Source organism: Melanotaenia boesemani, chromosome 4 (genome assembly GCF_017639745.1).
Source record: "Melanotaenia boesemani isolate fMelBoe1 chromosome 4, fMelBoe1.pri, whole genome shotgun sequence".
Classification (NCBI taxonomy): domain Eukaryota; kingdom Metazoa; phylum Chordata; class Actinopteri; order Atheriniformes; family Melanotaeniidae; genus Melanotaenia; species Melanotaenia boesemani.
Window position 1 is genome coordinate 11,706,207 of NC_055685.1, and position 143,614 is coordinate 11,849,820.

Below are 143,614 nucleotides of genomic sequence, written 5' to 3' on the forward strand. Positions count from 1 at the left end.
AGTCTGTGATCGCTTCCTGTCAGAAGAATGTTTTTTTTCCTCTCCCACTGTCACCAATTCATGCTCATAGGGTTTATTTAATTCACTGAGTTTATCTCAAATGCCGCGAGGTTGTGTTTTGTAAATGGTGCAGCAGTATATATACTTACAACTAACTGAACTAAACTGATAAAGAGGAAAGTATACAGGATTGGAGTAACACATTCTGCCATCCAGATCCTGTTATTTCCAGCGGATTGATTCCAGGCTTCCGACTACATGTCAGAATGTTCTTGGTCAACACACTGAACCCAAGTTGCCTCCCGGTGTGTCTATCGGGTATGAATATAATAGGTGAAAAAAACAAATACTTAGTAGGTAACAATAAAAAGTGCTGCATGTATGAGTGTGGTGGTGTGTGTGTGTGTGTGCGTGTGTGAATGAATGAAAGTGACATTATGTGTAAAGCCCTTGGAATGGTCAACATATCACTAGAAAGTGTTATTAGGCACAGTCCATTTACCATTAATTAAAAAAGCCAATCATATGAAGAGAAAAATAAAACAACTGTTAAGCAAGTGAAACTCTAAATCAACTGATGGTGATAAATCGGCCACAATAACAAATAAATTTTGTTTTTTGTTATTATTGTTACCTATTACTATTACTAATGTATTACTATTGCTGCTAATGTTCTTTTAGCCTCCCCCATGCAGGCTGTGTGTGTGTGTCCTATCCTTTTTTCTCTGGAGTGTCTTTTACATTCCTGCTGCTGTGGCATGTACATTTCTCCATTTAGGTACTATATTAATAAAGTGTTATCTTATCTGAGACAATCATGTTTGTGTAACTTTCATAATCCCTTTAATTTACCTGTTTAAAAACAGCAGAGTAAAACTAGGGATCCTAATTCTACTGATATCCGTGCTTAAAGTTCCTTTGTCTGGTAGCTGATACTGATTGTTTCTGCCTCTCTATTATTGTAAAATATATTTTTTCCACCATTTAATAAAGTTAGTTTTTGCCCTTTTAATGATTTTGTTTTTGGTGTCTGCATGTCCTCTACTGTAAACCTTAAATATCTGCCTAAACTGGAACTCCTGCAGTATTTTAACATTGGTATTCACTCTTGTTTTGAGAGTGAAGTGCTGCCAGGTGTGTGGCAGTGACAAACAAAACCAGCACCTGACTGGCACCTAATTGATAGAGACATATTGGAATAAAATTCTAGTCTTGTATCTCCAAAATCTGGGTCCTAACTCCTTCCCGTAGGATGCCGATGTTGCCAAGCCAAGATCATTACAATCTTTCCTGTATGTGTAATAGAGGTTATTTGTAATCAATTCCATTCTGCATTTACATACATTTTCGAGAGAATCTATTTTTTGGGTGGTAATTGGATTTTGATGAACTAGTCCCGAATTTAAACTCCCAGTGTGTAGAAGCTGACATTTGTCATTTGCAGTCATTTTCCACCTCAATATGTCAGAATGTGCATGGCACACAGCAGTAACATAAAAATGGTCATCACTAAATGACTGTAGAATAGAATAGAATAGAATAGAATAGAATAGAATAGAATAGAATAGAATAGATAACTACACACACATCAGCATCTGAGTTCTTTGTTAGCAGCAAGAAAACATTTGATGTGACTACTTTTTTTCATTTAATCACTCTGGATTTTGGAAGTGACATAATGAAAAACAGACATCTAAAGGTATTTTATTTCACTGTGAAAACCTAAATATTGTGGTGTCTGTAATACTGTTGTGGCAGTTGCACTGATGGGAGTTTTTGTTGGGGTAATAATCCCTTTTTTTCCACTTTGCATGAATCCAAACACCATCATTATGGGTTGAGCCTATGAGCAAGGCAACCCCGTGGTCTTACAGTTATCATAGAAACTGTTTTTTAAACTGCTCTTTGACTTTGTTTTTGCGGCCCCCCACCATCAGTGCCGCCAACACTCCCAGTCTCCCACAGAGATAGACTCTAAAAGCTGTAAATATGCACGTTTTTATCAGGATGCAGCAAAGACACATACTGTAATGTGCTGCTGCAAGTAATACCTCATAAACACCCGACAGGTGCTTCTCTGTTTGAGACAGAGTTAGGGCTGCTGCATGACTTCAATCATTCTATTGTTTTGGCTAAAAGTTATCAAGAGTTGTGTTTTTTGTGTGTTGGCAAAAGGAAAAATCAATTTTGTATTGGTGTTACTCTGGAAAACTTAATGAGTGTTTATGACACATCGCTCTTTGATAGAAACCAGTCAAAACAGCAAAGGAAGATGAAAATAGGAAAGCACTGAAGGAATATGTCAAACTTTACTTTATTTCAGTTTTAAATTTCTGAATACTTTTTTCTTTTTCTCACATTCCCCAAGTCAAGAAGCAAACATTACCGCCATTAGGAAGCATTTGACACACATGGGCCATGTGTTTGTCATTTCCAAAAAGGGTCAGCAATATTTAATCAAGCACTGTCACAGTAATTGTTTCACTTATTTATTTATTTTCCCCTGTGCCGTTAGGAATAGATTACGACCAACTGGTGAGAGACTGTGGGCGGACAATGCTCGCCTAGATCTTGCACTGTGTGTGTGTGTGTGTGTGTGTGTGTGTGTGTGTGTGTGTGTGTGTGTGTGTGTGTGTGTGTGTGTGTGTGTGTGTGTGTGTTTGTTTGTTTTCTTCACCCACCTTACTCACAGGGGAAAGGAATATATTTGAGTCAAAGCATAAGTGGAATTTCAAGCTTAGCCAGGCTTAGAGAATGTTGATGAATTTGACTATGTTTTATACATGTGTGAACTAATTACTTCATAGCAGGGTCACTTCTGTTTCACAAAGCCTTAAAATATAATCTAGTTAGTAAAACACAACAATCTGAGGGAAAACTGGGCCAACATTCACTTCATAAAGTAATACTCGTCCACTACAGAAAAATTTTGACTTTCTTCTTATTTTAGGAGCTGTTCGTGGCTGCATAACTCATTTGGGGGAGATGTTGTATATTAAAATCTGATTTTAAAATGTTGTGGTAAGCAGATGATGCTTTGAAGAGTCTGTGAACTGCTATAGAGGATGGTTATTAAAGATGCAGTGAGAGACTGCAGGATGGGAGGCAGAAGAGAGATTTACACACAAACAGACAGCACACTTTGTTGTTTGCACACATGTGCAAACATCAGAGGAAATGACACATTTGAAAGGCTTAATACTGGAGATTATCATGGCACACGCACAAACACACATTATGGGCCCCACTCCTCAGGAGATGGCCCTTCTGTGACATTTGGAAAGGGCAGGAGCAGCATCACTCGCACATTCATACACACAGCTTTGACCTCCACACCGTCAGGTGTCAGTACGGCCCCCCATTCAGGGGTTCAATACTCAGATTAAGTGTGTGCTGTCCAAACCTGCAGGATTTCGATAGCATACATTCGTTTTGCCTGACTGACCAACAGCCCACACAACCGCACACCACACCAACACTTGCATGCATGTGGGATTAGCACACAAGGAGTGTGTGCTGGCATTATATACAATGTGTCATCAGTTTGACACATGATAATAAAAACTGACAGCAAGAAAGGAATAAAAATAGCAACTGAAAGTACTCACATGTAGAGGGGTGTATGTGTGTTTTCAAAAGAAATGGTGATAAGTGGAAGGAAGGTCTTTTGCCACTGATTTTAGAATAATGCAACACTGTTCATCATGCATTTCTCAATCTATAGGATCCAATCTGCCACATTATTTCTTCTACAGAGCACAGAACAGGGGAGAAATTGCCTCAGCAACAAAACTCTCCCCATTCTTGACTGCATGTGCAGTCTTACATAATTATGCATCACCAGCCAACTCACAGCAAGAGTTTGTTCAGTATTAAGAAGCATTTTTTCTTTCATCTTTTAAAGTACCATATTTAGCAGCGGATTGCCGTGTTGACCAAGGTACTTCTCACCAGTCAGTCAAAGTCAGATCATTGATTTCTTCAACGCGAGGTTTGAACGAAGGGCAGGCTAAAAAGTGTGTGAACAAAGCTGCAGACTACTCGACTGCTTCAGAGCCTGACTTCGTGTCAGACCTCTGTGTCTCCTCTATTAAAGATGCTTTGTCCAATGATCTCTTCTATTTATATTTAACAAGGAAATCCAGATGCCTCTGCAGCCATGGTGTGCTTTTCATTCCAAAAGGTTAGCAAATGAGCTGTAGCTCTGAGACTGAGATCGACACAGCGGGTTTGGCTGGTTTTTATCTCCTCTGTCTGTCTGACAGTCTGCAGCTCCTCTGCTTCGATGAGTCACTCACTGGGCTGCAGCAGGAGATACTGCATTTCTACTGCCACCCTGTGTTAGATTCAACAATGTAAACTGTAAAACAACCTTGATACTTACACTTTATGACAGATTAAATCTGTGAAATACATGTAATTTAATTATATATGCTTGAAATTGAGCCTTACATGTTCACAATAAATAAATAAATAAATAACCATGTCGCATTTATTCTCATGTCACTTTTAAATATAAATTGCCTAAATTTACAGTTTTATAACACTCATCTAAAATTAACATTTTCTGAAGTCTGCAAACTTTACATTATGAAGCCAAAAATGTAGTTTTGGCCATGGATTGCTTATTGTGGTTTAAGCTATGATGAATCTTCATCAAACAGCACCCAGGTGTATTTATTCACCACCAATATTTGTACATTCATGAGACAATCCCTAAAAAAGAGACTATTTTCCACACTGCCATGTCAAAGAGAATACTTTACAGAGGGCTTGAGGCTGGTGAGGAAAATATTTATGATTATACCCTGAACAGGAATAGTGGTACATTAGCATTCAGCTAATTTGCAGTTAGGATTCAGCTTGATGAATTGTCAAAACCTTTAGGTATTACACTGTAATGCACAACTGACCTCTTCACTGGGCTCCAGTGTACTTAATTAAAGGATTATTTTATGCAAAAAAGGATCTTTTTCTATCTATAACCATGTATCTTTTATTGATTCAACCTATGTAATATTGGCAGCTTACCAGGACTGGTTTTAGTGTATTGGTGTTTGCAGTTGGACAGAAAATAGAATATCTATCTAGCCTAAAGTTAGGTATAAATTGCTCTCTGATTATTTTCATACACAGTTCAGCTGCCTTCAGCTGGATCTTTTGTACTCACCTACTTTTAAAAAATTATGTTCACAATGAAAGATCCATTGGTTTGTGAAGTGATTCTCAAATAATCATGTAGCAGCTAACATTAGCTTATTACAAAGGGTCCAAAACTGGTTCTTTAAAGTAAAAAAGAAGAAATGGTGTGTTTATGGTGTGAAATATTTCTGCAAACTGTACCTTGTACAGGCTCAGATACACTATAGATTTTGAAGCTATGGGATATAGGGACAACATACTAAATATGTATGCATATTTATTTTACTTTTTTATGTACTAGAAAAATATAACTAATCAGCATTTTTACATTTGCCTTCATCTGATGCATTCAGGAGGCAGAGAAGTACAAATACCGCAACATAATTTACAGTACTGAGTTCTCATGGAAAGTACCTGGCCTTTTATCCTCTGGATTTTCAAGAGTCCAAAGAGTTTAGCTCAGAGACTTGGGAATGCAGCTGCAAATCAGGAAAGAGACAGAGAGGGAAAAAAATTTAAATAGATAAATAAAACAAAGATATTTTTTTTGTTTGTGTATGTGTGTGCGTGTCTGTGGATTTTGTGTGTGTGTGTGTGTGTGTGTGTGTGTGTGCATGTGAAATACTCAATCGTGACTTATTGAAGTCTATGCTGACATGTAGTGCGCACACACACTTTCCCATACTGTTTTAACTGAAAGCTGTCACTCCAAGACTCCACAAGGATCTGAACTTGAGTAATGCTCCAAGACTTTTCCACTCTTCAGTATTGTCCCCCCTCCCCCTCCCCTGACTATTACTGCAGTACATTTTAAGCCGCTCTCAGTGCCTCACTTGTACAGGTTTATTTGCAGGATTATCTAGCAGGCTGTTCCACAGTCGCGGACCACAGTGATGAAATGAGGCGTCACCATATATTTTGATTCTGACTTTGAGAACAACTAAGAAGTTGGTACCAGAGGAACATTAGGAACTACAAAGATTCATAATTTAAATGGAGGTTGGACAAATTAGAAGGCCCAAGACCATTAAGACATTTTTAAAAATGACTAAAAGAACCTCACAAAGGTAACATAAACATAACATTAGCTCTGTTGAACAAATATATCTGGAATATTTGTTGTCACCTTCTGTCATTAATTCATTACCATATCAAATGCATGCAAGCAACTAAAGTGTTTACAGTGCAAAAACAACTATGAAGGACACAACAATTCAAATAAAGTAAAACAAAGATTTTTTTTTTTTTTTTTTTTAAAGCAATTTTTTAAATAAGTTATAAATATTAATACAGATAGGGATTAAAGCAGAAGATAGGTATTTACCTTGGTTCCCATGTTAATAAACTTGACGAGCTACCAATCAGAGTTGGGTTGGCCACAGTGGTGGCCAATGAAATATCCTCCCTTGCCCAAAAGTCTTATAGTTCATGAATATTTGAGGCAGGATTCACAGATTAAAAGCAACATGAATGAGGAATGAGCCCTCACTCCTCCATGCCTGGTCTCACTTATGACTAAATAACATCATCCATCAATTATATATTAGGGCGTAAATATGGTTGAGGCACACAGATCACAAATGTAAAGCCATTCAGTCAGTATTAACCCTTTCAGTGAACACATATTTAAAAGCTGTTTCCTGTATATATGCAAAGATGAGAATGTTATATTTTGAAATTAGCCACTTCATTGGACTTCAATATACACCGTCACTCACTATACAATAGATAAATATATTTACATTTACACATAGTAATTACCAAATTTGTCTCAGTGATAAACAGCGACAGTAAATGATACTGCAATATTTTTTATTTAATATTTATATTATAGAAATACAACAAAATACTAAATAACTATTTTGTAAAATAGATAAATACAAATAGAATTAATTAAATAAATTAAGCAAAGAGTAAAACATGTTTACAAAATAAAAAAGAATCACTGTACATGTCTGTAGAAGTAAAATACTTCACACACACACACAAAACAAAAAGAAAACAAACAAAAAAAAAACTTTATTCAAAACCTACTTAATACTTAAAAAAGCAGGGTATGCAATTTTTTTCTAATCCAATCCTTCATGTATGTCTTCACTCCCTGTTAAATTTCCATTCTAGAGAAAAATGGGTAAAATATAGAAAGTAGTAGAGTTTTAGTTTATAGTCTTGACTCTGTCAAAGGAATTAAAAAAAAAAAAAAAACTGAATGATTGTGACCAACAAACCACTCCTCCAGCCAGTCAGGATGCAGTGTTTTTCTGTAAATCCAACTCGTTTTCACTGCCATCTTATCACATACTGACACTTGGTCAGGAGTCTGCTGTGTTGCTTTTGAACTCAAAGGGTACCCCCAAAGTGTCACTTTTTTGACAGGCAGGGTTCCCTCAGCGGGAAACATAACAGAGGCTGGATATGGTTTCATGACAAAATGTCAAGCACAGGTAGCTATTTATAATTAACTTTTGTTGTTGTTGTTTGTTTTTTAATGTGTCTTATGAGTCAGTACTCTTAGGCCACATCCATGCACACAGTAGATGTTTTTTTTTTTTACATAAAGTTCTATTCTATTCCATTCTATTCTATTCTATTTTTTAAAAATGTTTTTCGTCCAGAAGAAAGCTTTTCCATTGAAAACACTGTTGTATCAGTGCCTCTAAGTTGCTCCGCAATGGTGCAACAGAAATGCTCTAAAAACCGAGAAGACTTGGAGCATGCTCAGATGCAAACCACCAGCAATGAACAAGCGGGAGAAGAGGGAAGTCTGCTCTAGTGCTATCGCACTGTCACAGTTTTTTGAGACTCAGAACCTTGGTGCAAGTGGGCGGACTTTATTATTATGTGGAGGAAAACATCAACAACTTGGTTCTGAAAGTTGGTGGTTTATTTGTCGGGCTCCATTATAACCTACCAAAGTTTTCAGAAATGAACAACAGGCTATATTCAGTTTAGCGTACTGAATTTTTAATCGGTTGCCAGGCAACATAACAATGCAGCGTTTTTTTAACAGGTGATCTGTAGTCAGCCAATCATCATCTGTGAAAGACCAAGGGTGGGCGGGGGGTTGGGTTGTTCCGCTTCTTCAGTTGTAGCTGCTGTTGTGACTGTCCAGAAGCTGATAATATGGACATGTAACTACGCATCCACCATCACTTTTGTTCAAGATTTTTTCTGTTGAAGTATTCCTTCTTCACCTTCTGAAGCTTATTGATTATTTGCTCTAGCGTTTGGTTGTGTGTTTGGTTTTTATAACTTTATTGAAACATAGTTTTCAATGAAGCACTTGTGTAAACACAAACAGCCAGCATTGTTCTCGCTTTGACTTTTTTTTTTTTTTACTTTATTGAAACATTAGGATAGTAATACACCAATCTGACCTTTCGGTTAAACCAGCTTTTGTCCACTAATGAAGACACTGTTCGCAATTGAGAACAATTATTTATTGGTGTCTGTTAAGAACTGTCTGTGTGAATGTGTCAACCAGTTAAAAATAAGGTGAACATCAGGTCGCTTGGCTTAATACACAGAACGAAAAAAAGGGTGTCTGCAGAGCCATTCACTTAGGGGATCATTTTAGAAGAATGTACTCACAAAGTTTTTCATTAACAAACCCTTACTCAGAATAAAGTCAAAATATACAGATAAAGGCAGAAACAGTGGTGTCTGGACTGGAACAAAAGTCTAACAAATAGTAGATTTTTCTGAGTTTTCTGGCTCCACATCCAAACCCTATTCTTGGCCCCTGACAAAAGGTCTGGTCAAGGTGAAAATATTTTAAATCTCAAATGGACCCATTTCAAAGTTTCAAAATCTAAAAGAAAAGAAATTGTTCTTCAGGTCAATTTGTAAAAGTGGAGGTTAGAAAGTGGTCAGAAGTACCAAATACTGAATTGTTTTTTTATTTTTATATTCTTTCTTTCTTTCTTTCTTTCTTTCTTTCTGTCTTTCTTTCCTTCCGTGTGAGAAAAATTGCATTCCAATCACACACATGCGCAAATACACATACACACATGCACACGCCTTATTTATTATTTTTTTTTAATTAAGTGCAAGAATGCAGGTGTTGCAGGTATGACTTTGATGGAATTTTTTATGTTTCTGTGGGCAGGAGGAGGATGAGGGGAGTGATAGATGACGTCCTGGTTCCCGGGGTGTGCACCTGGAACATTCGGGTGGGTGCTGGTCAACTGTTGTCTGGGGGGGCCTGGTTCCTGGGCATGGTCTTGGGCCCTTCACTCTGGCCGTTGCCTGGCGGAATCGGTGGCTGCCAATATGTGGCTTGTGACCACAAGAGGCTCTGGCTGGTACCTTCCTCTGCCGCCATTGGGGTAGGTCCAGGGTGGTCTTTGTGGTGGGGTGGCTTGGATTTGTGCTCCGGGATTGCTGCTTATTTCCTGGCTCTCTGGGACCTGGTCTGCCTAGACCTAGTCTGGAAAAAGCACACTAATCTCTGCTCATTCCTCATATTCAGCATGCTGACAGCCACTCAGTTGTCCAGTGGGTTTATAAACAAAGAGCTACTTTTGTTTAAGTTTTTGTTTGTTTGTTCATTTTCTTTTTTCTTATTTAATTTTTTTTTTTTTGGTAAGTATTTGTCATTCTCAGAAAATCCAAAAATGGGTAAAGAGGTGGAGCTGAAAGGGAGACTGTGAAGGTGGGGGTGGAAGATTGTCATTCATTAAACTCTGAGCTGCCTGTAGCTAAGAGCTAACCGAGCTAACCCGGAGCTAACGGTAGCTAACCAGCTGTTACGGCCCTCCACAAGATCCAGGGGTTTAGGGCCAATAACAAAAAAGGCTGGACAAAACCGTAAAATATAACCAAGGTTATTTACACACTCGGGTTCATATAAACAACCAAAATCCAAAATACAACAAAGGGTGTCCTAAATATAGGTTATATAACTCCAGCCAAAAGAAAAAGAGCAACGGAAAGAAAAGAGATATTACAATTACTGTTATACTATGTACAACAAGGAAACTTAACCAATGGCTACTCACAAAAGGTGAGAGCGTCTAATAACCAAAACAAACAACCAAAATGCTACTCACAAAAGGTGAGAGCATTAACCATATCCAAAACGATAACTTAAGATGACTCACACAAAAACTGGTGAGAGAGTCTCTGCTCAATATCAACTCAAAAGCACAAAGGTGCACACAATTACTCAAGACAGGAATCAAGCTCACTAAATACTCTATAAAGTCCAACGATTACACTCCAACACCCAGCCTGGCAAACTGTGCGCCCACAGGAACACAGCTGCCCCGATTGTTGGGGCCTCCTCCTTTTTGAAGGCCTGGCTGCCCCACTGGATTGGATGTAGAACCTGGAGGCGGAGACAGAGCAATCATTCCAGCTGGCAAGGAGTAGAAGGACGTCTGGCTGACGTCAGAGGGAGGGGCGGTTCCAGCTGGGGCTGCGTCAAACCCACTAGGAAATCTCCAGACAGCCTTACTCCCATAGGCTGTAGACCAGGGGTCGTAACACCAGCTAACATTGGTAGGCAGGCTAAAGCTAAGGCACGCTGTTAGCTGGCTAAAAACTGCTGGTTGTGCTGCATTCTCCCTTCTTGTCGTGGATATTGGATACATGTCAATCAAAAGGACACGCCCCTAATAATGCCGAATTTCAAGATTAAATAACATCCAGATGGATGAGTTAGAAAAGATTCACCCCCCTTACAGTTGTCATGAAGGTAAACTTGACCTATTAATCCTAAAATGGATTTTTGTACCAGGCTTTAAACATATTTATTTCTGCTGTGAAGTTGGGGTTTTGTTCTGTTTTGGAGCCAGCTTCTAGCTGATGAGGGGTGAACTGAAAATTTTTGCACGTCCGCATAGGCTTCACATTTTACCGGCAGAGGTTGCCGCTTGGGCACAGAAGCCAGACCATTATTCTGCTGCTACCATGCTGGACAGGTAAGGTTTTAAAAAAATAATAATCATACATAAATAAATAAGTGGATGCCAGTGACTACTGTGAGAGACATGAAGTCAACTTTTGAGCTGGCCTTGTCCAACTCAATGTAAAGATAAAAATCTTATCAAATAATTATCAAACTATGAAACAGAATTTGAAAAAGTCAACATCATATAAAACTACTTTGTCTGATGTGTATATCTTTTAAATTTACATTTTTTTTGTTAGTTTGTTTTTTTGCTTTTTTTTATCATTATTATTTTTTTATGAAACTCAAGTCATTTTAGCTTCTTTAGCCATGACCTGGAAGAGGTAAAACACCATTGCACTAAATATTGATTGAAATGGGTAGTAATTCAGGTAACAATGAAACATACACAATGTTTATTGGGATTTGGGAAATATTCACTTTGTCAAGATACGTGTTCATATAAATTCTGGCTCAGATGAGCCAGGGGAAGATGATTGAACTTTCCCAAGGTTGCATGGAAGCAACACATCATGTCAAACTCAGAGAACAGTGAACAACCCATAGGTGGAAAAAAAATGTTGTAGAAGCAGTTGAGCTAGTGGACATGAAATGTGTTTCTAAAAAGCCGAGATGATAATCATCCACAAGCAAACAGGGAAAAAAAAGACACATAAATTACAAGAGAAGCCAGGACCAACATCTGAGAAAAAGTAGAAGAAGATAGAATAGCCATCAGCAAAGGTTAAGAAAAAAAAAAACTACAACTGTCATGATCTGTGATTTCCTTTGTTTTCATCTCTGTTTATGGCTTTGTGGGTTTTCATTTGATATTTCCTGCATCTCAGTCTGTTCTTTCAGCTCCATTTAGTTTTATGCCTTCCAGATTTATGTAGGATTTTCTGTTACTGGATTCCCTGTTTATGCAGCACCTTCTTTTAGTTTTACTAGGTTTTATTAAATGGCTCCTTAGGTTTTATTTCTTTGTTTTTTGTTTGTTTTTTTTTGCTTGTTTTTGCCTGCCTGTGAGCCTGTTTTGTTCCTTTACTTCAAACCATGACAACAATAATACCAGCTCATTATACATTATTGTACTTAGGAAATCTGAAACTCTTCTTAAAGAAAAGAAACCCGTGGAGGATGATTCTGGCAGCAGACGAATCCCTCAAAGGTTAATTTGGGTTTACAAATAAACTGGGATACAGACTTCATCTTTGATCCTATGTCAGGGAAAAAAGCTGCAACCAACCCTTTCACTAGACTTGAATAAACTGTGATGACCTGCCAGGAGTCATCCTATCACCTAATATGGACTTGACAGATCAACAGTGTGTCCTATCCCTATGAGTCATTAAGATGACCTTTCTATAAATATTTATGGGTCATACTAATCCTTCTCTGAAATCAACACACCTGTTGCTCTAATCATCAGAACCTCCCAACAGTCCCGCTTAGAGAGTTATATACTTTCATACACAGCAAAGGACACACAAAATAAGGTTTAACATTAACTCACGTTTCATGCCACCACTTGTCCAATCCACCCTATGTAGGAGGGAAAAACTTGCTAACATGTGTTTTCCCTTGGTTCCATTGAGCGCCGAAGCTTTGCGGAAGTGCTGTGGAGCACTTTTACCCGGCATCCGGTCGCGCCAGGACCATTTCAGAGCAGAGCATTTCTGTTGCAGCTGGATTCTCCAGTTTAATCAATCACGCATAGGATGAATTCAGGTGGGGCATCAAAAGAAACCACGACCCTAACTAATGATTGCACAGCAGAAAAAACAAACCAATCCTTATACAGCTTGTACAGACAACTTGGAATAAAACTATAACCACAATAACACAGTTTTCCAAAAAATCGAATACTGACAATGACAAAGGCAAATACAATCCAACACATTACACAATTCTCTCAGTTACATGGACTGTATGGTTGGATACAGCAATTTAAATCATACAGTGAACAAGCTCTATGGGAAAACAACAAGATAATCTCCTCTGATATTTTCTGGAGGGCAAACAGAAAAGGTGGGGAGGGCATCACAGTCCTCATTCTGTCCAACAGCACAACCACATCATCCGTTTGTCCTGCAGTCGGCTCTCAATGTCCATTGATCCACTATCCCTATTTCAGTCCAAATATCTTTTCTTAGTTACGCTCGAGCCAGTTGTGCTGCCATTAAGATGGATATCTGGTTGCTTCTTAGCCACATCTTCCTCAGGGTAGAAAGGATGCAACATGCCAACGAGAAAAATACAATCAGCACCAGTCCTGCACCAATTGTTGTTTTCAGATTTCCATTTCCAAAAAATTGATGTAGCCAATCCAGAGCCCAGTCATCCCTGCCAGCATTAGCCCCCTACGCCTCTCTTAACCTCTTCAACTCATTTATTTTTGCAGAAAAAGAACCACTAGCGGCTGTGCTAGCTGGAATAAAAGTACAACATTCCTCATTAAACATCTGGCATAACCCTCCTCTATCGGCCAGTAGCTAATCTAATCTAGGGTCATTTTACTGGCCTCATGAAGTTATAATAATAGAACACACCAACCACATACAGAATCCATATGTTTACCTTATCATGTTTGTTTACTACCAAACTACAGACTTGAATTCTCATTTTGTTTGAATTAATACCCAGTCTATCCTTTCAGCGAAGGTTAATCATTGCTCTGAATGTGATACTGGTTATCTGCTGATCAAAAGCTACTAGAAGGAAACTGCAAAAATCAGGGAGAGCACCAACAATCATTATCTGCACCTCTCTGACATTTCTGTAACAGGGAAGCATTTCTGAGGCCCCAGTTGGACAAAAGACAATGACATCCTTTACAAAGGTCAGTTCAACTTCACTTCAAAATCTACTTAGAGAAATAACAGCTCATTAGTTGGAGGTTTGCAACACTATGAATATGTTTGGAAAACTACAGCAAATTGAATACGTGAAATATTTTAATCTCAAATTTGTTCACAAAAAGGCATCTTATTAAAGGAGAGTTGTGTATATGGTATCTGTTCACTGTACTGCTTGTGCTATAGTCTATGTGCTCTGATAAGAACGTTTTGTACATTTCTTGTGGTTTTGTCAGTTACATAATTGCTCCTTTAGTTTGTTTGGTGTTTTTTTCTGCAACTCACTTTATATAACTTTTTGCCTTTAAATTATTTTGAGGATTGCTTTCTTTTTTATTTCACATCAAGTTTTAGGTGCTGATTGCCACATACCTGCATTATGTTAGATATCATCTCTATTGATATCTATACTCCAGGGTTTCTGGTATTCTTGTGAGTTTAATGTTATTACTCCTTGTGCGATTTTCAACTTCATGCCAAGCCCTGTCATATGTAATTATGGTTCTCTTCTACAATTTTATTTTTTGACAGCACACCTTCAGTTTTGATTTAGTTCAAATACAGTTTATTTATTTATTTATTTAACTGTCTGCCTCTGATAAATCTAGATTTGGGTTTTCTACTACACAGCAGCAAGTTGTAGTTTTGTAGAGGTGTTTTATTTATGTTTAATTAATGATTAATACATTTTGAAAAAAGAATATGTTTTTCCCTGTGTATTAAGTCCTGTACACAATGTGCAGTTTTTTTTAACTGTATCAGACAAAGATTACTAATATTGAACAATCTTGGGAATATGTTTTGATTATGGCTAAAAAAGAAAAACAATATAGTCTCAGCTTTAACACTGGACTGAAAATGGTTCAATGTTCACTGTTGTCATGGTTTTATTGGCCAGACATTTTGGTTGGTCATCCTGCAGCATGACGCTGCATGGTGGTGTGATGGTAAGAGCTGTCATTTTAAGAAGGTTTCCGGGACCTGGGATAGGCTCCTGGCCCTCAGCGACCCAAATTAGATAAAGCCATGTGGAAAATGGATAAATCCCTCAGTTTCTAACTTAGTCTTAGTCGACTTAGTCTCCAAACTAGCAAAGACAAATTTAACATCAAGTGAAGTGTTGATCAATGCCACCATTTGTAATCAAGAAGCAAGTTTGTGGAAGTCTTGTCTTTGTGATGTGCCCTTCAGCTTAGATCATGATAGTGTAGAGCAAGCCCCGTGTGTTGGAGTCCATCCTAGCTGCTATCAGGAAAAACAGTCATTTCCAAGTATGAAAGCTGCATTTTATTACAATAAAAATAGTTACACAACCCACAGATGTGACTTTATTAAACACATTGCTGTGTTTAAAATATGGACTTTGATCTGACCTAAAATACGAGTATACATCTGCATTCCAGTGTGATGATGATGGCTGGTTACGCAGCCTTCAAACAAATTATTTTACAGCCATGGTTCAGCCTTCAGTCAGTGCCTCAAAAATCTCTGGATAATACATTTAACATGGAATTCAATTTTGCAAGGTTGAAAGGCTGAATGGTCTACTCTGAACATTTTTAGTTAATTCAACACCTCTTGAAACCCCTTGTGCAATGAATGCTTGTTTTAGGTTACATATGTTGTATAGCTTTCTGTTCCTCACTCCTGCTCTGAATTTATGCACTTTTTAAAACATTTTGGTCTATGCATAAGTTGATCCTCTTAATCCATTGTTGTTCTGTGAAATGGATGATCTGATGTTTTGCAGACTAGATGTCTGTTTGAAATTATGATTCTTTTTCTTTTTATTGAAAAATATGATAAGCATTACAGCTCATATCAATTCAACAGTTCTTACAAAGAAATTCGTTCTTAAAGCCTAGTTATGAACATTTTACAAAAAGGAGCAGTAGGAAATTTGCTTGTCAAACTGTAGAAGGTACAGGCTATGTAAGAAAAAATATTTCTACAGTGTACCGCTTTCCCCTTCAGCCACAGCACTGTGACACATTCATGGGACCAGACTGCAGGCTGTTGTCCCAGTTCAGGAGTAATTAATAATTAATTTGTATGTAATGTCATTTTTAAATTATTTGAAGCTTACCATGTGATTATTTATTATCAAATAAACACTTTAAAAATGAGAAAAATCAGACTTCATCGCATATCATTGTTATTTTTTGTTTTCATTCATCATTTTGTCATTCTGTTTGTTATTTTTCATCATCTGTCTCATCTTTGTCTGTTTGTAAGTCATGGTGAATATGGCCCAATATCTGGTAGATTTTTTTCTGTTTTTCCTTTATGAAAAGTATTTATCATTAAAGTATGGCTGTCTCATTAAAAAAGAATAAAAAATATAAAATATGTGAGGAAAAATGAATCATTGTGGCAGCATGACTTTTAGAGAAGTCAAATAATATCAAACAGCTGCTGCTTGCCAAAATCAATTTATTTCTAATTTATTTCCACTTTCCAAAGGGAGGCAGCATTTTGAAGCCATTAAGAAATGGGTGAGGCCCTATTTGACTTCTAGATAGGTAAAATTCGACAATGTGCTGTTTAAGCTGCAAAAGCCAGGATTTCTAATTGTTTGGAAGTAAATAAACTTCAGTCCTTGGGGCCTCCAGCAATTTCAGTTTGTAAACACCTATTTATATCCCCAGATTCCCTAAGCTATCTTAAAATGAATTTAGCAATAAGTTTAATTATCGAAGGCAAAAGGAAAAAATTTGGCTTAAACTGTACAGGGATTGATGACATCTGTCAGATCTGCTTTCTACTCCTTAGAATATTTTGGATATTGTACCTTTAGAAAAATGAACTCTATACCAGACTTTGAATTCTGTTGGTCCTACTTAAATCATCTTGATCTTGTTCCATTTTTCTTGAGCCTGCGTCTCATGTTAAAAGGGTATTATGACTTTGTTACTGATAAATATGTAATACCTCAAGAGAATATCCTCCTGACTTTACTAAATGAATAGCTTAATTCTTGAAAAGACAATATATGTACGAAATAGACTATATCTTTCAAGCATCTTCCATCTCTTAGGAGAGAAAAATGTCCTCACTAACAGAGGAAAATAAATGGCTTCTGTCTCCTGCAAACATTGGACACATGCTACAGGCAGTGCAAACAAAAGTAGCTTACTGTTCTTCAGCTCAGCAGGTGAGGTGGAAAAAATAAGATTGGTGAACACACCTTTGATGCCTGGGAGTCCTGTGGAGTAAATTCAGCATCACAGTCTCTGATCTTTCCTCTAGTTTCACCAAACATGGATAAATATAACTCAGTTGTCACTTTCCATTGTTTGGTAATCAGGTCTTAAATGCTTGTAAAAATCAGGACATTTCAGCATTTCTCCTGCACACATGCAAACTCGATCCAGCAGTCCAAATTTAAAAGTGATCAGAAATGACTAAAGAATTGTTACTGGGAGCATCTGTGCAACAACCTCCCTAAACAGGACCTCCTCATTCCTTCTAGGACTGGACGGATCAATCCAAATATTAACAGTATTAATACCAATACTATCAGTATCGCTCAATATCAGCGTGATGAGAAAAGCCAAATAATGGGAATGAGAGTCAACCAACAGTAGGTTCCGCTTTTGTTTAGCTAATTTGCACTCTCGACTATTTTTCTCAAATAGTTGTGTGGAAATTAAAGGGAATAACAAAGTTATTTTATTATTTTGTTTCACTGCTGTTGCTATTTTATTTTGTTTACAAATAAAAAAGCTTAAATTTAAATTTCTTAGTTCTGCCATTCAATTTGTTAATGAAAATGTTTTACTTGACAAAAATCTTTGTGTTTGAATATGATTATAATCATTATCAATAATTAAAATCAAAATAATTAAATGATTGTGAAATTTCAAGCGAGAAGTATCAGTATCTGAGATATCCTACTGGCCCTGGATTTACTTGATATCAGATGGATACTAAAATTTGCAGCATCGCTTCTGCTGCTTTTGGTCACCTTTTGCAATGTGTTGGGTTTTTTTTTGTTTGTTTTTTCTTCTTCAAAAGTTTCATTTTGGCCTTTTTTAAAGATTTTTTTCCTTGAGTTCTGCTTATTACCTCTCTTCTTAGATCTGTTCCTGACACACACACCTGACATTACTTGCCTGGTATATGTATGCTTTTTTTATCCTCTTTTTCTAATTGGTGTTTGTTCTGCTTCCTTCTTTTCTCTGTTTTTCTGTTGTCAAAGTTTTTATTTAGTCTAGTTTTTATTTAGTTTCATGACTTGAAGTTTGGTATTTTTTGCCAAGCAGAATTTTTTTCTATGAAAGTCACATTCTGTCTCTGCATTGCTTTGCTCTGCATATTTGGGATTTCAATCTCTGAGCTTCCTGACATTTTAGTGCTTTTGCTTTAGTTTGATAAATTAATATTTATTCCACGTCTTCCTACCTCCTACCTGTGACTTTGCTTTTCAATTCTCCCTTGTTACATACCTTGTATACGACAGAAAGCTTTAATGTTCACGGCATGTTCCTGCTGTTAACTGGAAAATCACAGATTTAGTTTCAATGATTTGAGCTTTCCAACCTTGATGGAAATGTGTTGACTTGACTTGTACTATATTTTTTTATTTGGCCATTACTTGACACTACATTTCTCCCCAAAATGCTTGAATAACATGTAATCATTCTACATTTAAAAATCTATTTGTCACTAGAGCTCGACACTTTCTTTAAAACAACACCAAAACTGAAGAATAGAATATTTTCTAAAAGCCATGAGGGGAAAACTGAAAACAGTCCAGAAGTTCAAGTAACTGAAGAAAAAACAGATAAACCAGAGAAAAACTGTGAAATTATTCAGATTCTAGATAGCTACTTCTGAAAGAATATTGTGGTTGGAAAAGTTCTGAAGAAGTCACAGAAGCAGCAAGATAATAATAATAAAAAAAAAGAAGAAGAAGAAAAACAGCAGGACCAAGGCAGCATACTGAAACAACGGGAGCTAAAAGAGTAATTTCAGCTCTGACTTGTCTTCCTGTAGGCTGAAACACTGGCACATTCTCCATCACAGAGCTATTCTTGGCCTTTTCCTGCCCTTCTACAGACCTATGTCCTTAATAAATGTGTGGGAACTTTTTTTTCTTTTAACTGTGCCCAGGGCCTGCATTAAATTGGGGGTAAAGACATTCGCTGTCTGCTACACTTGAAATTAGCTCTAAAATTGCTTGAATCTCATAGAGCCTGGGCCTCATGCATAAAAGACTCCACAGCTTTCATGACAGAATGCAGTTAAAACTTCTGAAAACCATCTAGGAAAATCCACATGAGGAAAACCGAGTGCATACCTGATCCATGCACCTGTCTTATCCAGATTTTCTGTTTACAGTGCTGCATTTTATTTTAAACAGGGAAATTTCTAACCTGTATTAAGATTCTGTCAATAATTTTATATATCTATATAACAACAAATCACTGTCAAATAAAGTACTTGGTTAACTTAATATCGTGCCAACAATCTTTATTATTTTCACATTTAACCTGCTCATGCTACAGTAAAAAAAAGTCCGACAAGCACCAGGCCATATCTCCACAAACAGTGCCTGTTACCACTTTCCACTCCTAGATGGCAGACATGTGAATCAGCCGTCAACAACCAGCTGCAGATCATCAACGATGTGCCACCAACGCACACCCTGCCACTCCAAAGCCAAAACACACTGATTGTATATACACGCTTTCCCATTATATTTAGTGGGAATAGTGAACAATCCAACAATCCGTTACATGCATGGTGGGAGGTGGGACTATTTCTTATTTAATGAATTACAATTTTAGATTAAATTTAAATACACAAAGTCAACAAGAATGACTTGAATTATTTAAAATTATTTCTCACAAACAATTTTTCTAATTGAAGTACACTCAGTGACAACTCTCACCAGCATCACCCCTATATTGACATGCAAATTATTTAAATCATCTTTAATATGTGATGCCATGAATCCCTTCTTAACAAATTACCAAGTTAAAAACATCGTGAAAAAAAACAAAAACTTATAAGTTAATGTTATTCGCTCTGCTTTTAAAGAATATATCACTTCCAGCAAGCAAGGCTCATGGAAAATGATTAAACTGATACATCAGAATTCTTTGCTTGTTCTCTAATAAATATATTCAAATGAATCATCAGTATATTAATGGTAACTCTAAGCTGCTTTCATATGTTAAAAAAAATGTGAATATTTGTGGATGGGTTCACATTTTTAGGTGGAACACATGGAACACGACACCAACCCATGGACAGAACTTTTAGCCCAGCTTGTAAGACCCTAAATGGGTTAGCAGATATTAAATCATTAATGTCAACTCACTTCCTTGACTCTCCCTCTAAATCATTGATTTGCAGTTTAGGAGATGCTAATTTGTTCTTCTGCATGAACATCTAAGTTTAAACTGATGTACACACACCCAGAGTTCTCTGCAGTATTGTTTATTAAGGATGGAGAAGAACTGGTAGAATAAAATATGAGTATATCCAGTCACACAAATACAAACATCAAAGATCATATTAATGTATATATATATATATATATATCAAGGCTCAGGCTTCTGATATTTAAGTAGAGAAAGAAATGGAGAATACAGTGTATGAAGATGGGTTGTATATTGAAAGATACAGCTTATATACACAATCTTGCCACACACACACACACACACAAGCCTATTCAAATTTTTACATAACTGTAGAGTTGCTCTTGGGTTTTGCAGGGTGGGGAAAAAAGAGAGAAAAAATCTGAGCTTTTTAAAGATAAAACATCCATACTTTACATGTGTCCTTATTATAAATGCATGAGCGATAACACCACATGCAGCACTGGGTGTTTTCTCTCCATGTGGGGATTAAAAAAACAGTAAAGTTAGCTGCACAGTAACCCAAGCTGCAATGTATGAATAGATGCTTTACCACAAAAAAATGTATTAGCTTTACATTATTTTTTAAAGCTGGATTTATGTATTCATTCCCCTATTTGTACAGTGAATCTGTTCAAGCAGACCTACAGAGCTGTTTTTAAGAATACCCCCATAATTTTATGGTTAAAATATTAGGCTCTTTTTAAGGAGCATTTGTTCAATTGCTTGCTAACACAAATAGCCAATTAGCCATCACATGGTAGACATTTAATGTATTTAGGCATGCAGACATGGTCAAGACAACTTGCTGAAGTTCATACTGAGCATCAGATTGGTGAAGACGGGAGATTTAAAGTAACTTTGAACCTGGCATGGTTGTTGGCACCTGACAGGGTTGGTCTGAGTATTTCAGAAACTGCTGATCCACTGAGATTTAACAAACAACAATCTCTGGGGTTTAGAGAAGCAACTTATTCTCATTACCTGTTTGTAGAATATCATATGAAAAGTTAATCACAACATTTTGAACATTTGATAGACAAACAACAGTACACCTGTGCCTTCGTTCATCCTGTCTATGGTTTCAGTCAGAAAACAACAGCAAACTATGAATAGTGTGCATTCATTTGACAAATGATATGCGAAAAAATGGCAATTTCTTGGTCAACTATACCAGTCCTGTTAGCTGCTCTGCCCCCAAACTCCTGACCTCTGTAGGGTTGACTTCCTCTCTCTCTCTTTAAATCTCATTTCAAAACTCACCTGTTCAGACGTGCCTACAACCTTTAACCCTTCTTCAATTCATCTGTTGAAAGGCGCTGTAAGGGTGAACGCAACTGTGGATTCAGATCTTAATAATCAAATTGTTAAATGGATGAAAATGTCTTTAATCCATATTTGACAGTGCCCCGAGTTGGTGGTTATGACACAAGTTATTACGTTTGCTACATCACAGATTACCAAATATAAATGCACAGGCTACCATTTCAATAACTGCTGAAAAAATAATGTCGGGGAAAAAAAATAAAAGAAATGACAAAGTTATTGTAGCAGGGTATGGCTGTGGTTACTGGTGCCTCCTTGTGTCTCCCAGCCAATTGCTGCAGGGGAACACATTAAAGGTGCGCAGAGCATACGTGTTGACTCTTGTTTGCTGGTGGCTGGGCAATATCACTTCCTGGTGTCCTGAACTTCTCTTGTTTGGTGGGAGGTAGGCGTTGTCCATCTAGTGCTGCTCATTGTAGTTATTTTAAAGACTCGCATGGGTGCCGCTGCAGGCTGCAGTGCTTGTGATCCACTGGTTGCTGCTGCAGGTCGCTGTCACTTCGCACTGATCATGTGGTCTTGGTCTTGTGTTGAGAACAGTTTCCCCTTCAAGATCCCTTTCCCCTCCAGCTCCATACCATCCACATGGGAGAGAAGCTTGTTCCCGACGTATGCTTGTGCCATGGACTTACAACGAAAAGTGATAAGGCCATAAATCATTTAAAAGTCATTTAAGTTTACAGCACTACATTTTATTTTAAAGTTTTAAAAGGAACCCCGGCTATTAGCACTTTTTGCCTTTAACATGTTAATGCCCTGTTCCACCAAAGTCTATTGTGTCTACAATATGTATTTAATAGGTTTTTTATGGAAGCCAAGAGCAGCCAGGCTCACATGTTTATTTTATCACTGTTTTCTCATAATAACAGGATAACTTATCTTGTTATCTCAAGATAACAAAGTCTGTTTTCTCGAGATAATGGATTATTCAAATGCAGATTTGTGAGGAGGCTGGAGCTGCTCCTGGTCCATCACAGAACCAACACAGATACAAACATTCAGTCAAACTTGCAGTCCCCCCTAGTGAGAATTTAGATACTCAAATCAGCCTAATATACATGCCTTTGAACTATGGGAGGAAGCCAGAAGAGAACCCATGCATACATGGGGGAGAACATGGAAACTCCTCATGTTGTTAATATATACAAATTATAAAAATAAGATATATTAAGTATGTACATTAATATATTATATTTGATTTTACTGAGTGTGTTTGTGGTCTACTGGGAGAATCACGGACCTCTTCCAAGCGCTCCTTCACGCTTTGGATGCAGCAGTCTGGCTCTGCCTCAGTCCAGCAACAGATGCAAGCTGAAGTCAGATTGAGCAACATCCATCCCATAAATATGTCTGATTTTACATCCATCAAGTCTGAGAAGTCTGAAATTGTGATCGTCTGTTAAATTTTACCAATCACTCATTCACATACTTCATGATTGTTCCCATCAGCTGTCATGAGGTCTGTTTTGATCATTGAAATCAAGTGTCACACACTTACTTGTGAGCCCACTTTAATCATCTCGTTATTTCGAGAAAAAAACCTTGTTTTCTCAAAGTAACAAAATAAGTTACCGAGTTATCAATAGAAAATGAGAGAATAAAGTCATTATCTCGACATAATGATTAAAAAAGAATAATAGCTGATAACTACCACTCTCGGCTTCTGTAGTTTCTTACCTACAGAGGTCAATATTATTTTACTTGCGGACTGCATTCTGGGAGATTACGTATAAGGGTTGCTTTCTGGACTTCTATTGGTGAAGGAGAAGGCAAATGCGACTTGTTTGTGGCAAGTTTTTCTTCTTAAACCATGGATCCACAGAAATAATGCTGTACTGAGCAGCTCTTGGTTTCAGTTGCCAGTCAAAAGTCCATGTTCATGTTCACCACACTTCTCCTTGAAGTCAATTTATTGAGTGCAGATGATAACAGATCAAAAAGGACTGCCGCTTAAAAACTATATATATATATATATATATATATATATATATATATATATAGTCTCTGCTGAGCCTTCTTCAGTAGCTCAGAGGTCTTCACAGTCCAGGTCAGGTCCTTTTTGATATAGACTCCCAAAAAGTCCTCCACCCTGTCCACACAGTCCCCACTGATAAACATGGAATGTCTGTTTTTTTTTCTCCTAAAGTCTATGATTAGCTCCTTGGTCTTTGATGCGAAGTGAAGGCAGCATGGATAATTTGTAGATAAAAAAAAAAACGGCTCACAAATAAACGGTTCAGATTTGTGCGATTTGGTTCCCATTGTTCATTTAAAAGAGCCATTCAAAAATATTGATGAACATCCGATCTCTACGGTACAGTAGCCAACAGATGGTTGTACCCAATAACTACGAATCATATTTAAACAACTCGAAATATAAAAATGCCTCGAAGTTTTTGTGCACCGTTATGTACACGAAAACTTGTTGATACTCTGTAGTTGATACCTTGATATTGGCCTCAGTTCCAAAGAAAAATTGCTTTTCACATCCATAAAAAATACAAGCGTCAATAGTCAGGTTTCATTAAAAATTGTATTTAAAAATATACATAAATCACAAGAAACAGCCAAGCCTTTTTTCTTCATCTTCTTCTTTTTTACCAATGATAGTGAGCATTATTTTTGAGTTAGAAGCTCAAATGGCAAAATTATCCCTGCCTCCCCATATTAAAGAATACTTAAAAAATTTGTGTAAAAAGGCTCCATGCAGATCCCCCCCCCCCCCCAAATCTAATCACTTGGTCCTTATTTCATTTCTGAGATTTCCTGAAAATTTCTTCAAAATCCACCCATAACTTTTTGAATTAAGTTGCCTACGTTATGTTGACAATGTTAATGTCAAACCAGCGCAACCAAATACATGAACAAACAAAACACACCTTCACACAAAAAATGACGTTATTAGAGAAACAAATCAATCAAATTACGATAAATTAAAAAAAAATTTCTTTTGCGTTTTCTGCCTTTTTTGTTGTTTCGGAACCAGAAATATCCTGCAGACAGGCAAGCAAATTTATTTGTATAGCACATTTCATATACAAGACAATTCCAAGTGCAAGCACGACAGCACAGCAGAGAGCACAGCAGAGTGTCACCATTGATTTGTCATTGCCCTGATGTGCTCAGGACTTTGCAGGATATGTACAAATATCCTGCAAAAAATATTATTTTTCATAAGAAATCAGAAAAACTATGGTGAGAGCAACCTGACAGAGAATGATCTGAAAAGGAGAAAATATCCAGTGAGCAGCAGTTGTCTGGACCATAATGCCTTGCTGATGTCAGATGTCAGAGGAGAATGGGTAGACTGGTTGGAGATTATAGAAGGTAACAGTAACTCAGGTAACCACTGGTTATAACCAAGATATGCAGAATACAATCTCTGAACACATATGGTATGTTTAAATATGAAACAGATGTGCTACAGCAGAACACCATGTCAGGTGCAACTTCCAAAACAAGACTGGAAAAACTTTTCCGGTCACTGAGCATGGTTTAGACATCACAGCCTACCTGAGTATTGTTACTGATCTTGTCCATCCCTTAATGACCACAGTGTAGCATCTTCTGGTGGCTACTTGCAGCAGGACAATGCACCATGTCACAAAGCTCAATCCATCTCCAACTAGTTTCTTAAACATGACGACTTCCCTGTACTCCAACAGCCTCCACAGTCTCCAGATCTCAGTCCAAAAGAGCAGCTTTGGGATGTGGTGGAAGGGGAGATTCTCATCATGGATGTGCCACTGTTATATCTGCCGCAACTGCGTGACACCATCATGTCAATATGGAGTAAACTCTCTGAGGAATGTTTCCAACACCGTGTTGAAGGTAGTTCTGAAGGAAAAAGGGGTGACATTCAGTACTAACAAGGTGTACCTAATAAAGTGGCAGGGGAGTGTATATGAGAATGTTACAGATGTCTTCAGTTCTAGTTGTAAATATTCATAGCAACAGTGGTTTAAACGGTTTCTGCACCTCTTTTTCTTGTCAACATTCTTTTTCAAAAAATGTTTCTGTCACATCTGATCAAACCACCAGCAATGTCCTGACGCTGTAGAAACTAGATACTATATATATATATATATATATATATATATATAAATGAAATGTTAGGCAAAAGTACTTGAGATCTGAACCCAAGCTTTCAGGCTCTTCAGTCTGATAGACAACTAAAAGAGACACACAGAGTCGACAGAAATTCGGAGGAACAAAGGTTTGATGTACTTCGCTTCACAAAGAGACTGAATTCACAAAGAAAACACTCTGACAGTATGTTCAAGCCAATCAAAGTTAAGAAAAAAAAGAAAGCCATGAAACTCTTAATGCCAACATCTAAGGAACTCAGAGTTTGAAACAAGTCCCCCCTCAGTTCTTAAATAAAACGAAAAAGCATCCTCTATTTTAAGTCCTTTGCCTTTTTGTCCGTGGGCAAGAGCTTATGCATGTAAAGTAGTTAAAGTATTTATTTGGGAAAAATGTCTTCTGCTCCCTTTCTTCAGCTTGACTTGAATGCCAGCTCTGTCGTATGATCCATTCTTTGCTTCTCCAGGGTGCTTACCTCTCTTTCCTGTCTTCGGTGACCTGGTTATACTGTGATTTGATCTCCCCTCTTCTTATAAGTCATTACTCAGTGGTAAAGTTGGTTTACCTCCTCATTCAGCCAAGTTTAACTTCAGTAATATAAGATGTACTTAAAATACTTAACGGTGCTTTGGTAGCTCCAGTCTGCCATATAAAACAAATAACTTGCTGCCAGCTGAACGATAATCCATGTAGTAATTATCCAAGAGGAGGGTCGTACCTATTTGCTTAGTTAAATCCAGGTGGCGGCTGTTTTGAAGCTCATGTGCATTTACATTGGTTGTATTTCACTTGTGCATCTGTGCATGCTGGTAAGCTGTAGAAACTGCACAAAAACACAACTTCCTTTGAAAATCAGTCCCAATTAATAAACACGAACATGTTCTTCTATTAATAAGTCGAAATGTCTACTCTGTATCAGGTCTATAACCTACCAACCAATTTAAAAATTCTCCTCCTCACCCTAAAGCTCTCCATCATCTTGCTCCCATCTATCTCTCTAAACTCGTTCAGCTCTACATTTCAGCCTGAACTTTCAGATCCTCTTCTTCTTAGCTGTCCTCTTCATCTGCCCATATGTCCATGATGGGGTATTAGCGTTTACAGTAGCTGTAGAACTACTCACCTCTGGAGCTCTCCTTCATCATCTATTCATACTATCTAGTCTTTTTGCTACTCTTCAAACCCACCTCTTTAAACTGGCCTTGCCACATTTACCATTTATTTTATCCAATTTATGAGCATGATTTTTTTGTTTTTTTTCTCACCTTTGAAATAACTTGTGGATGTTTTTTTTTTTTTTTTTTTTTTATTTACACACACCAACTACCGAGACATTATTGCTGACAAAAGTACATCATTTCATGGAAATGTTTTTTCTGATGGCCTCTTTAGGTACATTTTTTGCAAAAGAGCCTCCCTTTACTCATCTTTACAGTTCTTCATTTGCAGTTCACCAGATTTAGAGAGATGATTTCAAGTAGTCCCTTACCAAGTTCAGCTCTTCTAGACCAAAACAATTTTCTAACAGTTGTCTACACAAGGATTCATTCATCCATTAACTTCTGTTACACAACATTTGCAGAGTGAATCGAGAGAAGCGTATAAGTGAAGTAGTAGCTTCAGTGAACCACTAAGAGGAGATGTTGGGCCATTTTCTTTTTTGGGAGGTAATGTCATTTGCAGCTTATTATTACAAAAGGTGCCATATTAAGATGTGTAGTTACTAAAGAGGCTTAAACAATGATACAAAATACACGAGAACATGTACTCCTGATGTTTTCATGTGTAAAATCATGATGATTTTCCATGTAACATCTTCAGGACAACCCCTTTCCCCAGGAGTAAGTTGCAATCTGGAAGCTTAATTATGGAAATAAGTCACTAAGCTGTGCTGAACTTACCAAGTGAGCCACTTTATTAAATATTTGAAACCTTTCGTTTTGCAGCTATTCAAGCTTTAATATTCTTTTTGCTGGCAGCTACTCCACTCCTCCATGTAGACTGCAACATAGAGGTATTTTAGGCTGTCTAAGCACAGCATGTTTTAACTTTACCCTCAGATTTTCTATGGTCAGGTCAGAGGGACTGTGGGGACTTGTCTAAAAGCTTAAGCTTGTCTTTCTTTTGGATGACAAGTACTTAGGGTAGAGTCTGACGTCTGCTTCAGATCATCGTGTTGTTATAGAGCCATGGCTCTGTTCATTTGTATTAAGATTGATGGTACTGCTGATATTTAATGGAATATTACCTTTTTTGTTATTATTTTTTTTAACTTGTTCTGTCCAGCATGGTAGCAAGCAGAATGATGGTCTGGCTGCTCTGTTGTGCCGAACAAATTTGCTTTGCCAAGAGGAACTTCATGTGTATAATATATATTTTTAATCTTATTTATTTTGAATTATGGAGTCTTGCTAGATCTGACCAGAGGAGCCAGATAAAATGGTGAAGAGAAGTCAAAAGGCAGGTAGAAAAAAGAAAGAAGAGACAAAGATACAACAAAAAGATGGCAATAGCCCTTCAGTCCAAACTAACACTAGACAACCAGCTGAAATACCTGCACAGAATCACAACAGCTTTATTTTTACAGGAAAATAAAGCTGACAATCATCAACATCATGAACTGTGGCGTATTTATATAACATGCCAGGACATAAAAAAAAGCCTCTTCATGTCCAGATGTTGTCAAGGCCATAGCCCCGCCCCCTGGAAACAGGAAGTCCCATTATTTTGACCCTTTAATACCTGTAAAACCAATTCAAACTCATTAATATCCTCCTTCATGAATTCATGGTTGAAAATATGACTGACTTCTTGCAGCATCATGATTAGAGTCTCATTAGAGTTCCAACCTGAACGCGGTTCTACATGAAAAAATACTATAGAGCCACCCAGTGGCCATGTGGAGTTTTCCTCTTGATAAAATCATGTTCCAGTTTGTGAAAATTTAACACAGTTAGTTAGAAACAAGGTCATGAAAGCTTCAGATGTCATCACTGGTCAGACTGAGGTGCAAGATGGCTGCACGCACTCTGACCGCAGTGATTAAACGCCTGTGAAGAACCTGATGCTGCATCCTGCATCACTGCGAGCAGGAGGCTGATGGTGCAGCGCAGGTTTCGTGGTACATTTCCACGTCTACAATCATGCGCAGGTGGTAAAAATAGCATTTTACCCCAAACAGTGTCAGACGATCCTCAATTTATTTCTTTATGCTACCCAGCACCACCGTTCCTGTTGATCTGAACATTTTTGGGATTAATGTTCAATTCCGGCTGGTTTAAGCTGGGTGCTTTGTTAGGAGACAGTAACTGGTCCAGTCTGGTTACTGTTTGATAGATGGAGAGAAAAAACTGCAAAAAACAAACCAACAAATTGTTCTTATTGTTATCTAATTAAACTTTCAGGTCAGGACATCCGATGTCGCTTTATTCTCAACAATTTCTGATGTTTGATTCACTGAAATTTCAAATAAATAAAAATGCTCCTAAAGTCAAAACCAAAAAGATGAGCAAAATGTATTTCTATCCTAACTGTAATTTTTAAAAAAAGAATGTTATCTTTATAGAAATTAGAAATATTTGTTGGGTCAAAGCTTTCAAATTATATATTTTTTGCAAAGACTTCATTTAAAGAGATGCTTCCTTTTTTCAGTGGGCTTGTGTGAAGTACTTAAAATGAATTAGTAGCCAGATTTCCACTTGTTAGCTAAAGAAACCTGAAGCAGAAAAATAAAATCAATACCGCTAGCTACCAGAGGGGGCGGTATAGGTGATGCTGTTACTGGTTTTTTTCAGCAGAATAGTTGTTCCACATGCTATTAAATAAAGCTAAATGAATATAAAACATCAGTGGTGGACGTCCACAGGAGGAAATGGAGAAACTTCATCCTCAGGAATATCTGGGATATTCTATATCCAGTCAGATAAGAAACAGCTGGTGATTCACATCTTTGCCGACACATCATAAACTAAAATAATCTGAGCACAGAAACTTTTAACCATTTTTTTCCCACATTCTAAAACCCTGTTTACAGTTTCCGTTCACTTTTTCTTACTCACATCTTCTACAACCTGGCTGCAGTTTTACGTCCATCAGCTGAAGGTCAAAGCAAAATAAAACTGCTGTTCTGAGACCAAGCACTCAAGAAAATTTGAAGAAAATAAAACATCCCTTTAACATATTGGGTTTAAACTGTTGATTGGACAAAAGAAAAAGTCATTTGGGGAAGTCACTTTGGACACAGGCTCATTTTTCTGGTAAAACTCAGATGAAACAATCATTTAAAAAGCCGTTACGATCAACCCCGAACCCAACAATCTAACGAGCTGTCAGTTAAGGTGCTGAAGCCACTTTAATAAACACGTGCTTTGGGAATGAGGTCCTGCCCCAAGTGGAGGAGTTCACAAATCTCGAGGTCTTGTTCACAAGTGAGGGAAGGGCGGCTGGCAAGTGAGGGAAGGGTGGCCGGGCTCTCCCTTAGAGACAGCGTGAGAAGCTCAGCGATCCGAGAAGGGTTCAGAGTAGAGTCGCTGCTCCTCCGCATTGAGAGGAGCCAGATGAGGTGGCTCGGGCATCTGGTCAGGATGCTTACTGGACGCCTCCCTTATGAGGTGTTCTGGGCACATCCCACCGGGAGGAGGCCCCGGGGGAGTTTCAAATAAAACTATCATCTTTTTTTCTTCTGGAAAAAAAGAGTTCTTTCACAACTTAGATTTCACAAATATGAGCACATGAGTTAAAGGTCAGATCTCCAACACCATTCTTGAGTACATCAGAATGTCCTTTTTTTGCAATATCAAATAGCAAGCAAATTAGGTTTCACAGATATCTAGATATCTGATCTTTGGAAGATCCCCCAAGCTAGGCTCAGCTACCTGATTAGAGCAAAGTACCACATCTTACCTTGTTCACAAAACCTCCACCAATGGTTTGGTGCAGCATCATCAATGCAAGCCTCCAGCACATCCTGTCAGGCTGCATGACAGTGTTGGCTCAAGGCCGCTACAGATGGCGACACGACCTAATGCTGAAAAGAGACAGGAGGCAAACAGCAGACCTTCCGCTCCAGGGAGACATGCCATCCAGTTTGCAAGGGTTGGAGAGAAGGTCAACCCCTCCTACCATAGAGACACAGCAAGACTCCTCTCACTGGGCAGTGAGTGGACAATGAGGGTTGACCTGGGGAATCGACTCCACTTTTTGTGTGATGTTTCCAAATTATGCAAACATCACTCTGGCCAGACATGGTCATGTGATCAGAGGGTTGCAAGACAATCTTTCTGGTCGGACTCACTGTCCCATGGGAAGGGGAGCCGGAGGCTGCTAATGATCGGAAGCGATCCAAGTATGCAGATCTGGAGGTGGAATGCAGGGAGGCTGGATGGAAAGCTGTTACATGTCATGGGGAAGTGGGGTGCTGAAGCTTTGTTGGTTCCTTAACTGTTCACCCACTCCATGACAACCAAGAACTTGATATTAGAACTTGACTGGGCTACTGACTGAAGCCATCCCTACATCTTCCACGTGTACAGTCTATCATTAGGCAATTTCTCCCTCCAAATTTCAATTAAATCATATATTTTCATACATGTTTTTAATTACAAATTTGACTGTAAAGAAGAGGTGATTGTCAAATAGCTGTCGTACGTGATGACGTCGCAAAGGATTACCTGTCGATAACCGAGAAATCGAACAAGAAACGGAAGCACTATGTGGGAGAGAGAGGGAGAGAGAAAAAAAGAAATATTCGTATGAAGTTAGCTAGTGTTAACTTGTGTTATCGTAGAAAGGACAGGGAAAACGGTGTTTTTTCTGAAGGTATAACTGTCGTACATTTTCATAAGTTAGTCCTCTTGGACTAACTTGTCAATTTATCGTTGCGAGAACAGCAGCAAAGTGTCAGGTAACGGTTACTAACATAAATTTGAACAACTGGGTATGCTAATGCTAGGTTAACAACCAAGATAGTTATGCTGTTATGTTTGCTTATTTATTTGGTTGTTTAAATGTCCGAACTAATCTATGTTGGCTTGGGTTAAAAACGATATTTATTGTGACAATAGTCTCGTATCAGCTAACATGTACCTACTTGTAGCACGGGTATAAGTTCTAGCAAATGTAACTGTAAGCTAACAACACACATCTGTTAGACGTTGTACAATTTCCTTTAGATTTAACACAGCTTGAAATGTAGCCATGGGAGTGTTTTGTGTTGATGCCATATTGAGAAACGTACCCTGCTATATTCACTGTTTTGACATTTGCTTGGGTCAGAAACAAAATTTGGGCATCGAGTACAGTAATAGAAAACCTTATGGTTGTAATGATTTTTTTTTCATTCTGAGGTCAAGAATTTGGGGGTAGTAATTTTGCTCTTGTTGTAATACTACTTTGTTGGTTGGCCTTCTGGACTTAAAGGCAAACGGTCTTGCACTGTATTGCATAATTAAAGTATGGTTTCCATTAAATGTTTCACTTAGGGAGTGAGTCAAGTGCAACAATCTGCCACAAACTATTTAAAAAGCAAAATAAACATTTCAAACAAAAACTAGTTTAAAAGATTGGCCTGCTGTTAAGTCTTTGTCAGCGTGTTTCTGTTATTTTTGGTATCTATTAGCCAGGATGGATCCGGCTCTACTTAGGGAGAGGGAACTGTTCAAGAAGAGAGCTCTTTCCACTCCAGCTGTAGAGAGGAGACAGGCTGCATCTGACTCTGGATCGCACAAGAAGAAGAAGCCCAAACTAGATAAGGAGAGCTCCTCTGGGTCCAAACACAGCTCTGGTAAGTAAAGCGTATTTTCTTAATACTGAAGTAAACAGCTTTTGTGCTCTGGTTTTAAGTTTGGTATGTTAGGTGGGTCATTTATGTATGCCAACCATGCAACTGCTAACTTACTCCAAATATACACTTGTCTTTGATTACACATTTGTATGCTTGCAATGGCTGGCACACATATTCTTAATTATTTATTTGTTCGGCTGGTCAGTTATTTACTTTCTAAATAACTGTCACTTAATTTCTTAAAGACACAACATGGAGGTGTCAGATGTTCCACACCTTTGATTGAATTTCTTAAAGATTGCATACAAACTGCATCTGTTGCTTGTTCTGCAGTGATCTTGGCATCATTCAAATGCTAACTTTCAAAATTATTGCAGTGTTTGTTATTGTAAGTGCTACAAATCTCTTTTAGTACTTTGGTATGTAGCCTAGTGAGTAATTATGCCAACAATAGAGTTGGTTTCCTACATTACCATGAGGTTTTAAAAAAAAAAAAAACAACTTACATTTCTGGTCTCACACCATCATTAGTGCACCAGTTCTGCTCTCTTTGATTAATGAAAACATAGCTATTATTTTCTGATGGCAGTTAATTATTTTAGAGAACACACAACAATTTGCGACTGCTTTTTAAGGCGCATTTATGCTAGTATGTAGTTTACATGTTTAGGTAGTCTACATGCGTTTCAAAGGCCACTGCCCTCGTACTTACGTGTCCTTGCAGAGTTCAGAGCTCGCCTCTTGGGTAGGAGGTGAAAGAAGGTAGAACAGTATAGAGTAATGGCCTGTGCAGCCATAGAATACGTCGCAGCTCTTTCTTCTTCCTTGTTTCTTTTGTTGGTCACATGTCAGCTATACTGCTCAACCATATCACCCACGGTTTCTGGTGGTCCTGCTCCATATGTGTCAGGGGACGCATCTGCAAGAGCCCTGATAACGTACCAAATTACACATGTAAAGGACACGAGATGGATAGAAAGCTTTTGTCTTTAGGATAGAACATAAAAGGTTGCTTAACTTCTTGTGCCTGTGTGTGGTGGTGTTGTGGTTGGGCAGGAAAAAGAATTCTGATTCTTTTTATGTGGTATTGGATGGTCTTTAGACAGAAATACTTTTGGCAGGATTTGCGAGTATTGGTATAGTTCCTGTTCTAGCTAGTACATGGAGGTCTGTGTGGCCCTCCAAGGATAAGCCTCCCCGATCATCATTGACCCACTGACAAATTGGTCATGCCTGAGGATGCTGCAGGCAGCAGAACATTCTCTACGGCGTCTCCAGATTCTCTCACATGTGCTCAATGTTAACCTGCTCTCATCTGTGAGGAGCGCGGGGCGCCAACTCCCCATCTGCCAGTCCCGGTGTTCTCTGGCAAATTCCAGTCGGGCAGCACAGTGTTGGGCTTTGAGTACAGGCCCCACTTGTGGATGTTGGACTCTCATACCACCCTTATTGAATGTGTTTCTAACAGTTTGAGCAGAAACATGCACATGAGTGGCTTGCTGTAGCTAATTTTGTAGGGCTCTGGCAGTGCTGCTCCTGTTCCTCTTTGCACAAAGGAGCAGATAGCAGTCCTGCTGCTTGCTTGTTGTCCTTCGATGCCCCCCTCCATGTCTCCTGGTGTCTCCTCCATGCTCTCCATACTGTGCTGGGAGACATAGCAAACCTTCTTGCCACAGCGCATTGATGTGCCATCCTGAGCTGCACTACCTGAGCAACTTCTGTGGATTGCAGACACCGCCTCATGTTACCTCTAGTGGTGAGGATACTGGCAAAATGCAAACGTGAGGCAGGGAAATGATCTGTGGTCATTCCTTTGTAGGGGTTGTATTGCCGTTGTCTCTTATTTACACCTGTTGTCTGTTCCATTTGTAAAGCAGAAGGTTACTTCCTATTGATGTGGAGGAGCAGCGATATCCCAGAAGTATCACAATGAATTACATCCTGGGTCCCCAAGTCCGGTCCTCAAGATCTTCTGTCCTGCAACTTTTAGATGCAGAGGCCTAGTAACGAGCCATACATTTGGTTCAGGTGTGTTGGTGAAAGAATGCATCTAAAAGTTGCAGGATAGTAGATCTCGAGAACCAGACTTGGGCACCCCGAGTTACATGGCAATGTTTGTGTTCCCTTTATGTTTCTTGAGAAGTGTACAACGGTCAGTATTTACAAGGCAGCTAAATAATGCATTTTATTAATTGTTATTAAACAGTAAAAAATAAAAGAAGATTTCCGTGAACGTTTATTAGGCAATTTGTGGTAAGGCATATGAAATCATACATTGCACTTGAAACGTTTAACTATGTTACTGTGCAGCTACCACACTTGTTAATGTTGCATTACTGAACATGTTGACATCATTGGTGTACAGTTTAGTGAAAAATGGGGAAAGACGGGCTTCATTCAAAGCAGTTATGTCTAGCTTAGCTTTATCAGTTTAAACTGAGATGGTCATGTCCTTAATGTTGTACAGCATCTTTATATACAGTGTAAGTCATTAAAGATCATCTGCATCCAGCAGGTCACAAGTACTTATAGTATTCACAGGACATTTGCCGTTGGAAAGTTAATACCTTTGTCATATTTCTTCTTCTTTTAAAATAGTGTATTTTGAGCATGCAACATCATAATTACATTGAAAAAAATACCATAAAGAGATAAAAAATAAATAAAGCAGATAAAGGCCCACTTAGTTGTAAAACATTCTGCCACATCCTTCATTAAGTACTGTGAATGAGTCATTTTCAGGCCACACTGTACAGTTTATTCTCTGGGGCTTTTTCTTTCTCTAGTGGCATTTCGAGTGTCAAATACATCTTTTAATAGTTTGTTTATAGATGTATGAAAATTTCCTCCTAAAGAAAAAAGAAATCAGGGTCTCATTCCTCTTTCCATTGAATCTGGGTCATTGCTTTGGTATTTGCCAATTCAGCAATAAAACCTGAATTCCAACTTTTCCCTCATCATTGCTTAACCTATACCACCTCCGTGTGGGATTCTGGTTCCTTGCAAATGCTGGTCATGAGCTTGCTGCAGCTTCCCGGTCCTTCCGCCTGTAACTGTTGGTGCGTTTTCCCTTTGGCACAGCACCCACAGTCCAGTAGCTCATAGAGAATGGCCAAGGCAGCTAGGGACAGGACAGTGAGGATGAAAAGCAGAAGGATGATAAAACAGGCCACGTTCCAGCCATCATGGAAGGGGTACACTTCTTGGACCTGCAAAGAGAATTGGGGCAGAGGAACTGCCTCAGGGCGAAGTGGGAGACTACTTGGGTGTATTGTAGTTGTGATGTTGGCCATGATTCCTGGTTGAAAGCAAAGACGACAAAAGCAAGAAGGAAGACAGACTGTTAGTGCCTATAATAGCGAAGAAAGTGAAACTGAGAAGCTGCTTTTCAGAAGTAATGTTGTAGTGTCATGACAATCAGTCAATAGTTACATTACAGGAAAGTAAAATAAATAGCATTGTAATTGTAGTGAGAAAAGAAAAGCTGCGTAGTGAAACATGCCGTCTAGACTTGCTTTGTGACTTTCTAACCTGACAAAACCATTCTGAGTGTCTGCAATCCAACATTGGAGTTAAAAGATATTCTTCAGTGGGCACATTGTCAGACCATTTGTCTCCATTCAGCTGTCCTTTCACATTTTCAGTTAACGCCTACCATTTTAAATGTCTGCTCATTTCTGCTCACACACACATTCAAAATCATATGCTTATAACACAGCTCAAATGCACAGCAAGACTAGGTCAACTGACCCAGATTACTTGAGTAGACTACAGAAAGAAGTTGAGGAACAAAAGTGCCTCTCCTCATATGGAACCATTCCTCTTAGGTTACATTTTCATGTTGACTTCGTCTAAGATCTTATAGTTGTAGCTGGGGTTATTACACATGAAAGAAAGTGTTTTTATGTGTGTGTAATAGTGATGCGCGGGTCGGGTTTTTTTCCGACCCGCGGGTCCCGCTCTTTTAAAAAAATTGGACCGCACCAAACCGCCCCGCACCTCCGCTTCTATTTTTTTAACCCGACCCGACCCGCCCCGCCCCATTAAAACACATGTTATGATATTGACGAATGCTTTTATTTAGTCTGAGAAAGGTGCATATGGTCTCCTAAATTGGCACTGGAAACTGGCAACACAAAATGTATTTTCATTTGAACGTTAAGCCTATAAACATAAATAGGCAAATAAATAAAGTGTTTTAAAGCGTTTAAGTGTTATAAAGCACATAGCCAATGCTGCTGCTGTTGTCTGCACTGATTACCTCGTTGAACCTGTCCCAAACCTGTGATTTAGCCATTTGACCCTCTTTCTTCTTTTTAAGGACGTAAACTCCCGAACGAATATTATTCAACACTTCTTCTTCCATCTTTTGTTGCTTGTCTGCTTGGCGCTTTCTGCACGTAGCCTGCGTAGCCTACTACGCGCCTACGTGGACATTACGTTACAAAACGTGACCTGTGTTTAAATAACTGATAAATATTTTGTCTTACATATTATAGTAACAAAATGTAGACACTGATTAAGGTCTTTACTTTCAGTTTGACAAAAAATAAAATTAATAGATAGAACTAAATATTTCAGAATAGTAAACCACACCAACCCGCCCCGCAGTGAAGCGAAAATTCTTTGACCCGCCCCAACCCGACCCGCGGGTAACCCGCGGGACCCGCGGGTTAGGAGGCGGCCCGCGCATCACTAGTGTGTAATCATCTTAATTGGATTTAAAAATGGGAGCTTGTTTTAGTAAATATACAAAGGTAGCTGTTACCTGGAACTGTAATGTGAGAATCCTTGGGTGTCATGGCTTCAGCTCTGAGTTTGTGCATTTTTACCCAATGACTGCCTTGAGTAATTTATTGCATTTCTAACTTTTCTATAATATGTCATTTTATTTATGTCAGAATGCACCTGTCTTAACACACACAAATATACAGAGCATCGAATTATTTAACTTGGTTTTTGTTTGGGGTTTGTTAGATTTTAAAGATGAAATATAACCCATACAAGATTGTCAAGGTGTCGCACAGTAAACTACTTTAACTGTTAGCTTGTAATTTTACGCTAGTATTGCATTCTATGGCATTTTTATTTTGAGTGAGTGCAACCTGAAGTGATCCTTGTTTATTATTCGCTCGTTGCAGGCCTAGCAATATCAGTTTCACAACTCATTGCTATGGCAACAGCCTCCTTAGCCAGTTTGTTTCCTGACCTCCCCCCTTTTTTCCTCCCCGGTGATCTCTCTGCTGCTCCTTTCTTTTGTCTGAGCAGCCACACGTGTAAATAAGGACAGTTTGGCTCCATGAGCATCTGTTACCCCCGTCCTAAATGAGCCCCACCCCTGTGGGCCTTGCAGGATTACCGTATATATTGCTGTCTTCACATCGGCCATCTCTCTTTAACGCTCACATCAGATGCCTACTCTTAATGCTCCTGTCTGGCACCTTGCAGCTTTCAATGATTCATCAGGAGAGCTGCTTTTTGCACAGAGGCTTGTAATTTCCTCAAATGCAGACATGATGGTCCTAAGTGCACAGATACAGACGGGGAAAGAGATATTCTGATGCTTGTTATTCAAGAGGGAAACAGCGCAGACATGTCCATGTTTATTTAATTCCAGTGAGTGGGTGTGCTGTTTTGGCCTCAATATGCCAAGTTACAGCCAAAGATTTTAGAAGATTTAATTATATTTTTCTGAAAATCCTGCTAGATAGAACAATTTTCAGTTAGATGTATTTAATACTGAGGGAATCAGCTTTTAAAATAGACCTGCTGCGTTTAAATATGTATGAATCACAGACAGCCTTAACCTCACACTGAAACCAAGATGAGCTTTTCTGTTAAATTTGTGCTGTGGATTGCTATGATCAGTTGATTGTAAACAAGTTTGTAGTAAAAAAAAATAATAATAATAATAAATTGCAGACTCACCTGTGTTTGGCTCAGCCTTTGAAGATGAAAGTCAGCAGATACACTCTCCTCCTTTTGGCGCTCCACCTATATCTTGATCTTCCACTCGTTTCCCTCCTACATTCAGTCCTCAACCTGCCCTCCTTGGCGTACTCGCACAATTTCAGTCGACGCTTGTGCACCCGCTCTCCTCCTCCGCCACTCCTTGCAGCTCTTCATGTCTCAGCTGAACAGAACAACCTTCTCTGCATGATTGGCTCTCTCCAGTTACCCCTGCCTCTGCGCCATTCGTTAGCTGACCTGCCACAACTTCAGCATCCCGCCCACCATGCAGCTCAGAGCCACAGAGGCTCCCACCCACACCATGAATCATTCATGTTTATGTGTCTGTTTCAGATGGGATTGATGTATAATGGGGAGGGAAAGGAGGCAGTATGATTGTGCTCCAACAGAGAATTAGAACAGTTTATTAGACTTAAAATAATTCTCATCAGACTGCTCCAATACGTCACTCCTGCATGATTTTTATTAGTACTTTTTAAAACAGGTCAGTGTGCCACACTTGTTTGCATACATGCCCACACATTACTGTGAGCACAATTTAATTTTCTATTACGCTGTTTCGACATGAACTTCCTGCTCAGCAGTTTGTCAGATGTATCTTCATCCACAGCTGTGAACAGTATTCAATGTAAGTACACGTGTCATCAGATTACAGTCATCAGAAGAGACAATTTAGTTTAAGTGATGAGCAACAAAATTTTGTTTTGATCCTTTTTAGCTATATCATTGATAGCGATAATGTTTCAAATTATTGTTATTGTAAAGTAAACAAGAAATGATTCAGAAAAACTGAAGACTTGAGCATGTATAGTGTACTTTGTCTAGCTTCTTGATCTTTGCCCATTCTTCAAAGCAAAAATGCTCAAGCTCCTCCAAGTTGGATGGGTTCTGCTGGTCTACAGCAATCTTGAAGTCAAACCAGCGATCGTGGATTTGAAAAAGGTCATTCCAACACATTTAAACATTTCTCCTTTCTCCACTCCTGTGTTGCTATGGTGCTTGAACATACCTTTGTGTACTATTACTTCTAAACAGCTTCCCCGAACACTCAGCTCCCTGTAGGGATTATGTTTGAGTGTTTAGAGGTGGTGACCTGGCCTCACAAAACATGAAACATGAATCAGCGAAAACATGTACCACAACAGCGGTTCTGATCTGTCCATTAAAAATCTTCCCTTTTCAGGCTATGTGTGCACTCATAAGAAGGGCTATTTATGAATTATTTTAAACATTATCTGCACAAAATATGCCGACAAGTTGGCATTTCATAGGAATGTCAGGTTTTATTAAAAAATGTCAAAATCAATACAGCAATAAAATGACTTCAGTTAAGATGAGAAAAAAGTTGCAGAAAATTGAAATAGAAATAAAGATTTAACTTATTCTTGCAGCTTGTCTACAGTAGCTGAGAAAACCCTAAACACTGAAACAGACTATACCATTATAACATGGTAACTGTGATCTTAGACCAAATAAAACTGGAATAAATTTTATTTGTTTAAAACTTTTAGATATAAGTTTATTTGTATAGCCCAATTAAACTACAACAGGATGATTCAAAGTGCTTCACAGAACATTTTAAACATCAGAAATAAGAAGCATAATTTAACATTTAAAACAAAAGATAATGGAAAATAAAGAACATTAGCTAAAGACTGCATTAAAACATGATAAAGATTAAAAATTGAAGCTTAAAGAAACAGATGCAGTTTTGGACTTTTTCAAATAAAAACTATTGAAATGCAGCAGAGAACAGGTGGGTCTTTAACCTGGATTTAATGGTCCCATATTATGCAAATGTCACTTTCTAAAGGTTTTCTAACGGTTATATGTGTCCTCATAGCCTGTGTATGAAGCCCAAAAATTAGAAAATTGCGCCATCTCTCTCACTTGCTTGCTCCACATTTTAGCTAGCTAGCTGAGCCTACCCTCTAAAATCACCGAGCGGGCGGCAGCAATAACCAGATCCTCTCCCAGACAGGGGCATGGACAGGCACCGTGCATGAACATATAATGGTCCAGACACAGTACACCCGTTTTCATTAGAGCTCACTAAAGCCACTTTTGGAATGGCTGAAATTAAGGATCAAGGCTGAATTTGGGGTAATAAACTTTGAAAACAATGTTGTTGGACCTCTGACACCCATATGAAATAGTTGAAAATATGTATAATTTGGGATATTTAAATACACTGAGTGTTTCAGCTAATTTGAGGCTTTCTAGGAGTTTGTTTCAGACATGTGGAGCATAGAAAGCTGAATGCAGCTGCTCCATGTCTGGTTCTGATTCTAGGAACTGATGAGAGACTGGATCCAGATGACCTGAGGGTTCTGGTAGGTTCATACTGGGTCAAGAGGTCACTGATGTGTTTGGTCCTAAACCATTCAGAGCTTTATAGACCAGCAGCAGAACTTTAAAATCTATTCTCTGACGAACAGGCAGCCAGTGTAAAGACCTCAGAGCTGGACTGATGTGGTCCACTTTCTTGGTGTTAGTGAGGACTCGAGCAGCAGAGTTCTGAATAAGCTGCAGGTGTCTAATTGATTTTTAGGTAGACCTGTAAAAACTGACTAAAGATGAAAGCATGGACTAGTTTTTCCAGGTCTTGCTGAGACATCAGATCTTTTACCCTTGATATATTCTTAAGGTGATAGTAGGCTGATTTTGTAATTCCCTTAATGTGTTTTAGGTTTGAGTATCAATACACCCAGATTTATGGCCTGGTTGGTGGTCTTTAGGTGTTTAGAATGAAGCTCTGTGGTTTTGTTTTGTTGTTGTTTAGCTGAATAAAGTTCAGGCACATCCAGTCATTAATCTTCTCAATACATTGACGAAAACATGTCACCTTGGTCTCCTGGTGACATGTTACATGTTAGTCTGAATATTCCTAACAAGCAAATGGCTGCCAGAGAAGTCTGGCAAACTGCTGAATGTCAGCATCTGATATTTTTGGTGTGTAACACACCACAGCATTTATTGGGTTGAATCAACCCGCTGACTGTTCAGCAGATTAAATGAGTGCATGAGAAGGGAGGTGGCAACATCTGTCCCCTCTTTCTGTTCTGGCAAGTTGTTTTCTCATACAGGTGTACACCTAAACTGGGAGTTGGAAGTGGTCTTTGCAATGTGTTCATGTGTTGTTTTGTGGGTCCAGACACTGGTGACATGAGAAAACAAAACAAGCAGCCTCTTGTTGAAACTTCTTTTTCATGTTGATTTGCTGTATAAGACTTTAAATCCAGTATCAGCAGTCTAGAACGAACTCATCAGCAAAACTGGATTAAATACAACAACATATTTTCTCACATGCTGAATGTATGGTTTCCATGGCAATGGTATACACATCTTGAAATGTGTTGAGTTGAAGCCTGTTTTGTTCCACCAAACAGGCCTTGGAAATACTCGCCGATCCTACCAAAAGTAAGGGGATCGGCATTAGCAAGTATTTCTGTCTAAAACCCATCCAGTACCATGGAAACAGAATCATAATTCTTTGTTTCCTGTCCAACACGACCACACACAAACACAGGAAGTTATGCAGTCTTGCGTTTTGAGTTGGTAGGCGGAGAAGCAGCTGCACACGAGTCACTGGTGTGCTAACATTTAGCATTAATGGTATCTTAGTAATTTGCCGTCATTACTCATTAGAAAATACCACTAACAAAAAATGCCTAATATGCAGGGCTGAAGTTTCCAGAGGCAAAGTAAATGCTGCCAAATTTACTACCAGCAACTTTATAAAGGATTTGGTTGAAATCACGTGAAAGAACACGAGTTTCTTAGAATTTATTGTCCTGGATTAACAGCCCCTGCTCTCTGTGGTAAACGTTTACTGTACGTCCAATTTCAAGATAGTTTTTAATAGAAATTCTTTGATCCGAGTTTATTTACTCAATCATTAAAACAGTTCTGTGGCAATCATGGCTTTTTTGTCTTAATAAACCATGAATTATATAATGTAATTAATTGCATTAATTTTTTAACTGGAATTATTGCTGTCCTCATCCCCCACACTTTTCCCGATGAGAGGGTTCAACACCTGCACTCTTTCATTTAAAGAAAAAAAAATGTTTCCTGCAGTTCTGTACTGATATGCCTTTTCCTCCTCCGCTTCTACCCCTCCTCTCTCTCCTGTTGTTCCTGACTGGCTGTCGATGATCAGCTGGTGCTAGCTCTGTCTCTCTTGTTGCGCTTGTTTATTATTCATCTGAGAAGGAGGAAACTAGCGGGTTCGTGGTTCATCTTATATTTAACCCAAAGTATTGTTACTGGACTCACTAGCAATAGCAAACATTTATCAGTCAATCAGATCCTTGTCATTGTCCCGTGAAGCTGAAGAAAGAAATAGAATTTATAGACCTCTTAATAAAATAACACTAGTATTGGATCCGTACTTGGTATCAGCAGATACTTAAACCCCAGGTATCAGACAGAAAAAAATGGCATCTGAACATCCCCACATTTAACTGTAGCCATAATGCTTGTTTGGTGGAATGAACCAGACTTCAACCCAATACATTTCATATATGTTTTCTCTCAGCTGGGCATAGGTGCGAGCCATTAATTCTCACTTCCTAGTACACCAATATGATATTAGAATACAGTGATAATGTAATATTTTATTTTTTAAAAATGTGCTGATTTCCCCTCACAGAATCCAGCAATGGCAACTTCAACATCAAGGCAAGCTCTGGGTACAAGTTTGGCTGTCTGGCCAAAATCGTCAATTACATGAAGGTAACCATCTAAAAACATTTATGCCTTTAAAAAGGAAATCTACGTTACATATATAAGCATGGTCATGAATATTAGCATTTCTTTTCTAATAGGGAAGTTGAAGTAGAAAAAAGTGTTTTCATTTAGTTTAATTTGTAATGTGCCTCTGCAAGTTGATTTAAGTTCACACAACGGCAGCCACTCAGTTTTTGATTTTAAGCTTATCTCCATCCAAGCTTTATATAAAAAAACGTGACTTGTTGTCTTTTGTGTCAGCTTAATGAGTCAGTAATGTCCGCTGAGTAACATTTGGTCCCCAGTCTTTCTCTGGGTACACAAACAGCTTGTTTATCATGCTGTGGCTCTGCAGAGGCAGCATGGTCCCGTCAAACTAACCGTCTGACTCATCCCTTTCTATTAAACGCACGCTCTGCTTGACAGATTTTTTCTTTGAATGTGTGCACTTTGTGTGCCATCTGTTGAACGCACTGAATTTTAAACTATGTAAAAGAAGCACGATGGTTTCATCCAAGGTGCTAAATTGTTGTAGATATTTGGCTGAAGCCATATGAGCTGTCTAAGACAAATACCTTAGATTTTAAAATAATTGGTGTAGAAGATTTTATGACATGAACTGTGTTTACTTGGCTTTTTTTTTCCTTTTTAAATTTTGTGTGATTTTCTGTCCTTTATTCACAGACGAGACATCAGAATGGTGACACACACTTCCTGACCCTCGATGAGATTCTGGATGAGACCAAACTTCTTGATATCAGTATGAAACAGAAACAGTGGCTCGTGACTGAGGTGAGCAGGTCCCTTTATCTTGTTAAGATGATTTGACTCTTCCTCCACCGTTTCCCTCAAGTTGTCTGCATCTGAAAACCTCATAATCCTGTTTCCTTTTTTTTTTTTGCCTTACTATCAATTATTCTTACACAGATTGTATGTTGCAAAAGAAGGAAGCCACTGAGTTACATCTGAATAATTAAATTGATAGAAGATATGGAAGATGTTTATTATGCAGAACTAGTTTAATCGAAAAGAAAATTGGAGTTTTCATGTATTTTCAAAAACTATTATTTGTTCATCTCACTACAGCAGAAGATACACATTTTATCTTTTGTTTTTTTTTTTATATAAACGATAAAATGGATACATCTACACATCTTCTGCTCTTTCTTTACCTCTCTTCTCAGGCCTTGGTCAACAACCCAAAAATTGAGGTCCGTGATGGAACTTACGGTTTCAAGCCCAAGTTCAACCTGAAGGACAAGAAAGCCTTGCTGAGGCTGCTGGACAAACATGACCAGCTGGGCCTGGGAGGAGTGCTGCTGGACGACGTAGAGGAGGGACTCCCCAATTCAGCCAAGGCCATCAAGGCAATATAATTATAATTAATGCAAAAACATATGCGTGACTGATAAGAACGTACTGTAGTGACTGAAGACTTAAGCAAAGACGTCTGGTGTGATGATTGATTAATTGATTTAATCATTTTTTCCAATGCAGGCTTTGGGGGATCAGATTATCTTTGTAACACGACCGGACAAGAAAAAGATCCTGTTCTACAATGACAAGCATTGCCAGTTTGTGGTAGATGAAGGTGAGGAGTTTTGAGCATTTGGACAGTTTTCATTCAATAATTAAGCAAATTTGATGTAATCTTTTTGAAAATCTGCAAATAAATGTGAGTCGGACATATTTCCATTGACAGATGTGTAAACTAGGCTGTGTAGTGTCTCCAAAGGGAGGCTGTTCGTAGTGGCTGTAATTCAGTAGAAGTAGTAGTTGTCTCAACAGTAGGGCTGCAACTAATGACTATTCTGATAGTCGATTAGTCATCGACTGTTAAAACGACTAGTCGACCAATCGGATTATGTGTCTCATAATTATTAAATGGATCTTATTTCACTTTCAGCTTTTAAATCTTGCATGAGGATGTGATCTAAGTCAGACTTGCATTCTCTTTAAATGTTTGAGCATTGGAGACGCACTTCTGTGGCATGCAAGCTTTACAAATCTCACATGTATTTAATTTATTTTGTAAGTTTAATGTTAAGTGGTCCTAGACCTTTGACGTCCTCTGCCACCGCTTTGTTCCCTGGTCTGCCGCCATATTTTTCCCCTGGCAGACTTTATTGCCCATGTGCAAATCTCAGCAGAGATGGGAAAGAAGACGATGTCTCACTCTGTAGGTTTTTTTTCCCCCCGACAATAGTCGATGGTTAAATTCGTTGTCGACCATTTTTATTGTTGACAACGTCAACTGATCGTTGCAGCCCTACTCAGCTGTAAACAAGCCTCTTGGTGACTAAAACAACCGCGATGGAAATTCACTGGAAAAATGGAAAAGGTTCTTTTTCTTTTTTAAGAATTTTTTTTTCTTATTTTTATCTCTTGCAATATGTAGAATATTATACGTGTAAAGATGCTGGTCATTTTGGAGTTTTTATTTGCCAGCTCAGATCAGAAGCATCTGGTGATGAGATTAGAAAGGTTGTTTCTGTTCTCCTTAATGTGTAGAGTCTTCTATAAGAAGGAATGTTTGTGTTTTTTAATGCATATAAATTTTCTGACTTAACAACTTCCGTTCTCCTTTTCTTATCCTCATCTTCTAAATCTTGACAATTTGTTAATTTTTTTAACTTGTAGATTTGGAAGTGATCAGTTTGAATTGTTAAATGACTGTTTCATAGATTTTCATGATGAAAATCTATTTTAACTCTAAATTAGACAGAATTAAATTTTAGTCTGAGTTACTTTTGGATGTTGAAAATATCTTGCCACAGGTGGAAAGGAAATGACTGGGAAGCCTCTTTTTAATCTGACCAAATATACAGCTTGCATAAAACTAAAGAGGTTCTGGTAGATTTTCAGTGAAAATCTGTTTCCATTACATCAATTCTGGCTTGCAAGGTTTCATCCATGTGATCATCCAAGTTGCTACTTTTTCCTGTGATATCAGTATCCATCTCACTCAGTTAATGCACCTTCATTTGTTGACTAGGATACATAGGATCACATAATAGGCACATTTTGCTTTGTTTGGCTACACATTTTACATCAGTTATCAGTACTGCTCTTGCCCAAACATTTCCCTTTAATGTGCAGAATTTCAGAAACTTTGGAGGAGTGTTCCAGTCGACTCCATGGACGAGGAGAAGATTGAGGAGTACCTGAAAAAACAAGGCATCTCCTCCATGCAAGAAACAGGACCAAAGAAAGTGGTCAGTATCTTTTTTTTTTTTTTTTTTTTTATCTCCCCCATTTTTATTTTATTTTTCATTTTAGTTTCAATAAACTCTTTTGTGTGTGTGTTTTTTTTTGTAAAGTAAGACTTTAACTCAGTTTTGTAATTTGCTGTGAAACATCTATACCACTGCTGAGTCTGTTTCTTTGCTGTCTGCAGTTACCAGTTCAAAAGAGAAAGAAGCAAGGCGGGCAGAGGAAGAGACACTTCAAGACCCACAATAACCATTTGGCAGGAGTTCTGGAGGACTATACAGATGGTGTGCCTGCAAAGAAGTGAAATAACTCACTAAAATTTAAAGCTCAGGTGTGGCTGGAGATGGAGTAACAGCCACGCTACAATACAGCCCTTTCATGGCTGTTGAGTCAAAGAACCGACTTTTCCTTTACTTACATTGCCTCCAGTGATCTTTCATTACATGAAGCCAGTAGTAGCTGTGTTGTGGAATAATTTTAAGATTGTTTGATTAAAAACTGAAAGACACTGGAGGAGTACTGAGGTCATTATGGACTGAATATCCTTAACAAAACCACAACAGTTAAAAGAAAAGGTAATGGAAGCTGAAATGTTTGTATTTATTTGATTATTTTAAGCATAAAGCAAAAAAGATGGTTTAATTTAGATGAGCAGCAAGCAGTTGTGGTCTCTTAGATGAACCTTTCATACCAATTTGCTAAAAGCAGCCTCATCCTGGATGACACATCGCAGTCTCACCCAGCATGAAACGTCCTTCTCTTTACTTAGGGAATTTTCAGAATGTTTAAATACTTTTACTTTGCATCACCATGGTACAGTGGTTTAACATGCTAGTTTTTTTTTATTATTTTAATAAATTACACTGTTACATAATACTGCCTTACGTTTATTAGATTATTTAGTCAATACACCAAGTACGCCAGTGACATATTAAAAGCCTTCAACATCAGAAAATGGTGCACTGGCACAGCAAATGTTTCTTCTGCTGGTGCTGAGAGTAGAAAATATCAAAGAGGAACAATTACTGACAGGCTGAGAAATATATATACAATCATGCTTTCTTTCAACAAAATTTGTTTAAATATGATTTTGCTAGTCATTTACAATTAATTGAGGATGTAAAACAGTCATTTTTAACTAGCAGTGTGGCCTGCTTTAATAGTTTTCTTTAAATGGTGGTAGTTTGGCAAAATCTTCATCAGAAAATCAAGCTGAAGAGTCTGGGGCTGCAACGACAAAACAGACACATTAATGACCAAAATACACATGTGGTGTAAGTAAATTTGAAAAAAAAACTTGCACCAACTTTAAACTATGGTGTACTTGAAATGCCACTTAATGTTTTCCTGAACAGATTGAGGTATTAGGTAAAAATGTGAAATGTTGACAATTCAAAGCATAATGTTAGCTTTTTGGCTAATTATCTGTTTAACTGCGTACTTTAATGGAGTCAGCAACATTTTAGTTTGGTCTACTGTGGAAGTTTACCAGTTTAAAATTACAATTTACATGTAATATTGTGTTTCAGGACTTAAATGATGATGGTTATCAAATAAATATTGTAAGCAGATGCCATACAGAAGACAGGGAAGCGCTGGCTCCATCACCAATCAGCTAAATGCCCCCATTAGGTAGATTGTAGTTTACAATGAGGTAAACAAATATCTCACTTAGAGCCAGAATAGGAAAATCTACATTTTGTTTCTCCACATGAAAACAAGTAATTGTATGTTAATCCCAGACCTAGGGAATTAATACACATCCCATCATGTTTATCCATACCTGAGGTCTCTCTGTCTGAACCCTCCTCATACAGCCAGAGCCATAGATGACTGTGTTCTCAGGTATGACCTCACAGGTGTTGACCTGACAGAAAGCTCCAATGATACAGCCACTGGTGAGGATCACATTTCTACCAACGTCAGCTAGACAACAAAGCAGAGTTTGATTGATGCATTAAATCTTTTCCTTTATATAACAGTATATATTTGCCTAAATTTACAACCCACCTTTAGATTCAATCACGTTGTTGTCACCTATTTTTAAAGCTTGTGATACTGGTTGTCAGTTAATGCAAAACGGCTGTAAATTATCTGACAGTAACAGTTTTAAATCAGTTAATAGACATGAACTGGACAGACAAAGCAGTCAAAAGGATACCACAGCCAACTTCAAACACGTTATTGATCCCAATAGTCATTGTCTTTGGTTCCATCTCAGAGTCTGGTGTGATGTTTTCAGGGTAACTGGGAAAGAATAAACAGGTTTGCAGCTTTTAGGATGTGATGTAAGGTAAAGCTTAGCCCACATCAGACATGATTTGCAACGAAGTGTAAATCAATGAACTGATGTACAATGAGTCATCAAACACCTGTTAATGATCAGAGCTTGCTCTTCGATCAAGTTGCCTTCTCCAATCACGATGGGTCCTGCTTCTGCAATGATACGAGCTTTTGGATGGACCACTGTTCTAGGGCCTGAGGAGAAAGGCAGTTAAAGTACGAGTAAAGAACGGGTCAGCTGACTCTGGCTTAGTGTTTACTTTCAGTGATTTGTTGTAAAACAATTTACCAATAGTAACATCTCCTCTGATTTCGCTTTCAACACAAACCACGGCTCCAGCGGCTATTTTGACACTACAAAAGAAACGAATGGAGAAATGTTTGTCAAAGCTAGCTTGAGTTGCTAACTAAATGCTTACTATAAATTATTTTAAAAAGCTGTTATATGGCTTCCTTGTAACTAGTTATTTACCATTTTAATGCAAATAACATTACGATGTACAGTTAAACCTTCAATTAGGATGTTGTTACCTTTTCTGGGCATTCGATTTGTCGGCCATTGTTACGGAAAAGTCCGACGGGAGGCGCCGCTGATGCTCTCACCTCGGTCATCGATTGGAAATCCTTGTTGCGTCTGCGTTGACGCATGCGTCAATCGACACTGTTGGCATTTGAAGAGTCTCAGATTTCAATTGCAAACTACTACTCAAAAGACAATATAGTAAGTCAAGACAGAGAAAAAGACATAAAATCAAATAATAGACTATATTTCAAGGACAATGTTTTATGCACATTTGTACACAAAAAGTATGAGAGGACCAATGAGTCCTCACCATAACACGTTGGCAGAAATAATTCCTGCAAACCTTTAATGTGTGAACTTTCCATTTATACCATGAGCCAAAACTCCTCATCCTATGGTTAGAACTGAAGAAGCCTCTTGGATGAGAAGTGAAACTTTTTTTTTTAAAGAACCGAAATAAGGATGTCAAGTTTCCTATATTAAAATTCTTAAGATTAGAATGACGCAAATGAGTGTATCTAGACTTTCTTGCAAACCTGAAAGAGCTTCCACACAAAACGGTAGAAGAATGCTAGTAGCAGAAACTATACCAGAAGATGGCAACAAAATAATAATAATTATAATAACAATGATAATATAAGCTCATGGCTTATCAAAGACTTGATGCAATATAAACGTAGTCTCTTTTCACTTTGTCCCTTCTCGCCTCCACTACAATGTCAAAACAAGGAAGGATAGGAAGTGGTATATTATGGGAAAAGGAACATTAAAGGAAGACACCAAATCATCTTCGTTCGTTGAGGTGAAACCAAAAACACACAAAGAAATGGCACAGCTAGAGACGAATAATCTTTTTTATTTAGCTGCTCTCGCATTGTTTGCAGCCGTTTGCGTGGTACCACTGACAGCTGAGACATCTAAAGGTAAGCAGTACTGTTCAAAGGAAAACTGGAAGCAGGATATTCCGCTCTGTGTTAGCAACATAGCCATTTGCCTACTGTTCTGAAAAAAAGGCAATAATCAGTCATTGTTTGAATAATACACGAGCGGTGTATGACACCAACTGAACGATCACCACTCCGAGCAGGCTGTTTCAGTAAGCGTTTGAGTTTTACCTCGAGGCTAATTAGCACCAACACAAAGAGTGCAGTTAAAGCCAGAGAAAGAGCTCCAGTCATTTGAAATTCCCTCTTTGGGGGGTATTTCACGGATTAATTCAGCATGTGACCACCGGACTCTGCAGCCATATTTACACCGCAATCCATTCGCATGCTCTCCTTCCTCGGACACTAACGTTCGCTGGGCTCGTAGCTAACACACTCCGGTATGGAAGACGTTTTCTTCATAAGGTTTGATGGGCACAGATGAAGGCTTTAAGGTCCCTCAGAATTGTTTTTCACTTCTGCCAACGTACTGTCAACGGCGCTTGGGTAGTTTTGCGCATGTGCAGTTGTCTCGAGTAACGAGCTCTGTATTAGCCAGTTGTTATAGGTTCCTGATGATTTGAATTATTTGGTAATAGCTTCACAGTGGCTCGGATTGTGTCTGTTACCAAGAACTGCAGGCTGCATCATTTTAAGCACGTTTACACTTTTTGTGTAGATTACGGTTTGGTAATGGATCTCAGCTGATCTGTGGTGTGTCTTCTGCTTTTTTTTATACTCCAGCTGATATCCGTCATCATAAGCACTTACCTTTGAAGATGGATGAGGCACTTTTGAGAGTCAACAACGAGCTGGAGACAGAGGTGCTGGTGTCCTGGAAGTCAGACCGCTGCTACCAGGTAGGCTCACACTTTACCAAGCATCTTGGTGTGCTGAAGAAGCTCTGATTTGGATCTGCATCTTCTGTTTGTGTTAGTGTTTGTACCAGCAGCTTGGGGTGGTACCTTCAGGGCCCAGTCCTGGTCTGCCCAGTTCAGTCGACTTTGTTGTAGACACGCAGCATGAAATAACACTACAGCTCAACAGTACTCCTGTCAGCCTGGAGTTCTGCAAGTAAGTTTGTGAGAGCAGACATTTTTCACATGCATCAGAGTGGGTCATTTATAAGAAACTGAATATTTGTTTTATGTTTGTAAAACCTGGTATTCAGTGTCAAATGTATAAATTGTCCATAACAGCATAACAAACATCCATTAAAGGTCAAGACTGATTTTAATAGTCACTGTGTGTCAAAATCCCATTTTGCATTAAATGAAAGATAAGTGGAATCATCACAGTAGTTTGCTTCACATTTTGATTGACTTTCTCCATCCTAGAGTTCAGTTCCACTTTGGGGAGCATGGGAACTACTCACTGTGGGTGAAAAATCTGAACGAGCCTGGGGTTGTCAACTGCTCTGTTGTGACAGATGCAGACCCGGTGAACAGCTATATCCGTGAGTGTCCCTTACATTAATGCGGTTACAAGCTTATATCACATGTCCATATGTCAAGTACTTTGATTCCTGTTATGCTTACAAATGATACGCTGTTATTATCTCTATGCAGCGATCCTGGTTGCTTTTTTTATCTTTGTTGGAATGGCTTTGGTGTTTGCCATTGGAAGAAGATTACTAGGGTAAGAAGAGCAAGAAAAGACACAGAGCATTACTCAATGTATACAATTGTACTTGCAAGGAGTGTGCGTACCATACAAGTATGATACACACACTGAATTGTTTCACACATCACAAGACGTTATAAAGGGAGGTTCATGAAGTCCTTCCCTCCACCATCAATCACTTCAGAATTACACAAGTCTCAGGTTTCAGCATTTTGCACTAAAGATAAGACATGAGGCATGGGTAGGTTAGTGTCCGGTCTCCTCCTGGTACAATCACGTCCTTTCATCTCAGCCCTCGCCTTGACTTTCTGTTTCTTCAGACTCAAGCATAAACTAGCACACACATGCACAAAGATTACTTTTTCTAAATATTAATGCTTAAAACATATGATTGGTACAAAGTATAATGAATCACATATTATAATAGTAAAACATAATGGTAATATATGATTTTTCTTTATTTATATATATATATATATATATATATATATATATATATATATATATATATATATATATATATATATATATATATATATGCCTCAATCCTGCCATGGCGGCACAGAACATAGTCATATCCCAATTCAGATTTACTTTAAATAGCTGCTATTTGCAAATGGTTTTCAATGTTTCTGACAACAGTGGTCTCAGCTGAAATTTGCCCTTTTGTTTTTGAGTATTTATGCAATCAGACAAATTCTACCAACCACATAATCCCCTTGTTGGTCATGACAAAACCTCGTCTACATATATATCAGTACAGTGAAGAAGATGATGATTTTACTTGGGTCTTGAAAAACTATGAGCTCCTGCATGTAACAGAATTTAATTTAAAATGGTTGATTTATTTCTTGTCCAGAACTGATGTCATGAGAGGTCTCATTCTCCGAATTGGTGGGTCCATGGAGACAGAGAGACTCATCAACTCTGTGAGTGTTTCTGAGCGGGAGATTCTTTAAAGCATGTCGTAATGGAAGATCACTGTCAAAAGAGAAACCAAATAGCTCCTTTAACACGTAGAGCTTAAAAAGTGTGTCAAAAATTCACTGATTTCCTTTATGTTTTCAGTCGTTATATTTCTCTGGAAGGGAAATATGCTTGTAATAGCATAAACTGAATGTCCGATCATTTGTCTATCCAGGAACTGGGCTCCCCTCGGATAGAGACACCCGTCACTGACAACATCCTCCCTCCTCCAGCCAGCAACAGAAGGCTTCGGTCTCTGGACACATTCAGAGGGTAGGCAGATGGATTTCTTGATGCATAATTTGAAAACAGATGTTGCAGTCCGAGTTTACTTAAATTTTTACGGCCTCTTGCTGGTAGTGATCAGTGGATCTTAAGAAATGTGGCTCTCTGTGTCTCTGTCAGTATCTCCTTGGTCATTATGGTGTTTGTAAATTACGGAGGAGGACGATACTGGTTCTTCAGACATGAAAGTTGGAATGGTGAGCCCCAACCTATTTTGTTCCACCATATTTTTCTTTTTTCAATTATGTTCCAATTTACTTATCCATGACAAGTCCTTTTAACCAGCTCAGTTCTTTGCTATGATGTTAAAGCTTTTCTTTCCAATCTTCACCTTTCAGGTCTTACAGTGGCAGATCTCGTCTTCCCTTGGTAAGAGGACTTTTCTAAGCTCTATTAATAGTGTTTCTATCTGGTAATTATGGCACTAAATGTGTGTCCAGAATGCTCATCTTTTTTTTTTAACCTATTCTCTTAAAAACACTTTTTTGTCATCATTTTCTCCCACTTTGTGTTTCCTGTCATCCTCCAGGTTTGTGTTCATAATGGGCACATCCATCGCGCTGTCTATCAACTCTCTGCTGCGCGCAGGCCTGAGCCGTCGCTCTCTGCTCAGGAAGGTGGTGTGGAGGAGCATGCAGCTGTTCCTCATCGGCGTCTTCGTCATTAACCCAAACTACTGCCAGGGAGCATGTAAGGATAAACTCACTCAGTTGTGGATGTGCGTTGTCGCGTCGAGACGTGTGCTTTTCTGTGTGTTCTTGCCTGAATCTGCGTACGTGGTCTTCACAGTGTCTTGGAACACCCTGCGAATCCCCGGTGTGTTGCAGCGCCTCGCCTGGTCGTACTTGGTTGTAGCCAGCCTGGACTTATTGGTGGCAAGAGGAAACCTCGACATCTTCACAACAGTGAGCCAACAGTTTAATTTTATCTCCATATTTATTGATTGATTTTTATTGTTGTTGTTTTTTTTTTCCGGAAATGATTTTAAAAACATTGCATTTGCATGGTTGTGTGTGTTCTGACTCTTATGAAGAGCTGTTTGATTGTCTGTGTTTTCCAGGAAGCTTGGTGGTCTACTGCCCTGGACATCTTGCTGTACTGGCCAGCCTGGTTGTGTGTGCTTCTTTTGGAAACCATCTGGCTTTTCCTCACTTTCCTTCTTCCTGTCCCAGATTGCCCAACGTGAGTCAAACCGTGTGTAATGACGTTAAATGTAATTGTTTTGAATAACTAGTTTTTTTTTTAGCACGGTTTAAAATGCACCAAATACAAAGAGTCATAAACTTATTAGAAAACAACATAAACCACCAAATAAATGAGAAAATATGGAGTAATTAAATAAGAATAATTGAGGAAAAGACACATTTCTGGATTATGAAGAGTGATTGAAAATTCTAAGTATATAATAAGGACAAATCACACTGTAATAAAGAGTTAAAAGACAAAATCACAACAGAATAATTAACTTTCCCTTATTTAACTATAGATTTATTTTTCTGCGAACCCACTTTGTTCTCTCCAGCTCCAGTCCTCATCAGCTGTTTTCCCCCAAAATAGACGACACTTGAGCCGTGTCAATAGATTCAGTTAAAGTTTTGCATTAATACTTAGAGTTTGACCTCTTTTCAACTATTATTTAGTTTAAACCATATTTTTATTTTCTACTTCTGATAATTTGGCTGTTTAAGAAGTTTTCTAGTAGATATTTAAAAATAAAATACACAAGTAAAAAAAAAAAAAAAAAAAAAAGCTCAAACTCTGATTTTGAGCCAACAGATTTCTTCCCAAATCTCAATTCTGTCATCTGTGTTAAACTTAATCTTTCTATTGACTCTGTCCTGCATCAGCAACTCCGACTTTCTCCTCTTTTTGTTGGTACAGTGGCTATCTGGGTCCAGGTGGGATCGGAGACATGGGCCTCTATCCTAAATGCACCGGTGGAGCAGCTGCTTTGATTGACCGTTGGCTGTTGGGAACAAACCACATCTACCAGAGTCCTTCATCACGGGTTGGTGACAAACCCAGAAATAGAAAGAGTAGACACATCCAGTCTTTTAAGATTTCAGAGTCTAGTTTGTGCTTATTGATTTTGGCTTTTCCACAGTTTCACCAATGTTCCTTTTCATACAAGAGCAGGCCACATCACAACCAGAGTGTTGTTCTCCAAACCTGTTTCTGTTGTCATTTTAATCCAGGTGGTTTATGCAACGTATGTCCCATATGATCCAGAAGGTGTTCTGGGCAGCATCAACTCTGTCCTCATGGCTTTTCTTGGATTACAGGTTTGGTTTTCTGTTTTATTGTCTCCAATTAATAATGATGTAAAATGAAATAAAAAATTCAGTCATAACACTCAACATTTAAACTGTCTGCAGGCAGGAAAAATAATCTTACACTATCGGGATCTCCCTACAAGTATTATATCAAGGTTCCTCCTATGGGGTCTGTTTTTGGTAAGCAAATTTTAGATCTAATAATTCCATTTCACTGATTGAAATAAGAATTCTGGATGTTGAAAACAAAGCCAATTTATTTCAATACACTGATCACTGGATTGTTTTTTAAGCCTGAAACCTAAATTATAAATTTATTTGCTGATGGAATATTTAAGCATAAAAGTATTTTTTATCAACTTTAACTCCATTTCCAGCCTCTTATTTTTGTTTGTAAGTTGCTAGTTGTGTTTATAATTTGGCCAAAATCCAGTGTCTGAGTCAGTTAAATAAATTGTAGAGGTGGGTGTCAGTAAAACAAAAACAAAAACAAAAAAACCCCACTGTGTGTGTGTGCTTGTGTTAGGCTCTAATGCAGAGCACAGATCATAGAAGCAGCATGTCTGTAAATAAAACAGTAGCCATCTCAGCACAGGTTTTTATTAAACGAGTACTCGGCTGCAGACGTTTTGAACATCCGGATGGCTGATAGCCTTCCGAGCCTGATGTTTGTCATTGTGTAACAAAGTGCATGTCTCATTCAAAATGCTTTGTTCCCTCACTCGCTGAATATTAATGTTTCTTGATCTGAACAGGGAATCATATCCGCAGTACTGACCAAGTGTTCCACAGACCAGGGATTCATCCCTGTTAACAAGAACCTTTGGTAAGCTTTGTTTAAGATTTTAAGTTAAAATTTTCACCTGTGTCAGGATTATCTCAAGTTGTTTTGGCCATAGCTGCGCAGAATTAAAGGAAACTAGACCTGCAGTTTCATCTGCTAGCAGGTGGAGATGTGGGCAGGACCATGAGCATATTTATAAGCCTCAGTGAATGAGGAAAATGTATGTAAATAAAGTAGAACTTAAAGATAGAATGCATTTTCTATACAGTTGTTTTTTACATTCGTTAACTAAATGTTTGGAAATGTGCAGAAAATAGACAAGAAATTATGTGAAATATATGAGTTTGTTTAACTTTTCCAGCTTTGCAGACAAAACATTCTATTTTTTTTTTAAACGCAGATAATATAATAATAATCTTCACCACCTATTAAAACAAAAAGTCTAGAAAAAAAGTTTATATCTATATTTCATGTTCATTTGTCAGCTGTTATGTGTCAAACGTCTATATGAAGTCTATGTTAGGATGCTGTTGTGACTTTATGAATGAACTTTATGAAGCCAGAAAAGAAAGTGAAACATCTCCCCAAAAAATAACTTATAAAATTTACAGTGACATCCATGAAAAACATTTGCTGCAAAGCATCTTAAATAACAGCCCTGTGTCTGTTTTTCTCCTCTAGGTCTCTCTCCTATGTGACAACGTTGGCTTGTTTTGCCTTTGTGCTGCTAGTGCTGGTGTACTACACAGTGGATGTGAAGAAATGGTGGTCTGGAGCACCTTTCTACTACCCTGGTGAGACTTTTATCAGCCTAAAAGAACTGGGTTACAGGACCGTTTTTAGTAATGTATGAACTTTGGGTTACACTCAGCTTTGTGAAGGCTTAACTGTTAACGACAAACGGGAAACTTAACCCATGCTACACTCTTGCTTGTGTGCCTGATCTCAGGTATGAACTCCATCCTTGTGTATGTTGGCCATGAGGTGCTAGAGGACTACTTTCCCTTCCGCTGGAACATGACAAACAGCCAATCCCATACTGAGCATCTCATCCAGAACCTCTTTGCTACTTCCTGTTGGGTCTTCATCTCCTACATACTCTACAGAAAGAGGATTTTCTGGAAGATTTAGCAGAGGAGCCTCGAACTGAACATCAGTGCACAACAAAAGTAGAGGACATTGTTTACATCAGAATTGCTGGAGATTAATCTGAAAACATTTTGCCAGTTTGAAGCAGGGACTGATTTACTGTCAGTGCTGCGATGATCTTCTGTCTAAATTTTTTCTTTTTGTTTAAACAGCACTTTTTTTTTCTTTTTGTAAACAGAGTATTGGGCCATAAATATTCTATACTTCATCCAAAGATCTTTAGTTATGAACAACCAAGCCGAGCTCTGTCAAACATCTTCACTTAATGATGTAAAGCTTAGACAAGTATGGTTTGCCAATTTGGCAACTGTGGAGACTACCATTATTAATCTGCTGTTGGACTATATAAGATAAGTTCCAGCAGCAGGATGCTGCTTTTATTATTTTCAAACCCTTGTTGGTTTCTCTTTGGGATAATCCCTGCTGCCATCTTAAGTATTAAACTCTAAAAGCAGAAGTGGGGTCACTGTGATCTTTGAAAAGACAAAAAAAGGTCACTCTTGATTGTATTGTTAACATATATCATTGCCACACCACTGTGGAAGATGAAGGAATGGGGGCAGGCTGTTTAGGAGGTCATATTAGATGACTAATATAACCTGCTCGAGGTTGCTTGTTTCGCATTTTGGTTCATGCTGAAGCAGCAAGTATATACATATTTTTGGGGATTGCAACGAACAAGTTACTGAAATGCCCTTTTTAAAATTCTGCCGCATGTGTGCCTTCATATTAGTTTACATCAGCATAAGCAGAACTGATTTAATCTTATCTTGACAAATTGTGTCTTTGCTATTTGTTGACAAGTGTGCCCTAAATTAACAGATTTCTGCTATTTATTTCTACATACAACAGTAGCAATTGTAATGTTTGTAATGAGTGCAACATCCCATAGGGCTTACTATACCTTATACATGTGCCCCCTGTTTCATCCACAGTTCATATAAACTTTAACACTTTTTCTTTTCTTTTTTTTTTTTTTAAGAATCACATGTTAAATATGTAGCTTATCTAATGCTGTCAAAAATTCATGTAGTACTGTGAACAGATTCCAAGTAATTTTGTCAAACTTTTATTCATATAATTTTTATATATTCACTGTTTAAAAATAAAAACTATTTAATAAAAGTTATTCTGACTTATTGTTGTTGTATTGGGCTATGATTAGATGCTAAGAACATAACTTACTTTCTATCAGGTTTGTGAAAACAGAGGCCAGCTGATTAGTGTACCCTGAGAATAATTTCTTGTGCTAGAAAGGCCATGTAGATGATTAATTTAAGTGTATATGTTCAGTGCTGTAGTTTACTGCTTAAGGTTCTACTTGAGTTTTCAGCTCTTCCCTTTAGTGTAAAGTGTAGTCTCCCATAAAGCTCAGTAAAGCGTGGGAATCAAGTTACAGTGTAGTACCCTGCCAGAAAAAAAAGGGGGGGGGAAGCTAGTTTTGAAGGTGCTTCTTGATCTCGCGATATTAGCAGGTCATCTTCATTCATGTCTACTATGAGAGTTTTTACTTTCTCGCGCGACTTTAGAACTTTCCCACGCCTGTTGTTGTGGCGTGTGCTCTGCTTGTTGCCCCTCCCCAATTCTCATCCCTTTTCCCCGTCAACCACCCCTCCACACCCCCGCCCCAGTCCCTCACATCTTTTCCTTCCAGTCTGCGTCGCCTGTTGTGCGGTTGGCTTTGGTAAAGGTTGGGGGAGGGATCTCGCGATTGTTGGGACTTTCTTTTTCGGGGGGTGGGGGGTTAGTTTTTTTGGAAGATGGCGCCCGTTGTTACGGGGTAAGTGCTAAAACTTAAAGCGTAATGTAATGTTTGGTTCTCATGTGGTAAAGTATTGCCATCTAGGTTTTGATAGTTTTGGGTGTTAAACATGCACAGTCATACTTTGCGGCTCAATGCAGGTTCAGTTTGGTCAAAGTCTTTTTCGTACTGTTGCTTAATTTCTCAGCCATTTGTCTCGCAACAAATAAGTTTAAATTATTTAAGAAACTATTTGTCAGTTATAGTGTTTATATTTTCATCTTAGACAGTTTTTGTAAAATAAGTAATGACTGTTTAAATGTGGAGTAGTGATGTAATATCATTTAAAACGTTGCAAAATGCAACATTGACGGATATAAATTTGATTTAACTGGCAAAAAAGAACTTTTAACCAGATCAATCCACGATTCCCATCTTAAGCATACAAAATTAAGTTCTTTTAAAGAGAATTGTTCATATACCTATATATCAATATTAAACACTTCTTAATGTTTAGTCCACTGACACTGTCACATCCAAGTTTTCTGTTGAGACCATAAAATAAAGTATTTTTCTTTTATTTATTGTATATTTACAAATACAATATAGCTCTGCAGTCGCCCCATTCCAGAAAAAAAAATTCCTAGAAAGCAGCTTTCAGTGTATTTCAGCTCATTGAGTCACAGAAACACTTGCACTAACATGCCCTACACGTGTTACCACACTTTTTTCACCTTTACTGTAGCAACTTAAGTTGTTTTTATTTCTGTTATAGTAACCCTGCACTGAAACCTTGCATTTATTGCTTTTGTTTTGCAGGAAGTTTGGGGAGCGACCTCAGCCTCAGCGTTTAACAAGGTAGAGAAGAAACCAAAACAAGTCCTTCTGAGTACAGACAATTTAAAGCTTTATCAGTTTTGGTGGATGAGGTTCAGTGCTGCTGAGATGTTAACTCCTTTCCCTCTCATTTCAGGGAGGCTATGAGGAATTACATGAGGGAAAAAGACGATCAAACGGTGCTCATACTGCATGCAAAAGTTGCGCAGAAGTCGTATGGCAATGAAAAAAGGTTTGTGTGTAATTATGTCCCTGAGTATTTGTTGACATGGAAATAAATTCTACTCATTATAGATTTTTTTTAAACTTCTAATTGTGTCAATTAGATTTTTCTGTCCTCCGCCATGTGTGTATCTGATGGGCACTGGATGGCAGAAGAAGCTGGAGAAAATGGAGAAGGAGGGTTGCACTGAGCAGGAGGCTCAGCCATGTGCATTCATTGGGATAGGCAACAGTGAGCAAGAGATGCAGCAACTCCATCTGGAAGGAAAGGTGGGTGGTAATTTATTCTATAAACAGTACCATGCAGAAGCCATCCAAAGAGCCAGATGTTCTTATCTTTAAAGCTGGTATTGACCAACAGTTTGAGACTTTCTGAAGGTCTTTTAAAGTTTTTCTCTGCACATCAGCTGCATTTTCCGTTTACTTTCAGTCCAGTCCTTGCACCAGATCAATTTCAGGGGAATTTCTTGATCACATTTCTTTAGCTGCAGCTACAAAAATGACCAAAGATAACATAGTCTTACAAGAATTAAAGAAGAAAATACCTGAAATTTTCCCAATTTTACTGCAAGTCAATGCTTACAAATTTTTGGTGTTAACTGACCTTCCTTTGGGTAAACATCAAATGTCCAAGAGTCAGCAAATGCAGCATGTAATGTACTTTTATGTGCATCATCTCTACCATGTTCTAGATCATAATCCAGAATTCATCCAGCATCCTCTCACCAACCATCTACACGTTATCACATGGTCATAAAACCTCCAGATCTTGACAAATGAAGTTCAAAAGCTGTAAAAAGAAACTCTGATAAAACTGATGATCTGGCTAAAAACACAAATGCTCGTCCTTATTTGCAGCATGAATGTTAAGTAAAAAATAAAGAAAAAAATTAAAAAATAAACTTAAAGTGTTAGCTTCACTGAACTGCAGCGGTCAAAACACATTAAACTCTCATCCAGCTTTTCTGGTTCATTTTGCTCAGAAATAATGAAAAACTCTTAAATTTGTGGGGATAGTATATAACAGTCTCAACTGAGCAAATTCCAGGATATTCCACGTTGTACAATTGATTCCAGTTTCTGCGTTTCCCGTCTGCGTCGTTCTTTTCCATACACACAGCACGATGTACAGCTCTGAACCAGAGCCAATCAGAAGTGAAGATCCACCCCTTCTCTGAGCTTTTTATCACAATGGCTACATTTACATGAGTTTTAATTCCCCTTTAATTCAGAATAAAAGTTAAAGCCTCTTTAAGAGACCTTATAAACACCTAATTCCGAATTTAATGAACTTAAATACGAAATTTAAGTGGCTGATTTATTCTGATTTTAAATCCGAACTGAATAAAAAATCCTCGATCATGTAAACGTTTATTCTGCTTTAAATTAATTTTGGTCATTCTGCGCATGCTCGTTCTGTTGACCTGTCGCGACGGTACTTTACTCTTATTTCCCTTCTCCTCCTCACCTGATGAAGGTGAAGTTGTACGCTAGTGTCAAACTACTACTTTAAAACTAGAATCAAAATCAAAGTGAAAATGGTTGTTATTATGTGGTCTTCCATGTTGTAGACAAAACGAAAAGAAGCAGGAACTACAGTTAGTTTTTTTTCTGGTAAACATAAATACATCACGTCCGCCCCCTGTCCAGTCAGAACCCTTCCCAACCCCCAGATTTAAAGCGGAATTGAATAAAGACGATTTTTTTTCCATGTAAACCTGAGTTCGGAATGACTATTTCCATGTAAACATGAATGAGAATATTTTAATTCCGAAATATTTAATTCTGAATAATTCAGAATTAAAAACCGTCATGTATCCTTGGCCACTGTTATTTTCTTTGAGCTCAGGTAAGGAGGGTATGAATAGACAGACATTCAGAGAGATAATTAAAGTCATTCATCTAAACCTGTGAGACGTTAGACGCACTATTTTTTACTGAAGCTGTTGATTACCAAGTATTTGCTTTCAAGATAATTGAAATTGTGCAAACTCTGGCTTTGGCCTATATGCTGTATTTCCATTCATATTTGCATGTTTCATTAAATCACTGCATCTTTTTTCCTGTTTTCCTGGAAAAACACAATATAAAGTGGCTCAAAACTTTTGTGCAGTTGTGTATATTTATAGAAAAGTATAATATGCAGCAAGTTTCTTCTTAACAAACACATTCTGAAAGATGTAAAAGTGGGGCAGGAAAACTAAACACATCCACATGCAAAACCCTTTAATCCATATTTTCCCTGTGGTAGAACTTCTGCACAGCCAAGACGCTGTACATCAGTGACTCGGACAAGAGGAAGCACTTCATGCTGTCAGTGAAGATGTTATATGGAAACAGCTCCAACATTGGAGTTTTCCTCAGCAAGAGGATCAAAGTCATCTCCAAGCCCTCCAAGAAGAAACAGTCCCTGAAAAATGCAGACTGTGAGTTTCTAGATGTGTCAGCACACAACTAAATGTTGTTTTTACCACACTCTGATTTTGATTTCAAGAGGAGTTTAGGTTTCACTTTGGTCTTCGTCTCTCCTCAGTGTGTATAGCATCTGGGACTAAGGTGGCCTTGTTCAACCGGCTGCGATCCCAGACTGTCAGTACTCGTTATCTTCATGTGGAGGGGGGGAACTTTCATGCCAGTTCCCAACAGTGGGGCGCCTTCTTCATCCACCTCTGTGAGTCACAGCTTGGGTTTATCTTGTGTAGGCCCCACCTCTTATCTGTAATTAGTAAATATTTTAAATATTTTTGCTGTGTTTAGTGGATGACGATGAGTCAGAAGGGGAGGAGTTTGCTGTTAGAGATGGCTACATTCACTACGGCCAGACGGTAAAATTGGTCTGTTCTGTTACTGGCATGGCTCTGCCCAGACTGGTACGTGAGGTGTCACATGATCACCGTACAGAAATACAAGTTTGATTTTTGCCTTGTGTCACCGTGCATACATGGAGTCTGTTTTTACAACAGCTGCGTTTGCCTCATGTCCCCAGATCATTCGCAAAGTGGACAAACAAGCAACATTAATGGATGCAGATGACCCCGTGTCCCAGCTCCATAAGTGTGCCTTCTACCTGAAGGATACGGACAGGATGTATCTCTGTCTTTCACAGGAGAGGATCATCCAGTTCCAGGTGCAAATATTTACACACCAATGCAGCTTTAAAGTTTATTTGAAGTTAGTTTAAGTTGTTGTAACTAGAGTTGGGTTTAAAAAAACTTGATTCATTGATTTGAATTGAATCAAATTGAATTAATCCTATAGTCATTCATACAGTTTTAATACTGTATATAAGACTTAACGATGCTTGACAAGATCTTAGCATATGCATGCAGTTAAAAGGTTTCCTGTGTTGCTTCCACTAAGTCAGCTTCTCTCACCGAGATAATGTTTAAAAGTGACAGGAAGTGACATCACCACGCACTTATGTCTTCCAAAATAAATATGATAATGGACTAGTAAATGTAGATAATAATCTTTTAAGTATAGTATTTCAGAAGTGCATGTAAATGCGTCATATTAGACTATTACAGTAATCACATTACTCCCAGATATTTGACTTCGATGGTCATGTAAAAGAACTAATTGTTTTATAAAAATAATTATGAGAATGTCTTTAGTATCCAAGAAAAATCATGCTGTTACATAAATATCTGTAAATGAATCGACATGGATGTGAATCAGATTCACTCTAAATCGACTGGAATCAGGAAGTTGTGAAATTAATCGAATTGATTGAGAAAATTAGCGGTGATACCTAGCCTTAGCTGTAACTACACCAGTTGTAAATAACATTCTTTTCGCATGAGAGGCAACAACCGCAGGTATTCGCTTTACTTTCACTGATAAGCAGGTGAACAGACTGGTTGGCCGAATGACAGACGCACCCATGCAGCAGCATGCCTGCACAAATAAAGAACTTTCTCTTTCACCTTAAAGACAAAGAAGGAAAATCTTTTATTTAATGGGGCAGAAATCGAGCAGACACTTCCAACATACAATGTTTTGTTTGTTGAAAGAGAAACAAGGGAAGGAAATGTGATTTTGGCAAATGTGGGGTATCCAGAGATGTACTGTTGGCAAATGTGATTTAAACAGTTTAGTGTCTTGAATAACAAAAGAGGAAGCAAGCCTTTTTCTCAGATATAATCAGATATGTGTTAGTTTTTTACCTTGTATGCCTGAAATGAACACAGAAACATCGTTAATGTGGTGGTGTTCTGTTCTCTCAGATTGTCCAGACATGGTTTGGTTACTGTGGTTACCATGGTTACCTCTCTGTGCAATTTTCTTTCAATGCTTCCGTGTCAGCTCTTTCTTTCTTAGTAGAGGAATGAGTCAGATGTCTTCTCACCCCTTTGGATTACCTTTGGTATTTATGCATTATAACCACTTGTCAGAAGAATATCTGAGGGTCCTCGTTTGTGATCGGTACAAGGATGTTGGTGATAGATCCTTGGGGTCCTTTGGGTTGTGGGGTCTCTGGATTGGGTTTGCTTTCCACAGATGGTGAGTTCCTTCTGGTATTCTTTCATCGAGAACAAAACTAAACAAATTAAGACAAAATTTTTGACTTGCTAAACATTTAGTAGGCTACCTGACAGATTTTACCTTAAGTGTAAATAACAAGATAAGAAGTTAGATCGATGTTTAAAGGTTCCCGTTTGGGAAGAGTGACTTTCGAAGTACCCGCTCCTGATTGGCCTTGGAGAGGGCAAAGCTTTTTCAAGGTGTGTTTTCTTTTTAAACTGGATAACAAACCTGCTAAAACAAAGTTCCTGCATTTTTTGCTGACATGACCAGGTCAAGAAAACAGCCAGCTGCCCCAGTCTTACTTTGCTTATTTATTATGACATTTGTTTAATTTTTATTTATTGTCCTGATTGATCGTTAAGAGATTGTCTGACTGTTTCTGTTCACATATAAATGTCTTTTTCAGTGTAAGAGAAAATTAATTCTGGGTAGTAGATACACGTGAACCATGTGAGCATCATGCCAAGTGTGTGAGTTTGCATATGTACTTATATTCAGTTAAGAGAGTTTTTAAAAAAAGCATGAAATAATGTTTTCTAATTTATTTTAACCCCTGCAAAAAAATCATGAGGCATAGCTAAATTTGTAACCAAAATGCATCTTTCTTTATATATCTTGCTAGAAAGTGAATCTATGAATCCATTAAACATTATTGTGAAACGTGATATTTTGTATTTTTATTCATGCATGCAATTGCTACTGCAGATAAAGCTCTGGTGTCCCTGTCAGTAACATCAGAATATTAAGCTTTCTAGAGAATAAATGGTTCACGATGTAATACGTGAGCAATCAGAGGCAAAAGACAAGTGTTTACCTTCATCGTTATCAAGCTCTGTCTGCTGGGAGCTTCCTCAAGGCTGTTTGCCTGATTAGAAGCAAAAATCATTTCTAAGTTGGTTTTATTTCTCTTCAGGCAACACCATGCTCCAAAGAGACAAATAAGGAGATAATTAACGATGGGGCTTCCTGGACCATCATTAGCACTGACAAGGCGGAGTACACCTTTTATGAGGGCATGGGCCCAGTCCCCACTCCAGTCACGCCCGTCCCCGTGGTGGAAAGTCTGCAGGTTCTGGAGAAAATAAGCTTGTTATTATTCAGCATGTCAAACTCTTAATTACACTCTGTTAAAGTTTTCACTCAAACTTTAAGAATCTTTTAAAGCCATTGAATGGTTTTTGTTTCTCCGTATGAAGTTAAACGGTGGAGGAGACGTGGCCATGTTGGAGCTGACCGGACACAACTTCACCCCTAACCTCCGAGTGTGGTTTGGAGATGTGGAAGCAGATACCATGTACAGGTACGGGAGGCTGTGAATGTTTAAATCTGTGTGCACATCTTGCTGCGTTATGCTGTAAACAGTAAAAGCCTCGTCTCATCCTTTAGGTGTGGGGAGAGCGTCCTGTGTGTGGTGCCGGATATCTCTGCCTTCAGGGAGGGGTGGCGCTGGGTGCGACAGCCCGTTCAGGTCCCCGTCACACTTGTTCGGAATGATGGAATTATCTACGCTACGGCCTTGACTTTCACCTACACCCCGGAGCCAGGGCCCCGACCTCACTGCAGTGCTGCCGGCACCATCCTGCGATCACATAGCACGTCTTCATCATCACCGGCATCTTCGTCTTCGCCTTCATCTTTGTTTAGCGGCCTTGGGGATAACCACAGGGTCTACAGCAGTAGTGACTCGGGCATGTCGGTGCTGTCATAGTGATCCCTTTTGCTTGTGTGTGTGCTGTGAATGACTGGAAAAATGTGCACAATGACTCCAAAGAAGGTCATGGACCTGTGAGGGACTGTACAGAAGCCCCAAAGCTCTTCATTACATCAACTGTGAAGTCATGAGCAATGCTTAAGAGCTTAAAACAACAACAAAAAACAAACCATTTCAGACTATCCAGTGATAAATAACTCTGTACTTTAGCACCATCTTGTGGATGGTCGTGGACATGCTACGAGTCCCATCCAGGGGGCCTGATGTCTAAGCTCTAAGTCATCTAACTCACAATGGGATCTGTAAAATTTCATTTTTATATACCTGTGTGTATGAAAGCTAACTTCAGTCTCCTTTTTTTTTTTTTTTTTACCTCTAAGATCATATACTGAGAAACTTGTTGATTCGACTGTTTTGAACAAGGGAAGATTTGTAAGAGTAAGTTTTTACGGACCAAGTAATTTTATTGTATTATTTTATTCCTATTATATTTTATAAGCTTCAGACGAGGTACATCTTGACATTTTTCATATGATACCGCGTACTTATTTCATATTGTTTTCCAGAAGTTTCACATTCTTTTTTTTTTTTTTTTTTTTTTTCCTGAGTTAAAGATGGCTTTTAACATTTCTCAAATAGTCTGAGTGCATCTTCTCAGCTATTATCAACTTTTTTTGAAGCAAACTTATTCCCCTGAATGATCTTTTAAAAATCAATCAGTCTTTAATGAGGCACTTTAGATAATGAAAACATTCACATGTCTGCCTTCAGTTAAAAAGCTTCTAGTTTTATTGTTTTGGCCCACTGACCGGTTAATATGTGCTCATATCAAATAGACAGTGTGTTAGATCATTTGTAATACAAATCTCATATTTTATTCCCTGTGCTTTTTGTGCACACTCAAGTCCCAACATACTCATACACACTGCAGTTTTTCTCACAAAAGTGAAGCCTTAAAACAAAAGTACCAGGGATTCTGACCATTAAAACAAGTCCGACACAAAAAAGTGGGTCAGACTGTCTGATCTGTAAAATGTAATTTATTTCTATGTAATATTCATATTGAAGCATGTAAGTAGACAATTTAAAGGGCTCTTAGTTTTCTGTTGAGCTCGTCTGTGTTTTGGAAGAAGAGCTTTAATACTGTATTTGCCTTGGTTCAGAGCTACTCAGACCGTCTGAGTTCTCATTTATGTAATATTTTACTGACTCTTGAATGCAAATATAGTAGAATTTGGTTTAATGCACCATTGCAGCTGCTTTTTGAGTTGCTTGTGATGAGGAACCTCGAGTTGAATTTTGATTAAACTTAAAACACACAAAGAAGATGCTCTTACCAGCACAGCTGATTAGAGTATCTACTGCTGTATGATTTTCTTCTAAAGTTGTGATTTACATCCTGTTTTTTTTTTTGTTGTTGTTTAGTTTTTTTTAGTTGTTAAATGTTCAGTAAATGATTTTAAATCTTGGCACAGGTAATATGTATATAGTGGGTAAGGAAATAACCCTGTAGTGCAGTTTCCTTCTCAAGATTTTATGAGATTTTATGAAAAAAGGAATATGGGAAAAACATTTTTTTTATGCAGATTTGGATATTTTAGGTAATTTCTTTTAAAAACAGAGAAAGGATGCACTGTTACTGGTTGAAGACTGTGCACTTCTGGATCACATTTGTGTGTCTGCTCCACTGAGAAGTACATTTATGGTTTGGTAGCTAAATATTTACATAATATTCAAGCAGACATATTTGTGGCAAACATCAAGCCCTGTATGAAAAGTCTAGCAGCACATTCTCCATTAATTCTCAGCATTTGTCTGGAATTATCCCAGCACATCATCACTTATTTTGATCAGAAATGTAAACAGCAGGTCATCACGTTTTTCATAGTGATGGACGTACTGTTTACACATCGAGTCCCAGTCAGGTTTTGCTCATACTCATGTACACACAGCATCTTCCAGCCTGGTGTGATGCAAAGATTAGCTGCTTTGAAGTGAAGTTTGAGCTAAAACAACCTCGTCACGTCGTCATATTGACAGCTTCACTGCTCTTGTGTTTATGGAATAAACTTTCCTCTCGTATACTCTTTCCTTAAATAGCATGAGAGAAGGATCATCTTTTCCACGTGGTGTGTTACACTGAAACAGTTTCTTTAGTAAATCATCACTTATTGAGCTTAAAATAAGCGTAATACCTTTAAGGTATCCTGTTAAACGTCAACGTTAAACAGCCTCCGCTAAAAATGACCACACTTGTAGGATATTTATTCAACTTTTAAAAAATTTGTTTAAGATGAAAAGAAATGCAACACATTTAATAACTGAACATCTTTTGTAAAACAACAAAAGTTGATAAAATAGTACTTTTCTTATGATCAAGTGTAAGAAGAAATTATGGAATCATGAACAATAAATAAAAAATATTATACACTCACCATCCACTTTATTAGTTATACCTGTCAAAATGCTTACTAACACAAATAGCTAATTAGCCAATCACATACCAACAGAATACATTTAGACAAGTAGACATGGCCAGGATGAGTAGTTGGAGATGATAGAAAGGCAACAGGAACCCAAATAACCACTGGTCCCAACCCAGGTTTGCTATTACCATCTCTGAATGCACCACACATTGACTCAGAACACCACACTAGGTGCCATTACTGTCAGTTAAGATGCTACAGTTCACACACACTCACCAAAATTGATAAATAGAAGACAGAAAAAATGTCTGATCTGATAAGTCTTGATTTAAGCTGCGACATTCAGATGGTCGGGTCAGAATTTGGTGTGACCAACGTGAAAGCATGGACCCATCCAGTAACAGTACAAACTACTGGTTGTGATGTTATGGTGTCGGAAATATTTTCTTTGGATAATTTGGGCATCTTAGCTCCGATTAAGCGTCATTTTAACCCCCCAGCTGAGTATTGTTACTGACCATGTCCATCCCTTTATGACCACAGTGTAGCATCTTCTGATGGCTACTTCTAGCAGGATAATGCACCATGTCACAAAGCTCATATCAACAACTGGTTTCTTGAACATGACAATGAGTTCACTGCAACATTTTCCATTTGTTAAAATGCTTCATTGTTAGTTTTTTTCTTTTTTAGTAGAGGAATGAGACAGATGTTTTCTCCCGCCTTTGGATTACCCTTGTAACCTTTGGTGTCATTTATGCACGGATCAGTCATTATATTATCACCACCAGTGGACCACCAGTCCAGTGCTGGGTAAACTTTCCTCATGCCACCAAGATATTGGAAATAGATCCTTGTACTTCCAATGGCCTCCACAGTCACGAGATGGGATGTGGTGGAACAGGAAATTCTCATCATGGATGTGACAGAGCTGAAAAATCTGCAGCAACTGTGATGCTATCATGTCAATATGAAGCAAAATCTCTGAGGAATGTTTCCAGCATCTTGTTGAATTAAGACAGTTCTGAAGGGAAAAGGGGGTCCAAGCTGGTCCTAGTGAGGTGGACCTAATAAAGTGGCAGGTACCTCCTCTGGCTTTTATGGGCTTAAACTCTTTACAGCATGGACTTTACTAACAAAAACATTATTTTAATTTTTATATAGCTATTAGTAAAAAAAAATAAAGATCATAGTGTCATAGTTCTAATTGTTTTCTTCCTAAGACCTTTGCAAGCATATTCTGTGAATCTTACATTGTAGCGGTTTCTGTGTGTGAGTATAGTGTGTGAGCTCATTTTTCTCATGGGAAAACCGAACTTGGCCTTGCTAGGAAGATAACACAGTTTTAATACTTGGGCAGAACAATTGCATCCTCAGTTCACATTTGGTTCAGACTTAGTTCGGAGCTTTTCAACCAGGATGCCGTTGGTGTGTCATTCCTAATTAATGTCTGAGATTATTTTATCCAGCAGCTACTGATCGATCAGCTCTGCAGGATGGAGCCTTGTTATTGATGACTTTTTAGAAAACCACCATAAATTTGGAATCTGATTAAAATCCTGACTCTTTCAATGCAGATCAGCAGTTTTCTGAAATACTATGTCCTTTAATTGAAGAGAGTTGTAATGTTCTTTACTCTAAGATTCATATCATCCTGAAAAATGACCTCAGCATCACCAAATCTTTTTTCAGCATGTCAGCAACCCTATATAACCCTTTATCTGGTACCCATTGAAACATTTAGAAATTTAAAATTTAAACCATAGAAAATAGTGTTATACTAGTGCAGGATATTACAAGAATTTAAAATTATACAGACGTAACACTTTTCTCAAATTTGTATGCCAGAGACAGATCTGGGATGTGGTCTGATCTGTGATGAGTGATGTGGTTCTATGATTTCATGGACTAGCTTGCAGAGGCTTTTTGTGTGTCCAATGAAGTGTTGAAAAATAATTATCTGCCCAATAAAGGGATAATCAGTCATTGTTAAAAGTTGTTATCTTTATACAGCTACAACAACTATTCTATATCATCTCCTTGTCCAGTGCAGATTTATGATTCATCCCTTTCAACCAATTGTGCAAAATCCACGACTGCTTTCCTTTAGTCCACCGTAACCCTGTTTTATTCCGTTTGGGTGTTAGTTTTTGTTTGACTTTTTTCTTTTTCAGTTGATTTCTTATAGCTGAGTAAAAACATTTATTCCCGTTTCCATCCATCCATTCATTTTATTTATTTATTTATTTTTATAGTAATTTCTATTTTCAGACATACTTCTTTCGATTTTATGTCCTGATGCTTTCACATTTTTGATCCACTTGTATCTTTCCACTTTGCAATCTGCCCATTTTGTCTGTTCTTCTAAGGTGAATCACTTCCTTGAAGAATATTTCTAATATGTCCCATTGTTCCTACAGGTGCAACATCCCCTTAAGTAGACTCATTTGCATATTTAGACTTGTGCAACTATTTGTTCTACAAATAAAAAATTTAAGGTTGAATTTCTTTTTGAACACTTGAAGAATTTCATTTTTTTGTTTGTAAATTCTTCTTATAAATAAATATATAAATATTGAATTTGTATATATATATATATATATATATATATCTTAAAGCATATGTATTTTAGTAAGGTGCACAGGAACAGTAGTTCCTGCTGAGACCTTCATGCCACTTGGGCATGCTCCACAGGGTAAAGGTCAAATCTGCTGGACTATTTTTAAACTGGCCAGATCTCTGGGATGAAACCTGACACTTTGTTAAAGTCTGCATGGGTTCATATAAACCTGTGCAATTTCCTTGTGTCATCCACTGTCCTGATGTTCCTACCAATAATTTAGTATGAACTCAATGAACGATGTGCATCTAAGTGTTTCTGTATCAATGCCTTTTAGAAATCCCACATACAGACATCATTAGAAACCCAGTGAACAGTTGTACAAACATTAGCTAAACCCTTCCTCATGGCTTAAAGAGCTGTGAACAAGGATAAATGCTATGAATGTCAGATGCAGACAGTTAGGCTGTGAAAAGACATAGGACAGGTTATTCTTGGTATCATGGTGTTGATCTCAAGCAATAGTTCCCATAATTAGATTTAAAGAGCCCTGAGCCACTTTCCTTCAAATACACCAGTCCTACAAACAGTTTAGATACCAAATAATTAGATGAGGCAGCTGTGAATTGGTTGGAATCATAAACAAAATAGCAGAAATCCTGTATAAAATTCTGCAGTCACATGATCAACACCAAACTAGAAGTTTTGACGTCCATGCATGTGTAGGTTGGGAATTAGGTTAGGAAAAATAATAAAGGGGGCCCTGTTGCTGGGAGGGGGCGGGGGGAGGCTGCCAGTTACGCGTAACAGCGTCACACCTTGACGTCTCTGTTGGGAAAGAGGTTAAAGAGAGAACAGAGGAGCCGTGCGGCTCTAATGGACACTGAAACTTATAAAACACACACCCTCAACACAGACTGGACGCGAGGTACAAAGAGCATCACATGATGTCCTCATCCCATGTAAACATCATGTGTGTTCATGTGTTTTTGTTATAACCCTGGATTTTGTGTAGCCTGTATGTGACGGATCAGTCTCAGGATTATTTATTCTAGTTTTATAGTGTGGATTTATCATAGAAGAATCTTAACGGAATTACCCATCTTTGGAGAACTTTTACGCACAGCGTTGCTCTGTCTACTCTGTAACAACTTTAGATTATGCAAGTTTTTTCATGCGCTTGGAAACGGATCATCCTGCTTGCCTGGTTGCTCAAGTGAGCATCAGTATCACATCTCTTTTCTGACTGCACCCGTAATAGAAACACAGATCGCTTTCGCAGATTGACACTGCGCCACTGTAACGCGTCTTGGTCCAGTATCTGATATTTCTCCATCGGTTTTAAGCATTTTCAAAAATTTTGGACATCACTGGACACGTCTGAAATGCTTCCTCTATCCCCACTATTCCTCGTTGTCCCGGCTGTGCTCATTGTGGCCGTGCAGGGTGTCGGGGACCTCCAGGGCTTCGCCTCCCCCGGAGGCAGCGCCGGGCTCGACCCGCCAGGTATGTTGACACTGAGAGAAGCCAACTAAAGGGAAAAGTGATTCAAGCTGGAAATCTTGGCAAAGACTTGTATTCAAATTTACTCTGCCATTCATCAAATATAGGCAATTACTTATGTGTCAATTTTGACATCTGTTTGAAATGAGTTATATTTTCATGTAGGTTTTCAAAGTTTCTGATTGATTTTCGACCTAACTTCATGATTATGCATCTTATTATTTTAGACAAAAACATATATCCTCATTCAATAAAATGGCTTTATTTCAAAGCCCACCTTATTTATTTTTATTAGGCTACAAAATAAATAAATAAATAAATAAATAAAATAAATTGTAAGGTGTGTTGAAAGGGTCAAACTCTTAGTGTGACACACACTTACACACAGTGATTTCTCTATTAGTTTGATGGACTAACATTGACTAGTATCCATCCTCTGTTGACTTCATTGCTTAAATGAGCCTCAAATCAGGTTTTCCCCCTGATTATTACTATTTGCACTGTGCAGAAGTCTTGAGCCAAATTATGTTATAATCTTTTAAAGTGGTCTGTAGCTGTTTTCATATATATATATATATATATATAAAAGGCTATTAATGATCCAGTCATTTGAATCAGACGTGTTAGTGCAGGAACACATCCAATACCTGCAGGATACCGATCCTCCAGGACCGGATTTGGTGATCCCTGCCCTATGGGATGGACCTGTGTTTTGTTTACACTTGTCACTCTACAAAGAAGCTATTTACAAGTTGCCTAAAACAACCTGTTGGACAAAAACAATTTATGTTAATAGACCTAAGATAGTACTCTTGCACCAACAAGATGACTCCTAAAGAAGTCAGCTTAAAATTTGGCATATTGCAACATCCTGTGCAGCATATATGAAAAATACCAGAAAATGGACAAGTGGAGGACTAAAGAAGAAGTTTCAGACCTAAAAAAACAAAACAAAAAAACAAAACAAACAAAACTACATTAGATGAATCAGTAACTGAGAGTGAATGGAAAAAAAAAGTAATGATTCAGCAGGCTTGACACAAGACTTGAGAGATGCAGCTGACCCCTCAGGCCTCCATGGAAGGGGGACCATCTAGAAGCCACAAGGAAAAGAAACAGGAAGAAAAAGCAGAGGTCTGACCAAATGACTCCAAAACTGGCCTTATGGAATAATAAATCCTCCCTAATATCCAGGCCTCAATATTATTGAAACAGTGTGGAATAATCTGGACAGGGAGTGAATCAAAAGGCAGCCAACTTCCAAAGAAGAGCTTTAAAATTTTATTGAAGCAGCATGGAGAAATATTCCTCAATACTTCTTTAAAAATTCATATAAAGATTGAGTTAGAAGCTTCAGGATGTGTTTAATTATAAAGGTGTTCATACCAAATATTGACTTTCCATTTTATTTGAATTGTACAAGCTCTGTTTTTGCCTAATCAGCAATATTTCCATTCACTGCATTTTTTCCCCCCATTTCCAGGAAATATAAAAAGAAATGAATCGTGGTCCAAGACATTTGCACACATGCACAAACCACATCCAGTTGAAATGGATTCCCTCTCTTGAGCAATATCATCATCAACATCCAAAGGACCAGTTCAATGTCTGCACTGCACACATTGTACATCCTTCAGCTTTAGAAGATGTACAGTCAAACAGCAGATTATTAAGATTTTGTGTTTTATTTAATTTGATTTAAAACAACTTAGTCAGCATTTAAGACTTTTCACCTTGAATATTCATTTCAGTTCTTTGATATCAGCCAGTCAAAATATCAGATTGGTGACTTTTTTGAATATCGAGATACCATACTTCTGACACAGAACATGCCATTTGTTTTTACTTTTAGGCGTTTTAGGCAATAAAAGTGCAGGTGAAGCCCAGCCATGGTGTATTCCTTCTGTGTCACATGATCATGGTAGCCTATCAGATGTCTTAGTGATGATGCTGCTGCTACTGTTGATGGTGATGAGGTTTTGTTTTGATATTTTTCTGGTTTCATACAGGTAAATATTATGTTTTATTATATTTATCATATTACTATTGCATATATATTATTTTCCATTTAATAAATTTAAATAATCTTATATTAATCTGCAGTTTAATTATTTTATAATTTTAAAAATATTTATTGTTTAATTTACTCATTAGTATAATTATTGTTTAAAAAATATTTCTTTTAAGTAGCTATTGATGTTCTTGAATTTATGCAATATTTATTTATTTTATATTGCCCTTGCAATAAAGAAATTAATGCACACTGTAAAATTGTGATTTTCCTTTAAGGGCCAAGAAATATCAATATCGGTATCAATAAAAAAGTACTATAATTTAATGATATCGTATTGACAGGAAAAATGTTGGTATCGCCCATCCCTACGTCACACCACCTGCTCATGTAGCTGTTTAGTGGTCTATGTGACAGGTTGTCTAACATTCTCCTCTGGTCATGAAATTTCCTGAATCTGGAAGTGACTGGATGATGAGAAATTGCAAGTCCCTTATTTCCCAGCTGCTGCCTTTCATATTATATTGTTCTTTACACACTGGAGAGGGAACAGCTTGTGTTACTGAGGCTGGCTGATGGTGGGTTTTACTAGCAGACCTTTAACCCTCAGTCTGTTGCTCCTCGGTGCACCCAAACTCTTGAGTCACAGAGACAAAAATGGCTGCTGACTCAGTAGACTGAGAGACAGCGGGAAGCTATGCGTCATCCAATGTATTCCAAACTTACACTCAATATTGGAACATACCATACAATCAAAAACTAGTTACAATAATCGATTCAACCATGATGACTCCCCTTACTACCATAGGCTGAAGTACATTTTGTACATTTTTTTGTTATGCACTCAATGTGTTTGTCCTTGGCAGTTTGGCGTGACTGTAAATGTCTGCTCATGCATTCTTGGTTTTAGTGCCCGTGCTCTTAAAATTCTCATAAGAGCTTGGAAAGAGTGGCTGAAAAAAGAAATCCTTGTCTACAATGCAAGTCCAGTTAGTTAATGAACTGATTAATGAATGAGATTGTTAAATGTAAACAAATTGATTGTACTTATAATGTCCACATAATATTAATCTAAATTATATGGATTGGAATATTGAAAGTTCATTTATTCATATTTTTTGGCAGAGTATTTTTAGTTTTATTGACAGGAAAATATTAAAGTAAAGACAGATTATTTACATTTACATGTCATTTAGAAGATGTACTTAGCCAAACTGACTTACAGCTACGGAGCAGCATTTAAGATTCAACACAACAGAAACCCTGACATAAGCATTAAAGGTGGTTTCTAACAATCAGTGACAGAAAAATATATTATAAAATTAAAACTGGTGTTTTTGAAAAAAAAAATAAAAAATTTAATCGCATTACTAAATAATTGTTATGCTTTTATTCTTTTAGAATATATCTGCTTGCCATGGGGCCACAAAAATGGCAGCTGCCATATTTGTGCCACCATTTTTGCTACATTGTCTCTGAATGTACTGGGCATTTGAAGTCCTTTCTATGCCCATCTTTACAACTAGATGCCAGTAGTTCTTACATACTGTACATTTTAAGTGCTAAATCTATTTTAATGACAGGGTACAAGTAGAACAAGGACTGAAGTGCAAAGTAAGTGTGGGTAAGGCAGGTCTGGACCCATTCGTTGAAGAGATTTGTCTTTAAGAGACATACAGCCTGATTTTTCTTGCATTGTCAAGTACAAAGAAACATGACTGAGAGATTGAAGCAAAAAGGTCAGACATCCAGGTTTCTTGTTTTCTTCATTGGAGAGATAGATGAGGAGGATTTTTGTTTTTAATTTTGATATCGTCTTTGATAGCATGATTAGAAAGGGTGGCCAATAGATAAGTCTTAGAGAGGTTGAGCAGAAGGTGGTGTTTTCTTTTTCTTTTTTTCCATGTGAACATGTCAGAAAGACAAACTGAGATTCATGCGGGGTGATCTGGTGAGAATAATACGTACAGTTGGGTATCATCTGCGTAAAGGTGATACAAGAAGCCAGGCAACTGGATCACTGAGCTCAAGGAGGTGGTGTATGTTTCAAAGAGAAGGCATCCCAGCATTAAGTCTTGGGGCCCCCTAGCAGATGTGATGGTATCTGAATGTTTGTCCTCTCCATGACACCTTAAAAGAATGCCAAGTGAGAATGATTTAAACAAAAAGTGCAGCATGCCTAAGAAGCCTATCTTAGTTCAGTCAGTTACTGTTCAAGCTATGGGTTATCATGCAAAAAGTTGCAGAGTGCATTAGTACATGATTTAAATCAATTCTGCTGATAATGTAAATGAGATAATGATGAATATAACATATTTTCTTCCCCATCAACATAGACCCGTGTATGGTTATATCTCCACCATGCATGAGCGAAGCTGATCGCTTCAGCCTGGAGGCGCTGCGGAGCATCCATCAGATGATGGATGATGACCAAGATGGCGGCATTGAGGTGGAGGAGAGCATGGAGGTATAAATCTTAGTCTTTGTGAGTGTTTAACCTATTTTCTTAGTTTTTTTTTAAATTTCTGTGTGCATATGAAAGTTCTTGCATGCAAGGGACAGGCTGGGTTATGCAGTGCAACAACAGGTGTGCTGACTGCCGGAGTCAAATGCTCCTTCAAGGATAGCAACAGTTTAAGTTTGCTTTTGGCTCAGTGACAAAACTGGTTTGCACTAATAGAATACTGCAACTGTGGTGACCTCCATGGTCTTACTTAAAGTGTGTAACTGCTCCCTGATTCCAGTACATGCTATTCTCTGAACACATGAGTAAGAAAATGTCGCTCATTTGTTCCTAAATACCATCAATTTATGTTGTTAAAAGGCTTTACTGTTTCAGTCAATGGTAGTCTTTAAAAGATAAAAACATTTTATGAGTTAGCCAGAAGTTAATTAATTCCTGTACCATCAAATCTTGTTGTTATTCATCTCTGGTGCAAATACACATGCAGGATTTGTGCAACAACATATTAATTTCATGGAAGTGTATTCATGGAGCTCAACAATAACTGTTGGATATGTTTGTATTCCCTGTAAATAATCTGTAAAGTGTTGTGTCTGGTAAGTAAGTGACATTAGGGGTAAACCCAGAATTCCAGTGTTCCTTTGGCTTCCAGAAAACAGCTCATGGATACAATATCCAGGGGCTCAGGTTTCGGTTGCCAGAGAGACATCAGTAGAGAAGACCAGACCCATTAAAGTCCTAAAATTCCATAAGCCATCATATGAAGTCTCTGTTTACAACCAAGAGCACATTCCAAGACAGCACTAACACACACGCTATCACTAAGCTTTGCAATACACATTCATGCTGCTGCTTCAAAATCAACACAGCTTTAAATCATTATTACTAGAATGAAATTTAAGTATGACAACAACTACCTGGAGACATAAACAGAGCTAATGTTCTGATACTACCCTGTTTGTCCTTTGAGACCTGAGCCTGAAAAAGCTACTGTTCCTTTATTTTCTGTTGCTGCAGTTCATCATTGAAGACATGAAGCAGCAGCAGACCCACAAACACAGCAAACTGCACAGAGAAGACCAGCACATCACAGTGGAGGAGCTCTGGAGAGGCTGGAAGTCGTCTGAAGGTGTTTTTGCACGGGAGTGAGGATATATTTGTGCCCAAAAGGTGTAAAGTTCCATCCCATGTAACTTCTTTCATCCCCCTGTCAGTACATAATTGGACCCAGGATGAGGTGCTGCGCTGGCTGAAGGAGTTTGTTGAGTTGCCTCAGTATGAGAGGAATTTCAAAGACTTTAGGGTGAATGGAAACACACTTCCCAGGTGAGAATGAAAGAGAAAGATGTGTGAGGATGCACTTTGTAAAAAAAAAACAAAGTCCCTTTTTTATCATGCCAACACTGAACTTGTACTGACATTTGTTTTGTAGGATTGCAGCAAATGAGCCTTCATTCCTGAGTGGCCAGCTGAAGGTTCAGGACCAGAGAGACAAACAGAAACTCAACATCAAAGCTCTGGATGTGGTTCTGTTTGGACCACCTACACGTATGGACAAATCCTCCTCCTAGTCCCACTCCTTTCATATTCCACTTTTAATCTGTTGTCAAACATGCACACCAACCAAATCCTCAGTGCTTCTCCACAAAACTACAGTAAATTTCATAAACTGAAAATCTGAGATGAGTGTCTCTCTGTGACAACGACTTCCGTTCCATCACAGGCCCCCCTCATAACTACATGAAGGACCTGCTGCTCATTGTGTCAGTGGTGATGGGAGTCGGTGGCTGCTGGTTTGCTCAGGCCCAGAACAAAGCCAGCAAAGTTCATGTCGCCAAGATGATGAAAGATTTAGAAAGTCTGCAGAGGGCTGAACAGAGCCTCATAGACCTACAGGAACAGTAACTATTTCCATTGTCAATTACTTCTACTTCACTAAATCGACTTTGTTTCATGCAGTTACCGTATATTACCAAATAGTAGCCCGGGCGTTTATTTCACAAAATCGATTTGGAGACCGGGCGTTTAAAAGAAGCAGGCGGTTATTTGCACAAGGCTCTTACCGGTATTTATTTTTGTACCAGCCTGCACCAGGCCATTATTTGGTTACAATGGTTACTGTCCAGTATTTTTTGTACAAAAAAAATTAAATGTAAAAGCTATTGTAAACATATCAATATTGTATCAATAAACAAGAAATCAACATGAGGTAGGCTATCAAAAGACAGGAGATCAACAAGGCCTCAACATGGCAGTAGTGCAACAATTGTCAAATAGAATAGCAATACTAAAAATAAATACACTTTTTAAATAAAGCAGCAAATAAAATTATGGTACCAAGTACTCAGGTAAAAACCCACCATCAAAACAGAACAATAATACTTGCACTTAAATAAAATAAAGGCTACAGTACTCCAAGTTTTAAATAAAGCAGCATACAGCTAAAAATAAAATTATGGTACCAAGTACTCTATAAAACCATCAAAACAATAATACTGCAGCAAACACAACCCCAAATGCAACTCAACCCCACTCATCATCATTCGCCTCCTCCCCTTCCTCCTCTTCCTCTTCCTCCTCTCCCTCACCCCCCTCATCATCATCATCATCCTCCTCTTCAATCACAAGTTCATTGAGGAACTGCTGTTCCTCATCACTCTCCTCCTCTTCCTGAACCACAGCAGCAGCCTGCTGTCTAGCCCTCAACAGCATCTCTCTGCCTGCCTGACATGGCTGTCCCTCCTTGAGGCAGTGAATGAGCTGGTCCTCACTCCCATCAGCTGCCACCGTCAGCCCACACACCTTGGAGGATACCAAAAAGCAACAATCAGCTAAGCTACTGTTTGCAACACACAGACACGCACGCACGCACGCACGCGCACACACACACACACACACACACACACACACACACACACACACACAGCCTACCTTGAATGAGTTGATCAGAGTGTCCCGATCCAGTGCATCCCATGCTCCCAGGACCCAGTCGACCAGGAGGCGGCGAGAAGGGGCTCTCAGGTTCCCTGACTTGGTGTAGGTCTTGTCTTTATCACCAGCCATCCAGTTATCATAGTAGTCACGGAGCTGCGCTTTGAAAGGGCCATTCCACACAACATCTGGGGCCTGCAGGTACTTTGTGCAACCTCCAGGTATAACAGCCATTGTAAGGTTGTAGCCCCTTTTGAGCTCTGCCTTCGTGGCCTCGCTGATATGGCATCGGTACGAGTCCCACGCTAGTAGCCTCGGTCCGAAGTGGAATTTCCCCACTGCCCTCTGGAGCCAATCCTTTGTCAGGTCGTCATTAAACCAGCCATTCTTGGAGGAAGCTATGATCACACCGGGGATGCTCTGCATAGCCTTTACATCACGGACAGCACCTTTAAACACAATGTAAGGCTTTAGCTTTGTCCCGTCTGCTTTGGCTGCAAGAGCCACCGTGACGCGTGCCTTCTCGTGGCCGGTTGTTTTGAGGCAAATGGAGCGGGCGCCCCTCTCACTGACCGTACTGGAACCAACCATGTCAAACCAGACGGCTGTTTCATCCATGGCGATAATATTCTTGGGCTGGATTTTCTTGGCCTCTATCTGTTTAGTAGAGAAAACGAGGAAGTTGACAATCTTCTCGACGGGAGCGTCCTTCTGTGCAACAGTTGTTCTCCTCCTGAGGGAAAAGTTGTTCCGACGCAGGAATCGATTAAGCCAGCCGCTCGTTGCACCAAACACCACCCCGTCGTCTCTCTTGTCACTCACGGTAGCATACATCTCCTTCGCCTTAATGCGGATCATTTTGCGGGACACGCGGTGGTTCTGTCCACGAACATGATGTATCCACTGACACAAATTAGCATCAAGCTCCTCGCTCACTTTCTTCCTACCTCCACCAGATAAGCGAGCCCGTTTTCCATCGATTGCCGACTGAGATAGTAGTTCTCCTTTTTTTTGCTTCCATTCTCGTACACGTTTTGGGTCAACGTTAAACTGCCTGGCCGCTGCCAAACCAGAATTCTGCTCCGCATACTTCACAACGGCTAGCTTGAACTTTACGTCAAACTTTCTGTTCTTCTTCCCCCGTAAATTATTCCCGTCCATGAGTTGTGGCGTACCGGTATCATGTTCATTCAACTCACTGCTGTTGCTTGCCATGTTAAAACTTTTCCTCTGGGTTTGTTGTTGTTGAGTGAGTGAGTCTCTGGACTCCGCGTGTGTGCTGTTTCCGTAATTACCAGAATTACTGCACCTTTGCTTTTCCTAGTAGCTTATAAATTGGGCTTAATGAAATCAATATTATATTAATCTAAATTATCCAAATAACAGCCGGTCGGCGGCTATTTGGACATAGGCGGTTATTCGGAAGAGGCGGTTAATTCACAAAATGGGGTCAGACCCTGGGCGGCTATTAGGACATGGGCGGTTATTTGCCCAAGGGCGTTTATTTGGTAATATACGGTAAATAAAGAGCACTTTTGTTTACTCAGGCTGGAGCAAGCCCAGGAAGAAAAGCGTAATGTAGCAGAGGAAAAACACAACCTGGAAGAGAAGATGAGAGATGAGATTATGGGGGCGCAGGAGGAGGCTCATCGGCTGCATGAGCTGAGGCAGGGAGCAGTCAGTGAGCTCAGCCGTCTGCGATACGCAGAGGAGGAGCTGGAACAGGTAAGCACTCTGCATTTGTTTCAGAGACTTGTCACATGTTTGGAAATGCTGAATGGACCCAACAAATTACTTCTACAAAGAAAATTAGGATTTTTTTTTTTTTTCTTGGGAACAGAGGACTCTGATTCTTGGAGTTTTGCAGGAGGGACGTGTGTCCATTCTTGCAGCACACAAGATGTCAAGTGCTCAGTGGTGCCTGATAGGTTTTGTTTGATTTTTTTCCTCATGATGCACAATGCATTTTCAGTAGAAGGAATTCATTTTCAGTCCTGGGAAGTGGCATCACCTTGATGGTAGCATCTCTTCAAAACTACAACATACATCTTTACGTCATCTACATGGCTATATCTTTTGATTATGTTTTTGCTATCAATTTCTTTTAATTGTTTATATTTTCCATATGCAATTTATTTGATCAGTGAAGACACTGAAACTACTTTCTTTTGAATTTTATTTTTATGTTCATTTCTCAAAAAGGATGAGATGATGATCTTTGATGCTGTCAGTACTTGTGGTGAACAAATCAAAAATGAGAAACTATGTTTCATGGTAGGTTTACAAAGATGCCCATAAGCAAACCACAAAGCCTGCCAGTTAGAAGAGAGTGGAGCTTTTACAAATAAAATAGGTAAAACATGAGTTTGAATTTGGTGGTTACATAAATATCCTGTATTAAACAAGTAATGATTTCTTTAGCTGTGAATTATGGGGTTTGACAATAATAAAATTAGCACATAAAACTTTGCAAAAAATGGACTTTAAGGTCTTGAAATCTAAAAGCAATTATTCTACACTAGACTGATCTTTGTTGATGCCACTGCTTTAGGTTCGTGGAGCACTGAAACAGGCAGAGAAGGACATGAGGGCCAGTTGGACCGCCTCAGAGGCCCTTCAGCTGTGGCTCCAGCTGACACATGAAGTTGAAGTTCAGTACTACAATGTTAAAAAGCATAGTGCAGAACTGCAGCTTGCAATTGCCAAGGAAGAGGTAATTCTGTTTTTTTTTTTTTAAACAAGTATTTCTTTAAAGAAAACATGAATTATATTTGATTGGTTCTTACAATTCCTACCAGATTAGTGATGCTGTGACCTTGCTTTCTTACAGGCAGAGAGGATCAAGAAGAAGAGGAGTTCTGTGCTGGGAACACTTCATATGGCCCACAGCTCATCTCTAGACCAAGTTGACCACAAGATTCTGGAAGCCAAGTCAGTCAGAAAATGACCTGTGCAGATTTTATTCTTTTCTGTCTCAATGAGTCTGTAACGTTTTATGCTTGTGCATCCCACAGGAATGCATTGTCTGAAGTCACAGCCTGCCTCAGAGAGCGGCTTCATCGCTGGCAGCAGATTGAGCTCCTCTGTGGTTTCTCAGTCATCAGGAATCCCGGCCTAGCTCACCTCACTGCTCAGCTCTACAAAGATTCAACAGCTCTGGGTCTGCCCCGAGTGCCGCAGTCATCTTGTTCGTGTCACAGCTCTGCCCATGGATCCATCGAAGACCTTATAGATGAACCTGCTGCTCCGATCTTACCACAGATGCCAGGTGAGTAACATGGTTAAAGTTTTTGATCCATCATTTTAAACCTGCAAAATATTTAGTCTGTTTGGAATCAGCTTATAGAGGACATGGTATATGATTTGGATGATTTGCAGGATTTTTTATTCTCATCAAAATCATCAAAAGGTTTTTTTCCTCTTATTTTGTACTCATAAATGGAGTCTGTTACTTCACATATATCAGCACGATAAACTTGGAAGTTAAGTATCCTCAAAGGAAGCTGAGCTTCCACTCCAAAAAGTGTATTGGACTGGGTATGCACCAAAAAATATTCATGTTAAAACTGCTAACAAAGTGTGAAACACTGATCATCTAATTATATAATTATGCTGAAAAATCTTGTCCTGACCTTTAAATGACAGTGTTACTAATGTTACTAACATCTTTCAAAATGGAGTACAAATTTATTTCCTTAATTCAATTGTGTTCTCACGCCCGATTGGTTTAGTTTAATTAAAACAAACTCTGAAGAAGAACACCAGGCACTCTGAGATCCCTTATCTTGTTCAGGTCCAAACAAACTTGTATCCGTATAATATTAAATTGCTAATTTTAAGCTTACCAGTTTCCTCTATTCATAGGAGCTGTGTTAGTAATTTAGTTTGGTACATCTTTTTTGATAAATTGTTTAATTGCAACCTACCTTCATTTGTTTGTGCAACACAAGTCTGTCTCTAGTCTAAAGGCTGGCACACTTTGCAGGATTCTTCAAACCTTCACAAATTTAGAGCTCACACACTTGATGATAACAAAAGACACACAAGATTTCTCTCTTCTGACTTAAAGTGTGTGGTGTTACACTACGGAGCACACCACACATTAACTGATTCTTCAGCAGAGTATCAGGTTCTTCACGCTCAGTATTCCAAATCTTACGTTGTCAAACAAGACTTCAGTTTAAACAAACACGGCGGACGAACAGGATGAAGCAATGATGGTTGTTTTCGGACTCTACCTTCCAAAAAAATTACACAAAAAGGTTATGAAATAAGTCACAGAGACTGCAAACAACCAGTGATGAGCATGATTTCTCCTTCCAAGGCCTTTTGAGCCGGTTGGACCAGAATAAATTAATCTTAACACAGCCCACACCACACCACAGAAAAATCAGACATGGTGTCATTTGTAAATACCAGACAATCGAGCCTTTGCTGACTTTGATCGCAAGGGGGAGAAAGGGACAAAAATCGCCATTATTGTTAAAAGTAATTTGAGAAATTTCTGCTTGTAAAAATACTTCTACATAATATATAATTTTTTGGAAGTTTTTTAAGCTCAGTCAACTAAATATATGCAATAAAAGCCACCCACTTAGGGTAACTGATCTGTTAGCTCTGTCTCGCTCTGGGATGGTTTTGTTTTTTGAGGGTAAATTAAAATCAATTTGCAAATATTTCTTTGTAAGTCAGTAAAACAAGCGGCTCATATTTCCCAACAGTGAAAATGGCAGCAGGTCCCACACGACGGACTAGTTTATCAGCCCAGCTGACATGCTAAACTGAAAAGCTGCAAACGTTAGCGAGACTTAGCATCTGAGCAGCTGCTGCTGCACATCATCATGCTGATGTAATGTGATTCATTTTGTACTCAACACTGCGACCTCCATTTAAACTCATGTTTCAGAGAAGTTACATCACCACTTCTAAAAAGTACATGACCTGCAAAAACTTCAGCCACTTCATTTTTCAAGTGCATTTTTCCACATCCGTACGGTGGACCCACATTTGCAGTAATCTTAGATGACTTCAAGTTTAATAAGCAACATCAAATTAAACCTTAAAAAAACAGCTAATGTGTTGTCCTGCTACATGTGCACCGTTGCACAATAAGTTTTATTACAAGCAATTACAATTTTCAAAAACTTGTAATATTTGCTTTTATCAATTGGTTTTATGGGATATCTGTGAGGGACAAGAATAGCCTTAATAACATTGTAAAGATCTGTCCCAAAGTCATTTGGAGTCCAGCTAACAGATCTGAGCTCCCTTAGGAAGAAACAGGTGGTCCAGAAAGCAAAAAGTATAAAAACATCACATTCTGTCTGAGCACTTGTGCTTAATGTCCTCTAGATGGCGGTATCTCACCCTGTCGAGGAGAACAAACAGATGTCACTATTTCAGTTTATTTATTATCTATTTGTGTGTTTATTTATTAATTAATTCTTATATATTAATGCCATTGTCTTCTTGATGTTCATATTTTATTACTGATGACCTGATAATTAAATCGTGACCTGTCTGTTCCACTGACTCATTCTAAATGTCTGAATGCTCTTTGTGGTTATATTATTATTTTTACCTTTTTTTATAGTCTGCAAAACTGAATTGTCAGTCAGGGATAAAAAAAGTTGTTTGAATCTCAAATCTTTAATTCTCTCTTTTGCTGTGATAATCCTCCTGGTCACAGTAAAGCTTTGGTAAACATGTAAAATGCTACGTCTGCACCATGTTTTAAAGTGAATTTACCCATTATGAAATGTTTGTCATTTGCTCTTGTTTCAGTTCCACCACTGAAGCGCTCTCCACGACTACGAGGATCCACCATATGTAGGGCCCGTCGTCCTGGTGTCATTGCTCAGCCAGCGACTGCCTTGATTTCGCCGGACCCTGACCTACTGATCCCCATCCGAACCCCTTACTCTTGCTATGATGAGGGAGAGGAGCGCTTCCTGAAAACTCTTAAAAAACAGTATGTCTCTTTCCTCATTATTTTATAGACCACTTTGATTTCATGCACTACCCATTATTAACAACCTTCTGTTCTCCCTCTTTCCTTTTCGTCCTTTATTTTTCTGTAATAACAGAGATTCCATAGAGAAATTCTTTGATGCAGACTATATAGCATCCCCTCCACTCAGCAAAATCTTTCCTACTTCCACCATTGATGCATCCTCTCGAAAGTTCTATCATGATGAAGCCGAGCTGCTTGCAGACAGGTCAAAGCCTTTTGGTGAAGAAGTAGAAGCTCCGGTTCGCAAAGTTTCTGTGGAAGAGCATGAAGCTTCTGTAGACATGGATGTTTCCAGTAGGAAGATGGCAAAAGACAAAACCACGGATCCCTCTTTGGAAACCTTACCAATGAAGGTCTCTGCAGATGAGTCTATCTCAACTGCTGCATCAAGGAAGATCTCCCGAGACAGAAGTGAAGTTCCCATGGAAGCTCCACTTAGAAAAAGGATCTCAAATGAGTTAGAATTTGAGTTTTCAACCAGGAAAGTAGAAAAAGATACAGCAGGAGACTTAATGGACATTTCCTCAAGGAACATCTACAGAGATAAATGTGATTTACCACTGGATGTGAGAAAGATTCTTTTAGAAGCATCAACAGATGCACCACGGATGTTATCAAGAGACATGATGGGAGCTTCAATGGAGAGTGCTACAAAAAAATTAGCTAGAGATAATGCTGAACGTTTGAGTGAATGCAGAAGAATTACAAGAGAGTCAATGGGAATGTCCCACGATACAGGATCTAGGAATCTTGCATGGAATACAGGAGAACATCACCTTGATTCCTCCAAGAGGGTATTAGCAAAGGACAAAATAGCTGAGGTTCCTAGACCACTAATAAGAAAGATGTCTAGAGAAGAACAGGGCTACTGTACAGATGCTGCCTCTATGAAGAGGGTACACAGAGACACATATGAAGCATTTATAGATATCTCATCTTCTACAGATAAGCAAGAGTTTGGTTTGGAGCCATTAAAAACTAGAGAAATACTGCGAAATGAACTTGATGTGTCTGCTGCTTCTCTTAGGAGGAGAATACCAAAAATGCCAAGAGAGGACGACATGGGTTCAACAGACACTTCCACTGGAAACATGTCCTGGGATAGAGCTGATGTCCCAATAGAAATAACTAAACAAATCATTTTTAGGGAAGAGCTGGGAGCATCGGAGGCACATTCTTTGCCCGGCCGAATTGGACAGCCAGACCTTATGTTAACTTCCAAAGTGCCATGGAAGTCCTCTACAGACCTTTATGCCATTGGCCCATTGAGCCAGCTTGTGTATGATGGAATACTTGAAAAGTCATACAAATCAATGACTTCAACACCAACCACCCTCTCTGCCTCCACGCCTAACTTGCCTCGGAGCAAGGTTCTAGCCGAGGTGGAGTCCCCACTGCCACCACCAAAGGCTGTCTTCCCATCTCTTGCATCACCCCCTGAAAGTGCAGATGACAAGAACAGAGAAAAGGAGAAAAGCAAGAAAACCTTAAAGCTTAAAAATCTATTTAAAAAGAAAAACGAGTCAACGCCAGAGAAGCTTCAAAGTGGTCTTCAGAAACTCTGACTATCAGCTGAGAGTGTTATTTATGACTTTTATTGAGTCAGGAATCGAAGCTTCAGAACCTCTTTAGCTTTTTGTTCAAGTGATGTCATGAGAGGCAAGGTAGGTTTCTGTGTATGCGTGGATGTAGAGTTGTCATTACTCTTGCTGCCTCTTGACCAATAGAAAATAAGCTTGGTCCTTGTTCACACATCATTTCTGCTTGGGAACCACAGAACCAGCTGCCAAATAGCCAAACCAACAGATTTAGACAGCAGCACCAGTTTCACTCTGTAGTACAGTAAGTTGTTAGTTTTCAGAGATTTAGTTCACACTTAAATTCAGCTGGTATCTGGTTTTGAGAACACTTTGAGAGTTTTGAGTTTTTAGGTTTCAAACCTTATAGTTCTTTCATAATTGAGAATCTATTGGTTTTGATTCAGTGCTCCTGCTGAGAAAGTACTGTATGTGTGATAACAATAATGCTGCTTTGTAATGCAGCAAGCAGTGACTAGCATCATGGCATTAGCTAATGAAATAGCAGAATGTTTTACGTAAGACAATCTTAGTTAAAAGCAAAAGACAAAGAAATAACACTCAATTTGAATACATATACTAAGGCAGTTGTAAGTTTTATGGCTTTTAGATAGCTCATTTTATATTCAAAGTTGGTTTTACAATGTTAAAAAGTCTTATAGACACATAGTTGACACCATATTGTTTAAAAAGTAAAGATTGTAAAGCTTTACCTATGGCTAAAAGATTAAAGGATGTTTTAAAAGATGGTGGCTTTCTGTATAACAGAGACAGTGCTTGAATTCACTATAAACCTCAACTTAATATATTTAGCAGAGTGCACATTGATTGTGCTCAGAAGTTTAGGAATTTTCTATCGTCAGTCTGATCCTGGTCTAGGTTTGATGGAATTTAGTATGCAGTTGTACAGTGTCCCACTAGCATCTTGTTGATCTAAAAATTCTCCTAACATGTTAAATATTGACATCAGTGCTTATCTCACAAGGTTAAACTGAGAAAACATCTATTTCTATTATTATGTAGCGTCATTAGCACCATTAGCCCAGCAGCGTTAAGCAGGTTTGGCAAAAGTTTTTTATTTCTTTTTTTTTTTTTTTTTAATGATCGTTATTGATTCATTTATTTACATTTGTGTTTTTTTTTTTTTTGGTTGGACTATTTATTGTACTGTAACTCAGGCTTAATTTTAAAATACAGAAATGTCCTAGAATGTGTTGGACACCACAGTAGGTGCACTAAGAAAACAGATCCTGTTCCAAAAACAATTATTTTACTTTTTAAAAAAGACAACATTTTAATAATTTAAATAAAATTTTGTTTTATAGAAAATTATTTGTTTATTTAAAGAAAGTGTTTCTTTTTTAGCAGGAATCTTTTAAAAGTCTTACATGAAAGTTTGTCTTTAGAATAATTTGTAATTTAAACAATGTTCGATCAGTGTCATCGCTTTCAAGGTTCAATAATAAAAGATTAAAAAAGTAAAAACTGGGGAGGCTGGAAAAGCATGAAAAGTTATCACATAAGTTAGATTATATAGAACACAATGTCTATTATTATTATTATTATTATTATTGTTATTATTTGATTTGATATTGACTGGTCCTGTGAATTTGCTCATAAGAAACAATGCTTTATTAAAATGAAGTTTGATTGGGCAGATAAGCATAAACAGCTTGAAAATGTAGACATAATTTCTTTTTTTCATATAATTTAGAAATGAAGCTTCAATTATTTTGTATTTATTTAGTGATTTTATTGTTCCTCTAGGTTCCTTTTTTTGTCAAGTGTAAATGTTTAACTGTTATTCATGGTCTTAGAAAAAGAGCAACTGATGAATTTGCTATATAAAAATGTAATTTCATATGTTATTTGTTGATTTGCTTGCAGCTACTGACTCAGAAAACATAAAATGCTCTATAATTAAAAGGTAAACAGAGCCAGATGTCATGGTTTGTGGTATTTTGAGTTAGTTTTTTTTAAACTCTTTATTGATTTATTTGATTTTCTTTGCAACTTCATGTTTTATTCTGTAGTTGTTTGCTCCTTTGTTTTTTTTTTGTCTTATTTCCTGTTTAGATCCTCATCATTTCCCTTTTGTTATTCCTCAGCTTCCCTTGTATTCTTTGCCTTAATTCGCCCATTTCTGAGTTTTGGGTTCTTGTCTTTTGTTACTTATTTATTCCGCCTATGCAGCACAATTAGTTGTTTTCTTTAATAAACCATCTTTGCCTACATCCACCTGCTACTGGTTGCATTTGGTTCCTTCTTTCTTAATGACATTGTCACTCCAACATGCTGATCCTGTCATTTGTAAAAGAATTGCATGTTTACACTGGGAACAAGATCTAATTATCACCAAATTTACACACAAAAGTCTATATAGTGGTCCTAGGTAGGATTCACTAGTAAATATACATGTGAACAGTCTTTAATACAAGGTTAAAATGAAGATTGTTTGTGGAGTATGCTTTTACTCCAAAAAACAAAACAAAACATTAACTACAACTACAGCTAAGTACAGCGTCCTAAAACATGAATGAAGGGTGGACTCTTAGGGGGAACTGCCTCCTACTGAACTCTGATTGACTCCTGAAGCTCCCCTTTTTAGTCACTAGTTGCTTGACTCTTTAAATAAGAACTACTAAACTTTATGAGGAACTGTGTGTCACATTGAGAAAATCTCAAGGCCAATTTATGCTCCATGTACTTCAAACAGGTATTTCAAACATCACTGCTCTCATACTTCTGTGTGTTCACTGTGCTGTCAAGGTTGTGAGACAATACACCCATAAGAGGGCAGTACAGACTTCAGAATTCACATCTGAACTCTCAAAACTAAAACCATATTAAGAATGAGTATTAAGAACTAAGAAAATAATATTAAGAATGAGTTTGGTTGAGGATGCGTGATCACTGTTTATGTTCTTGGTCTGCCATCATGATCTGGGGTTTTGGGTTCATGGTCATGTTTAAGTTCTGTGTCTCTTGGTTTCTGCTTGCTGGTTTACCTGGTCTGATTGCTCATTCACTCCACCTGTTCCTAATTACTCCCTCACTGTATTTATACCCCTTGGTGTTCAGTTTTCTTGGTCAGATCCTTGTGGTTTATCCTCTGTTGTGTGTGGTTCCTGTTTTTTTTTGGATTAAATCATTTGTTCCTGCATTCCCTCTGCCTCCTGCCTCTGGGTTCTGCATTTTGGGTCCTCGCATCAGCCACACCGTAACACAAGGATCTGACCAACCATGGACCCAGCAGACTGTAATCTGGAGCTGGACCTGGTGGTCCTCCTTTCTTCTGAGGACTTCATGGCAGCGCATAAGGTAGTCAAAGCCTTAATCAACATTCTCCCAGAGAACACTGGGCCCTGGGAGAGATTGCGTGTGGCTAAAGAGTTTATCAAACTGCTTTGTACAAAACCTATACTTCTGGCTCCTCCGGGTGTTGCTGAGCTGCTGGAAGAGGCTCAGGTGGAATGCAGCCCTGCTCTGCCAGATATCCAATTCCTGTCTTCACAGCCAATGTCTCTAGTGCTGCCTCCAGCTCCAAGGCCAAGGCTCCAGCAGGCTCTTTAGCGTCACATGCCGGCGCCCTGGTCATCTCCAGCGTTTCAGCGTTCCACTCCGGCGCACGGGTCCACACTTTCTCCCGAGGGGGTCCCGGGTAGAGACGCTTCTCCTCAGCCTCTGGTTCCTGTCTCCAAAGGGGTCTTCGAAGGGGTCCCGGGTCAGGACGCTAGTCCTATGCCTCTGGTTCCTGTCTCCAAGGGGGTCCCGGAAAGGGACATTCCTCCTCTGTCTCTAGCTCCTGTCTCCAAGGGGGTCTAGGAAAGGGATGCTCCTCCTCTGCCTCTGGCTCCTGTTTCCAAGGGGCTCCCAGAAAGGGATGCTCCTGCTCCTGAAGGGGTCCAGGGTCAGGACGCTCCTCCTCCGCCTCTGGTTCCTGTCTCTGAGGGGGTTCCGGGCTGGGACGCTCTTCCTCCGCCTTTGGCTCCTGTCTCCAAGGGGGTCCCAAAAAGGGATGCTCTTCTCCGCCTCTGGTTCCTGTCTCCGAGGGGGTCCCGAGTTGGGATGCGCCTCCTTTGCCTCTGGTTCTGGTTCCTAATCACTCTTTCCATCGTTACAACACTGTTACTGATGATAGAAACGTTACTATAATTCAGCATACTGAAGCTGTCTTCATCTGACCAGGGATTTTACAGAGAGAAACAATCACATAGCCCAAGTCATGATGATTAATTGATGAAGAGTTAAAAAAAAAAAAAAAAAAGTCAGTGTGCATAGTCAAACACACGAACACATTCTCACACACAAATAACCAAGATATGCAGCAACGGTGAGTCCAGAGAAAACAAAGAGTTTTAGTCTGGAATCACAGACATCACTTCTCCCTCACAGAGATCAAAGAAAAGAACATTAATGTTCATTATGACCAGAAACAAAGAGTTTCTTCATGGCGGCTGTAAGCAGTGAGAATCATGTGAAATTCTTGTGAGGAGGAGACGGAGCCACAACATCCAAGCACCCTGAGATTACTGTCAATGATTTTTTTGTTAATAATTTATTCCATAAGGTTCCATTTCATGCCTCAGTCTGATCTAATCTAATATTCAATTTTATTATGAACAGATGAACATGCAGATTAATTTGATGTTCCATTAAAGGGAACATATTTAAACAAAAAGTAACAGAATAATTGCTTTCCTGAATAATTTTTTTTTTTTTTTGAATACTGTAACTGTTGGTAACTCAGTTAATATTTGGTAAAAGTAACTAGTAGCTAAAATTGATTACTTTTTTTTTCAAAGTAATGTAAGAAAAGTATGTAATGTGCCCAACAGCGGTATTTATTAAATTTCATTTATTCATTTTCTAATATTAGTCATATTTTATTCTTTAGTGCAAAGATGTCCTACAAAGAAAGATGCATTCAGCAAAAAAGAGTTGTGTGAGGCAGACAGATAAGTTTTTTAAAAGGTATCAGCAACACTTACACAAAAACAAGAGGGTGAATCTTACTGTATGTGGTCAGCCACAGTGAGACACTTCGTAGAAGAGTTAGCAGGTTTTGCATCTTGTCATCATCTCCATATCTGTCTTCTGCGTTGAGCATAAATGGCCTTTACAGTACATATGTATGTCATACAGTTTCATGAATAATTAGCACTTTGAAAACAGTTTCAGACATTAAAAAACCTACAGCAACAACAAAGGATGTTTAACTTTTGCTTATCAAATCAAAAGCAGAGCAACTTTATACTGAAAAGGAACTGAGAGCACATTTCCCTTTGATCTATGTTCCAACAGCAAAATGTCAGGCTAAATGACACATTATGAGAAGTTCTGATTAACGTCACATCTGTCTCTTAAATTCCATCTTTTCTACACCTGAGAGGTCTTGATGGCAGAATATGTGCTGAAGTCTGATCTCTGGGTCCTCGTCCTCATGGATCTGTGTGATGCCTGATGGACTTCCAGAGCAGCGTAACACACGTCTTCATCCTAAGATTTGACATGTGTGGTTGAGAATGTGACTGGGCAACAAGCCAATAAATAAACACAAAGCTCAATGGGCCTCATTCACCAACAGTTCTTAGGAACAAATTTGCTCTTAAAGGCAAATTTAAACCGGGTGTGTGTACGCCACGTTATGGCTGTGCCGCACTCGCTGAAACATGTAAACATTATGTCATTAATTGGTCAGGGAGTCTCAGTGTTTTTTTTCATCATGGACAACAAGATGTTTATCCTGGAAGTGAAGAATCACAAGATTCTCCAATTCACCTGTTATTTCGTGATCTCACGGGCGCTCTGCACCTGACATGCTCCCAGTGTGAATTGATCAGCACTGCACGCGTCGCACACTGTAGAAATTGGGGATAAGTCTTATGACCTTTTTTTTTTTTAACTAAAACTATGGCATTCACAAAAATCTTTGTATTCAAGATTAGTCTTATGAAAGAACAAATTATACACTATATTTGAGAACTGACATGTCTGAACAAAATCAATGTTTGTTTCTATTGTTTGACTAAAATTAATCAAAAATTAAATGACAGTAACATGTTTCAGTCTTTTTAATAGCTTTTTGGAAATTTAAAAAAGTATTTGTTATTCAAAAATAGATTGCACGATATTGTGGATTGTGCCGTGAACATAACCTACTACATAAATTAGTCATTTGTCATTCAACAAACAACACGTTGTAGTCATGGGGATTTCATTTTAATTCTGTTCCTGGTCTAACACCATGGGTGCACAGTAGGCATGCGCTTCCAACAAGGGGTCAGTGGGACATATTTTTTAATAATAAAAATTTACTACAACAGTAGCTTTATATAATAATAATTACTTTAATCAATAATAGTCAATAATTGAGGATGTGTGCTGACTCTTGATTAATAACACCACTGACCATCTAATATTGTTACTGACTGACTGTCTGCAAATAGCCCTTCAGTCTCATCCCCTTTTATGGGCATTTTCAGATATTTACCAGCAAGTTACTGACAATTTGCAAGAGATGGGGGACTACCAATCTAACAAGAAACATAGAAGAAAACATTTGTGAAACTGATGGAGAGTTTTCTTAAATAAATGAATGAACGAATTTTGAATGAACAAAAGAATGAAAGAGAAACTGTATGCAAAAAAGAAAAAAGAATAATAATAATTATATTAATCAAATCATAATATAAAGACGTTTTTAAGAAGATTTGTAAGAAGACAGTGGTGAATGAGATCCAACGTCAGTAGATGAGTAGAAATATGAACCAAAAAAACATTAGAAAAATCCATACAAATAGCAACATATAAATCTGCTTTCATTGATCACCTGTGTTGCTTCTCTTGGACTTTTTGTATTGCTTATCTTTAAATCCTTGTGGGGTGTATTTACTGCTGAAACAAGATCATAAATGTCAAATGTCAGTCATATTTCAGAAATCAAGCTTGAAGATAAAAAAAAACAACAGTAAATACCTGTTTTCTGCAAAAGCAGACACACCAAAAGAGAGGAGAAGCAAGCGGACAGGACAGAAACGGCTGGACACCAAATGTAGAACAGCTTCCAGCAAACATCACAGCCCTGCTGAGTCTGGTTGAAGTCAGGAAGAGGTTCATGGGAATCTGGATCAAACACAACATTTTACTTTTTTCCTCTGAGGTTTTGAGTTTTAATTCTTTTTCTTTAACCTAACCCATAATGAGCGATATTCCTGCTGAAAGATGTTTATATTGTTTTTATCAAAGAAGCTGAGCTGACCACCTGTTTATTTTTTTATTTTTATTTTTTTGTACAGGTAAAAAGTTTCTTACAAACGGATTTTTTATTGGTGGTAAAAAAGATCTATTTGAATAAGGTCTATTGATAGCTATTGTTTAATAGATTTAGATAATTTTCTCAGCAGTAGTAGTTTTTGCACATGATTTAATAGTGACTTTGTTTCACATTTACTAATATTAAGGTCAAGTTATTTTACAAATTAATTTTGAAGAACACATAAAATATCGTTAACATATATGACGAAAGTACTTACCGATTCTGAGCCTTGTGATGTTTCCATATGTGTAAGTATATGTGCTACCCATTTGTTCATTCTTATCCTCCACCTTTCTTATTTCTTTTCCACAGTAGTAGAGGCCCTCATCAGTTTCAGTGACATTTATTATCATCAGGTCATAGGACTCTGAGGTACTGTTGTTCACTAGTTCAAACTGAAGAGGATTCAGAAGTTCACTGGTGTGCTTTTTCCTAGTAATCTCTAACACTTTGAGAACAAGAGTAGGTTGGTTCTCATGAGAACAGTTCCTGAACCACACTATGTATACTCCAGTCGACGTTTTACAGTCACAATAGAGGGTGATGTTCTCTCCAGGTCTGACTCTCACCTCAGACAATGTCCAGTTATAACTGCTGGATATAAAACCTGGAATACAGATAGAACAAAATATAATGAAAGATTGATCAGACTGATGCTTGATCAATCATCATTTAAACTTTAAGTTAAAGAAAATTCAATAATAAAAAAAAAAAACTTAAAGGAAAACTGAAAAAAACCTTAAGAAATTTAAAATTACCCAGAAGAAGCAGCAGAACAATAGTTGGTCCCTCCATGAGTGCTGGTGACATGGAGCTGAAATGCAACTTCACACATTTTACTGCCGGATGCTGATGACAGAGAATTTTCCATTCAAGGAAATGAAGCTGTTGATTTGCAGGTTAAATGGAACATTTTCTTCTGTGGTTGTTTCTCATTGAACATTGAGTTACTTTCTATATTGACATAAAAATGAAATAAGATTTATTTGGAGAAAACCAGATGAAACAACAGCAATGATGATTTTGACCTGATCGAAGCCACAACTTATGAACATACAGAGGAATCACAAAGGTTTCACCTTTCAGCAAAGTAACTTTATGTATTATAACTGTATATGGAAAATGTTATGTGTACAATATCACAGTTAAATACTGTACTCTACTTTAGATGCATTAACTCTAAAGCTTTAATGCATCAAAATACTAATTTATCATCATAAAAATTTAGTGATTGGAGTCATTTGAAAATACTATGCTCAGGTGAAAATTAAAAACCACGTTGGTTTCATATCCATCACATACAAATAATTGTGAAGTAATCATTTGATGTGAGTTTTATGTGGAACTTCTTGGTGGACATTAAATTGGTACTGAATTGCACCAGGGGTAAATTAAGCTGCAGCTCTGCAGAGTGAAACAAATATGCTTTGTCAAAATTAAATGTTTAATTTTACATATTGTACATAAATTTGCAAAACTTTTCTTAGGCTTAAAAGTATGCATAAGTAGGCCTGTCACGATAAGCCATAAGTCAGTTAATTGCATGGTAAGAAAAAATGAGTGCAATGAGTTTGCCGGCTGCGATCACTTTCTTTTTTTTTTTTTTCTACCTTACATTAGAATAGACTGTGTATGACAGTAGGTTTTACTATGGAGTATCTCGACTAATCCAGAGTGCGGAGTGTATAATGAAAACTCTGGGAGTGGATGTATCCTTTAGCTAGCCGCTTACTTTATTATCTGGTGGAACCCTCGCCAACACATACAAGCTGTGCATCCGGTAGGATGCATCATGGGAACTGTAGTCGTCCTGCTACACCTCTTCCTTTTTGCTTGAAACATATACTCTACTATTTCTTTTCTTTGAACTGTAACTATAACATACATACAACCCGGAACCCAAAACATCTTCATACCTTTCACATCTCCCTTATCATCTTTTTTTTTTCTCTAACAGAACTTTTCTAAACAGTCATAACGCCTTCTCCTTTATCAGCAATATCATAAGTCCATTCTGTCTGGTGGTCTAGTCATTCAACCAGACCTGGTAACTGTCTCTGTAGGCCGAAGATGGCTCCTGTTTCTTCTCAAAACCCCATTATCCGTCTCGACCAGGTAGGATGTTGAAGTACCTGCAGGTGCAACAACTGCTCCATCTGTTCTGTCGGTAGTAATCCACACTTTCTGTCCCGATGTCAGTTGTGGGAGATTTCAGGCACGGTGTCTCCGGTTGTAGTATTGTCCTTGCTGACGTCGTCCTTCCCCGTCCTTCTTCCGGAACTCTTATAGATCTGGCCACGTTGTTTTCAGTTTGGATGTTGGTTGTGGTAGAGACGGTTCCTTCCCATCAGTAACTGCGCTGGCGAGAATCCATGCTCCAGTGGAGTGGCTCTGTATGCCAGCAATGCTCTGCTGTGATCGTCGTCTTTTTTCCACAGTTCTTTTATCGTACAAACCACACATTCACCTTTCCCGTTGGCTTGTGGGTAACGTAGCCTGCTCGTGACATGAAAGAACTGAAAGTCTTTTGCGTATCGTTGGAACAACTCTGATGCAAACTGCGGTCCATTATCTGATACCACAGTTTAAGGAAGTCCATGTCTCGCGAAGACCTCTTTGACAGCTTTGATCACAGTTTCAGCTGTTTTGTGTTTGAGTTCTGCTATCTCGATGTATCTGGAGAAATAGTCTATGATCAAGAGATGTTGTTTTCTCGACCACTCCACACCAAGTCTATTCCGATTTTCTGCCATGGTCGTTCTGGAACTGGTGAGGTCAACAAGGGTTCAGAGTTCTGTGGAAAGTTGGCATTGTTTTACCATTTGTCTTATCTGTGTGCTGATGCCCGGCCACCAGACAGACTCCTTGGCTCTGGCTCTGCACTTTGAGATCCCTTGATGTCCTTCGTGTAGACACTTTAAAATATCTGCTCTCATGAGGAGTGGTATCACCAGTCTGTCTCCCCTCATGAGCAGATTATGAGCAATGTGAAGATCTGGTCTGTGTTGCAAGTAAGATTTTATATTAGAGTCCAGCCTGCATTTCTCTGGCCAGCCTCCACAACAAGTTCCCTAATTTTTTTACACACATTGTCCTCTTTTTGTGCCATTCTTATTTTCCCCAGCCTTTTCTCTGTAGCTGGGAGGCAAGTAACAACAGTCTATAAAAATTTTCCAGCTGAAGATATTCTGCCGAGGGTGGGTCCTCCAGTGGGGCTCTGGAGAGAGCAAGAGCATCAGCTGTGACGAGGTTTTTTCCTGGAACATGAACAATGTTGAATAAGAAGCGCAGCAGCTTCAGACGAAACCTCAGGATCCATGGTGGAAGATCATCCAAGCCTCTCGTGCTTAGCAGCGGTACAAGGGTCTTGTTGTCTGTCATCAATGTGAACTGTAAACCCATGAGATATGATGAAAATCTTTCACACACCCTTAAGACTGCTAGTGCCTCCTTTTCAATTTGCGCATAGCACCTCTCTGTGTCCGTCAATCCTCTGGAAATTAAACAATACAGCTATATGTAACCAGTCTTCAGGAGCTGTCTGCCTGCTTTTGGGTAAGCACCACTCCGATACCGTACGGTGACGCGTCGGCAGCAACCTTTGTTTCTGCAGTATTGGAGTACTGTGAGAGTACATCTGAGGAACTTAACGTGTTTTAATTTCTGAAACACTGTTTACTGAGGCTCTCCCCATGTCCATTCACTTTAACTTTTTTCAACCAAGGCTCTGATCTTTCTAAACCCATTTTCCCCCAAAACACGCAATCTTTACTATTATTTTCCTCCGGATCTTCTGTGACTTCACGCATTCTAGCTGCTTCTACTGTGCAACATACTACCGCAAAATGTCCTTTTTTCTGACATTTATTACATTGTGCTTCTCTTGCTGGGCAGTCTCTCCACGAATGTTTGTTCCTTCGACCACACCGGCCGCCCTCTTTTCCAGCTTTCTGTTTTTTTTTTTCCTTTTTTGACTGCCAAAACATTGTTGGCTGTATCTCCCACAGCATACAAAAGTGAGTTCACTTGATATTTCTCCAATTTGCTGTCAAGAGCTGTTGCGATCCGAAACCTCTCAAATCTTCTAATCTATTTTGGCCATTCAGCTGGGCGTGTGAAGTCAAACAGACCTGGAGGTGTTACTTGCACGGTTGTCGCCATTTCCATTGTTCCATCCCTGGATTCTAGTCCTTCAGGATCAAAACTCTTGGATGCAGTGATGAGGGGAGATATTTCAGCTTCATCAACAGCAACAATACGCAGTTTTTTTTTTTTTTAAATACAATGGTACTAACTGGCAGTTTTGCCAGTTTTCCCTGTTTGAGCCCTCTTGTTTAATATTTTAACAGACTGCATGTTATTCTTTTTAATATTTTTTTTTTTGAAGGGCCATTTTGTTCACAGAACAGAGACTGTATTATCTATCATACTTATTGTTTTTGGTTGTTTGGTTTTCATTCATTGCCAATGAGACTGAGAGTCCATTCTCTTTATTTCTGTTTATTTGATTTTGTGTTTGTTATTTAACATTTCTTGCAGTTCCAGTGTAAAATGTACTTTAGAAATAAAAATCTGTTGTTTTGCATTATTATGGCATTGTCATTATATTAGTTCAATGGTCTCAATATGACATTATCACTTTGCGCAACATTATCGTTTATTGCAATAATTCCTGAGAAAATTAATTGCACAGCAAAATTTGTTATCGTGACAGGCAAACAAAACACCTGATCCAACTTTGCCAGTTCAAGCTTCAGTACAAAACATACATAATATGACCCAGATGATTCACAGTTGTTATGTTCTAAAGCACATAACAGACTGCAAATGGTCTTCATTTTAGTTTATATCAGGCAATATATTATGTGCTAGATGGTAGGATCTACAAAGCCTTTGCAATACATCAAGAAACATTTTTCTGAAGTTGCTCCACAATTATCCAGGACAGTTTGTCTCAGGTTGGGGAACTTGTGCCCATCTTTACATCTTTACATCAGCCTCTCTGAGATGCTTATTTGATTATCAAGTATTCTGTTTTTTTATTTAATTTTTATTTTAAAGGTTCCAAAATATGCAAAATTCATCATCTAAAGGTTTTTCTAACAGTCATATGAGTCCTCATAGCCTGTATATGAGGCCCAAAAATGAGAAAATTCTGTCACCTCAGTCACTTTCTTGCTCCACTTTTTAGTGAATGTGTGCTGAAACGGGTGAATCTGTGATCTCACCTAGTAACCACTGCCCCTTGAAGTGAATACTGTCACTGATGTTAAAACAATGTGTTTTTTAATTGTTGAAAGATTATGACCCCTCCATTCCTCAAAGTGGTTTTGCCCACTTGCGGTTTTCCAATGGGCAGGGCTGCCGGTGTTTGCGGGTCTCACGCAATGAGGAAACCACAGCAGTGTGTAAAAGCCAATAAGTCATTTATCTCACCACAAACACGAGGTTGTAACATGAAAAGTGACATTTCTACTGCTTTGTCCCAAATAAGCTTCTTGTTGTTTTTTTAATCAAGACTTCAGTTAACCAGCCGTATACCAGCGCCACATTATGGTACCGTAATTACCATATATCAGCGCAAAGCTGTGCTTCTCATCTTTCAGAATCATTGATAGCGTAAATGGTCGCAGAGTTACAGTATTTTAAAGAATGCAATTTTGCTAGAGAGATATTCAGATTTTGAAATATTTAAGTTAGATGCCAGATTTTTTTTTATTATACACTACTGTTCAAAAGTTTTGAGTCACTTTGCCATGGGATTCAATAGGGAAGTGACCCCAAACTTTTGAAGGGTAGTGTAAGTAGAAAGGGTCCAGTAATATCAAGACATTGTGATAAATATGTCAATAAGAAAGGAATTAAATTCTTATGAAAATGTTTCATAATGTTTCATTAGGTGAAGTCAAGACAGCTGAGCACATAGAGACAACTTTTAGTTTTCACAAATAGATAAGATAGCAGATACATGGATAAATGGATGGTCAAAACATTTTATTTCTAGGCGTACAGTTACAAGTTATAATGTAAACATATGAGGGCTGTGCATTTTTAGGATTTTAATGACCTGCTTTTAATGACGGATTCTGGTAGCTCTGCCATTTTAGTGCTCTTGGACCTGACAGTTGCTTTCAACACGGTAGACCATGCAACTCCTTTATCTCATTTGGAAAACTGTGTGGGTGTCAGGGGGGTTGCTCTCAAGTGGTTTCAGTCTTACAGGAGTGGGAGGTCCTTTTCAGTTAGGCTAGGCTCCTCCACCTCATCCTCTGCTCCGCTGCACTGTGGTGTCCCCCAGGGTTCTGTCCTTGGGCCAATCCTTATCCCTCTACCTCCTCCCATTCACAGAGACTTTTAGAAAAAATGGCGTGTCTTATCATTTCTATGCTGTTGACTGCCAAATTTACATGGAAAATGCCAAAAACAGCCATGCCCTAGCCAAAATTTATTTAAAACTGAACGAGGCGAAGACTGAGATCATGCTGTTTGGAAATGCCCTCCTTGACTTGGGACCCCTCCAAAATTATGTTCGTCCCAAAGTCACCAGCTTTGAAGTCACCATTGATAGTGATTAAACTTGATAAACAGGTCAATGCCATTTTAAAATTGAGTTTTTATCACCTTCGTCTTTTATCAAAAGTGAAATCTTTTTTATCTTTTAATATTTTTTGAACAGGTTGTGAATGCCTATATTTTCTACATGTCTGGACCACTGCAATGATTTTTGCTCAGGAATCTGCAATAACACACTTTCCCGTTTGCAGTTAGTCCAGAACTCCGTGGCACAACTTTTAAATGGGGCCAGGAAATGCGAACATATCACCCTTATTTTAGATTCTTTGCACTGTCTGACTGTATGTTTTAATGGATTTTAAGATCTTATTCTTTGTATTTAAAGCTTTAAATGAACTGACCCCCCAATACATTGCCGACTGCCTTTAAATTTACACTCCAGTGCACGCTTTAAGGTCCGAGGGCCAGTCCCAGCTTGTGGTGCCTAAGAAGAAACTTAAAACTAGAGGGGAGAGGCCTTCTCTGTAGTCAGCCCCAGACTCTGGAACCCTCTGCCCCTCCATGTCTGATCTGCCCCCAAGTGGAGTGATTTAAGTCCTGTCTAAAGACCCACTTTTAACACTGCGTGAGTATTGTGATCCTCTATGTCAATATTGTTAATTTTTTATATGCATCACTTTGCAAACATGTCTTTGTTTTTAAAATGTGCTTTATGAATAAAGTGGATTGAGACTGTTTTAGGTATCTTTTCAGTATGATTTGAGTATCTTTCTAACTTGATGTAAATTTATTTATTTATAAATTAACTTATTGCACTATGGGGAGGCAATTCAGAACCAATCTGGTTTAACATTCTGTGCAATGTCAACATATAGTCTTATTCTTAAAATGTGCAGAATTAGTATTAAACTAGCATTTTATTCAGAGTAACACAAAGGCTGAAGGTTAGCCCCTTCCATCATCTTTCTTCTTGAATTTATGTCTGTTAATATAAGAATTTGTGCCCTACTCAGTGGTGGTAAGAGACATAAAATTTTGACCTCATCACATAGCATTATATAAAAGGTCAACAGCTGGCAAGTTGAAACTTATATGACATCTTTTGAGGTAAAATGTAAACAAAATAGTTTTTGAGGAAATCCCAAGACTTTATTTGAAACTATTTCTTATGACGGTGCCCATGTCGGCAGTGGCTGCAAGGGCTCATGATAGATACACAGATACAAACATTGTTAAACGAACGGTTTTTAATCGGAACAGCCAGCTGCACAGTGTTCAATGGATTTCGTAAATTCAAATACCATGGATTTACTACAAGACCTGGGACTGCTGTGAACACAGGGTGAGGCCCGCTTATCACTAATACACCCCCTTGTGGCTGGCAGCAGTGTGTGCAGAAGAAGAAGTGTGGAGCCCGCGGCGGGGCTAGCACTAGGGCTAAAACTAACCCTTGTCAAACAGCGCTACCATCGATTATGCTAGCAAACACCAGCTCACTTGAGAACAAACTGGATTATATCAAGCTAGACTCCACATCTAAATGAGAGGTGAGAGACGCTGTGCTCTTGTTTTCTGTGAGACCTAGATCAACGACACAGTCACGGAGGATGTAATTAGCTTTGCAAGACTGACAACTTACCAAGCTGATAGGAGCAGGCCAACATGAAGAAGGTTCTTCCTTATATTTATCAACATGCTGATTTTGCAACCAGAGGAACTAACACCCTCGATCATGTGTACACCGACATCAAAGCGCCATTTAAAGTTTTTCCTAACCCTCACCTAGGTTCATCGGACCACATTTCGATTATGGTAACTCCATTTTACTGACCCCTGCTCACCAGAACCAGGCCCTCCTCAAAGCTGGTAAGAGTGTGGCAAGAAGGAGCCACGACAGCCTGCAGTGCTGCTTTGAATGCATGGATTGGGCTATGTTCAGAGAGGCTGTCACCATGAACCAGAAAACTGACATTGAGGAGTATGCTACCACTGTATCTGCCTACAAACACAAGAGATGCTGCTTTTAAATCTGGTGATGCTGCGGTGCTAAGAACAGCAAGAGCTAGGCTGAATAAAGCAATCAGACTAAATAAAAGGGCCCACTGACACAAAATACAAGACTTTCAGGACCACAGGAACACCAGGAGACTGTGTCAGGGGATTACATCTGTCACATCTTATAAGATCACTCCTCAATCCTGTAAGACCAACAGAGACTCCATGAACCAACTCAATAAATACTTTGGACAGATTAAAGTACTCAACAACACAAGCAGTGAAGGCTACTCCCTAATCAGAAGAGCAGGTGCTGTGACACTAATAAGAATTAACTCAGGAAAAGCTGCGGTCCTCACCAGATACCGAGCAGCATGCTTCAGGAGTGTGCAGAACAACTGACGCATGTCCTGACAGACATATCATATCAAGCGGTGGTGCCATCCTGCTACAAAGTTTCAGCCATCATCCCAGTTCCAAAAAAAAAAAAAAAAAAAAAATCCATGGTCACAACCCTTAATGACTATTGCCCTGTAGCACTCACCTTCTTAATAATGAAGCATTTTGAATGGCCCTCCTACTTCCTACTTCCTACATCCTCACTTCATTCCTACTCCTTTCACTTGACTCACTTCAGTTTGCCTACTGCTCAAACTGGTCCGCAGAGGATGCCATATCCGCTGCACTTCCCCTGACACTGGGTCACCTGGAAAACAAGAACTCACTGGATGTTGTTTGTGGATTTTAGTTCAGCCTTCAATCTGATAAACAACCTAGGCCCACTGGGACTGAACACTGGCCTTAAGAATTGGATGCTGGAATGTTTTGACTAACAGGCCACAGTTTCTAAGGGGAGGAAACAACAAGTCAGACACCATCACATTGAACACCGGCTCTCAGTACGGGTGCGTCCTGAGCCCTCTGCTTAACACCTTGATTACCCACAACTGTTGTGCCAAGTACCGTGTAAATCACATCATCAAGTATGCGGACGACATGACGTGGTGGTTCTGGTCCAGGACTGCGAGGAGAGGCAGTTCAGGGAGGAGGTCAAACTTTTTTACTTATTGGTGCACAAACAACAATCTGATCCTGAATGTGGAGAAAACCAAGGAACTGGGGATCAACTTCAGGAGAAAACGGCCTGCGCCCACCTCAGTTTAAATCAGGGGTGTTGTCCCACACACCTGGTTCCTGCACCCCTCCTCCACTGTCAAAAAGGCCCACCAGCACTTGCACTTCCACAGGGATAAAAGAGAGCTCACCTTAGCCCAACAATTCCCCCCACCTTCTACAGAGGCACCATTGAGCGTGTGCTCACTAGCAGCATCTCTCTGTGGCACAAGAGCAGCAATTTCTCAGACAAAAAGTTTCTGAGAAGGGTGATCAGGGTGGCCGAGAGGATTATTGGGGTCACGCTGGCCCCACTTCAGGACCTGGCAAAACAGTGCTGCCTGACCAGGGCAGTGAAAATCAACAAGAGCCCCACCCATCCCTACTATAGACTGTTTTCTGTCCTACCCTCAGGCAGAAGGTCCGCAGTGTGACATGTAGAACTGGAAGGTTCCGGGCCATTTTTTTTATCTAACTGTCATCGGACTACTCACTTGCTAACACAGTAACACATAGCAACATGAGCCAATACTGGATGATGGCACTTTAATTCAGCGTTTGTATTATATTTATAATAATTTCTTTTAAATGGCAGTTATATTTTTATAACTATTGTTTCTTACTTTTAGCTTTTTACTATTTTCTTTTACAATGTGTTTACCTGGTGTACTGTTTTTGAATGACAATGAAGTAATCTATCTTTGGAATTTAAACACATTTTTGCAACTGATGACTCCGGACAAATTAAAAAAAAAAAAAAAAAAAAAAAAAAAATAAGGATAAGTTTCATCAGTAAAAACACATTTTTTAATTAGACAGTTGGTTTCAGCATTTTTATTAATTAATTAATTAATTCATTCATTCTTTGGTTCTCACAAACTTTAAGTACTTCAAAGTGTTGACACTTAGAAAAAAAGCTGACTTTTATTTTGTCAACTGTAACACTGATCTTGAGTGGTTGGTTGCTTTCACTTTAGTGTTGATCTCGATATAAAGATGAAAGCTTTTGTTTGGAGATGATGCTTGAAGATAATCGAGTCCACACAGTGAGCACCACTCAAGTCTCCTAGAAGAGGAAGTTAAACAGGGTGTTTTGTAACCTGCACAGACATTCTGATGCACAATATACATTCATAATTAAGAAACTTTCCTTTAAAGTTTTGGCAGCTGGCTTTACAGATAGATGTTTGTAACTTGGGTAAGAACCCTCATAAATGGAAATTAACAACAGAAAGCAAGTTGAACATATTTCCCCTGACTGATTTCAAGTACATTATATAGGCTGTGTGAGGATAGCAGTATAGATTATGTAGCCTGCAATTGTAATTGAGTTGAAGAAATAATTATCCTAACTAGGAAAAATCCTTGCGGAGGAGGAGAAAAAAAAAAAAAAAAAAAACTGGAGTGGAAATCCACAAAAGAAAAATGGATATACTATGTATATTTAAGAATAAATTTATATTATATTATATTATATTATATTATATTATATTATATTATATTATATTTGAGAAGGCCCCAGTCAGTCATTTCAGTTCATAGTTTGTTGGCCCACACCTAAAACTGCTGCTGAGTCATGTCATTATACTGTTAGCCAGTTATTTAATTCCCCCTAATGTAGACTACATCAACTTTTCTTAAAAATTGACCTTCTTTTGGCCACGGGTAGAATTTATTGATAAATTTATTCATTTTTTCTATTTTCCTTGACCTTTTCTTAATCACATCTTGTCAGGGTGAACTGAAATGGGACCACCAACTAAGAAGGAATGCTTTTGATCAGCAGGCTGATCTATGACGAGAGGACACAAGGTGGTTAAATAAATAAAAATTATAGAATTATAGAGACCTAGAGAAATACCATTTTTTATTCATTTATTTTAGCTGCTTAGACAACAGAACAATTGAGTGCAGATGATCTTTGTCTGATTTGGTTTTCTCTACTAGAATTTAGGGGGTTTACGTGCAACTGGTGTAATTGACCAATAAAACTCCTCTCACATTTGTTTCTGTACTAGGAACCACAAATTGCATCATTCTGCAAACAAGAAAGAAGTGTGAATGAGCAAAAACTAAAGCAAGTTCTCTTTTCACAGTACAGAAACCACCACACTTTCCAACCACATGAACTCACTTTGTTTCAACACGTTCTCTTTTTAATTTTTTTTCTACAGACTATTGCTGTATTTACACATATGCTTACTTGCTGATTTTCCTAAGTTATAAGTAGCTGATTTAATAAAAGCAAATGTTGTATTTTTTCTGAGATACATCCCTTTCCTGTCTAAAAAAATATAAGGGTAGTGGTACATCAACAGTTTCATCCAGAAAGCCTGAAAACATCAACATAATAACAACTGATCAATATTTGCCTGAAGAACTTCATGTTTTTTTATGGGGCAGATGTATTTCTTGTTTTACAAGCTTCTCATTGGTTACATCTTTATTTTAAATCTGAATGCCTTTACACCTGAGATGTCTTGATGGCAGAATATGTGCTGAAGTCTGAACTCTGGGTTGTTCTCATCCTCTTTGATCTCTTTGATTCCTGACGGATTTCCAAAGCAGCATAGCACACATCTTCACCCTGTGATCAGACATTTGTTATCAGGCATAATGACAGTGTGATTTTATGAAATATCATATGAAAAACACACTGTAGCTAGACAAGAAGCCAATAAATAGATACACAGCTCTAAGTTTCCTTTCTGATCATCATCCAACGTGCCTGGTGGATTCCTAAAGTTACCAGACAATCAGAATTTCTACTGAACAATCTTTACTTGGGAGGAAATAAGTTAGATTATTAGTGCTACTGAATTCAATCATACATATTCCTTTAAATTGTTTTATGGATGTTCTTAAACACATCACGTTACTTTGTTCTAATTTCACTATTCATTTAGCTGCACTTTGTTCAGTCACCACACACAGTAGTATGCATACGGCCAGAGGACGTATAGTATGCCATGGAATAGTGTTCAGTGGGAAAGTAGTGTTAGCGTTGCCATGACAAAAAACTAAAATGATCTGCATCATTCATCAGTTGCCAAACAGAGCAGCAGGCTTTAATTCATACCAGCCAAAATGAAATTTAAACTGCAATGAGCAAGTTGGTGGGTGTAAATTTAGAGGCCTGAATAGACAAACTGTAAAAAGTTCAGTGTCGTAGAACTCAATAGCAAAACCAGGGACTTCATTAATTTGCTCTAAATTATAACTCGGAATTAATATGATGAGAAAGGGTGTAAATAACAATACTAATAAGTGTGCTGCTTTTTGTTACCTGTATTTCTCTTGTTTGACTTCTCGGGTCACATTTTTGTTCATCTTGAGTTTTTGCTGATAAAATGAAAAGAAAAATAACATAAAAATAGCAAATTATCATAAATATTTTGATATGGCAAATTAAACATAGAAAGCACCTGTTTTCAGGCAAAGATGGTAAACTAGACAAGTAAAGAGGAGGGTGGAGAGAACAGTCGTAGCTGAACACACGGAGAGAAGCAGCTTGCAGTTAAAATCACATTTCCAGTGAGGCCCGTTGAACTCTGGATTGCAACTTTCTGTATGCAACTTTGTACCTGATTTTAGAGAAATATAAAAAAGAAAAAAATACTGAATGAGTTTTATAAACATAAAATAAATGTCACATTATCAAACATCATGCTGCATCAATAAAGTTTCTTGTCGATCTTTTTTTTTTTTATCTTAAACCTTTTTAGAATAAACAACAACACCAAAACACCTTTGATTGAGCAAATTCTTTTTCTTCTTTTTTAACCCTTCTCCTTTTTAATTACCATAACCAGTCCAGTAAGTTAAAAACTGGATAGTGATGAAGATGATGTGAGGGTTATCTCAATCAGCTGAGTCTAACATAAAGTCCTTTCCTGAAAAGGATCTTCTATGTTACTGTAAACATACAGCAGGTGTATAAAATAAGTCTTCTTTACAATATTGAAGCCCAATCTGACACATCTCAGGTTTTTTAAGATAATTTATTTAGTTGAAAGTATATTATCAGATAATTCAGACAAAAGTACTTACTGAGTGTGAGCCTCGTTGTAATGTTGCAAAAATTGTAAATATATTTTGAAGAAATGCATTTATGTTGCTCCACTTTCAATCTTTTCGTTCCACAGTTGTAAACGCCCTCGTCAGATTCAGTTACATTTATGATCAGTAGGTCATAGGAATCAGAAGTCTGGTTCTTCACAAATGTAAAATGATGATTCAGATTCAAGCTATAATCAGACTTTACTTCTAGAAGAAGAGAAGGCTGGTTCTCATGAGTACAGTTTCTGAGCCACACTATGGATTCTCCAGTTCCAGGTGGTTCGCTACAGTAGAGAGTGATGTTGTCTCCAGGTCTGACTGTCACTGATCCAGAATTCCGATTGTTACTGCAGGAAACAACTCCTGGAATTAAAATACAATCATAAAAAAATGTGACAAATGTTCTACAGTCTCAAATTACAGCTCAGCAAAACAACATTAAAACCTCAAGTTCGAAATTATTTCTGACAAAGAGTAGTAGTGTTTCATTTAAATATAAAAACATGCAAAAACAAACAAACAAAAAAACAAACAAACAAAAAAACAAAAAAACAAAAAGGGAAACATAATTTTACCCAAGAGAGCAACCAGAGTGATGAGGAGTCCTTTCATGAGGGATGATGACCTGCGAAGCTGAGGGACAGTGTGACAGCTTCTACTTGCGGATGCTATGATCTATGCAGACTTCTCCATTAAAGGAGATGTAGCTGTTGATTGGCTTGTTGAATGGAACATTTTATTCTGTGGCTATTTTGTGTGCAGTCAGCAGGGTGCAATGTGACCATTTGTGGGCTGGTGACACTTTTGTGAAACTTATTGACAGCTCTGAAATAAAATTAGGGCTCAGTAAGTCTTAACCAAGGACCTTTAGACTCTTCAGCTGAAACCAAGAACTTTTTTGGGCTCTAATTACCATTGTATGACATTGCAACAGATATACAGTCTTTTTTAAATGCAGTGTAATGCTGTTTTAATTAAAATTTTGAAATTATAGACATTTTTTAAAAAGGGTGATGTCTGAAACCATGGAAAAGTTTTATTTTGGCAGCCATTTTGTATAACATGGTCTGAGGGAGGCCAATAACTGAATCCAGTGAATAGGAAATTAATCTTAAGTCCAGACTAATAGAAAATGTTTAAAACATAGGTTTGTTATCTTATCCAAAACATAGCAAAGTCACAATGTTTGTAAATTATGAGATAGCAACATGTCAATAGTTTTATTAAGTGCAGCAAACGTGTGACTTGATGGTAGTTGATGGTAGCATGGCATAGCACGCATAGCAAAAAAAGAGGGACATAAAAGAATAAAATGACTAAAAACATCAAGCCTCATTAAACAAAAGTTCTTAAGATCCATCCATCCATCTATCCATCCATCCACCTATCCATCCATTCACAGTGTCTATCTATCCTTCTGTGTACCATAAGATTTTGGCTAGCTAATGTCAGATGTAGTTTCCTGTATTGGTGTGAGCTATTTTCTATATGTAAAGTGAGTTATGGGCATTGAGACTGCTCTTATCTGCAAGCTAAATTTGTTTGCACAGATATTTGCAGTTGTACGGAGAGATGTTTATTTTTGTGGGTTTCCTGTGAGAAAGTCTAAAAACTTTCCTGTGAAGTAAAGTTTGTTTTGCCTCATACGTTTTTGTGAACTATGTACCAGGGGCATCTTTAAAACAAACTACCAAGAAAGTCTTAGTAAGTGAATCTGAAGAAAAATGTGAACAAGTATTTCATAGTCACCCATTAACTATGCATATGGTTTACACAAATGATAGTTTTGTTTTAGGAAAAGTGAAGGTGGATTCTTTCCAGTACCAGAAACTCCAGGATGACCTTAAATATTCTTTGTCCACACCCTAACTGGTCAGGTCTCTTTTGGAAACATGAAAAGGGCCTACTCTATATTAGACAGGCATCCATAATGCTATAGCCGATTAGTGTATAGAGTTATAAGCTTTGGTTAGAAAAATAATAATTTTCTCAGACAATTTTCCTTAAATAGACAACGGTTAATAGTAAGTTCATTTATTAATGTGCACATTTTAGATTTGATCTGCAACCACTGAATCATTTTGTTAAAGAGACTAAACATATAACATCAGACTGGGATGATGAAATCAAAAGCTTTAAAAAAAGAACAAAAACGTAGCATATTATTTATTATTATTATTTTTTTTTTTTTACGTCTGCGCATTAAGCTTTAAGGAGACAAGCTTTTCTCACACAGTATATTCAAAGTAAAACTATGTTAATCATTATCATCATGCCTAAATTCTCCACAAGATGTCTCCCTCTAAACACAGAGCATCTCAGACAACACCACAGCTCTACACTGTACTGTTTATTCTTTTCAGTTTTTCCCAAATTTAAAAACTGATCCAATTATATATGTCCAGTTTAAGTCCACATGTCTCACTCAGATACTGTTGCAAGGCAGCAATGTGTGCTTTATATATTTCACTTCCTGTGCATGAACAACCCTTCACTCAGAGCATAGACACGCAACATAAAACAGTTCAGAGGATGTAACTGATCTACATAGCGCTTGTTGTGGTCACTGAAGAAAACACTGACACATGCTATCTGACGGTTTCAGACCTGCTCACCTCAGGCTATTTTTTCCTGTGTGCTTTACACACCAAACAACCTGGTATAAATTAGACGTGTTGCTGTTAAATCTCTCTTAGACATCAACATGGTCTATGGACAGTGAAACTGTGGACTTGTCTGCACATTCAGCCTGTGTGCATAATGAGAACTGTAAATGTGTGAGGGGGTTTTTTGTCGCAATGGGTTTCCTGTGACTTCTTCACATCAAACAGTGCTTCACCATCAACTCTTGTCTTCTCTTGTATATTCCTCTAAGCTTTGTGGCAACAGCATCTTTTCATAAACAAGTTACTGTGATGACTGTATTTTGAGTTTTATTATCAGTATAAGAATCAGCTCTAGTACAATAGATGCTGCTGGTGAGGGCTTTCAACAGATGGCTAACTTCAGATAAAATATTGTGTGGTTATAAACAAGTACACCAAAAAACCATCTGAGATAAACTATACTACGTTTAAGTTTTGCTTTTTCATCTACTCAACTGCTTTACTGAAGAGCACATTAAGTTGGTGTTTGCTTTAATTCCTGTTCTAAACTCTTTAGCTTTGTTCTTTGTGAATAGTTATTTAACACCATGTGTGGACTAGTTTTGCTTGGAGGCTTTCGTAAATGACCCAGAAGTGCTGTATCTAAGCAGCAGCCATGACGAAAGCTGCTCCATATGCTAAGAAAGGGAGTTTAATGCCTCCTTCCTTATCTCCTATAGCATAGGATACTTCGTACAATCTGATAGGAAATACAGGATACCGAATAAAAAGAAAGGCCCCACAATTCCCTGTAGCAACAACTTTTGTGACGTGAGTGTGCCTTTTTCTTTCCTCTCTTAATCACATATCTTAATAATAATGTAGTATTTGCCTTATAATTTCACATGCTTGTTTACAATAGGACCCTGCCTCTCGCCTGCTAATTGCTGGGATTTGGACTAAGCGGTACAGAAAATGGATGGATGTTTACAGAAGTATTATTAATGAGGATGAGGATGATGGTGATGTATCATTTCACTGTATGTATGTTGTTGTCTATTTCTCTTTAGTTTAGCTTTCTCTGTTTCTGCTTAAACTCTTTTTAAATTACTTTAATTCTCCTGTTAATGTTTCTTTTGTACCTTGCTGTAACACTTCTAATGTTTTACATAAACCATTTTGAGTTCTCATATCATCTCAGCCATCTTTTCAAAAGCCTTTCAAATTTTTCTTACCACCTTTCTATTACATTTTTTAAAACCTGTTTTACTGTACCCCCTGAGTGTTTATACTGTTTTCTTTGCTCCTTACTCCCTAATTTATCACTAAGCCTACAAGTCTGCATTTTGGCCTGTTCAATTCACCAGAGCTTTAGATTAATTTTTAATTTAATGTCTAATTTTATTATTGCTGGATGTTATTTGGCAGATCGGTGCGGCGTCTGCAGTGATGCAGACTCTGCATCGTTTTGTCGTGGTGAAGAGGGAGCTGAGCCAAAAGGCAAAGCTCTCGATTTACCGGTCGATCTATGTTCCTACCCTCACCTATGGTCACGAGCTGTGGGAGGGGCTCAGAGTAGAGCTGCTGCTCCTCCAGATGACGTGGCTCGGGCATCTGGTCAGGATGTCTCCTGGACATGTCGGGCATGTCCCACCGGAAAGAGGCTGATGAAGACTTAGGATGCGCTGGACGGACTACATCTCTCGGCTGGCCAGGAAACGCCTCGGGATCCATCCAGATGAGCTGGTGAATGTGGCAGGGGAGAGGGAAGTCTGGGTTTCTCTGCTAGGGTAGCTGCCCCACGACCCGACTCCGGATAAGCAGCAGAAAATGGATGGATGGCTATTTGACTTGTTTTTAAATCCCCAGCTCTGCTGCCCCTTTTCCTGTAAGTTTCATAAAAATACAACTAGGAGAAGATCATTCTTTCTGAGAAGATTTTGAGGAGGTAAATCTTACAGTAAATAGTTCCACTGATTCTACTGTATGGCCCTCAAGCTTTTCTCCAGGTCACCAGCCTACTGCTGGAGGCCAGCCCAAGACTCACTGGGGACATGCATAACTTTCCTTTAGTTTCAAGGCTAGCGCACTTGAAAACTGAGCGGGTGTATGAAAACAGAAGGCACATGTCAAATATCTATGGCAAGCCACAAGGACCAAAATTTGCATTAAAATGGTTGAAAAAAAGCAGTTTTTCCACACAAAGGGACAAATTTTTACTGCAAACGTGCCATCAGAGCGGTGTTTCTAGATCAAAAGCAGTGAGAAAAGCACAATGCCCCTGTTTCTGCAATTTATTGGATTGCCATAATTTGCATTTTCACAAACTGAATAAATGTTTGACAAATCAGTAACTTAGTGAATCCAGATGACGTCTGTGATATTTCACCAGTCCAGGCTCGAAGATTCTATGTATTGTAGTTCTTGTTCAGGACCTGGTCTAATGTAGCTAGATGTCAATAACCTCATAAATTAGCATTTTCACAAATAAAATAAAGGTTTCACAAATCAGAAACTGTGTTTTAACGAATCTACATGCTGTGTAGAATATTTCAGATTTGAAGATGTAGTTTTGGATCACTCCAGGTTTTCCTGAGTAGGTCCTTTGAAAGGCCTCCTGACCACCACTCATGAGGGCCCAGTCATCTACCTCAGTGTCTTCAGTACAGCTCCAGCCAAGATCTTTGCCACATTATAAGCCTAATAAAGCTGATTACTTGCCTGACCTTCAATGAGTCTTGGAATCATGGAGGTCCCCAAACCAGAGCCCACCATGTCAGTGTTGGAGCTGGATCCTGGCCCACCAGGTCAGTCCTACCATGCTGATGGACTTCCCATTCCTGCTACACAGATATCCCTTGTGGCCTAGATCCAACTGATAATCCCCCAGCTCAAGGTCTTCAGACATTATGCTAGTACCTGTCCTTGAGTCTGCAGGCGTTCTGCCAGCATGGTGACTGCTGAAGGGATCTTGAGTTTCCCAGTTAGAACGCCCTCTTGGCTGATGATCATGAGTTGGTATGACCCGTCTACCTGCTGGCCAAGCATCAGAGACGTTCCAGTCTCATTCCCCAGATCAGTGTTTCGAGAGGACTTTACTATTTCTGCTTGTCCTCCATGCCATCATTCTGAGTGACTGTGTCAGCCAACTCCCCGTCAAGACTGCCCTTGTGAATAGTTCCCCTGAAATGCTTTGTATTTGTGATTGACCTGGAGAGAGCCCTCCTTAACCTTTTTTCCCCACTCAATACCAAGTTCCTTTTTCATTTTTTTTCCTTTGTAGCCTATTGGTTTCTTGATCTTCTAAACAGTAGAATACTCAGATACATCTAATAGAGTCTTCTCTTGCTGAAATAGTCTTGCCCTGTGGATGTTGCCAAACTCTACTTGCACAGCTGCATGAGCAAAAAAACAGGCACAATCTATTTTCATTTTAACATCTGCAGTTGATGATAATGGGTTTGTAGCAGCTTAACATGTATTATTTCCTCAAGTGTTTTGCAGCTAATTTTCACCTTTTTATTATCCATAAATTTATTCTGACCCTGTTGACAAAGCACAGCATGCTGTTTAATTGGCCATGCCTCAATGGTTCAGTTATTTAAGGAGTGTTGTCACTGCCTTGGAGCTATTTGACAACTTTTGACTTTTTCACTGTCTGTTAAATTCCTCTCTCTCTTTTCACCCCATTTTACTTGAAATGAATCTGTCTAATAATTTTGCAGAACCTAATATAAGGTGTTGATTTATGCCACACACTATCTAATTACACAAATACACAGCAGCTGATAACTATTCTTACTGATAATCAACTTTAAGCATGTAAAACATTGGAAAATATGCAGAACATGCAAATTCTTACATGTCTATTAAGTCATTTATTATGCTGCAGCAGGGAAAACAGATTGTCTGCAGAAGATGTTTTACCATTTATTCATTCTCCAAGAGTGTTTGTACTCTACTCAAAGTCCACATTCCTCGCAGTCAATCCCTGGGGACAGTCCATGTATGAAAACAGAAGTATTCTTATTTAACTTTCACCTCAGTAAGACTGCAGCTGGAATCAAACTATAGCCTAAACTAACCTTCGCCTGCAGTCAGACTGGGTTCTACAGAGTCTTCACAAACATACGATATCTGTCAGGCACTACTCTTAGATGAACCTTAGCATTTATATGAATTATATGAAGATAAATGTGTATGAAAACGATCAGAATGTAAATTTCCATAACAATAATTTAATGTTATTCACTCAGTTGTCTATTCATATTTCAGAAATAGGATATTATAACTGAGATGAGGGACATGCAGTGGTTCTCTCTACAGTACATTGCCTATTTATTTATTTTGCAATTGATGTGATGTTTCCTTCGGCTCTAGATGTGATGCAGGGATGACTATTAAATAAAGATTGTAAAGTTATGTGTATGTAGTTGAATTTGATTCTCTTTTTTAAAAGTATTTTCCCACTGTGCCATCAACTGTAGTTCTTTCTCACCATGTTGGTCTGCTATTTTTAGTCCACCTATTACATTTCCTAAAATGACTTGTGTTGAAGACAAATGTTTTATGAGCTGAATCCTTTTGTCACATTAAAGGTGATAAACGGGAGGTGATGAACAGACCTCAGCGTACTCCACAGTTTTCCAGGAGTTGCAGGAACATGAGGCTCAGTGAAGCTTTATGATACAACAATGCCACTACAGTTAAGTTTGGGGTGGACGAGTTCAGTAGAAAGCTGCAGCTTGTAGATGTTTCTCTGCTTTCACCCTAGTTCCTGGTTCCTGCATTGCTTTAGTAGTTAGTTTACCTCATCATATATTCACCAGATTTTTCTTTGTTCCTTGCCAGTCTTACAATTGTCTTTGCATGTTTACCTTCTTAGTTCTGTTGTTGTATTGCTTTGTTTCACCAGTGAGCATGTGAAAGCGTTTTTTTTAACCTTAGAGTGAGCCATTTAGGTCTACAGATAGAGCATGTCCTGTGTCTTCAACAGTCTGGAGGAAACAAAGGAAACACTTGTTCGGGACAAGAAAAATCTCTTTTTACTTTTTACTGGGGACAAAAAACATCCTGTTTGTGGTTTGATTTGCTTTTCAGTTTTTCATTTTATTTGGTACAAAGAGCATTTACATCAGCCAGCGTTGCATCTGACAGACTAAGACTCTCCTACCTCAGGAATACACCTGAAAACACATCCTTACATGCTCATTAATCTATTAACAGTGTAGTGGTGGTCTTACTCAACTTATTAATTCATGCATTTACAAAGTTGGCACTCTTTCCTTTTCATCTTTCCTTCTGGCTTTGGCTGCAGCTGTGTTGCTCTTCAGCCTGCAAGGAATATATTTGATTGGCCATCTGATGCCAGCTCTGCCTTCTTTTTTTAACACCACAGGGCCTATACAGCAAAGCAGGATTCGTGTCTGACTCGCATACCCTGAGTCAGAAAACCTGGATTCACTTAAGAAGTTGACAACCAGTGCTGGAACAGGCAATCTGAATATAACTTTTATATGTAATACAAACTTTATTTGTAGTACAGGTCCCTCCTCTCTGGAAGTGTGGACATGTTTACAAGTGTCTCTAAATGACATTTTATTCCTTAATCCCATTGATTTGCTCTGTGCATGGTAAACACAATACACCCTGTACTGGATTTGACCCATACCAGGTTGTCGGCCCACCGGGAAAATGCCCGATTGCAAATTAAACCTAGAGTGAAATCAATTAAACCAGTGTTAAAATTTGGGTGGGCCCAGAACCCCAGCTCTAGACGAGGTGATTAGTCCTATAGAGGAATTGAAAGTGGACCATACTAAATTAATGATAATGCATTTTTTTTCCTGACACCTCGAGGACATCACATATTTGATTGTCTGCACAATAATACTAAATTCTGTGGAAACGGAACCTGTTGAAAACTTACACTCCCAGATGGTATCAGAAGAGACTTGCTTTTCAATTTAAAATTATATTTATATCTACATAATATATAATAAAATACGTATGATCATAAAAGTGTGTATAATCACAAATAATGCATTTCTATTTATTGGTTCCTCCTAATCCCAAAAAGCCAGAAGAGATCTCTAACACAAGAAAAACTAAAGCTCAGGTCTGAGGAAATTAAGTAACTACGAAAATGCAAAGATCTAGTGATTTTTCTAGTGTGTGCTGATGTAGCGTTATAATCCAGTAAAATGTCATCATAGTGCTTTACTTTACTAAAAGTGAACTGTGAGCGCATTTACATATTGCTGGAATTTCAGGTAAAAAAAACGTGTGCATTTTATACATATTTTAATTTGGGGGCCCTAAGGCCCTACATCACCTTCGACCAGCACTGAATGTTGATGTTTATTTTATTAACAAATTACACTTTTTTAAGTATTTAATGTGTCTCCTCTCACTTTCCTGCTAACCCACTGCATGGTTTTAGTGGTCTGAAGGAGCTGAACGGTTGCTATTCACATTTAAGGGAACGCAAAGATGTGTGGCGTTCATGATTGTATACGGGCCGGTCTAGGCCAAAACGCCAGGGTCGATTTATTAATTTTTTTGTCCCAGTCCGCTCCTGCCTGTAGCTGTATCTTAACAATTCTCTTTTCAGTCAAACATCTAAATACAATACATTTAACACAGAAGTCAAAAGTTTGGACACAGCTACCATTTTGAAATATTGCTATAAATCTGGTATTCTATGCTTAACAATCACACAAAATAACCACTGTACTTATTACCAATGTACTTGCCAGATCTGATTTTCCTGGAGACAAAAGACGGGATTGATAGGGTACAGTGGCATAAAGAGTTTTGCTGAATCAACCCCTCCCCTCACCCCTCACCCCCGATTCACAAATATTATATATTTTTACCTGGTTCATTTTGAATGTTTAGTCTTTCCTGCTCTTTTTATTTCCACACCATTTATTTTTTCTTTTAGATGAATTAAATCTTTATTTAGGTCCGCTGTTTGTAAACAGTTTTAATCGGTGAAAATTAAAAATTTAAAACCCCATGTCTGCGTCATTCATATTGTGTATGCTGGAGTAGTGATCAACATAAGTGGCCCTTATTCAAACCCATCTGCTGACCAGTGAGGCATCACAAAACTGGGACACACAGATAACACTGTTGGCCACCATCCAGTTACAAATGCCTGTCATGAGGCTCTGGGTTAATGAAGTAGACAAATGGAAATGTACATGCATAGTTTTTACATGTTACATTTACTTGTTTAGTTTATGAAACATACACTAACTTCTCAGTGCTCTAAGCATGTGTTTTTATTTTATATAATGTATTAATTTATTCATTTTCTTTGCCAAGATTGTTTGTCTGTCTGTCTGTTAGCAAAGCAACTCAAACAGTAATGAACAGATTTTGATGAGATTTTCAGAAAATTTCCAAAATGGAAAAAGGAACAACTCATTAGATTTTGGTGGTGATCCAGATCAGGACTTTTTTTTAACACTAGAACTGCCAACATTCCACTACGCCCTAGAACCGCCAGAGGGAGTCATTTTGACACCTTTCCCATGCAGCATTAAAAACAAATGATGAAGAGGCCAAATTTCCCCTTTCAATCTTTATTTATTTTATTTTTTTTATAGAAATCAATAGAAAAAGCTCAAAAAAAGAGATTAGTTTGTGGGATTATTTCAGGCTTGTATTTCAAATAGAAAATGTCAAATACTTCTCGTTTACAACATTTACTTATCAGCTAACATATAACAAAATTAATATTTTTTTAAATGTACTTATATTTTTTAACAATTATTTGAGGGGAAACAATTAGAAAAACACATCATATAGTGCTAAAGTAAGGAAACAGAAACAGTTGTATGTCAGCGCATGTAGATTTATTGTATCGCACGTCAACAGCTCAGTAATGAACCGAATCATTCTGGCATCGATTCAACTCTGTTGGAGGACCCATGCATTCAGTGCAGTGATGTCCAAAACATTATAAAACACCACAATAAGCTATCTTTTAGTAGCAGCTTGAGATGAATACTGGCTTGGCATCCTGTCAAGGATATCTATTCCTAATGTGGTGCTATTGTAGAAAGAGGAGCAGATCACTTCTCCCACATCTGAGTCTCCCTTATTCATTTGTTGGAGCGTAACCAAAGCTTATCCTTCATTCTTCTGCTTCTTGTCATTTTCTATTATTTTTTTCAGTGGTGTTAGTTTGTCTGTCTTTCTGTTAAAATTATTTTCTCTTTTTTTTTTAAATAGTCTTTTTTGTTGTTCAATGTAGGAAAAGTCAATGAACATTTTTTTAATGGTTTTAATGATTTTTCATAGATGTATATTGTAATATTACTAAATAATCAATAACAGATCATGAGAAAATGAGTGAAAAAAAAAAAAACTTTACAGAAAGCCAAATTAGACTGTTAATTCGCCTGAAAAAGTTCACTTTTTCTAAACCAGAAGCACTTATAGACTCTGTGATCACTGTGTATTCTCACTGATGTGGTGGAAATTGTGCTTTAAGGTTTTTCTAAAATGCAGTGGTTCAAAATAAAGTTTATGTGAAGATTTGCAGGTTTAAGTTTGAGCCACCCTGCACCATCAGCGGAGGCCTGCAAAACCCACAACTATTTCCACCCTGTTTAATGTGAACTGCTTGGTCAACTTCTGTAACTTTCTGTATGCATGCATGCGTACCTCTCTGTGCAAATGCTTTGTATTGGTTTCTGCAGCCAGCCACACAGGAAACATTTATTTAGCCTTCCTGAGCATTGTAAACATTTCAGACCTGCATATTGAGACCAGTGTCTCTCAATGTGTTTTTGTCCAAGAGTCTCTAGAAAATTTTTTATTCATTGTTAGTATAATAATTTCTATTAAATTAATAATACTGTCATTCAAAAATAACTTTTCTTTGTTGAGCACATTTAATTTTTGAGAAAAACAAATCTCTTGTCTATTTTCTATTTTAGGTTCTATAAAAAAGCATTTTAAACTACTTGTGTCTGGAGCTTCCTGTTTTGTAGTCCACTCAGATTATGGAGCCACCCACACAAGAGCTTTTTCATCAGTTTCCAAAAAGAGCACAAGCACAGACAAGAGCTGTGAGTGCCGAGAGCTCAAGCTGGAGCTTCACATAGGCAAAGAGAGAAGGAAGTGATACATTACAGAGTAGTGCCCTGTGAGCAAGTTACAGAAATAGATTCATGTGCAGACTTTAATGTCGTGCTCAGCTGTTTTGTAGAGCATTTTTATTATTATTATTATAGATTTGTAAACCCAACTGAACCTCCTCCATCTCTACCTGTTTGGATATGAAGGCCTAATGTGAAAAGCGAACGTTTAAAGAGGCAAAGAGGAAATTCAACATTTCTAGATTGAAGGAATTAAAAAATGGCTATGTGAAGAATTAGAGGTTCTCTAATTTCACCTGGAGTATAGCATGACGTCACACACCATCTCTGTGTTGATCGCCAGCCTCGAGTTTACCAGCAGGTCCAGCCTCTTGTTCATGTACGTTCCTGTGAATCGCCCCCTCTTCCCTCCTCTAAGGGGCCCTTGACCCTCCCTCCCTATAAAGCAAGCAATGGCAGCTCATATTTTCAAAACATAATGGCGGCGAGCAGAATGAAACGTTTAACAGAAGACAACCATTTGACATTACCTCAAAAACACAAAGGTTAGTTGGTGAAGAAGCTGTCGGATAGAGAAAGGGACATAACCCAGTTTAAGACTAGCCTTGTATTTTTAAAGAGGAAAGCACTGCGAGAGCTAAGAGGCTACAGTTTGACTCGAAGCTAGCTCTTCTCCTGGACAACATAAACGTTCTAAGTTACTTTGACATGTTTCGCAAAATGATGATATTGTTTTGCTCAGTGTGTTTGCACCTTTGCTTGCGGACGAGGCGAGTGGAAGAGGTAGAGGGAGGTGTGGCTCATTACACACTGTGTTTAGGTCTACAGGCAGCGCACAACAGCAAACCTTGTGGTGAAACGGTTTTGCTTTTTGCTCCCAAAATGCTATTAATTGTTTACATTTTAAACATTTTTTTAAACACATAAATTTCTTTTTTATTATTAGAACTTATTATTTTTACTTATTATAATTGCCTGAAAAAATACCTTGTTTGTTTTCCTGTATAGACACAAAAGGATTAAAGATAGCTTTTCAGAGGCAGAGCAGTACTACTGAAGATAAAATGTTAAGTTGCTGTTTTATTTTCTAGTTTGTCTGTTATTTGTAAGCTGTATTAACAAAAAGATATTTTTGTTTTGTTTTTATCATACGATCGCCTTTTACAGTATATACAGAGCAATGACATTAACCCTCTATGTCATGGTGTTTCTTTCAGACAACAAACCACATTTCTGGTCCTCACACTGCCCCTTTAACATTTTTGAGGAGGTTAAAAATAAAAAGTGGGGTTGAAGTGCATGAGATCCTATATATTTACAACTTGCATTATGCAAGTAACCAATAGGAGGAATTTAGGTACCGAACTGATTGGATCTAATGTCACAGGTTTGGCAGCAGTAAAATTTTTGGAAAACTTCAAAGACAAGATACAGTGTGCTGGTTTAGGCCTTACATATCAGTTTCAATATTTCTTTATTGCCATGATCTCAAAATGAACCAAACACTAAATTCCTCATGCTTATTGTTGTGTTTACACCCTACAAATGCAGCAACTCTGTCCATCTGAGTTTGCTAATTTGCCCCCAGGTGATATTTTTTATATAGATTTCATTACAGATTTATTTTTGGGGATCACCTAGCTCTCACAAAATGTGGTGAAATATCTTTTTTTTCTCTTAAAAAAAAAAAAAGTCAGGCCATAGAGAGTTAATATTTGATGCAAGAAGCATTTCAATTTAGTTCAGACAACTTTATTTGTCCTTTAAAGGCAATTCAAGTTTCACACAGTATTGTCCTTAAGCATGAATATATAGATGACAGCTATACTCCCTCTTTACTCAATTATCTGTGTATATGTAGACTGTGTACATCCTCTTTTTATATCTTGCATGTGTTGTATGTGTGTGTGTGCGTGTGTTTGTGTTTGTGCATAGAATATCTGAATAGAGGTTTATGATCTGCAATGACATACACAAGGTCAGCACTAAAGCTGTAATGTAACTTTTACTGTCAGTTTTCAACCTCACGTTTCTTTTCAGCATCACTAGATGGCAATGTTGCTGTTTACAGAAGCCAGAGGGAGAATCTGCCTGCGTTGCACTTTCATTACATTCTGCTCATTGTGCTCATCTCCATTAAACACTGTACAGTGTTATCTACAGCTCTATAGTGACTGGTTTATATTAATTGTGTCTGACTGGCGAAAATTAGTTATGTGCAACAAGAAAAACATTTTGGGGCCATATCAGCACGGTACAAATAACTCTATAAATTAATAAATAACTTGGTGTTATTCACTGCATTATGACAAAAGAAGAAGCAGAAGAAGAAGAAGAAAAAAAAAACAAGCTCGCTTGTAGCTTTTACTTTGTATGGAGCTTCACTTAGGCTCCTTTTAGGCTCTCTATGAATCACAGGCACATTCATAGATATAATAATGTGAATTTTTTTCTTCAGTTAAAGTAAATTGGAAAGTATCACTTCAAATTTTCATAGAAAGATGCACATTATATAGCATAACAATATATGTTTTTTAAAATTTGATCAAATTACAGAGGAAAAAAACCATACACAGTTCCAAATGACATAAGTGTTGACTTGTCATTTATTTGTTTATTTATTTTCGCAGACAAACAACAACAAAAATCTTTAAAAAAGTTTAAGAATATTCAGACGAATAAAGCTTATATGGACACATGCTGATTTGTAACAGCCCAGCTTCTCTGTGTTGTTTCTTCTATAGTCAATTAAAAATAGATGAGAAGAATCTGATATTTTATTTTATGTCAGTACAATTTTCACGTCTTCTCTCATCATCGGCTAGTAATCAGTAGCCTCTACATATCAAATTCAGCTTGTTAAAAGATAATGAAAGCATAAGCAATTTATTAAAAAATGAATCTGCAGTCTGATTAAAGCTAAAACGGAGTAATTTTTTTTTCTTTTATCATTTTGTGTCCTTTTGCTACGTATGTGCCTCGAAGTAAAACCTTTTCCACAATGGGATGTTTTTATAATCATGGTAACTATGGCTACAACATGTGTTCCAACACCTTCAGGTCTAGAAGGTGTGAAACGTCTCCCAGCTGGCATAGCGTGACAGGCGGGGTCCTGGACTGATTGCCAGAGATAAATACAATCATTTCTCAAATTGAATTACTTTGTGAACTGTTAAGCGCCAGTACAGTAGCACAGCCACACAGCTTTAATATTACATCTTTATGAATCTGTTAAAAGTTGAAAAGTTGAATTTTGTGCTCAAAATTTGACCCTCAAGTTTTGTAATTTTTTGTGAATATCTGTGGAGACACCTGACAAGGACTCACATTAAACAAGAAATTCCAGAATATCCCCCATTCTCACTTTGCCACTGACAAACCTGAAATCATGCAAAAGCCAGAAATTTAATATAATATAATAATAATATTTAATACAAATATAAAGCTATGTATGTTGCTCACAGCTCTAATTAAGCAGAAGTGCTCCAAACTGTAAATATAATTCAGTAGAAAAAAAAATGTTGTGGATAGAACTTGAGGATGATTGAAAGAGCTCCTCTTTTGAAATTATTTTAATCTCTGTGAATATCATGAGTATTAATTTTTTTTGTGAAAACAGTCATACAGTAATTATTTGCCAGCTCAGACGGAAAACAGCTGGTAAGGATTATTGTCTGAATCTGTGTAAGGTCATTTTCCTTTATGTGCATCAAATCTTCGAAACAAGTCAAAAACCACCTTAAACAAGTTTATACTTTTTCAGGACATTTTTGATTTTATTCCTTCCATTCATCTTTCTTTTTCTTTTTTTAACCTTCTAAATGCAAATACAAAAACAACAATATAAAAGCATTTTAGTTTTTTGTTTGTCTCTCCACAAGGATTTTGTAGCCATAACTGATTAACCTGAGAACACCTTGTGCCCTTTGATTTTCTTTGTTTTTCCTTTGTATTTCATTCTGTCTCAGCATGAAAAGCTTGCTGTCAGTTACTGACTAGTGCTTTGAACTTTGAAAGCCTAAACATAACCAAATTGTGTTGGCAAATCTCATGGGAAAAACAAGCGACTGGGTTGATTAAAGTAAAGTAAGTAATCCCTGTAAAAAAAAAAAAAAAAAAAAAAAAATTTGTTATATATATATATATATATATATATATATATATATATATATATATATATATATATATATATATATATTTAATACATTGGCAAACATTTATTTATTTGTTTCATGTTTTTCTTATGTATACTGACATTATTTTTTTCTCTTAGCAACCGGCTACAGTGAAAAGACTTTTTAAAAAACTTATTTTATGTTAAAATTGTATTAAACTTACAAACATGCAATACATTTAAAAGCAAAGAAACTTTTGTCACAAACTGACTCAATCAGAGAATGCAAAATAATAAAAAATCTGGTATACTTAGTAACACTAATTTACAGCACAAATTTTCTTTTATTCTGTTATTTTTCAGTACCCCAGGTATTTATTTTATTTACTATTTTTTTCCTATAGCTTTGTAATATTTTTCTCTTCCTTTGCTGTTTTAAAAGATGGAATTTTCTCTTGTAGGACAAATTAAGTTTTTTTTTTTTTTTTTTACCTTATCTCTTATCTTACATTAATTAAAAAGCCACTTTCACTGTCCTTATCACTCAAGAGTATTGCAGCTAGTGGAACTTTTGACCATCCAGCGGCTTGTTCTTTGTTTCAGTTTTGTTTGCTAGTCGCTGGATTGCTGAACAAACAAGCTAATCAAAGTCCAGAGCTGGATGCTGCTGTATGTGAAACAACACCAAATAAGCAATTGCATGAAACAAAAACAAGCCAAAAACTCACAAGTACTGATATTTGGAAGCAACTTAAAAAAAAACAAAACAAATAAAAAAAAAACAAACAAAACAAAACAAAACAAAAACAAACAAAAACAAACAAAAACAAACAAACAAACAAACAAAAACTTTCTTATAATAAGCAGACCTGGCAACACTGTAACCAAAAGTGAGTGAGAAAATTAGTGGAATTACTGGGAAAATTTTCCACTAAATTCAGTGGTTCAAATAAGTACTCAATAACACTGAAGCCACATACCAGTTACTTTAATCCATAGTTACAAAAGCTATAAAACAGCTGTATTTTATCCTGGCATCTGTAGTGACAGGTGTTACCTGACTGGTTTGACTGTTTAACATAAACAATCGCTTGCTTAACAACAAATCTTTCATGCCTTAAAATCAGTTTGGGTGATTACTGTAACTGGAAAAATGATCCCAAGTTCCTGTTCAAGCTTCCCCTAGATCCATTAAAAAGGAGCTGTTTGAAAAATACACATGTGGTGGTTCTATGTACACAGCCTGCATTAACTTTTAACAAATGTAATCTAATTGACCCTCTGCTAACACCGCTTTGGAAAGCTCTAAAGGGATTGAACTATAGCAGGACTGGCTTATATCTTGAATATCTTGAAACATACATCATTGTGCAGTAAAATCAATAACTAAAATCTCAAGAATTAAATGTACTCTATAAAGAGCATCTAGTATTCCAGGAGGGAAAATAAAGAAAATAGCAAAAATCCACTCCCCTCACCATGGAATCGCATCAAGGTCAATTTATGGTGCTTTCTAATTTTGCCTCAAGTGCATTGCACGCCTCATCTGGCAAATCCACATTTAAAAAGAGGGGAATCAGGCTGTCAGTGAGAAACATCCAGTCCTCATGGCCCGCCCCTTCAAAGAAGATAGAGCCGCTCTGCAGCAACTACGTCACTGTGGAGCTGCAGACACATCAGGCAAACTGCCCAAAATCATTCTCTGGGTGACTCCTACTTAGCTCCTTTCACGCAGAGCTAATTTGAACAAACACAGCCACACATACAAAGGAAGCTAGACCCATGGAGTTATAATGCATACAAGCAGCCATCCACCAACACACACACATTCAAACACTCAGTAATGCAGCTTACTCGTGCTGCATGCCAAAAAGAGGGGTCACAACCACTCGTGGTAAATGAGTGCCAAACAGGCTGGAGCAGATGAACAGATGAGGGGAATCGAAACACACACTCTGTCTCCTCTCTTTCCCTCATTCTCTGAGCACCAACCTTTGTGAGCACTCCCGATTCATCCTCATGCCTGATTGTCTGAGTGCTTCAGCCTTAACTGATGCTGCTTTTCATCCATTAGCCTTATTAATCTTTTTAATCAGCAGAGAGTTCAGACTCGTTGGCATTATCGTTAACCGGGTTCTGATCCAGAGGGGATTAACGTTCAGTAGGTTAGTCGTGATGCTAACTGCAGCCTCAGGAGCTCCAAGATGTCAACGTAACCAAGTGGCAGCCAATAGGTGACTTGTTTTCAATTACTTTTCAATGGATAATCAGGCTTGGTGGCATTTCAGAAGGAAGCTTTGGCTTTTGAGCAGACATGGACACTGACGTGCATGCCCATACACAGCCACACATTTCCATGACCAAAAAGGGGATTGTTAATTTTGCATGAATTCCTGGAGACTTGGCCTAACAGTAACCTAAATCCAACTTCACAGTTTTATATTTAAACATGAACTGTCTACAGCTGAGACCAGCTTTTATCCTCTTAAAGACAACATTTACCCTCATCAGCACATTTAGGTCCTCACACCATGAGTAATAACTTGGTCAGGCGTGCACACACATACACAAAGTGAAGAAGTAGAGCAGGTTAAATGAAGCAAGAGAGACAAGGAGGGATGAGTTAAATGAAGGAGAGAAAAAGAAGCTTTTCCTTCCACCTCAGTCTAATCTGTTGCGATTGTATCCATAGTCAGGTCTATCCATGACCAGATGGTCAACCACACACACAACACACATGCATTCATGCAGGATGATGTCCAGAGGCTTAAATTCTCACAAGAAAGCAATCAGATTTGCAAAACCTCAACATACCAATAAATTTAAATGGTAAATAAGTGAAAAAATAAAAAAAAGACTATGTTATTAAGGCTGAGATGTTCAGTTAGAGGAGGGAAATGAAAATGTTGCATGAAAGAGAATTAAGGCAGAGAAAAGTGAGGATAAAGACAGAGTAGAAGGAAAATAAGGGACAAAATAAGACTTTGTTTTTTTATCTTCTCTTGTGTTGTTGCAGTGTGTGACTGCTTCGCCCCTCTGGCAAAAGAGTTTGTGTTCAATCACACTTTCCTCTGAGACGGAAATTAGAGTTCTCTCTTTGGAGCACACACACACACCCACACACCCACACACACATACACACACACACACATTCACACAGACTTGTACATGAACAAAAGCTTGGACTTACGCTCGTGCACACAAATAAATACACATAACTGGATGAGTCCACACACATTGTGTGTGTCTTTGCCTGAATAACCAGAAACTGTCTGCTTGCCTACAGTATAGTTGGCTGGCTGGATGCTCAGGGGCAAATCTGACATGAATCTTGTCTGATGCCTGTTTTTTCACTCCGATAATTCAATTAGGAGGGAGGATGGCCCCTGTATTGCTGCACACACTGATCTGAAGTTGTGCCAAAACCCCAGGCCATTGGGTTACAGGGAGAGGAGGGATGCATTACACAATGTTACCTGCATGCGATGACAAGAAGAGACAAGGTGTGACCCGTGGAGCATTTCAGCCAGCTCAGTGCCAGTATGACCAGGCTGACCCTGTAGGGCGGCCACTAAGGTCCACTTAGATCCACTAAACCATGAACTCATAGATACACTCAGAACACAATTTATATATATGTAAAAAATGTTTTTGGATGAAAAAAGTTTGCATTCAATAAGTATAATTAATAAAAACTTTATTCTATCAAAATTTGCACAAATTAATGTGACATGCAGCTCACTAACAGTATGGAGGAAGAGCAATTTATTTACTTATTTTTTATGTAATCAGTAACGAGAACACTTGTACAACATTAAATTGTCCATCATAATACAGCCGCAAAACTGAAAACACGTATTTTGCCCTTTGTCAAAGCCACGGCTGCAGCACCCTCACTGAAAATTAGCCTGTCCACCCAGCTGTTGTGTTTGCATCAGTGCCATCTGGGGCAGCAAGTGCTGTGGTCATATGATACAGGACTGAATACCAATAGCACATTTTCTAACTGTATTTAAAAGCAAGATTATACTAGGTGGTAGTAAAGATTTTGACCAATGTATAAAGCGATTAAATCTAGCAACACATTTAAAGGTCTACATTTGAAAGTTGTAGGGGCAGTAGGGGAATGATGACATCCAGCAAGACTGTAATTCAGTCCTTATATAAAATACTAAGCCAGGAATATTCTAGATTTTTAGCCAAGCTTTTGGGTAGGAACCAACTCTGTTGAGAGTATAATTATTTTGCTTGTGTACTACGCTTAATACTGGTGAATTCCACGAAGGGGCATATTAGAAAACTCAGACTGAATATAGCTATAAACACAGTGACAATAGAGGAGGTTAGTTTTTGGTTAATTTTAGAGTACAGTCAAAATAAATAAATAAATAAATTTAAGACAACAATGGTACAGTAGGCAAGAGCCCTAAACGAAGCACACCATGTCTTGTCTTTGAAACTTTCGGTCATTGTTACCACTGTTGACTCCTGTTGTAGAAAAATTAATTATCAAGAGTCTGGATGAGTGAAATTCAACAAAGTTTATTACAGTAAAGAAAAAGAAAGACTTGTACAGGGAGAGCGTTGCATCCAACCCGCAGCGGCTCTCAGGAGGCTCTAAAAGCAAAGACAAAGAAAGCTGTTTTCTACCCTGTGTTGTCAGGGTGGCCTGAATGACCAGATAAGACAGTCTGCTTCTCTCTCATAGCAATCTGTCTTATCTAGCATATGTCCTGCCTTCATACAACCCAGTGTCTCTTATGGGAACCACACTGTTCCCAGTCCAGGGTCAGAGTCTCTAAGGCCATCCCTTGTACTCAGAAAAATACTCAAAAAAGGATAATGCATAAAGATGGATAAAAACTAATATGAATAAAATTAATATATAATGGAAAATGTTTAATAAATGTAATAAAAATTAAAGTGAATTATAAAAAGATAATTAATGAATAATAAAGAATAATAAGGAAATTTCTTCCACACACATACGCATTATTAAAAGCAAGTATATATTCAGCCTTACTGTTAAACTTTTATTTTACTACTCCCTTCTGCAACATGCTTCTTCCTCAATGGCAAAATAGGAGAAAATTTGGTCTGTAGACTGCAGGTGGCTACATCACACAGAACTCTAATCAAACTGAGAAAAAAAAATTGATGCTGCAGGAAGATAATAAACAGATTAGAGAGAAGTCAGCGTCACCTGGAATTTCAAATACCTCAATGGACAGACACCAGTTCTGGGAGGGGGGTTCACTCCACAGGGTGTCAGGGCTCTCCTTTAAAGAGAGGGTAAGAATCTCGATCATCTGGGTTGGGCTTAGAATACACCCACTGCTTCTCTGGATCAAGAGGAGCCAGTTAGATGGCTGCTGTACACCTCCTAGTTAGGTTTTCCGGACACATCCCACTGGGACAGGGCCCATGGAAAGACCCAGGATATACTGGAGGGACTACATCTCTGGGCTTGCTTGGGAATGCCAGGATGGATGGATGAATGGATGGATGGATGGATGGATGGATGGATGGATGGATGGATTGATGGCATCTTCAATTTCAACATCTAATCATCTAAAATACATTATCCCCTATACATTGTTTTATTATCAGTGTTTCATGTTAAACTAATGTGATTGTTTCAGTAACTGCAGTTTTGGATTAAAAAAGAGAAGGTATTGATTAGTTTGAAGCTATTTCTTTTAAAAAAAATAAGCACCAGGAGAAAAGATGAAAACTACAGAGTCATTTCATGTTTTATAGATTTTTTTAATTGACCTATATTAACTGCTGCAAATAAAAAGCTTCCAGGACATTGTAATGAGAGCATTTGTATACATTAATGTAAAATTAGAAAAAGTGTCTGACTGCTTGGCAGGCTCAAAAGAAGTGATAGACCACTTTGTACTGTAATGCTATGGCTAATTAGCTCAATAAGTAAAGTAATGGGATTGAGCTTCTAAATGTTCCCTTATATTTTATGATGGTAATGACTGTTGTTTTTAACTGATGTAAGAATAATATAGGAAAACATAGACTGCTAAATGTTTGCTAGAAACATTCAACAGCTTCATAGGAATTATAAATATAAATCTTCCCCGTCTCTGCAATTTCAAGTCACATTTTACTCTTTAAAGTTAACTTTCTGTTAAAATTTTTCTTTTTCCATTGATTCTAATTAAAACAGATAATCACAGATGGCAAAGTGTCCTCAGGGGGGTCACATGCCTGTAAAAAAGAAGAGGAGGAATCTCGGGTGGGTGCATTTATTTCAAAATTATGAGTGGGTGTTTAAAGGTGCCCTACAGAACTTTTGCTATTTTCCCAGTGACGTGCCCCCTTTTGTCTGTTAATTCAGCATCCATCTTGCATCCTACCTGCACTGTAAGCTCTCCCAGCCAGCAAATAACAGTCTTATCTTGACTCTTGTTCTGTCCCTTTCTCTCTTTCTTTTCCTCTCTTCCTCTGATAATGTCTTTTTTGTGGTTCTTTACTGAAACAGTCACTTTGTGCATTCAAAACAGCCGGTGTTTATATCCGTTTGCTAGCGAGTGAAGCAAAACTCGGTTGCAACGTCATGCTGCATCCTGGACAAAAAAATTGTATAGTGCGGTTTTTCAACCTTGAGATGCTGCTGATAGACATCACTGTGCCATGAAACAAGTCTGGAAAGCGCAGTTTTAAGGTCAGTAAGTTACGTAATGTTTATTTAAAGTCTTTCATGTTGTCAATGGGGCCTCTTGAAATGAACTAAAACAATTAATAAATCCTCTTTGTTTAAAAACTGAGTCAATGTAACATCTCACCATTCTTTAAAATGGATTATTTTAGATTAACAGGACAGATTGAAACATATGACGGGACGTAGAGCAACTATATGTCCCTTTTTAGAAGACATTTACTTATATTTATGAGATAAAAGCAGTAAAATGAGCAAAAAGGATTCAATACGCATCAAAAATAAAATGCAATCTTTGTGTTGTCTGTAAACACACATGCCAGTTTATAGCTAACACAAAACAGCAACACAAGTACACACACAAGCAGATCACATATGCTTGGCTCTACTCGAAAACAGAAACACAGAAAACTCACTCACCCATAAAACCCCCCCCTCATGTCCCTCCTACCCCACCTCACAACCGTGTGTCAGACACAAACGCCTTTCTTGCCCTCCTTCTACTCCACTGCTCCACTAATGTCATTCCTGACATGACACCAATGTTTTCTCCTCATCAGACATGTTGAGGAGCAGTGTTCATCATGTCCTCCTAACTAGGGCAGACAGAGGGCCAGCGCCAGTGTTTCTGTGTTTCCCTGAAAATTTCATGCAAGTGCACTCGTTGTTGTGCATGGTATCTTTAAAAGGCCACGCTATTGTTGGAGGGGGAGATTGTGCCTTTGAAAGCAAAATTCACTCAGGAAGCATTTGTTCCAAGAGGAGATGAGTAAGGAGATGAGTTTTTTTTTCCCCTACACTTACACTGACTCACACGCACACACTCGTGAACACAGAAATACACGCACACAAAAAAGCACAGTCTAATGGCTCACACGCACAGTCACATACATAGATACATACATAGATACATGCACCCCTCCTGAGGCAAACAGAGAGGAAATGAGTTGATGGAAGTCTGGGGGTAGTGGATGATATTAAGGTTGTTTTATTTTTAGGGGGGAAGGGACACGGAGAGCTCACACTGAACCCCTTCCACTGATCAAAACTACACAAGAAGCATGAAAAATAGATAACTAGAAAGCCTTCCTTTTGAGAGACGGAGGTAGCATAAAACAACAAAGCATTAAAGACTGATGATAGAGGTTATTTATCCTTCCGCTTAGTGGTTTCACCGTGTACCCCCACTGGGCACTTTGTCTTCAAACTCATCTGAAACAACACACACACATACTCGTAGCTTACAAGTTCACCCCCTTTTGACATGTGAACTGATCACATATGGCGTTCTTTAAGGTCAGCCATGCAAGCCGTAAGGCTGCATTCATTATTCTAGCAGGGTTTTCCCCCTGCAATAAGAGGAGGGCAGGACGTTGTAGATTATGCAAAGTGAAACAATATGGCTGGAAAGTAAACACAAATATAAAAGCAAGAAATTACAAACTTGTGAAAGACAGAAAAATGAGCAACAGCGAGATTATATGTGTTTGTGTAGGGAGGGGGGTTGGCGGGGGGTGGCTTGGGCTGCAAACAGTCTAAACACAACAGACATCAAGCTAATTCAAAGGTTTAACATCTCCCTGCAGAATCGCATTTCCTAGTTGTACTGAGTGCTTTGAAGTCAGAGAGAGGAGCATGTTCTTTAAAATCTGAAATCTTCCTGCAGGCGGTTCCTCAGTGGGGGCAGACACTGAGATGAATTTCTTGCCCATATTTGTTGACAAAACTATTGGGACAGTCAGCAGAAAGGAATCATGGGATCCCTGGTTTCAGCCACCTTTTAATTTTCCTGTAATCTAAAGACATAAATAAGAGATGAACAGACAGAATGGATTCATGAATAAATATAAGATATCTCAGTGACTGAACACTGACATGGACAAGAAAAATGTGCATTCACTTCTGGGGTTTTTGTATTTTCACTTATTTTGCAGCTCCTTACAAACCTCAGTGCACCTGCATAATTATTATCTGATTTTCAGAAACACTTAGCGAGTGTATACCTATCAGAATCACTCTACTCAAAATGTTTGTCCGTATATAAACTCTGCAAAACCTTCAACCCAAACTATGATCATAGTCACAATCAGCCACACTGCTTTTTCACTTTTCTTTTTGATTATCAAAGGGAATATCTTTTTGGCTTTTGACCTCTTTTTCGAGTTAAATTGATTTTAGAATAAAAAGTGCTTTGTATGGAGCAGTGTGAATGTAAGCTTGTTTGAGGGTGGAGGCAGAGCAACACATGAAATGAAGCGAATGTGATACAAAAGCAAGTAAACAGAGTAGTTTCACAGTCTAAATGATTAAGCCTGACTCTAGAATCACAGGCCCGCACCCTCATTTATCAAACTGTGCATAAGAAGAGCTCTAAATCTGTGCATAAAAACCAACAGAGCACACAAGAAAATTAGTCTTTATCACATATGGATGCTCACAGCTGTGCTCCGTCAGTTATCATAAATCTGGAACAACCCATAACACCATGGACAGTATGGCTGTGTTCTAACATGATGAGTTAAAATCACCCACCTCATATTGTTAGTCTTTCCTTTAGAAGGTTTCAATGATGCTCTTTCCAGTATCAGCACCGAACACTGTCAGAATAGTCAGATTTTCTGAAACATAGACTAAAAACATTAACAATTTTATTATTAAAACCAACATAAGCACTGCAAAACAGTCCTGTTATCACATCAGGACAATGAATACAATTATACTGAAAAACCTATTCTGCATCACAAAATTAATGTGTAGTTCCCATGTTAACATGACACACAACAGAGATGTTGCAAAGATTTTTCTTTTGTATCATAAATCATAGTTTTGTGGATTTGCAGTGAATATCTTCGGTTGAATGTCTAATGTTAAGTTATTGAATTTTAGTAGAAAAGACATTCCTTTAGGCTAAGTGAAATTTCCCACTGGATCAACCTTTTAATGGATGAGATGCTGAAAATGAATCATTAAAACATCATATATATATTCTCATGGAAATAGTGTAATAAAATGCCAATATTTCAGCATTGAACTTGACACATTTACCCACTTTAACACAAAAGGTATGAATGTCCAGCCTTAAAACTCCATGCTTCATTTTCTGGAGCCATCATTGCCCTGCAGCGTCCTTGGGCTGAGAAACTGCACTTTACCACTTTCTGTTCCACCCCAGAGTATTATGTGACAGCTGCGTTTTTTCTTAACAGAATTGCGTCACATGCCAGCAACTGGATATCAACTCACTGGCTGTTTTGGATGCACACCATGGCCAATTCAGCAAAAAAAAATCCAAGAGAACATTATCAGAGAGAGCTCAGAGAAGAGACAGAAAGCAAGATGTTTGCCAAATTAGCTTTTATTAGGGGACACCAAAGTGCATAAATCTGCCAAAGTTCAGTAGGACCTTAAGATAAGCATTCAATTCTAAATTTTCTGTTATTTATTGACAGTCCAGTGTTTACTCAATATCACTAAAGCACTTTCACTTTCATAACAATCAACATAGATTTAATTCTTCTGATTGTCAACAATAAATTTAAAAATCCTCAATGTGTGGTCTTGAATCACCAAGAAAATAATTGGAAAGTTGGCTGAAATCTTCAGCTTTGAAGAGCAAATATGTGTATAGTTTGGCCCTGAACTTTGGGTCAAAACTAAAAGATAACTTTGATGACTGACAGAACAGATGTGGAGCTTTAGCACTGAACTCACTGCTGCTTTGTTTATGGTTGCTGCAGAAACTGACTTACTATAAAAGATTAGCAAAACGGGATTTATGTACATAAAACATCCAGTGAGTTTGGATGTTTTTTTTTATGATAGTAAAATGTGTCTATCAGCCTGGCCTTGGACTTTCAGACTACCTCTTAATTTGTTTTCCATCCATTTTGAGTGAGTTCACATTAACCCTAGTTCAATCCACTTGTGATCAAATCACTCTGGATGTGTTAGTACCACATCTCCAGCTACAATGAGCATAGACTTCTTTTATTGTCAGCTCCTTCTTCATCAGGAGCATGGGGTGGGTTAGTCCAGGGGAGGTTTGTGTGCTGGAGGGTGTTGATGGGGCCTTTTGGCAGGAGGAGCAGTAGGGGGTGGCTGTGAGCTGACTGTTGTGAAAAGGAGTGTTGAGATGGGGTGTGGCAGTAAACTGTGGGTGCAGATGAGAAAGGCTGCAGTCAGGATAATGTCCATGTTCACGAAAAGCTTGCAGTCATGATTGGCTGGCAGTGCATTTTGTTGACAAGGTGATAATTACATGTTAACTTTTTTTTTCTTTATGGTTTTTTTTTTATTTTTTTTGTAATAATGACATACGATTCATAACTACTCATTCCTATTTTGCTGTCTGTTTGCTACTTTTTTGTAAACCTGTAACATTGTCCGTAACATTAACTGTGCAATGTTCTGCACCAACAGGTTGGAGATTTAGCTTGCTGACATTAGAGTTAAACTTATGAGGGTATGAGCTCAGATCCTTTCTGTTTTCCTTTAAAATATTTTGGTGTTTATACAGATTGTCTGCCTTGCTGGCTTTTAAGCACTGACTTTAAACTTATCAAATTTTTTTTTTTTTTTTTTTTTTTTTTAAGTTAAGGCAGGATATTCATAAGACCTGTAATTGTAATTGGTCACACACCTACACGGAACTTCTTTTTTTTTTTAGGTTTTTAGATGAGTCATGTGCATAGAGCCTCAACAATATCTTAGCAGGATCAGTCAAGTTATTAATGAGCTAAATTCAAAACTCCTTTGTGGAAAATTAGATGTTTATGCTCTCTGAGGTTAACATGTTCTTTAGTTTGTTTTAATGTTGCTGAATTTTAAAGAGGTGTGCTATACTAAATGAGATGATATTTAAATAACAAAGAGGCTAGAAATGTATTCATTTATATTCTCTGGATAATTTCTGGAAAAGTTGGGCTTATGTGTCCCATCTGGTGCAAGGAAGACACAATGATTTTATTCCATTCTGGTCATGTTCATGAACATTTTAGGTGTGATGAAAAGTGTGGCTCCTGCTAACTAACTGGCCTTATTTCTGGTGCTTTGTAATCTACAATCACCAGCCACTTTATTAGATCCACCTTGCTGATACCAGGGTGGACCCCCTTATTTCTTCAGACAGGGCCAGACTGGCCATCTGTCATACTGGGCATTTTCTTAGTGGGCCGACATGTATTTTTGTTTTTTTTGGACTTACAGAGAGTATTGGATTGACGGCCCAAATAACACTGAGCTGGCTTGATTAAATTTTTAAATACAACCACCTTTGCTGTGGTCTATGTGCCTGAGTAATTTATTTGTCCAAATAGTCAGCACAGAACTTTCTTTCCTAACCATTGGCCCATGAAACACAGTGATCTGCAACTCTTTGGTTGTTTTCTTATCTGATACCAGCTTGAACCAATTGGGTACTTTAAACCCCTTTTGGGTCTGTACCAGTGGTTGCAGCTACCTGTCAGAACTGAGGAGAGGAAGTTGCTGTATTGAAATTAAAACAAAGAAAAAACAACAGTAGAACTCAGGGCTGTGTTAAATAGTGAAAGTAAGACAATTTCCACATGAACAATGCAAAGACAACTCAAGGGACTGGGACTAAACAGCTGTGTAGCCATAAGAAAACCACTCATCAGTGAGAGAATTTGCAAGGAAGCATAAAGATTGGATCTGGAACAATGGAGGATAGTCATGTGGTCTGATGAGTCCAGATTTACCCTGTTCTAGAGTGATGGGTTCAAGAGAGGCAGATGAAGTGATGCAGTCATCATGGCTAGTGCCTACAGTAAAGCCTGTGGGGGCAGTCTATGATCTGGGGTTGCTGCAGGTGGTCAGGTCTAGGTTCAGCAACATTCTGTGTCCAAAGAATGAGGTCACCTGATACCTGAATATACTGAATGAGCAGGTTATTCTATCAATGGATTTTTTTATTTCCTGATGGCACAGACATATTTCAAGATGACACAGCTAGGATTCATTGGGCTCAAACTCTGAAAGAGTGGTTCAGGGAGCACGAGACATCACTTTCACACATGGATTTGCCACGAGAGTCCAGACCTGAACCCCATTGAGAATCTTTGGGATGTGCTGGAGAAGGCTTTGTTTAGTTGTTGGACTTTCTCATCAGCAATACAAGTTCTTAGTGATAAATTAATGCAACGCTGGATGGAAATAAATCTTGTGACATTACAGAAACGTATTGAAACAATGCCACAGTGAATGTGTGTCGTAATCAATGCTAAAGGCGGTGCAATAAAATATTAGTGTGGGACTTTTTTTTCCCAGGCAGTGTAGGTGTGTGAAAAACCCATCAGGTCAATACTTTTTTAAGTACTCAGACCAGCCTATCTGGCACCAACAATCATGGCACGTTCAAAATTACTTCAACCCTCTGTCATCCACTTTTGGATGCTCAGTTTGAACTTCAATAAATCCTTTTGACAATGTCTACATGCCTCAATGCTGTGAGCTGCTGCCATGTGATTGGCTGATTAGATTCACCAGAAACACATACTGATATTTACGCATGCTAACAAATCAAGTGTTCCTTATACTATGACTCCATATAGACCTTGTTGTTTCAAGGGTCATTTAATTATTATTACACAATTTTCAAGTTTTTTCACTGCATATTAATTTACTTATATTTTGCACATTCATTGATACCCACAAAATAACCTGGTTTCAAATAAAAATATATATATATATACAGTATATAATGCAATATCTTAAAAAGGACAAATCTGATATGTCAGTGAAGAACATATTTGTTCAGATATAACAAGCCTTTGATGTGTCTCATCTCAGTTACCATTGCTCATTAGATTTGCTCTAATGTTGGATCTTCTTCTTAAAGTGACTTCTTTTCTTTTATGCATTGTTTTTCTTACAGAAAAGCTTATCAAAGGCATAGAACTGGAATTCATGTTTTGTGGCATTACAATGATGTTTCAAGTAAAAGTGAATTAACTTCTATTAACAGATTATTTTATAGTAATCACATATATCGATGGTGAGGTAATTATTAATTCATTGTGAGCAATAGGAATTTATGATATTGCCCTGCCTCTTGCCTGTTAACCACTGGGATTGGTTACAACCCCTCGGGTATAAAATAAATGGATGGGTTACCAAGGCTTAGACTGCCATTTGGGTTTTGTGGTCATAGAAATGAAGTGCAGAAAAAAGATTTAGCCTTTTTATTTATAAGGGTAACATTTATACTACCTTAATGTAACATGTCATCATGGTAACGAAGCCATTGCTGTGCTGACATGTAATACTAGTAGTGGCAGCTTCTTGTGGAGGCAAATGTGTTCTTTAAAATTTCAGAGTGGAAAAAAAAAGAGAAATGGAGTTCTGTTCTATGAAAATAGCCTAATATTTATTTCGATTCTGTGTGATTTTGGCAATTTTATGAAAAAGTGCTCCTTAGTAAAAAATAGTTAATTTTCTGCTATCAGTACATTTCTGTAGCTCCTAAATTAGCTAGCCTCCTCTTGTTTTCGGATATCAAAAATCCATCTTCGTTAAGTGCTGCTGGAGTGACCTTATACTGTATTGATAGACATGTTGACTCGAAATAGCAGGTCACACAGGTTTATTAATGAGGGCTGCATTCCAATTAGAGGAATTTCTACTCTAGTTTGTGTTCACAGTTAACCTTCATGTACAAGTGTAGATGTGGTATGCAGCCCTTGTTACACCTGAGCTTGTCCTGCTATTTCAAGTCAAAATGTCTGCTATGAAAACGGTCAGTTAACATGGCAAGGTAAAGCTAGTTATAGGATACTGAACATAATTAGGAAGAGTGCAGGTGCAGATAGCAATGTTATTTTAATGTGGATATCCAGAAGTGACAGGTAGACTGAGCTACCCTGAGAAAACTATTTTTTATTTATTTATTTATTTTTTTTGGCCTTTTTATTTGGTTTTAAGAAAGAAGTATTTCAAAACTGCTGAAACTGATGCTAACTATTCTTGTTGAAAAAGTCTACTGAAAACTTTTTTTTTCGTTCTTTAATGAGTGATAAAGGGTTAATAAGAAGAGTGTAGGCTGGTAAAAGTAACAGATGAGCCAGAATGTGTTTGGTGTGTTAATCCAGTTGCATTTGTGTCTTTATGTGCTGAGGCCAGATGATGATTGTGTTGAATCTTTGTGTCAGAATTACACATGTATTTCTATGTCTTGGTGTCAAATTAAGGTCTTAATAATTTTTGTCCTTGATGCAAATATAAGAACTGATAATGGATTTGTTTTATATAGTCATTTTCAAGACACCTAAAGCACTTTCCATTGATCCAGTTGTTCGTTTACGCACATGTTGTTGACAATGGAGGCCAGGTAGGTAAGATGTCTTGTCCAAGGACACAGCAACTGAAAGACTGGCATTAAGTGGGGTTTAACCCATAACAGATGAACCGCTCCAGAGCCGGCTCAAGACATAAGCGAACTATGTGGCTGCTTTGGGTCCCCACGCAGCCAGGGGTCACCAAGAGCACTTGAGATGTCAAGATATTTTGATTTTAAAAATATAAATAAATTACGGCTGTCAAAAATAATGCATTAATGGCGGTAACTAATTTATGTAATTAATTGCGATAAAGATTTGAACACATTTAATGCATGTGTAAAATCTGTCATTTATGACTGCGAGGCATGGGGGTGTCTAAAGGTGAGCTGGCTCATGGATTTGAGGGCATCACACCAGTGGGGGATGATGATGTTTAAACAACCACACTTTTTCTGGTGAGAGGGTTCAACATTTGCACTTGTCCTGCATTAAAAAAAAAAAAAAAAAAAAAGAAATAGACATAGTTTGCATAAATATTACTGTTCGGGTGGTCTCTGTAGCTGTACAGTGCATTGCAGCAGCCTCCTCTCCACCCTCTCTCTCCTGTTGTGAATCATGAAGGCTTCTGGTGATCAGCTGATTGGCTTTTCTGTCTAACTGTCTTGCTGTTTTTGTTTATCATTCAGTTGAAAAGTAGGAAACTATCTGTTCACGGTTCACACTGACACATATTTACCCAAAAGCATTGTTTTTGGACGCACTAGCAAAAGTAGTAAGCTACATCTATCAGTCTAATGTCAGTCAGAATGTCACTTTCACGTGAAGCTGAAGAATAAATTTGAAGTATGTTATATGAAGTATACAGGGGCACTGACCAGGAAAAGCTTGGCACAAAGCAGATATATTTTATGACATCTAGATTTTATGAAATATTGGACTAATTATTACAACTAAAGTGATCATCTAATGTAAAAATGCAAAGAAAAACCCATATGATCATTGGCTCTTTCTGTTGATACAATACAGTAAAAACAGGCATATTTTAGGCATAATTGCGAATGGTGATTAATTAAGATTAATCATGATTAATTAATTTATAAACTCTGATTAATCTAAGTAATATTTTAATAATTTCACACTCTTAAAAATAAATATGAATGGTTACAACATTATCACTAAACAATATGAATCAAACACAAAAACTAGATTTTATACTCTTTCATTTCCATTTCTGCAGTGGGCTGTTGCCTTTGTTGTACAGTGCATGTGCAAGCACAAGTTCAGTCACTCATATATCATTCTGACCATTACTGTGTATGAAATGATCAAGCATCAGTAATAGTTAACCACTAGTAATGCTGAGGTGGTGGTGGCAATGGTATCTGGATGCATCCCCAAATCAAATTCGGCTTAGGGCCCCATAGAGGCTTCCACCGTCCCTGACCACTCTACTTCCACTACTGTTACTACTGGAGTTTACATTCATTCATGTAATGCCATACATGAAGGTCATTGAGGATGGTCATTATACATTTTTCTGCAGGCTGGTGACTCTAGTTTACCTTGCACAATATTAAGTCATAGGATTTAAGATAACAAGATATTACAATAAGATAAATAGTTTTATATCCCTTGGTCACATAAGAGAATGTGTCTAGAGGTTAACATGGCCATTCCAACTGCAAATAAAGGCAACTTTTTCCCTGTCATAGATCTTTAATCTCTTAAGGCTTTACAGTATACTTGCAGCATCTAGAAAAAGTCATATTCCTGCAACTTCTTTACAATGTGGACTTTTTTCATCAAGTTGGAATTTGGAAATATTAATTTTTAACATGATGATCACCAGAACAACAAGGCCTTGCCTTTTTCTTTTATTTTTTTCAAATTCTGGGACAGGAGGTGGATATCCAGAAAACGAGACCCAGAGGAACTGAATCATGGGATGGTGTGTATAGAATATGAAAGAGGATGTTGTGTACAGTGCGTATGGTGTGTAACCAACCATGATTTATAGGCATTGTTTTACAGAACAATGTGCTACCATGCAGCAGGGAAGAAAACATAAAGCTTTCGAAAGGTCAGGCTTTTCTTTGAACACTACTTCTGCTTTACCTTGCATTAAATTAGCATTACCTTACAAAACCTTTTGCGAGGTTTCTTTCTTGTTTTTTTTAGTCTCCTGGTACATGCTTTACATTGCTTCTGAGTCATAAGATAAATGTATGTTGATCCAGTCCAGTTGTAATACCCTTAAATGGAGGGAAACTTTACAAATGTTAAAAATAGTAGAGATGATGTGACATTTTGTGTTGGATTTCTAGTTGTTCACCCTCCTCGTTTTCAAGCACTGATCTGCAGCTTTATCCAGCTGTTGGTGGTGAGTGCAGCTGCTCTCTCTAGCTCTGATGATGAAGTTGTGATTTGTTTGGACTTTGGTTGCTTCTGTGGATTTTACAATTATTGGATGGCATGTGTCATGTATTACCAATACACCAAAGGAATTAAGGTATTCTAAAACTTCACCATGATGATCAGTCTGTAAAAAACAAATAAAAAACTGTACACAAAAACACTGCATGCAGTCAGTGGTGTCCATTAAAACTGAACGTGTCACAGTAAGAATTTTAAACCAAAGCAAAACTATAAGTTTAGCTACAGCCAAGTTACAGCTGTGTCATCTCAAGGCTGCTGTTGCATGCAGAATCTGTCACAACAGAAGTCAGTGTGAGAGCTGGTGATGCATCTCTCCCAGTTTTCTTTCTAAATGCAACAGTGCAGACTTATGAATGTGCAGCTGAAGTTGTCTACTGTAATACATGAGATGGAATAAGACACATCTGAAGTATTATTGAGTGAGTGAAAAATGACACCAAGGAGTAGAGGAAACTGATGTTTAGCTGTCTCTACTTCAGGCGAATCGCACATAGACCTGTTACAGCAGTAGAGATGGAGCTGGCTGTCATATCACTCCATGTAGTGCACTATATGAAACATATATTACACCACAGCCTAGCTTTATATAATGGTCAGATGAGTGGCAAATGATTACAAACATAACACTGAATCTGAATTAAAGTAATGCAAAAGTACAAATTAAAATAGCTCTCATTCTCTTTCCAGAGAAACGCTTTTTAACTGATAATAGCTAAAATCAAGCTATGGTATCTGCTGCTAGATTCATAAACTGACAATACAGAGAACAGTTAAATTAAAGCAGCGTGCCCTCTACTTAGTTGTAAAACTACTCTGACTCACCCCAATCAAGAAATGTGTCTAGACCAGTGTTTCTCAATCCAGGGTTGAGATTATTTGAAAACTATTACATGCTTACGAAATGGGTCATTAGCATATAATAGTTTTCAAATAAAAACTAGAAAGTTGTACAATTTCCACACTTTCTGGACTGCACAAATCATTTTATGCCTAATTAGTCATTAGTTATGCATGATAAAATTGTTTATAACTAGGTTACCGCAAGTCATAAATTCATATGTAAGATTTCCCTTTGAAAATTTTATGTCTAAGTTTGTATTATGTAACACTATCACAAAGTAATGCTGTTCAGCTATAATATGTTCCAAAATCCTTAGTAAATACTCTGCAAAACTGTTTCCATCCAATAATTGTAGTAAATAAATTGTGATAGAAATAAAAACAAAAACAATAAAAAAATATATATTTCATACAATTGATATAATTTAGTAAATCTTCTACCATATCTATTGTATATTAAATAAAAATTTATTAAAAACAATTATGTTGCATAGTTGTCCAAATTACATCAACAGTTTTTTTTTATTATTTGGAAAAACTGTAATGAAAAAAAACATAATTAGGTTAAGCTTGGATCTAAATAGTGACATGGTGAGTGTTCCAGACTGAAATAAAAAATATGTAATATTATTTTCTGCCCAAAACAACTAGTAAAATAACACATTACCATGTCACAATTTCTGACCCTAAAGGTTCCTCTGCAACATCATCATTGAGGTGTGCTGACAGCCATGAGGCACAAAGGTTTTGTACCCTGGCTATACGCACTCCCAGCGATGTTAAAGCAATAAACTCATCTACTGTGACCCTGCAACATTTTTTGAAAATGATTAGCAGACTGGGCTAAAGGGTGGG

At 38.0% G+C, this 143,614-nt stretch overlaps 8 protein-coding genes across 14 annotated transcripts; 4 read left to right on the top strand and 4 right to left on the bottom strand.

Annotated features, from left to right (window-relative positions):
• Nucleotides 1–23,472: 23,472 nt before the first annotated feature.
• smim18 (small integral membrane protein 18) lies at nt 23,473–38,586 on the bottom strand. Of its 2 annotated transcripts, XR_006010114.1 has the most exons (3): nt 38,383–38,586; nt 34,774–35,752; nt 23,473–23,484 (listed from the first exon to the last, which is right to left on the bottom strand). XR_006010114.1 is itself a non-coding variant. In XM_041984085.1 (2 exons), exon 2 carries the CDS (start codon nt 35,745–35,747, stop codon nt 35,424–35,426), a length of 324 nt encoding a protein of 107 aa, XP_041840019.1. In that variant the 5' UTR covers nt 35,748–35,752; nt 38,383–38,586; the 3' UTR covers nt 34,678–35,423. The 2 variants fall into 2 exon arrangements, 1 of the variants encoding a protein (XP_041840019.1); XM_041984085.1 differs by lacking the exon at nt 23,473–23,484 and having other exon boundaries at nt 34,678–35,752.
• gtf2e2 (general transcription factor IIE, polypeptide 2, beta) lies at nt 31,367–47,242 on the top strand. Of its 3 annotated transcripts, XM_041984080.1 has the most exons (9): nt 31,367–31,575; nt 31,768–31,790; nt 32,290–32,454; nt 43,079–43,161; nt 43,840–43,947; nt 44,340–44,522; nt 44,653–44,746; nt 46,255–46,370; nt 46,553–47,242. In XM_041984080.1, exons 3-9 carry the CDS (start codon nt 32,295–32,297, stop codon nt 46,670–46,672), a joined length of 864 nt encoding a protein of 287 aa, XP_041840014.1. In that variant the 5' UTR covers nt 31,367–31,575; nt 31,768–31,790; nt 32,290–32,294; the 3' UTR covers nt 46,673–47,242. The 3 variants fall into 3 exon arrangements, with proteins under 3 accessions (XP_041840014.1, XP_041840013.1, XP_041840012.1); XM_041984079.1 differs by lacking the exon at nt 31,768–31,790; XM_041984078.1 differs by lacking the exon at nt 31,768–31,790 and having other exon boundaries at nt 31,369–31,490.
• LOC121638962 (dynactin subunit 6-like) lies at nt 47,243–50,566 on the bottom strand. The gene is made up of 8 exons (XM_041984084.1): nt 50,290–50,566; nt 49,183–49,312; nt 48,941–49,005; nt 48,741–48,846; nt 48,530–48,615; nt 48,379–48,426; nt 48,152–48,294; nt 47,243–47,595 (listed from the first exon to the last, which is right to left on the bottom strand). The coding sequence occupies exons 2-8, from the start codon at nt 49,209–49,211 to the stop codon at nt 47,503–47,505; spliced, it is 570 nt and encodes a 189-aa protein (XP_041840018.1). The 5' UTR covers nt 49,212–49,312; nt 50,290–50,566; the 3' UTR covers nt 47,243–47,502.
• Nucleotides 48,780–58,292, top strand: hgsnat (heparan-alpha-glucosaminide N-acetyltransferase). 3 transcript variants are annotated; one of them, XM_041984075.1, is made up of 18 exons: nt 48,780–48,867; nt 50,842–50,957; nt 51,035–51,171; nt 51,435–51,553; nt 51,666–51,735; nt 52,580–52,649; nt 52,862–52,959; nt 53,092–53,168; nt 53,310–53,340; nt 53,501–53,661; nt 53,761–53,876; nt 54,032–54,153; nt 54,853–54,979; nt 55,167–55,253; nt 55,347–55,424; nt 56,000–56,070; nt 56,710–56,822; nt 56,978–58,291. In XM_041984075.1, the coding sequence occupies exons 2-18, from the start codon at nt 50,877–50,879 to the stop codon at nt 57,157–57,159; spliced, it is 1,740 nt and encodes a 579-aa protein (XP_041840009.1). In that variant the 5' UTR covers nt 48,780–48,867; nt 50,842–50,876; the 3' UTR covers nt 57,160–58,291. The 3 variants fall into 3 exon arrangements, with proteins under 3 accessions (XP_041840009.1, XP_041840007.1, XP_041840008.1); XM_041984073.1 differs by lacking the exon at nt 48,780–48,867 and adding an exon at nt 49,825–50,097 and having other exon boundaries at nt 56,978–58,292; XM_041984074.1 differs by lacking the exon at nt 48,780–48,867 and adding an exon at nt 50,409–50,498.
• Nucleotides 58,293–58,787: 495 nt separating this feature from the next.
• Nucleotides 58,788–69,516, top strand: rbpja (recombination signal binding protein for immunoglobulin kappa J region a). The gene is made up of 11 exons (XM_041984077.1): nt 58,788–58,957; nt 59,738–59,776; nt 59,892–59,987; nt 60,082–60,247; nt 62,229–62,403; nt 62,511–62,648; nt 62,735–62,847; nt 62,964–63,104; nt 65,418–65,573; nt 65,701–65,804; nt 65,891–69,516. Exons 1-11 carry the CDS (start codon nt 58,938–58,940, stop codon nt 66,210–66,212), a joined length of 1,470 nt encoding a protein of 489 aa, XP_041840011.1. The 5' UTR covers nt 58,788–58,937; the 3' UTR covers nt 66,213–69,516.
• A 2,607-nt stretch (nt 69,517–72,123) lies between these two features.
• On the top strand, nt 72,124–89,924 carry stim2a (tromal interaction molecule 2a). Its single transcript, XM_041984086.1, has 12 exons — nt 72,124–72,707; nt 77,052–77,182; nt 78,197–78,308; nt 78,394–78,505; nt 78,612–78,727; nt 78,903–79,080; nt 81,658–81,835; nt 82,662–82,823; nt 82,941–83,041; nt 83,125–83,378; nt 85,895–86,081; nt 86,197–89,924. The coding sequence occupies exons 1-12, from the start codon at nt 72,587–72,589 to the stop codon at nt 87,686–87,688; spliced, it is 3,144 nt and encodes a 1,047-aa protein (XP_041840020.1). The 5' UTR covers nt 72,124–72,586; the 3' UTR covers nt 87,689–89,924.
• Nucleotides 89,925–92,339: 2,415 nt separating this feature from the next.
• Nucleotides 92,340–95,817, bottom strand: LOC121638959. Of its 2 annotated transcripts, none has more exons than XM_041984082.1 (5): nt 95,777–95,817; nt 95,236–95,625; nt 94,679–94,825; nt 94,533–94,594; nt 92,340–93,199 (listed from the first exon to the last, which is right to left on the bottom strand). In XM_041984082.1, exons 1-5 carry the CDS (start codon nt 95,811–95,813, stop codon nt 93,080–93,082), a joined length of 756 nt encoding a protein of 251 aa, XP_041840016.1. In that variant the 5' UTR covers nt 95,814–95,817; the 3' UTR covers nt 92,340–93,079. The 2 variants fall into 2 exon arrangements, with proteins under 2 accessions (XP_041840016.1, XP_041840015.1); XM_041984081.1 differs by having other exon boundaries at nt 94,533–94,597.
• Nucleotides 95,818–106,166: 10,349 nt separating this feature from the next.
• On the bottom strand, nt 106,167–109,410 carry LOC121638960. The gene is made up of 5 exons (XM_041984083.1): nt 109,274–109,410; nt 108,690–109,061; nt 108,065–108,223; nt 107,926–107,981; nt 106,167–107,226 (listed from the first exon to the last, which is right to left on the bottom strand). Exons 1-5 carry the CDS (start codon nt 109,308–109,310, stop codon nt 107,104–107,106), a joined length of 747 nt encoding a protein of 248 aa, XP_041840017.1. The 5' UTR covers nt 109,311–109,410; the 3' UTR covers nt 106,167–107,103.
• Between the last annotated feature and the right edge of the window lie 34,204 nt (nt 109,411–143,614).

What these genes read in the sequence shown, in the direction of transcription:
- gtf2e2 (XM_041984078.1), top strand. Translation starts at nt 31,424, where the DNA reads ATGAAGTTAGCTAGTGTTAACTTGTGTTATCGTAGAAAGGACAGGGAA. An exon ending in AACAGTGGCTCGTGACTGAG is followed by an intron (nt 43,948 to 44,339) that starts GTGAGCAGGTCC and finishes CTCTCTTCTCAG; the next exon opens with GCCTTGGTCAACAACCCAAA. An exon ending in CCAGTTTGTGGTAGATGAAG is followed by an intron (nt 44,747 to 46,254) that starts GTGAGGAGTTTT and finishes TTTAATGTGCAG; the next exon opens with AATTTCAGAAACTTTGGAGG.
- smim18 (XM_041984085.1), bottom strand. Translation starts at nt 35,747, where the DNA reads ATGGCCAACATCACAACTACAATACACCCAAGTAGTCTCCCACTTCGC.
- LOC121638962 (XM_041984084.1), bottom strand. Translation starts at nt 49,211, where the DNA reads ATGGCCGACAAATCGAATGCCCAGAAAAG. An exon ending in CGTGTTTGAAGTTGGCTGTG is followed by an intron (nt 48,427 to 48,529) that starts GTATCCTTTTGA and finishes ACTGACAACCAG; the next exon opens with TATCACAAGCTTTAAAAATA. An exon ending in TTCAGACAGAGAGACCTCAG is followed by an intron (nt 47,596 to 48,151) that starts GTATGGATAAAC and finishes TTGTCGTTGCAG; the next exon opens with CCCCAGACTCTTCAGCTTGA.
- hgsnat (XM_041984073.1), top strand. Translation starts at nt 49,926, where the DNA reads ATGGGAAAAGGAACATTAAAGGAAGACACCAAATCATCTTCGTTCGTT. An exon ending in AGTCAGACCGCTGCTACCAG is followed by an intron (nt 50,958 to 51,034) that starts GTAGGCTCACAC and finishes TGTTTGTGTTAG; the next exon opens with TGTTTGTACCAGCAGCTTGG. An exon ending in TGGCTTTTCTTGGATTACAG is followed by an intron (nt 55,254 to 55,346) that starts GTTTGGTTTTCT and finishes AACTGTCTGCAG; the next exon opens with GCAGGAAAAATAATCTTACA.
- rbpja (XM_041984077.1), top strand. Translation starts at nt 58,938, where the DNA reads ATGGCGCCCGTTGTTACGGG. An exon ending in CAGCCTCAGCGTTTAACAAG is followed by an intron (nt 59,777 to 59,891) that starts GTAGAGAAGAAA and finishes CTCTCATTTCAG; the next exon opens with GGAGGCTATGAGGAATTACA. An exon ending in GAAGCAGATACCATGTACAG is followed by an intron (nt 65,805 to 65,890) that starts GTACGGGAGGCT and finishes CTCATCCTTTAG; the next exon opens with GTGTGGGGAGAGCGTCCTGT.
- stim2a (XM_041984086.1), top strand. Translation starts at nt 72,587, where the DNA reads ATGCTTCCTCTATCCCCACTATTCCTCGTTGTCCCGGCTGTGCTCATT. An exon ending in CTCATAGACCTACAGGAACA is followed by an intron (nt 79,081 to 81,657) that starts GTAACTATTTCC and finishes TTGTTTACTCAG; the next exon opens with GCTGGAGCAAGCCCAGGAAG. An exon ending in GATCTTACCACAGATGCCAG is followed by an intron (nt 83,379 to 85,894) that starts GTGAGTAACATG and finishes CTCTTGTTTCAG; the next exon opens with TTCCACCACTGAAGCGCTCT.
- LOC121638959 (XM_041984081.1), bottom strand. Translation starts at nt 95,813, where the DNA reads ATGGAGGGACCAACTATTGTTCTGCTGCTTCTTCTGG. An exon ending in TGTTCTGCTGCTTCTTCTGG is followed by an intron (nt 95,626 to 95,776) that starts GTAATTTTAAAT and finishes TCTGTATTCCAG; the next exon opens with GTTTTATATCCAGCAGTTAT. An exon ending in GTCCAAGAGAAGCAACACAG is followed by an intron (nt 93,200 to 94,532) that starts GTGATCAATGAA and finishes GTCAAATCTTAG; the next exon opens with GATGAAGACGTGTGTTACGC.
- LOC121638960 (XM_041984083.1), bottom strand. Translation starts at nt 109,310, where the DNA reads ATGAAAGGACTCCTCATCACTCTGGTTGCTCTCTTGG. An exon ending in TACAACGAGGCTCACACTCA is followed by an intron (nt 108,224 to 108,689) that starts GTAAGTACTTTT and finishes CTCTAAAATCAG; the next exon opens with GTACAAAGTTGCATACAGAA. An exon ending in GTCAAACAAGAGAAATACAG is followed by an intron (nt 107,227 to 107,925) that starts GTAACAAAAAGC and finishes GTCTGATCACAG; the next exon opens with GGTGAAGATGTGTGCTATGC.